Source organism: Mytilus galloprovincialis, chromosome 7, assembly GCF_965363235.1.
Source record: "Mytilus galloprovincialis chromosome 7, xbMytGall1.hap1.1, whole genome shotgun sequence".
Classification (NCBI taxonomy): domain Eukaryota; kingdom Metazoa; phylum Mollusca; class Bivalvia; order Mytilida; family Mytilidae; genus Mytilus; species Mytilus galloprovincialis.
The window spans coordinates 70,615,985-70,735,771 of NC_134844.1; the positions used below are offsets into that span (position 1 = coordinate 70,615,985).

General features: G+C 32.8%; 4 protein-coding genes and 2 long non-coding RNA genes across 11 annotated transcripts; all 6 read right to left on the reverse strand.

The window, feature by feature from the left end:
* Positions 1–1,268: 1,268 nt before the first annotated feature.
* LOC143081924 (uncharacterized) lies at positions 1,269–4,078 on the reverse strand. Its single transcript, XR_012980161.1, has 3 exons — positions 3,998–4,078; positions 3,653–3,791; positions 1,269–1,462 (listed from the first exon to the last, which is right to left on the reverse strand). It is a non-coding gene; the product is annotated as an uncharacterized LOC143081924 (long non-coding RNA).
* Positions 4,079–22,401: 18,323 nt separating this feature from the next.
* On the reverse strand, positions 22,402–28,377 carry LOC143083581 (uncharacterized). Its single transcript, XM_076259844.1, has 7 exons — positions 28,264–28,377; positions 26,193–26,297; positions 25,536–25,568; positions 25,215–25,250; positions 24,111–24,268; positions 23,328–23,441; positions 22,402–22,513 (listed from the first exon to the last, which is right to left on the reverse strand). The coding sequence occupies exons 5-7, from the start codon at positions 24,237–24,239 to the stop codon at positions 22,424–22,426; spliced, it is 333 nt and encodes a 110-aa protein (XP_076115959.1). The 5' UTR covers positions 24,240–24,268; positions 25,215–25,250; positions 25,536–25,568; positions 26,193–26,297; positions 28,264–28,377; the 3' UTR covers positions 22,402–22,423.
* A 15,200-nt stretch (positions 28,378–43,577) lies between these two features.
* Positions 43,578–51,079, reverse strand: LOC143084261 (uncharacterized). The gene is made up of 8 exons (XM_076260670.1): positions 50,951–51,079; positions 49,936–50,183; positions 49,321–49,378; positions 48,805–48,840; positions 47,585–47,683; positions 45,935–46,033; positions 44,195–44,291; positions 43,578–43,584 (listed from the first exon to the last, which is right to left on the reverse strand). Exons 1-8 carry the CDS (start codon positions 50,988–50,990, stop codon positions 43,578–43,580), a joined length of 684 nt encoding a protein of 227 aa, XP_076116785.1. The 5' UTR covers positions 50,991–51,079.
* An 8,428-nt stretch (positions 51,080–59,507) lies between these two features.
* LOC143083588 (uncharacterized) lies at positions 59,508–65,803 on the reverse strand. The gene is made up of 5 exons (XM_076259851.1): positions 65,541–65,803; positions 62,705–62,893; positions 61,615–61,719; positions 61,055–61,172; positions 59,508–59,671 (listed from the first exon to the last, which is right to left on the reverse strand). Exons 1-5 carry the CDS (start codon positions 65,542–65,544, stop codon positions 59,617–59,619), a joined length of 471 nt encoding a protein of 156 aa, XP_076115966.1. The 5' UTR covers positions 65,545–65,803; the 3' UTR covers positions 59,508–59,616.
* Positions 65,804–74,673: 8,870 nt separating this feature from the next.
* On the reverse strand, positions 74,674–104,011 carry LOC143083586 (uncharacterized). 5 transcript variants are annotated; one of them, XR_012980795.1, is made up of 5 exons: positions 102,672–102,693; positions 97,797–97,982; positions 76,364–76,468; positions 75,538–75,655; positions 74,674–74,816 (listed from the first exon to the last, which is right to left on the reverse strand). XR_012980795.1 is itself a non-coding variant. In XM_076259848.1 (5 exons), exons 1-5 carry the CDS (start codon positions 103,935–103,937, stop codon positions 74,765–74,767), a joined length of 492 nt encoding a protein of 163 aa, XP_076115963.1. In that variant the 5' UTR covers positions 103,938–104,011; the 3' UTR covers positions 74,674–74,764. The 5 variants fall into 5 exon arrangements, 3 of the variants coding, with proteins under 3 accessions (XP_076115963.1, XP_076115964.1, XP_076115965.1); XR_012980794.1 differs by lacking the exon at positions 102,672–102,693 and adding an exon at positions 98,508–98,590; XM_076259848.1 differs by lacking the exon at positions 102,672–102,693 and adding an exon at positions 103,907–104,011.
* Positions 104,012–110,343: 6,332 nt separating this feature from the next.
* On the reverse strand, positions 110,344–116,733 carry LOC143083583 (uncharacterized). Of its 2 annotated transcripts, none has more exons than XR_012980791.1 (3): positions 115,373–116,733; positions 111,821–111,908; positions 110,344–111,059 (listed from the first exon to the last, which is right to left on the reverse strand). It is a non-coding gene; the product is annotated as an uncharacterized LOC143083583 (long non-coding RNA). The 2 variants fall into 2 exon arrangements; XR_012980790.1 differs by having other exon boundaries at positions 115,466–115,843.
* Positions 116,734–119,787: the final 3,054 nt, after the last annotated feature.

A 119,787-nucleotide genomic window follows, 5' to 3' on the forward strand; every position in this document is an offset into this window, starting at 1 on the left:
CAGTTTTCCTGAAACTTTAGTAAATTGTGCATATATATAAGCCCCTTTTAAATTTTTATCAATTTAAAATTGTACGTTTCTGAGTTTTATTCATAAAAAGCAAGCCTTCAGCTGCTATCTGCTATTTGGTCGGGTTGTTGTCTCTTTTACATATTCCCAATTTCCATTCTCAATGTTATACTTTATTTTTACAGAGTTTGTATTTACTGCCATGTGGAGACAGTAGAGTGCCTCTCCGTGCTTCAATATTATGCTCATATAATATACGAGTCAATGGAGAGTGTGTCCGAGCGAGAGACTTCGGCTGCTGTTTGCTCTTTGGACGGTTTGTTGTCTCTTTGACATATTTAATTTTCTATCTAATATGTCTAAATTGATACCGTCTTTTTGGCATTAGTACACTTGGTACATAAGGGTGTTTTTTTTCATCAAATATTATGAATATAAAAAATAAGTAACACAATATTTGTAGCATTGTTTAAAAGAGGGACGAAAGATTCCAGAGGGACAGTCAAACTCATAAATCAAAAATAAACTGACAACGCCATGGCTAAAAATGAAAAGGACAAACAGACAAACAATAGTACACATGACACAACATAGAACACTAAAGAATAAGCAACACGAACCCCACTAAAAACTAGGGGTGATCTCAGGGTAAGCAGATCCTGCTTCACATGTGGCACCCGTCGTGTTGTTCATGTTATAACAAATCCGGTAAATAGTCTAATTCGGTAGGTCACATTCATGAAAGGGAAGGGGATTGTTTTTACGACGCAAGGAACATATCCGATATCATTGGCCCATCTATTATATTTTGAATCGAAGTCATGTGTCCTCTACACATCTTGGATTCCAACGCCTCAACATGATTTACATGTATGTCTCGTCGAAAGGTAGATTAAAAATACTAAACAGGTGTTTGTGTTGATTATGAGTGCAACAGTTTCGTCATATTAATAACACTCTTGAAACGACTTTTTTTACAAAAGGAGTGGTTAATTTTTATAAGATGAATAGGGTGAAGATAAAAATGAACATATTTGCTTGTTTCAAACTTTTAACATTATCGAAACCTAGAAATGAATTATTGGCTTAAGTAGATAGTTTGAAAAGATAATGAACTTAAAATGATACAAAGGAATGTGGTTGTATTCCGTCTTTTTTTTAAACTAAACATTTGCTACTCTTCCGTATATCCATACCTATTGATATCACAATGAATTAATCTCATTTTTTTTCTGCAGTTAAATGGATTCATTGAACCATTTCCTCATCCTATTATCTTTTTATTTGAAATTTAAAATAAAAACACTCTAATGTTGATCACCGGGTTCTTTGGGTCCGACATAATACATCTTCTGATTGCATTCTTCATCATATTCTCTGCGATATTCGTGAGGCCACAAAAATTGAAAAGCTTCTTCTTTTTTAATAGCTAGTTGGGTAATGTTCTCAGACCCTGAAATGTACAATAATATATTCATGTACATGCTCAATATGCCTTTTCGTAGAACTTTTCACTGTTGTATCGTTATTATTCATAATTCATATCAAGGATATTTTCTATTCTTTCTTTTTTCTTCTTGGGGGAGGGGGGGGGTTGGCTGTAGTTGTTGTTTTCTCTTCTCCGTATATGTAAACATCAGATTTATTTTTATAATATTTGCAAAGGCATTGGCGGTTGATTTATGTATGATTGTAAATTAAGGACAAAGTAGTTTATGATGCTCAAATCTCATAAATTGAGAAGAAAGAGACAAGTCAATGCAATATAACCAATTGTCAACAAAAACTGATGGAATCACATGAATTTCAAAGAACGAGAATGGTTTGGTCGCCATGATAAGTGTTTCCTGTCATGTGAACGTCTCACGTTCGAATTGTTAATGGAAAGAACATCAACAATATACCTGTATGTGAAATGAATAAGCTTCTTTGATCATCTTGTCTTTACAAATATCTGACGGAACTCCAACTCATATTGAAAAAAGACAAGATCGGCCAGGAAAGGTGCACAATTTGTTCCCATAGGAATGTCGACAACCTGCTAGAACATTCTACATCCAAATGTGTCGCATGTTATATTTTTGGGCCAATTTTTAACAAAATATGTAGAATTATATCCCAAACAATGGACTTGTAGCGTGTGTTACAGTTTTCATGGATGAGCTAATTGTGGATGGACGGATCTTTAATATTTTGTGTGGTATAGTGTGGTTAAGGGTTGGAAAATAAGAGTAGAACAGTTTATAGTCAGGTAAATAAGAGTAAATCTTTGATGTTGATTTAGCGGCAAGCTGGATATTCCATGTACGTCGCAATTTATGCTAATTGGATTTTTAAAAATAAGAAAAATAATAAAAACAGTTTTGGTTTCATATTTTCTTTTTTGTTATTTCTTTATGCTTGAAATAAATTGTCAATCGAATTCATTTCAATGTTATAAAGCTTAGGCAGTGATTTAATATACTGTCAAAATACTGATAATATGTTTCCTTCAGAAAGACAAGTTCCAGGGTTAAGTTATTGTGCTTAATATATTCAAGTAAATAAAGCAAAGTATCACATTGTCCATATCTTCTGGGTGAGTGTTTTTACACAGGGTCATTAATACCTTTCAATATGTTGTGGTGATACATATGTGGTTTGGTAGTTCTATATAAAGTGTGGCACACTCATTCATCAACATTGATATATAAAAAAAAAAATAGAAAACAATTTATTAATGAAAAATACTGAATAGACACTTTAAATAGTACCAACGATATCCGACAATGTTTTATTTGAAATAATTAAGATACGATCAACAAAAAAATAACCATAATAATTAATAAAACAAGAAAGGAAATAAATGTATTAAATAAATTGAATAAGAAAAAAAATGGATTTATTTACTACAGGATTAATGAAATGAATAAGGCAAATAACATAAATTAGTTAAATGAACAAACTTATTAATGTATTGAGCAGGATCTGTTTAATAGCAACTCTAGATCTACAGTAGAACAGGGTAGAATACATATACTATAAATATACGTGAAATTAAAGGAAATATGTTTGCTATGCTAACGAAATTACCACAAATTTTATACATCTTCTAAAAGTATGTCACTTGACTTTTTTTTTAGAAGATACCAGCTTTTACAAACATGTTAAATAGTATCGATTTGAATTTTGATTTCTAGTTATTAGCAAATAAACTCATCATAGATACCAGGATTGAATTTTTTTATTGCGCAACACGCCCGTTTCGTCTAAAAAGAACTCATCAGTGACGCTCGAATCCAAAAAGAGTTAAAAGGCCAAAACAAGTACGAAGTTTAGGGCATTGAGGACCAAAAATTCCGAAAAATGTTACCAACTACAGCTAAAAAAATCTATATCTGAGGTAGAAAAGCCTTAGTATTTCATAGTTTTGTAAGAAAATCATTTATAATTATGACCATATCAATGATAACTCGTGTTAACTCAATTTGCTGACTACTGCACTAATGTTTCAAAATGTTGGCCCTATAAACATGATAAACTAGTTGATATGCATTGTACAATCTATTAACCTCATAGACTAACCATTAATTCATTTAGCTTTGATTTGTTATAAAGTGTTTACTCATCTAAAGTATATATGAATTAAATATGTAGGACCTACCTTTCATTTCGCTAAAACACATACTCCGAAAAAATACAATGCAAAATACTGAAAATATGAATAAATGCTTTATTCTGGACATATTCTCGAGATATATACTGCTTCGTCTTTGCCTTTGTATTTGGCCTTGTCAAATTGCCTGAAACACAATAATTGTTGTGAAACATTTATATTTAGGTTGATGTAAAATACATCGACTTTAACACTGTGCTTCCTTTTTGTACTTAAAATACGTGTTTTAATTAATGAAACAGAAAGAAAACCAGATATTATGAATAACTCTGATACAAAAAATATTATTTTTTTTTAAACTAATAATAAGCATTTACTTAAGGAAATACAAACCGTCCTGTTCTATCTGCCCCCAAATGATTATCTGGCGATGAGCTACTTATATAACTCATCGATTTGTTATCTACGAATTGCATGATGCCTCTATATTGATTAGTTTAATTAACTGAAAAAAATAATATTCGTCCTTGGTTAATAATTGACAACTACTAAGGATATGTTTATCAAATTGCATTTGTAAGGTGTCTAGTTACATTTACTTAGAAAAATAAATTTGAGTAGTGTTTTCTGATCGAGAATCGTTAAATAAAATTCAGTGAATTTACAGAAGTCAGCTTTTAAATTCGTCTAAATATACTTATAGAACTGGACCACAGAATCATGTTCGATTTACCCTTGTTATGTTTTCTCAATAGGATAAATAAAGGCAACATTAGTATACCGCTGTTTGAAATTCATAAATCGATTGAGAAACTAAAATTGTGCATTGTAGAAGCAAAGTATCGTATTGGACTTGGATACAAAAACATAACAAATCAATGGTATTCTAAGTAAAGTTAACGCGACACCATGCAGACTATATCACAATCATGCTATCAGTAGTCTAATAATTAATATAATAGATGCAGAACTAAGCTATTGATTTGGAAATTTTGAACCATATGGATTTTAATAACAGCTGTAAACGCTGTGTGAAATAATGACTACGTATTGTTAAATGCAGGAAAGGCATATATGAAGGATATAGTACTCGTAATATATTTGGAATCATGGTATTTTTTTTATTTTTTTTAATATTTGATAAAAGGCTGACGATACTTTGATTGACTCATTGCAATATGTACGATTTAAAACAAGAACTCAAATTTGATAAATAAAATAAGTAGGTTTTGAAAGCATGCAAAAAATAAGTCAAAACTATATATTTCCATAAAAGAACTTTCTTATATTTTGCCAAAATGGAGATTTTACTATGCGTTTTTGAAAATAAAATCAAAAGTATGGGCCATAGTACCATTTTTCAAGCTATGCGTGATCCAAAATTGCTTAATTTTTCATTCATTATAATTCAAAAAAAAGAAAAACTGTTTTGTAGAATAAAAAAAGATATATGAGATATAATTGTGGAATAAAATATGATTAGATAAGTTTAACAATATGTTTTACGAAAATAACTAGAACAAATGTTGTCACCGAAAATCATTGTATCTGCTACAAGTAAGAAAGGATTTTTTTTGGCACAAAACTTTTAATATTATGGCTTCATCGAACAAAACAAATATTGATTAATAGCATTGGATTAATCCTTGTGCTCCGAGTATTTAAATTGATACCTATCAACACTGATCCTAATTTAGAAAAAAATGGAATCTAAAACATTGATGTTGGGTTTTTTAATTCTGTTTTTCTACATTGTCAGCAACCTGATATACACTAATTCAAATTCATTTCTGATGTATAAAACAAAATTAAGGAATGAAATAAGTGATAAGTGGCTTGAATAATGACTGCAATAAAGAAACTGAACAAATATTGTTTAATCTATTTATATCTTGTTTTGTTTATAGCTATTTGTTTGTTATTTTAACTGTTTAATTTAAGTGAATTATCCAATATTATAGTTTGGATATGATTCCCAACGTAATTGTTTACTTCTGTTTATAAATGAATTAATTGTCTGGTTTTTTTTATGTTTTATGCAACTTTCAGCTGCCGTGGTTATATGATATTGAGGACATTTGTCCAAACTTTTCTGATTTGGTTCCATTAATGTATCCCCAGAACTAGAAATTAAAGAAACAACAGACACGGCCCCTTCTGCCTCATTTTTAGACTTATACCACGAATTTGACATACACAGTAATATCAGTACAATAATCTATGATAAACGAGATGATTTTAATTTTGAAATTATCAATTTATCATACCTTAGTAGCAATACACCAACTTCACCTGCATATGGAATGTACATTTCCCAACTTATTCGATATTCAAGAGCATGCAGCTCTTCTCAGACATTGTTAAACGTCACCTGTGTCTTAGCAGAAAGTTGATGAACCAGGGGTATGTCAAAGAACGTCTCGTCCTTTTTCAAAAAAAGTTCATCCGAAGATACCAAGATCTTGTTGATAAATATTCCGCATCAATTTAACAAATAATACATGATAGTCTTGATGTATAGATTCTGCGTAGTGACGTTGTTTATCATCTTAACAACTTTTTTTATTGTTCTTTCATTTGTCTTTCTTCTATTATTTATAATACTTTTACTGTTTGGTTTGTTTTCTGTGATATCCAGTTGATGTGGCTCGGTACTTATACATCCCGTCAATTTGTTTGTATTATCTTTCATTTTTCCTGGTGTGTTATGTATATGCGACTTTTTTTGTTTCTGTGGTTCATATGATGTGATAATGTACTATTAAAGATCCCGCCAATGTGTTATTGTTCTATTATATGTTATTGTTCTATTTAAAAGATAAAAATACTTTGAACGACAGAATTATTTTACTTGCGAAAGGGTATTCACCATATGTGAATTCTTAAAAAATTCTAAAGTACTTCTGGATAATTTTAAATCTCGGTCTGTTTCTGAAATTAGTTCTAACATACTTATTTTCTATTTCTTTTATTGACGTTTACATTTTATGACGTCAAACACGCGAAGCAATGCATGAGGGTTTTTAAATTTGTGCTTTTTTGTTTAATATTTGTTTGTTTTGAGATTGTGGCACAGTGATGAAAGCTGTACCCATATTTTGACTATTTTACTATTATCATGATTATGTCTGTTTTGTTCAAGGATCGTTGTAAATCTGATGGAATTTGATGCGACTGTCATACAAATGAGAGCTTTAGCGCTATAAAACTAGGTTCAATTCACCATTCTCTAAATAATAAAAAGCCTGTACCAAGTCAGGAATATAACAGTTGTTATCCATTCGTTTGATGTGTTTGAGCTTTTGATTTTGCCATTTGATTAGGACTTATATCAAGAACTTGACTATGAGGGTCGTTGCAAACAATACTTTACGACAAAATTGATGAATCCAGTTTCCCATTGACTCGTTAAACTATTTGAGATAGGTTATGTATAGCATCTATTTGATACATATCAGTATTATATGCCATGCATAATTCCATACATCATCAACTTATTTACATGATTCTTTTCACCAAATATGCATAGTTATACATGTTAAAGTTAAGAAATAATTCATGGCAGCCATAGATTTGTTTTTATTTAACAATGGGTTGGGTATTTATATTCGATTATTAAACCCTGAACGCTCAGGGTAAAATATAAATGCCCAACCATGGTTAAATGAAAACAGATCTATGGCTTCCATAAATTATTTCAATTCGAATAGGACAAATGGGTGATTTTGTAAACCGTGAGAGTCCTATACATACGATATAGTTTTGGCTGTTCCTTATTACCCAATTTTGATAATATTAGTAATACTATATATTTCAATGATTATTTTTTTTATAATCACATTTTTCACTTATATATTCCTTCCAATGTAATTTTATTAGTTCTGAGGCGTACAAGAAGCTTTAAAACGCCCGGTATTTACATTTATGTTTTTGTTTACGGAAACATACTTGTGACGTCACCTTGTTTCGTTGCCATGCCAAGACAATAACATCAATTCGCGGAATTTTCGTTTTATGAAATTAGCCATGAAAAATGAATTGAAATTGACTGAATTGTTCATTTTGCTGTAGAATAGCGATAAATATACTGTATCTCAATCTTGGCCTACGTAAACTGGGGGTTTTGATGTCGAAAATTGAGAATATCTCGCAATATAAATAAGTTAGTCGTAACGCGGAACAGCCATTTTTGTGTATTACTGCGTTTGTTCTAAAGGTAGATATATTGTGATTATTCTGGTTGACGAAAGTAGGTTGTCATATTATAGAAGGGCTAATACTTAACATTTAAACTTTAAAAAGGTTGAAATTAAGCCAAGAAAATTATGCAAATGGACAGTGTAACACATTCAAAACAAACAAACTCCATCAATCGGCAAATAAAAATGATAAAATAAAACGGAGTATAATCTTCCCAAATAAAATCCAGGTGGACATTTCTCAACCTATTGCAAGGAAACAGCAGGATCCTCTGACCTACCCGCCTGTCGTATTTCTCCAAGTTAATTACTTGAAGCATCCAGTGACCAATAAAACTCAGCATGCAGATTATGGACATTGAAAAAGAATTCTATATTTAATAATCAAAAGGGGAACGACTATTTCATCTTGATTTTGTTACACTCACTATGACAAATCCGATATTTGCTGAAACCCGGTAAGATTGCAATGTAGGTTCTGTTTATTCATGCAATATAATTCATTTGGTGTTAGACAAAAACAATCAATCGATCATTTAATGCAAAATGATTTTTTGAATAATTTGCTTGCGATATATTTTTATAATTCAAAGGTTACATAAACATTAAATATTGAAGCCACAGTTACACGATAAGTTTTCATCGCTAATTGTTTTCTTGCATGTATGTTGAGAATGATATTTACTACCACACGGTACCATAACTTTTCTACATTTGCACGTCGTGGTTGTACATGCTTCTTTGCAATTACACTTTTTGCTAGCAAGTGAAAAGCTAGCCTTCTTGCCAGCTGCGTGCAGAGATACCAAGGTCTTGGGCCACTCTAGTGTGTCTACGGTGTTTTTCAGAAGCTGTAGATCTCCATTATCGTAACATGATTGCAATACACCATATTCATAGGACAACTTTAAAAAAGCTTTGGTCTTTGCCGGTGACGTCATCTAATTTACACAATAAAAGTGGTAAATTACCAGACTATCGGTATACGCAAAGTAACAAAAAAGCCTTTTACCATATGTGCATTTGATTTTGACATCTTCTTATTATACTTGCGCATGGTGTTTTGAACAGAATGTTTATCATTTTTCTCCACTATTTGCCTTATTTTATCATGTGTTGAGTCGACATCTGCAATGAGAACGTTTCCAATATTGTGTCAATTTCTTCTGTCAAAAGATCATTTAAGATTATGCAATCAATATTTGTCTCTATATTAATTCGCCTACGTTTTGCTACAGCATGTACTTCTTTTTGGACATGAAAGTCTATGTTATGAACTATGGTTGAAACAACCAATTGAGAATCATGATCCGTCTGTGAGTATGTCGGTCTGTGAGTCAATGTTGGTCTGTAAATCGTTTTCCGTCTGTGAGTATATGTCTGTATGCGAGTCAATGTCGGTCTGTGAATCAATGCCCGTCTGTGAGTCTATATCTGTCTGTGAGTCAATGTCGCCATGTACGCCATTGTCCATCTGTAAGTTTATGCCTGTCTTTGAGTCTATGTCTGTCTGTGAGTCAATGTCAGTCTGGTAGTCTTTCTCCTCATATAGGACACTAACAAGACCCCATCGTTTGCCTTTTGACCAAAGACCACCTCATACGGGGCAACCTTTATACGTGAATGATGTTGCGTGTTCAAAGAGTATTGCACTTCGTACAAATGTTTAAGCCAACCAAAACCTGGAGTTTCCCATCGTTTTGCGGCAAGTAATCTTTGTAATGAATTATTCACTTGCTGTACACGACCTTGTCTTTGCCTACCAGTAATAATCTTGACATTTCTACCGAACCAAATCTTAATTTTTTATCTTATAATATCATTACAGAATTCACGACCATTGTCATGTTGGATAAATGAACGGAAGGCCAATGACCGAAAATACGTGTATCTCTAGATAATGTGCAACTTCAATCATGGCAGATTTACGTTCCTGTGTCCAAAAAAAGTAAAATTTGGAAAAGTCATCAACGTTATGTCCAATCCAGCAAAATGGACCGTCAGGGTTTGCACGCTTATCAACTAAATCCAACTGACCCCTAATAATAAAATGTTTGGATGAAATCGGGTTTTACGGTGCCATGTTATTTTGAGGTTTCTAAAAAACACATTTTACACATCCTTTAATAAATTCCTTACAAAAGTTTGTCGGGACGCCGTAAAAAGTATAACCAACATCTTTGAATAATTTATAATAACCTGTATGGAACCGAGTGCCTTCATGAACTAGCTTTAAAGTCTTGAACATATGTTCGACTGTCACTACACGACCCCAGTGTGCAAGCAGGCCGGGTTTCTTGCCTTCCTGAGGGAAAAAACCGAAATGAAAGGTATAAAAAATAAGATACAATAATACAACATAAAATTGAGAATGGAAATGAGGAATGTGCCAAAGAGACAACAACCCGATCATAGAGAAGACAACAGCAGAAGGTCATCAACAGGTCTTCAATGCAGCGAGAAATTCCTGCACCCGGAGGCGTCCTTCAGCTGGCCCCTAAACAAATATATACTAGTTCAGTGATAATGAACGCCATACTAATTTCTAAATTGTACACAAGAAACAAAAATTAAAATAATACAAGACTAACAAAGGCCAGAGGCTCCTGACTTGGGACAGGCGCAAAAATGCGGCGGGATTAAAAATGTTTATGAGATCTCAACCCTTCCCCTATACCTCTAGCCAATGCAGAAAAAATAAACGCATAACAATAAGCACATTAAAATTCAGTTCAAGAGAAGTCCGAGTCTGATGTCAGAAGATGTAACCAAAGAAAATAAACAAAATGACAATAATACATAAATAACATCAGACTACTAACAGTTAACTGACATGCCAGCTCCAGACTTCAATTAAACTGATTGAAAGATTATTGTCTTCATCATATGAATATCAGGCACAATCCTTCCCGTGAGGGGTTTAGTATCATACCATCATAACATATATGAGAATAACATAAACCGTGTCATGCCAACAACTGGTTTTTAGATAAATGTGTTTAGTTCCGATTCAAAGACCCTATAAGTGAATCAATATTAACGCCAAAATATGCAATCTTTAATGACCTGACAACAGTATCGTAGCTATATCCCTTCTTAATAAGTATATTTAAAGGTTTTGTTAGCGTCTGAGGTGAATACTGACATTTTTGTGCTTGATAAAGAATATTTCCATAAAATATCGGATGGGAAATACCTGAACGTATAAGAAGTCTGCATGTTGAGCTATATTTACCAATGATGTCCTTATACCGATGATAAAATTTATTAAATGTTTTGACTAGTTTGCGATATCGAAAACCCTGGTGTAATAATTTTTCAGTAATACATAAATTTCTCTCGTTAAAATCTAAAACATTGTTACATACACGAGCTAATCGTACAAGTTGAGATATATAAACACCGTAAGATGGTGACAAGGGAACGTCACCATCTAAAAATGAATAATTAACAATAGGAAATGAGAAATCATCTATTTTATCATAAATTTTAGTATTAAGGTTTCCGTTAATGATATAGATATCAAGATCGAGGAAAGGGCAGTGGTCATTGTTAGTATTAGCTTTATTTAAGGTAAGTTCAACTGGATAAATTTCTTTAGTATACATACTGAAGTCGTCATTATTGAGAGCCAAAATATCATCCAAATATCTAAAAGTATTATTAAATTTGTGTATCAGATGTGTATTCTTGTCATAAATTGTAACTCATAGCAATACAAAAACAGGTCCGCAATAAGTGGTGCACAGTAAGTCCCCATTGGAATTCCGATAACCTGGCAATATACGGAATCTCCAAAGTGAACAAAAATGTTATCTAGTAAAAATTCAAGGGCAGACATAGTATCAAAGCATGTCCAATTGACATAGTTTTTTTTGTTGATTGCTACTAAAAAATGACCATAAAGAGTTTGAACATATATTTTCACATTCTGACTTTTTAAATGCTGTATATTGTGTTTAACATTTTAATATATTATGCCTTACATTTAAAAAAAATTGGGTTGTCATTTTGATTTATTGTGCTTAACATATTACAATTTATGTTTTAATTATAATGATGTTTTAATATGATTTAATAGAATAAATTATTTTACTTTTATTCATTTTCTTTATAAATAAAACAATGTCTTCATATCAGTTATTATGTAGAATCCCTGACGTTTTTTCTAGTGATTATACATAATCTCTGAAAATTTTATTCTACGTTTCATAAAGCGTACTTAGGTCCTGGCATGAAAATATGAATTTGTTTTATCCAAATTTGCTATTTTGGACAAAAAATGAATTATTTGAATAAAGGAAGGTGTCTCCTCATCCTAACGATTTGACTAAGACTATCCCTTGTGTTTTATTTTTGGTTTACTAACTCGATCGTCATATCTTTAATAGCCTAAAGATTTGACTTAGACTATCCCTTTTGTATTATTTTTGGTTAATTGACTCGCTATATCTTTAATAACCTACAGATTTGACTTAAGACTATCCCTTTTGTATTATTTTTGGTTAATTGACTCGCTATATCTTTAATAACCTACAGATTTGACTTAAGACTACCCCTTTTGTGTTATTTTTGGTTTACTGACTCGTCATATCTTTAATAACCTAAAGATTTGACTAAGACTATCCATTTTGTGTTATTTTTTGGTTATCTGACAAGTCATATTTTTAATAACCTAAGGATTTTCAAATATTTCTGTTTCGCTGTAGAGACAGATTTATTTGTAAAATTTCGAAAAAGGAATTTTCTCACTCAAAACCAAAAAAAAATCAAACCTTTTTTCTAAATTTTATGGGGTTCGTGTTGCTTATTCTTTAGTTTTCTATGTTTTGTGTTATATTGTTGTCTGTTTGTTTTTTTTTTCGTTTTTGGTCATTGTGTTGTCAGTTTATTTTCGATTTATGAGTTTGACTGTCCCTTTAGTATCTTTCGTCCCTCTTTTTTAACTATGGTATATGGCATAGTAGAAGGATTGCTCAACTAACTGTATTGTCCTGTCCCATCGAAGTATGGTTTATAATGTGTACATTGTAAGCTCTGATTCCTTTCACGGATTTGGCTATACTTTTTGGACCTTTTGAATTATAGCTCTTCATCCTGTATTTAAGCTTTGGATTTCAAATATTTTGGCCACGAGCATCACTGAAGAGACATGTATTGTCGAAATGCGCATCTGGTGCAAGAAAATTTGTACCGTTAATTTTGTTACTACCACTGGGCCGATGCCTCTGCTGGTGAATAATTAGTCCCCGAGGGTATCACCAGCCCAGTAGCCAGTACTTCGGTATTGGCATGAAAATGCGGGTTTTTGTGTTATTAAAATTTGCTATTACAAAATGATAGAAATAATTATAAATTAAGGAATGTATCTTCATCATGCAAAGCTCTAATTAATTTCACGGATTTGCCTATACTTTTTGGACCTTTTGGATTATAGCCCTTCATCTTTTATATTAGCCTTGAATTTCAAATATTTTGGCCACGAGCATCACTGAAGAGACATGTATTGTCGAAATGCGCATCTGGTGCAAGACAATTGGCACCGTTAATTTTATTAATACTACCGGGTCGATGGCTCTGCTGGTGAACTATTAGTCCCCGAGGGTATCACCAGTCCAGTAGCCAGTACTTCGGTATTGGCATGGAAATACGGATTTTTGTCTTATTTAAATTTTCTGTTACAAAATGATAGAAATTATTATAAATTAAAGAATGTATCTCCCTCATGCAAAGCTCTGATTCCTTTCACGGATTTGGTTATACTTTTTGGACCTTTTGGATTATAGCTCTTCATCTTTCATATATGCTTTGGATTTCGAATATTTTGGCCACGAGCATTACTGAAGAGACATGTACTGTCGAAATGTGCATCTGCTGCAAGAAAATTGGTACCGTTAATTTTATTGTAAATGTGTTCAATAAATTACTGTAAATTCCATTGTCAAACTAATTACAAATTTTCTACAATTATTAATGCACACTTTAGCAAAACAACGAAATCAAATATCCAAGAAAATAACAATATATCTTAATTCCACACAAAAGGATATACTCGAAAACTAATAAATCCACATTAGTTGATAAATGAACACTCGGATAGGATTATAGTGCTCGTCAATGTTCTACTACGAAAATAACAAGGAGAATTAATCATGTAAGTTTGAGACATAAAACCTGATTTTAAATAAAGGAAACAGTAGTATACTGCTGTTCAAAGGCATACATCGATTAAGGGAACACGGTTAATTATTCAAACCCGAATAAAGCCACCAACTTAAAGAGGAAAACATCGAACAACAGAAACACTTAAGTGCAACAAAAACATTCCTGACTTAGTATAAGACATTTCATGAATTGTTGGTAGAAGTTGTTTTTATAAAGCCAAACCTCCCGCTTATATAGCAATGTTGAAAAATATCTTAAAAAGACAACACTATCTGACAGGAATACTGTACAAACAAACGCAACAACACTCAGCAGATACAACAAATTCAAACAAACCATTTGAAAAATTCTCGATAGAACTTTTAAGATTTTCTCTTTCAACAAAATGCTTTATGCTAATTGTACTTGTGGGCTTCTGAGAAATAAAAAAAAATCTTTTTGATGATAGATAATTATCGATGGGGTCAAAAACAAGCTGGTGTAGCTGATTAAATTATTGTGACAAAAATATACCTTATTGTACATATTATATTGATTTACATTCTAATCATTTTAAATAAAACAAAAACCATGTAAATGTGGATCAATAAATCATGTTTCATCTGTAAGAAAAACAGTATAGTAAGACAAAGGTTAATCATCAGTTTTGATGTTATCAGAAATAGTTGATACATGTAGCCTAAGGTAAATACTGCTTTCAAATATCTTTTTTTTTCTATTTTCAAGCATGCTTTGCATAATCTTTTTATTTGATTTAATTCTTAAATTATTCTTGTCTAGAAAAAGCAGATTTAAAGAGGGGAAACATTCATAGCATTGCTTACATTAATTGTAAATATAAAAAAAGGTCATCACGTTTATACTTGAATCTGTTTACTTATTTGAATTTATTCAACGTTAAATCGTGTTGTTTTGTTGGTGATACGAGATGCAATCTTTGGATTTACATGTAGCACCAACAGTGGAATTGTAGCTGTTGCTTATGGTAGGTTTTTGCTCTTCCTAAAATTCTGTCATTATAATAATTCAGCTCTGTAACATATTGATCGTTGTAAAACTCCGTCATGTCATATGATATGATTTTTTTTAATTGCCCTCCCAGGTTTTGTGTTGAAAAATCAGCTTAAAATTTTAATGTTAAATAGTTTTATCACAATATATATATTCAACTATTTCTCATAAAATTCTACAAACATATTTGTTTATCTTTCAAACAAAGCAATAAGACAAAAAGCACATAAACGTATGCTTCTGTGTCACAGGCTACATTCGTGAAAGGATTCTCTGGCATAATCAATCTTTTTTTTTATATGATATTGTTTTGATAAATTTTCCTCATGATGAGGCCAAAAATATCTATTTTTTACAAAAGTTGTTTTTTTTTTGCTGCTCTCGACAGAATATCATATATGAGTATCTTTTAAAAGTACCAAAAAAAAAAACATATCTGAAGTTAAAAAGTTGTTGATACCTACATGTATCCAGGTTTAAACTTCCTGCCCTTTTCCTTCTTTCGATACTATTTTAAGTTGTAATTTATAAAATGCAGTTGAAATGGTTATATCAAGGACACTTATCCCTACATCATTCATAGCATTGTTAAACTAAATACATTGTACTTGTACCAATTATAAAAAAGGGAGAAAAAAATGTTGTTTTTCAACTTAATAACGTGTGATTATATTCTGCCATGCGTCTTTGTAATTTATTACTTGTAATGTTTAGTTTATGTTTGGTAATATACATTTGACGTGGCTCGGTACTTATACATACAACCATTGTGTTTTTTTGCTATGGTACAACATGCTGTTTTGTATTCTTGTATTTTGTTTTTGCTACGGTCCTTTATCTATATGGCTTTTGCTTATCTTTTCTACATATTTGTTTTTGTAGTTGTTAAGTTTATAAAACAATGATGACTGCTGTACCCCTATGTTTGATATTTTACCTGTTATTGCTATTTCATTTGTCCATACATTAAATAATTAAATATAAGAGAGAGGTTTAGCTAGCTAAAGAACCAGGTTTAATCCAACGTTTTATACCTAAGAAAATACTTGTTCCAAATCAGAAATATGACAGTTTTTATCCATTCGTGTGATATGTTAAAGCGAATTTGACATTTTCGTAAGAACTTTCCTCATATAAATTTCCTCGCAGTTCTTTTTTTTTTGCACTTTGCTTTTGACAATGAATAACGAGGCATGATCGACGTATTGACATAGACATTGTAGATTGATAGGTGTTTTGATCATCGTAACAGATTAAATTCATATTCAGGATAATAACATATAAAATGTAACCTTGAAGAGATAACATGCTATATCAAAAGGTAACAGTTTGTAAAAACATATGTATCATAACCATTACACTATACAATAAATAAAATGTCCATGATTTTACCCGTTGGTCTTGTAAAGAACAGAATATAAACATATTGCTTCATATTGTGAAACATTGATTGTTTATTTTCATTTAAATCTATTGAACAATAAAAGAAACATAGTTTTATGTATTCAAGTTTCATGGTGTATCATATCATAAATAATTTACGATGTTTGCGCCATCTGTTACATCGTATGTAAACATGTCATTCTATTTTCATTAACCTCTGGATTTTCATTTGTTACATAGCAATTTTTGTGGATTTATGCGGTAAATGTTTAGTATGGAATTTTAAATGTGCAACAAATGACAAATTTCCTATAGGCGTAAATGCAGAGTTCAGCAAAATTTTAACTAGAGATTAAAAAATAAAGCAAAAGACACCAGACGACATTCAAACCTAAGTCCAAAAGAAAATTGACAACGCCATGGCTTTGAATGAAATAGACAGCAGATAAACAAGTAGTACACTACACCGAATAAATAAAATTTAAGACTGAGCAACATACACCCCCAAAAACTTGGTGCTAGATGAACTGATATGGTACTTGTTTGTTGGAGCTTCTGTTGAGACAAGAAATTGAATTTCGCGTTAGCTTGTATATATTAAAAAAAGAAGACGTGGTATGATTACCAATGAATGCATTTTTTTGGAGTAGTTCTTAGTTTACCGCAGTGTATGCTTCTTAACATGTCTCGATGATGTATTGCAAACTATTTTCGTGTTTTTAAGTCTTAGATTTCCATTGCATTACAAGACAGGGGACTTTCGACCTGGTGATGTAACCGATTACGCTCCATTTGGTGGATCATATGATTCACTCAATTTGTTTGGTTTGTCAACTTATTTCTGCCTATATTTAATGTATATATAGACGACGAAGTCTACAATTGAGATAGTGATGCCTTATTTTTACGAAGACATGCACATACTTGCAGTGTGCATGGTATCTTTTTATTCGAATTGATGACATTCGTATATAAAAGAAAGAAATAAAGACACTAATGAAGTTGATATGAAAAACTTAATTCTGTTTGACAACAACGTTTATGTATCTGATTCCGACAAACGTCTTATATAAATGCATAATATGTCAGTATACACGAGTGTTCCACGTGACCAGCAGGATATGTTAACCTTTTCGGTGCACTTGAGATCACTACAAAACTTTATGTTGTGTCTTTGCCGTTTATATGAAAATGACATGATAAGTTCACTTGAATATGTAGTAGATTATCATTCATTCTTTATGTATTCTTAGTCTATAACGTGATCTTCGAGTGTTAACAGGTGTTATCTATCAATACACCATAGCATATCCCTGTCATCTGTATTACCAATCACATGTACATCAATGAGCAATTTAATAATGATATGCTCTTTTTTTATAATTGTCATTAATCTAATAATTTTGTAATACATTTCTAACATGTTAATATATTAATGCTAACAACGTTTTGATGCATTGATCAAACACTCAAACAACGTCTAAGACAATGAATACTTGTGATTGCAGTAAGCGATTGTTTGCAAGCAATTGTCACGATCTTGCATGACAACATAAATGTGGTTTTTTTTTACAGTTGCTGTTTAAGATTTCCTCATAACAACTTGATGAATACCAAATTTTAGTAAATATATACTGGAATGATAGAAAAGTTGTTGTTCCTGCTTTTAGTCATACAAATAATAATATTTGTAATGGAGAAACCAGATATCTTAGAGTTACACAGCCATAAAGGACACAAACGGAACATACTCTTCTTCGAAAGGGGTAAAACTCTGCCTGCAATGCTAACTGTTCGTAAATATCCAATAAGCTGTGCCAATATTGATCAGATCCAAATTATTGAAACACATACTGGATCTGGAAGGTCTAAAACGTCCAATGTTGGCATTTTCAATGGTTCAAAAGTTGTCATTAAGAGGCTTTCTGATATTCAGAACGTAATAGGGTATGACACAGCACATATGTATTTCATGAAAGATATCTTAATGCGTGACCAAATAGAACATTCCAATTTGATACGCCTACTCGGGTACTGCTTACGACATTTACACCGAGAACACCAGTGGTGGAATCATGGTGATCTCACAGCTGTTTATGAATATGGGGAAAAAGTCACAATGGAAATGCTTACATCGGATATGAAATCTCGTTTGAGACATGCCATGGATATTGCTGATTTTCTTTTATACTTGAAACATTCTCCTTTGGGACCTCTGCGATGGGGAGATTTGAAACTTGAACATGTTCTGATGATTAACAATAAAATAAAAATCATTGATTTCGATTATTTTAATAATATTGAGAAGGGTTGCAGTAACATTGCAACAGAAAAATTTCAGGAATGTGAATTCAATTTAACTTGTCAAAAAGTTAATGAAAGGAATTTTCAAATAAGCGAATGTCATTCTGTTGATGACTGTAACATTGGTATATGCATTGGTTATAATGCTAAGCAGAACATATATTATGCCAATAACATACTTTTCAGGCATTTACTAGAGCCGGATTCATTTCCTAGGGAGGTTAAATTCGACATTCTACAGCTAAGGAAACTGCTAGACAAAAATAGAACTGATGCAGAAAATATAATCGAGAGGTTGAAATATATTCATGATACTATCCATCTGACACACAAAGGTACTTTGAATCATTATGTCCTTTCAGATCCGCATTGATTATCATGTTCTAAATTTGTTTCAGTATATCAAATACGCCTTTTTGTATTTTAATGTATATCTATTATACCTCTCGAAGCATCAATATGACAAGATAGTTTTACATATGTAAACAACACCACAGCAATACACTATTGTCATTATATTTGCTTTTTTGATGGACTAGAAAAATGTTAAATGGACTTTTCATCTTAATCAAGTCCACTTATACTAGTAAGCATTTTAATAACAAATCAAATGTTATGTGTATTTTCTGTAAGAACATTCGTAATAATAAAATATGAAACATAAGTTTCTTTAATTAAATAAAAATCTTTAACAACAATTTATCACAAAGACTACATATAGATTTGTACAACGATGACCAGATTGATTGATCAATTGGTGGATGGTCATCACTCTTCGTATTAAGAGGCTGTCCAAGTAAATATCAGGCAAATCCTATGATATGGTGGCACAACATAATTTTTTTCCCACTGAATTTTTGGTTCCAATGCAATGTTTATATCATACAAAGGATATGTATGTCAAAGATATTTTTGAATCAACAGTGGATGGCTCAGAAAATGATATGAAAGTTCATTAACAACGCAACAAAATTTTGTACAAAATGAAGAGTTATCTCCCCTTTTCAATGAATTTTCAGTGCTTTCTATGTATTTTTTTTCTCTTTATTTGTTGCAGTTAATAAAAAACAACAAAATTCAACTTTGAAAAAGAATGAATTTGTGAAATGAAATAGATGAAAAAAATTTGAAAACAAAATATGTCATGTGCCATCCACTGTCTGGTTTTTCACCCTCTTAAGTGCATATCCAGTATTATTTAAAGAATTCTACAAGAATGTTATTCATGTTATTGTAAACGTTGTTTAACACAAAACTGATTGTCCGCAGAAACACATACTACCATAATCAGAGATATTTTCATAGTTCTGTGGTTCTATTTAATATAAGAAAAATCAATATTATAAAAGGATTGCATTCAACTTTACAAAAATGTAACTAGACAATATACATAGATACTATTAGATAACAACACAACCACCATGTTTCTGACTCTGTACAGGACATTTGAAAAAAAAATGGTGGATTGAACCAGGTTTTGTGGCTAGCCAAACCTCGCGTTTTATGGCAGTGCTAAATAAAACGTGAAAATAAAAACATGACATGTATGACAGGAATACAGTACAAATAAATTCAAGAGCACTAAGGTCAGATACATACATAAACAAATAATATAAAAGTACATTGAGACATGTTAGCCTCAGAATAACAACGAATACCTAAACTTATTTAAGAAAGTTTACTGAACAAAAAAACATAATAGAATCACGAACTGTGCGTCTCTAATGTAACGACAACGCCACAAAAAGTGACGTCACAGGAAAAAATGGATATAAATCGAGATTAGGTTTGTTATTATGTTTCTGTAATTAATTGTATTATCTAACTATATCGGAATTTCTTCTAAATCCAACTGTAAAACAAATAATCATGTGCATGTATAGTTGCTTTAAACTTAAACCATCTGAATGAACTGTTAGATTTACTAACTTTTTTTTGCATACGAATAGAAAATTTCAAAAAAAGAAATAGAACTACGAACGATCAGACATAAATAATATACGATCAAAAATTACAAATAAAACATTCTAACAAAATACATGAATGTTGGATAACGTCTTATAAAAATTAACACTCTGCAAAACAGTCATATTTTGGAATAGGTCACGTTTGGTATTTAAAAGACCAGACGACGTAAATGGTAAACCACAATCTAAGACGTGGTAAAATGTCCTTAGTTAGTATAGACACAAAAAAAAAATATGAATCAAGCTATTCGTGATGGTGTCTATAAAATGTACGGAGTAAAATTGAGAATGGAAATGGGGAATGTGTCAAAGCGACAACAAGTCATTTTCAATCTGTCCTCCTCGTAACTTATTTTGAACAATTTCTGCGTATAGAAAACACTCCTGTATATTAAATCTCTATAGTGTTAGCATGCACGAACATAACATGCCCTAAGTATCAACTGAAATATGAAAACAACATACGAATATCAAGATGGAAATGTGTTTGTCATGGTGTAATTATTTATATTTATATTTTCTAACCATGTTAGTTTTTCTTCTAAATCAAAACTGTGTGTAAACAAAAAACAAACTGCGCATAAAAACTTTGAAACCTTCAGTAAAAGACAGATTATCATGATTATAGAGCTTGTATTTTTGGACCTTTTGAACCAAACGCAACTTTTTCTTGCATCAGGTATATGAATATAACTGTCATAAACCCTTTATGTACACATGAATTGGTGTCCTTATTATGCGTCCACATAACAGATATGCACAACAAAAATGCCTAGAGTTTTAATGTTTGCACTCGTTTTTCTCAAATGTTAAATGATTGAATATATGCAAAAGTTACGAGAATTCAAGATAAAATGTCAGTACCATTCATCTTTTAATTTTGGTATGGGATGGGTTTTTTATTAGGAGTTGGTTGAGAAAACAACTATTTATCTGCCATAGGAATTGATTATAGTTATAAGTGATATCTTAATATTGCAATCGATGGACTATTATGATTTAATTACAATTTTATTTTTATTATCAGAAATAAGAATTTCAGTCGAAATATACAGCAACACAAAGACACAAAAGAAATCGTCAACACATAATATTGTCATTATTATCATTTTTACTGCATTTAACCGTACACTTTCTTAAAAACAACATATTTTCAAAATGCATTGACACCTTAATCTCTCTTTCGAGGGGATTTTTTTGTGAACAGTTTTCAAATAAGTGTATTAAATTAGTTATGGTTGCAGTGTTTTATGGTTTCTGTATTACATAAGTATGATAGAAAAGATGAAATATTGACATCAAAATTAGTACTTGAATTAAGGAGACCAAAATTGTAACTTAGAGAATTAATAAAACAAATGAAGATCAATTTGTTCTTCAAAGTGTTTTGACAATGATCATTTGATTCAAGAAAAACATTATTTATTGAGTTGGAGGACACTTTTTTTTTAATTTAAGCAGTTTAATTTTTACATATCAAAACTTCGTATGTGTAATACAGTCCTTTTCAGTGCCAAAACATATATGAGCAATCAAAGGCGGTTTTAAGCAGTTTATTTATAATTATGGTGATATTAATGATAACTCATGTTAACACAGAATTGCTGATTTTTGGCTGGTCATACCAGTGGGCGAAAACCTCCACGAGAAGAGGCAGATTTTTATGATAATATGTTTGACATTTTAAAAAATGATAGAAAAAGGTGAACTTTGGTTCGTAGTTCAGTACTCTATATAGCCTTTAAGCTTCGGAAAATCAAAGCCATCATTTTAGTTATCATCACATTTAATTACATCCAATCAACAGTGTACATAAGATCAGAAGCCGGTGCTGTTACATTGTGAACCATCATGGAACCAGAACAGGACTGAGACATCATCTACATTAGCAAAAAAATGCATATATGAACAAAAATCAAAGATATTAAATGCATATTATGTAACAACAACAACAAAAAAGAAAGTAAATGCATATATTGAAGGACGTACATTGACCTATAATGGTTTACTTTTATAAATTGTTATTTGGATGGAGAGTTGTCTTATTGGTACCCACACCACATCTTCCTATATCTCTATATAACGAAAAAAGAAACAAATATAGTAAACGCATAAACATATACATGTAATGTAAATGTAATTGAACACATCTTCTTAATTGTTTTTAAATGTACATCGTTGTCAATTTAATGGATTTGTATGCTATTATTTTACAAGTGAGAGGTGTAGCTAGCTATAAAACCAGTTCTAATCCACCATTTTCTACATAAAAAAATACCTGTGCAAAGTCAGATATATCACATTTGTTGACCTTTTGTTTGATGTGTTTGAGCTTTTGATTTTGCTATTTGTTTAGAGAGTCTTCAATTAGGAATTCCCTCGGAGTTTGGTATATTTGTAATTTAAATTTTTCGTCCAGGAAATGACACGAACAGACAATCCGACAGTTAACCATTCGTTTTCTTTTTAATCAAATGATTGATGTTAAAACAAACAAACAAATTTGACACAGAAAACAAAAGACAAATACTTCCTGGTCCAGTATGATGCTGCCTTACTTGCGATCATGCTGCATCACCATATTTTACACAATAAATAATAAACGAAATTGTAAAATATATTTAGTTTTCACGCGATGAAAGTATGAGAAATAAAGTAATACAAATCATATGTTGTATGTAGTAAAACGCATACCTCAATAACACCATTTTGGCAGGATACTAAAATACCAATGGTATCACTGAATCCCTGACCTGTCCATTCAGCTATGGGCATATAATGTTTCAGTTGACTGCAATGACTGTTCACCTTTTAGTTGAAATATAATTGTTTATGTGCTAACAATATGATTTGTTTAAATGAAAGTTCACAATTGTCATCTCTTTAGTCGGAAAGTTTTTAATTTAACCGATTTTCATTGTCCATTTCTAGATAGTCAAGATATGCGACAGACTGAACTATATCTGTTGTCTTCTTTATCGCTAGTTCGATGGGATAGATGCGTTCATCATAGTCACCGATTTTTTGAATTATTTAGTGAGAGAACATCATTTATATAGCGGAAATTAAAGTTATAGTATATTTTAACTTCTTTTGTTTCTTTCTAAGAAGTTTCTGTATTGAGTCAGCCTCATAAGAATAAAATGTAAGTGTTTCTATCTGTAATATTGCATTGTCCATTTTATTTATTATTTCAGGGTACAAAATGTATCAAAAGATATTTACAATACTTAGAAAAATTAAAACACTGTTATTAAGCACCCGTTAGATTTGTTTGTAAAATCGCCATGTTAATATAGCTTGTGTCAGGTAATAAAGTAATATTGCTAAATCAAGGCGACAGTACTATGTTTTCCGTATTAAAATATGCAGAAAAACTCAAAATGTCCAAAAAAAAAAAAGAAGACCTACAAAGTGTATCTCCCATGTGAAATTCCATGATGATAATGTGTTATGTTTAAGCGGATACATTCATACCTGTATTCCCTTCTTCCATTTTGAAAATATTGGAGCTTGGCAGTGTTTGAGAATTAATGCATCAGGCGATTTACCACCACAAGCGTTGGCGTTTTGCATTGTCACACTTTTCCCTGTTGCAAGATCCATAAGTAGTCCCACCTTATCACATATATGGGCTGCAAATATATTTTTACTTTTTACAAAAGAAGAAAATATGTGCATGACTGACATAAATTTACATTATAATACATAAGTTTACATATTCGATCGACACTTGACATTTAACAGTTCAGTTTGAGATCAATTAATTTTTTTCACAAGCAAGAGGTACTTATATGTACCATGTCGAAAGTGTAAAATTTGTTTTTCGTTTGTTCTGTGGGCGTGCGCTTGATTTTGTCAGTGTTTTGTGGACTTATTGATATTTTTTGTATCGTAAACTTTTTTTCGTTTGAAATTGAGCCTTTACTTTAAAATTGTAAATTGGAGAAAAAAACAGATGCGCTCTATCCTTTTTAGAAAATTGATTAATCGTGATTTATATTTTTCATTTAACACCTAACTTATCACACACAATTTGTACCATACGTTGCAAAGATAGGAACAAATAGTATTGCAGTCAAACTAATGTATCACTAGAATGTCAACACTGAGATTGTGGGTTCGATTCCGGTTCATGGCAGGTACGTTTGACCCTCATCTTAATAAGCCAGTCAATTCCGTTTTTCTTACAAAGATTCGAAACATAAGATGAATCGAATGAAGATTTGTACATTTGTTAAGAATTGTTTTTTTTTAATTTCATAGTGGTAGACAACACCGAGATACTATGCCTCTGATGATTTTAACATTCAGAATTAAATCAGGAATTATATAGAAAAAAACAATACACACATTTGTAATGTATTTGTTTTTCGTTCATTGTTTTGTACATAAATTAGGCTGTTAGTTTCCTCGTTTGATTTGTTTTACATATATCATTTCGGCTTGGCTCATTTTTGAAGGCCGTATGATAACCTGTAGTTGTTAATTTCTTCTTCATTTCGACTGTTGTAGAGAGTTTTCACATTGGCAATAATACCACATCTTCATTAATATATACACAAAAGTGATAAATTTTACCTTTGGGTGTTGGTTGAGGTCCAAAAGGTAAAATTGCTGTAATGGAAAATATATATAAATAAAGGTCGTATCTACATTTGTAGACAGGAAAACCTGTAAATTTCTGTGCGTGGTATTTTTAAAAAACGAAATGGTTATACATGTGTTACTTTGATTTTTTTTTTTTGGTTTACATGTTTTATGGTTGCCAATGAATAAATGTGAAATGTAAAATATGGGATTTACCATGTTCATTATAGGGATTTAAACATATCCTCAAGCAGATAAATGACATTAGCAGTATTTATGAACAAAACAATCAAGGACATTGAGTATACTTACGGCCTGACCCAACGATCGGCTGTTTTGTTGTAGCTGTTAAATGGAAAATATGATATACGATTGTTTAACAATGTTTAATGCCAACATCACGTGTTCGCTGTAGCGTTGAACTTAAAACTTCAATTACACAAATGTATGTACTTATAGAATAATTAGAGAATCAAACAATGTATAATTGAACATAGTTCCGCTCTTTCACAATGTCGAAATATAACAATAACTATTAATTGTAATAACTTTACCGAATTAGACTATTTACCGGATTTGTAATAACATAAGCACATTTGCATATGTGGAGCAGGATCTGCTTACCCTTCTGGAGCACCTGATATCACCCCTAGTTTTTGGTGGGGTTTGTTGGGTTTAGTCGTTAGTTTTCTGTGTTATGTCTTCTGTACTATTTTTTGTCTTTTTGTCTTTTTATTCGATCTATGGGTTTTGACTGTCCCTCTGGTATCTTTCGTCCCTCTTTTGTATGGTAATTGTTACAAAGTATCTTTTAATAAAAGCTTCTTGCAAAAAGACATCTTTGAAATATTACCAGTTCCAACTCATTAGCTACCTATTGAACTGAAAATCCTCTCTTGCAAGCTTTTAAACAAAAACACTATAAATATGAACTGAATAACAAATACAACAGTAAAAGTTTAGTGTAACCTGTTTGACAATTGGTACCAGAATACCCTGAGTGACATTGACAAAGGTATCCTCCTACTCCATTATAACAATCACCACGCCCATGACAAGGATTAGAACTACAATCTAAATCAAATTTGAGAAATTAGATAATATGTGTCTGTAAATTTTATAGGAATAAAAAGACGTTCTTTGATATCTAGTTTTATAGGTCTTCTGTCTGCATTTGTTCTTTCTGTATTATTATGCCATACTCAATCACGTTGGGTCTTTATATTATTTTTAAATATATAAAACAAGCCTGTTATATGTTGCATAGTAAAATTTTAAGATAGCAGTTTAATCTAGTCAGAACCGTTTCAGACCGTTTATCATGTAAAGATGCAAGTATCAGGATTACAAAAATTGCAATGTGTTTTCAATGCTCCACCGTAATATGATATGTTAACTTTGTCTTCCTCTTTGTGTTTCTTATACAAATTGCACGATCGAAGTCAACGGCATTAATCAATCGATAAAATATTTTATGGTAAAATTGAGATTTCCATTAGTTTTTGAAAGCCATTACGACATAATACACTGTCAGAGAATATTGGCCAACATATCATAACACATTTTACAACTTATTTTAGAGAATGATTCAACCTGATTCTTTGCTGCTATTAATACTTATTTTCCTGTCATTCATTTTGTTTGTATGGTTTGTGTACTTTATTACTGACATAATAAAATCCAGCAATGTAAATCAATAAAGATTATAGATACTACCAGCAAATTCACTCCATATGTATTTTAACAGATATCAAGGGAATAAATAACTCTTCACATAGAAAAATAAACACCCTTCAAATCAAGAAAATAATTCAATAATAAAAAAATCATGATCAGAAACTAACGATTCAGCCAAATGACCACCCGCCTAAACATCAAGTTGGTGTTCAGTTCTGGCCTCACGGTCATAAAACTTCCGAGCATGATTTTTGTACTCAGACTCGAAAATCAATCAATCAAATTGCTGGATTTCATGTTTCGAGCATGATTTTTGTGCTCCGAGCACTGAGCAAAGTTTAATGCCTTCAAGGCCTGGGGAACACTTAACAGTTTCGGTTTTTTTATGTGTTGCTCATGACAGAAATTCTAGCACCTCATTCTGTATGTGCCCAAGCTATTCACTTATCAATCAGTATTGTCGTTAGTTTCTTTATATCATATCTTTTTTCGTGCATTGTATTTTAAACCAATCAGGCTGATAGTTTTTTCGTATGAATTATTTTACATTTGTCATTTCGGTATCTTTAATTGCTGACTGTGTGGTAGTAATTTTGCTTTTGACAGATGCATGTGACGACCTATAGTTGATAATTTATGCCATTTTGTCTGTGACGGAAATTTGTCTTATTGGCAAATGAGGGGGAATATACCAGAGGAACAAACAAACTCATATATCGAAAACCAACTAACAAATGCATATGACACGGCTAAAAAAGAAAACGACAAACGACAGTAAACAAGATCGAAAATTTAATTCAACACGAACCCCACTAAAAACTGGGACTAATCGCAGGTGCTTCGGAAAGGTAATTATATCATGCTCCACATGTAGCACCCGTCGTGTTACTCATGTTAAAACATCCCGTTAAATCCCGGTAAATAGTCTTATTTGGTTGGTCACATTCGTGAAAAGAGAACGGTATTGAAGTTGCGACATAAGAAATATATATCCGATGATTGAATCTTTGTTCTTTATAGATGGTTTGCATACTTACGATCAATAACTGAAATAAAGAATTGATTACTTATATAAGAAGTCTACAAAAGAAAAAAATCACAATATAAGATAACATCAGTAAACACGATAAAAATTACCGCCTGCTTAAAATTATCTTGATCAAATTTTTTCTTGATAATCCGTTAAATGAAGATTTTACTACAGGTATCACATTAACGATATATTATTATCGATGGGAAATAGACCGATATACACCAAATACATGTGCACCTTAAGGTTATTATTTGTGTTCATGATGAATATCTGCACTGAAAAACAGACCTAATTACATAAACTGTTTTACTTTAAAAAGTTTAGTGTTACCTGTTTGACAATTGGTACCAGAATACCCTGAATGACATTGACAAAGGTGTCCTCCTACTCCATTATAACAGTCACCATGTCCGTGACAAGGATTAGAACTACAATCTAAATTAAATTTGAGCAATTAGATAATGTGTGTATGTACATTTTATAGGAATAAAAAGATGTTCATTGATATCTAGTTGTATAGGTTTTCTGTCTGCATTTGTTCTTTCTGTATTATTATGCCATACTCAATTACGTTGGGTCTTTATATTATTTGTAAATATATAACACAAGCCTGTTATATGTTGCATAGTAAAATTTTAGATAGCAGTTTAATCTAGTCAGAACCCTTTCAGACCGTTTATCATGTAAAGTTGCAAGTATCAGGATTACAAAAATTGCAATGTGTTTTCATTGCTCCTCCGTAATATGATATGTTAACTTTATCTTCCTCTTTGTGTTGCTTATACAAATTGCACGATCGAAGTCAACGGATTAAATCAATCCATAAGATATTTTATGGTAAAATTGAGATTTCCATTAGTTTTTGAAAGCCTTTACGACATAATACACTGTCAGAGAATATTGGCCAACATATCATAACAAATTTTACAACTTATTTTAGAGAATGGATCAACCTTATTCTTTGCTGCTAATAATACTTATTTTCCTGTCATTCATTTTGTTTGTATGGTTTGTGTACTTTATTACCGACAAAATAAAATCCAGCAATGTAAATCAATAAAGATTATAGATACTACCAGCAAATTCACTCCATATGTATTTTAACAGATATCAAGGGAGTAAATTACAATTCACATAGAAAAATAAACACCTTTTAAATCAAGAAAATAATTCAATAATAACAAAATCATGATCAGAAACTAACGATTCAGCCGAATGACCACCCCACTAAACATCAAGTTGGTGTTCAGTTCTGGGGAACACTTAACAGTTTCGGTTTTCCGATGTGTTACTCATGACATAAATACTAGCACCTCATTCTGTATGTGCCCAAGTTGGTCACTTATCAATCAGTATTGTCGTTTGTTTCTTTATATCATATTATATTTCGTGCATTGTATTTTAAATCAATCAGGCTGATAATTTTTTCGTATGAATTGTTTTACATTTGTCATTTGGGGATCTTTAATTGCTGACTGTGTGGTAGTAATTTTGCTTTGGGCATATTGCATGTGACGACCTATAGTTGATAATTTATGCCATTATGTCTGTGATGGAAATTTGTCTCATTGGAAAATGAGGGGGAATATACCAGAGGAACAAACAAACTCATATATCGAAAACCAACTAACAATGCATATGACACGGCTATAAAGAAGAAAAAGACAAAGACAAACAACAGTACACAATATCGTAAATTTAAGACTTATCAACACAAACCCCACTAAAAACTGGGAGTAATCTCAGGTGCTTTGGAAAGGTAATTATATCATGCTCCACATGTAGCACCCGTCGAGTTACTGTTGTTAATACATACCGGTAAATCCCGGTAAATAGTCTAATTTGGTTGGTCACATTCGTGAAAAGAGAACGGGGTGGAAGTTGCGACATAAGAAATATATATTCGATGATTAATTATTTGTTCTTTATATATGGTTAGCATACTTACGATCAATAACTGAAATAAAGAATTGATTACTTATATAAGAAGTCTAAAAAAAGAAAAAAAATCATAATATAAGATAACATCAGTAAACACGCTAAAAAATTCCGCCTGCTTAAAATTATCTTGATCAAACTTTTCTTGATAATCCGTTACATGAAGATTTTACTACAGGTATCACATTAACGTTAAATTATTATCGATTATTTGAAATGTGTCCATTGTAATGTCAGGGAAATAGACCGATATACACCAAATACCTGTGCACCTTAAGGTTATTATTTGTATTCATGATGAATATCTGCACTGAGAAACAGACCTAATTACATAAACTGAAAACTGACTGATGAACCATTAAAAAAACCAAGGTCAAATAACCCATTTTGGACAGCAGATTCACCATGCATCATTCCATAAACCAACTGTAGGAGATATATTACTTGTGTCTGTGATACAATAATGATAAACCCTAACCAATGAACCACAAAAATGAGGCAAAGGTTAACAATTCCTGCCAGACAAACCTGAAAACCATGCAATCACGACCACTTCACATTGTCAATTTAGATATAATATAAGTTCAAGGAAAGATGAAACATGCCAGTTTGACGGTACACTTTTTAATCATTCAACCTATCAAATTTACAGACCCATTGTATATAGTATATGAGAAATAAACTACTCCATAAACACAAAACTGCTTACAATTATATAAAAAACCAAATACAGATGATCTAGTGTTTATTAGATCTAAACATCAAACCGAATTTTCAAAAAAATACATTGACCGATCAACGTGGAAAGTAAAGTCGAAGGTAGATGAAATTAAAGTCGGACAACATTCCCTATTCCGAATGAAATTCATGCAAACGTTACCGTGAGCATTGGTCAATGTCAAAATCAAAGCAACATTTTAAAAATTAAATATGTCTTAAAAATGATCTGATGTAACAAATGTGTTTACTCTTTTACTCGTAATTATTAAATGTTTGGCACAAAAAAATTAAGCTTTTTTTAGCAGTCGCTGAACTATGAAAATAAACCCGTCATAGATACCAGGACTAAATTTTATATATACCCCAGACGCGGGTTTCGTCTACAAAAGACTCATCAGTGACGCTTAAATCCAAAAAATTTAATGATGTCAAGTATATAAAACATCTAAAATTGAGAAAGGAAATGGGGAATGTGTCATAGCGAAAACAACCCGACAATAGAGCAGACAAAAGCTGAAGGCTACAAATTGGTCCTCAATGTAGCGAGAAACTCCCGCACCCGGAAGCGTTCTTCAGCTGGCCCCTTAAAAATATGTATAGTATTTCAGTGATAATGGAATTCAAACTAAACTCCGAATTATACACAAAAGCTAAAACTAAAAATCGTACAAGACTAACAAAGGCAAGAGGCTCCCTACTTGTGACAGGCGCAAACTTGCGGCAAAATTGCGGCAAAAACTGCATATAAAGTACTTCGCATTCATAAAATTAATATACGACACCGTTGCCGCCAGTTAGTTATTACAAGCGTATGTCTCCATTTTTGCTACTTTTTAAAAGGCGAGAAACAAATTTAAATGTTGTTAATATTGTATTTAATGATTTAGTTGGTTTCCATGCTTACCTGAAGCACATGTGTGACCTGTGTATCCGTTGTTGCATGTGCATATAAATCCTATCTGTGTATATTGACAAGTACCATGACCATTGCAGGGATCGGGTGAACAATCTAAATATAAGGTCATCCGTTAGTTTGATAAACATTTAACTGAAATACCGTTTTCGGCGTTGCGGAGTTATATGCATTTGTTTATCGATTGAAGATTAGACTGTTAAGTCATGTAAATTTTTTAAATGATATTGGATTTATTTAGTACTAAGATCCGTGTTTGTAGATATAAAGACTTCAAGTTACAAATGTAATTAACCCAATCACGTAGTAGGAACTAATCATCACTTTTGAAATTGACTTATCAGATTTTCACTGCGGGTATAAAATATTTGTACTTTCATTATTTGCTTTGAACTTTTTTAGTACGAAACAAAACAAAATTTATTTTAATGAATACATCGATATTCACAATTATGAACACTCTGTAACTATGCATCTAATCATTTAAGTATACGTTACGTATTTCGCTACAACCTAGAAATCTTCTTCAATCAAACTTACGCTGTGCACCTAAAAGAGTACAACCTGGATGTATTGTTTAAATAAAGGAGCTTTGGACGTTTTAATCATTATTGGTCTAATAACCATTACAACAAATGTTGATAGAAATATTCAAATGTTAATGACTTGCAATATTAGATAGAAACTACACTGATTACGTTAGTATGTATAATAATTTTAATCATCAATAGGATGTATGATCAATATAAAATCTATATCTTTTGATAAATACTTTATAACGCAGAATTGACAAAACTTGATTATTTGGTCATTTTTTTTATATTTAGCTATAATTTTAAGTATAGAGTAATATTTTCTTACTATTATTACAACTTGTTCCTGTATAACCAGCATTGCAACTACATAAGTAATTATTGGTCTAATAACCATTACAACAAATGTTGATAGAAATATTCAAATGTTTATGACTTGCAATATTAGATAGAAACTACACTGATTACGTTAGTATGTATAATAATTTTAATCATCAATAGGATGTATGATCAATATAAAATCTATATCTTTTGATAAATACTTTATAACGCAGAATTGACAAAACTTGATTATTTGGTCATTTTTTTTATATTTAGCTATAATTTTAAGTATAGAGTAATATTTTCTTACTATTATTACAACTTATTCCTGTATAACCAGCATTGCAACTACATAAGTAACCAGTTATACTGTTAAAACAACTCCCATGTCCGTTGCAAGGGTCTGGTAAGCAATCTACACACATTTAAATAGTAAGATAGGTAAGCCCATGAATATGATAAATAAAACTTAATACAATTTCGTGCGTTCGCAGTCCTTAAAACAAGGTATTTGATAAAACCAAGTTTAGAAAACCTGTATTACTCCCTATCGTAATATTTCATGATGTTAGTTGATTATTGTTTTCATTTTATGTAACTATCATTTTTTCATCTGAAATGATTTTCGTATATGTCACACTTAAAAACATGTTTCTATAGACAAACATTGGTTACTTGGGATCGTGTTTGTTCAATCTATATTTTCCTATGTTAAGTTTTCTATACTTTTGTTTGTCTCTTGTTCAATTCATTTTGAATTTCAGTATTCCGTTGGTATCGTCAGTCTCTCTATAAGTAAAGAGTCAGTAGGAAATCATTATTACTTTGTAGTCCTATTACCAACCATAATACTGACTATTTATATAAATTGTTTAATTCTAACTCGTCTAAACATCAACCCAACAATGTTAGATCTGTAAATTTGCTTTCGCAAATTTTTGGTTCTTCCCTCGCCGGGATTCGAACTCATGCTACTGAGATATCGTGACACCTAATCGCCTGCACTGTAGCAGTCCCGCTAGACCACACGACCACCTGGGCTCTCAAAAAAGAGCTTTCGCTGGCCATGTGTTACCTTTCCACGTCAGTTTTAATCTAGCGGCGTACTGCAGTACATGATATATAAGGCATGGAGATGTTATGGTTACAGATCAGCTAAATTATCTATAGTAAAGGATCTTACAAATTAACGTAATATACAGTCACAGAAAATAATTATATTTATAAGTACGTCTGAGTCAGTGACAACTCTACAACAGATGTATCCATCGGATCTATATATAGATATAAAAGTCTATAAAAAAGACCAACCAGCATATTTACTATGTACCGGATCGTCTAGAATAGGCGATACTATGCAGATAAGGAAAAAATTATATAAGTCTAAAGATTTGCACAAGGGTACTGATATAAGATGTTATAATACGAAAATGTTGTTATTAAATCGTGTTGATAAATATTTCGGCTCAACAAATGGCCTTCTTCAAGTGTCACAAGTTTTAACATCTTATATCAGTACCGGTGTGCAAATCTTTAGACTGATATATATATAGATATATATATATATATTAAAAATTAAATACACAAAAAGAGTTTTAAAAGCAGCATTGTCTAGCGCTTTCATCCATCTTGGGACTTTTCAAGACTATGAACGTCGTTATGGGGAACACGACGTTATTGTTCATGTAACTACTAAGCATTAAGCTTGGCGTCAAACACTTTTATGAATTTTCTCTCTAGTTCTTTACGGTATTCTTCTGTTGGTTCCGTACATTTGAAGAACGGGAAAAACTTGAATTTTCCTCCCGCACAAATGTCTAAATGTTCGCTCAACGGAATTTGTCTGTACTCGGGTTGCCGTATTTGCTGTTTACGGATCCTGACTCGTTCACACACACTATTGCCTGTTTGACCTATGTAATTTTCTTTACAGAGACAATTATAATTACTTAGAAATCGTTAGTACGAAATATTTCAATAAACAGCTGCGCCATGAGCGCATGATACGCCCGACGTCATGTGTGGAAGTTTTATGCAATACTCATAAATAGTTTCTGAGAAAGTTTTAAGCAATAACCATATATTGTTTTTGAGACACGGCGAGACATGTGTAACCCCCAACCCTGATTTTTTTTTACAAAAAACTAAATATCACTAAAATTCAATTTTGAATCAAAACCAAAAAGTATACAGATCTTTAGATTAATAAAACAAAAAAGTGTGTAAAATTTTAAGCAATAATCATAAATTATTTTTGAGATACGGTGCAACATGTAAAAAAACCCTCCCCTGTTTAACAAAATACTCAATAACTCCAAAATAAAGTTTTGAATCATCACCAAAAAGTATACAGATCTTAAGATTAATATAACAAAGACGTGTGTAAAGTTTTAAGCAATAATCATCAAATGTTTTTGAGATACGGCACAACATGTAAAAAAAAACTCCCCATTTTTTTACAAAATACTCAATAACTCAAAAATGAAATTTTGAATCATCTCCAAAAAATATAAAGATCTTTAGATTAATATAACAAAGACATGTGTAAAGTTTTAAGTAATAATCATAAATCGTTTTTGAGATACGGTGCGACATGTGTAAAATACACACCCCTGTTTTAGTTACAAAGTGCCGTTACTCAAAAAGTTTTAATCTTATTTTTACCAAAAAGTATACAGATCATTTGAAATTTGGATAAGTCGTTCTCAAGTTACGGTGCGACATGTTTACGTCGGACAGACGGACGGACGAACGAACGGACGGACGGGCGGACGGACACCGGACATTTGTATACCATAATACGTCCCGTCAAAATTTTGACGGGCGTATAAAAACGGTAGGAAATTTACAGTAAACGCAAACATGACTTGCAAATCAGAAAATTTACTCCATTGTATAACATGTGTCAACTGTAAAGAAAATTATATAGGTCAAACAGGAAATAGTGTGTGTGAACAAGATGGATGAAAGCGCTAGACAATGCTGCTATTAAAAATAATTCTGTACACCGCTTGAAAAGAAACCTTTATTGTATATATTTCGTGTACATGCATCGAAATGAGTGGAAGCAGATCAAAAAGTGGGGAAAATTCAGAAAAAGTCCTTACGGAAATATCAGGTAAAATGACAATGTTAATTTCTAAATTGATGTGATGGCAGGAGCATTCCAGGAAATCGGAACTTTATTACGAACACAAGGTTAGACCTTTGAAAGCATATTTGATATTACAAGGAAAACAAGCGTGAAATGAATGAAATTCAAGCAGATATAGAAGCCAGTCGTCAAAAGGAACTTATTGCTACCTTGTGGAATAGATCTCTCAACGGAAGAAAACAATCTTTTTGGAACATGATGAGATGCAAACATATTTCTGTGATCTACCAGGAATGGAGATCGAAGGAAAATCCAATACTACCGGAGAAATTTCTTATTCGCGAAATCGAAGGTGAATGCCAAGAAGAGACTGAAATCCGTGCAAACCTAGCATTATCGCGATTGGATGCAGAAATTTCACTACTACAGACCAGAATGCAGAGATACGAGGAAAAAAACTAAGCTTCGTAAAAACAATTATAAAAGTACAATCAGAAAAATTAAAAAATTGGTGGAAGAATACTCAGAATCATTTACGGATTATGAAATTGCTTATTTGTGTGACTTTACTCCGAAAGAAGCTAACTTCTATGGATTACCAAAAATACACAAAAGCAATACAATTCAAACAGCTGTAAAACATCACAATAGAAAGTACATTGAATCTCCCAAAACTAACTATCTTAAACGGAGACCAATAGTTGCTGGCCCTGAATCAACAACTCAGAGAATGAGTCACTTTGTGGATCTAATATTAAAAAAGTTATGTCCGCTAATACCAAGTTATGTCAGAGATGATATAGACTTTTTGAAGTATATACCTGAAAAAGTTCCGAAAAATACACTCCTTACTACATTTATTGTTACCAGCTTGTATACAAAAATACCGCACGATCTAGGAACAACGGCAATAAAATATTGGGTTGCAATAAACCGAGAAATTGTCAACGGCAGATTCGATACGGAATTCATTGTAAAAGCTTTGAAAATCATCCTTGAGGGAAACATTTTTTTATTTCGATGGTGAATACTACAAACAAATTAAAGGAACTGCAATGGGAACAAATGTTGCGCCTACCTATGCCAATTTTGTTATAGCTTACTTAGAAAAAATATTATGCGAAAAAGTTGGCCAGATATTTGGCCAGGAATTCAAAACTTATGTTTATGAACAGTGGAAAAGATTTTTTGGCGATCGTTTTATATTATGGAATAAATCAACAGACGACTTAGAAAAATCCATGAAATTCTTAACTCATTGCATCCGTCAATAAAATTCACTATTGAAAGTAGTAACTTGGAACCCCCATTTCTAGACATTTTGATTAAACTCTCCAATAATAAAATCATTACGGATATTTATTACAAGAAGACAGATACACACCAGTATTTATATTTTGAATCATGCCACCCATCACATACAAAAAGAAACATTCCATATTGTATGGCAAGACGAGTATGTTCAATTGTATTTGATAAAACTCTTCGCAAAAAAAGGTTAGAAGAACTGAAGATGTATCTCTTACAACAGAAATATCCATTAAAACTTATAGATGAAAGTATTGAGAGGACAAATAAAATGTCTACAAATCAACTTAGAATACCGAAGGAACAGACAACCGATGAAGATGTCCTCCCGTTTGTGACTACTCATGATCCGTCATTACCAAATGCCTTCAAGTTTATAAAATCGAATTTTTCGATTTTACATCAAAGTGAAATAATGAAAAATTTGGTAAAAGAAGAATCGATCATTTATAGTAGAAGACAACCGAAAAATTTGAAACGCCATCTGACAAAAGTATAGTTGAAAACTTATCATCCGTACAAATTTGTGGCGATTCACGCTGTGGAATATGTTCCAGAGACAATTATAATTACTTAGAAATCGGTAGTACGATATATTTCAAAAACGGTAGGAAATTTACAGTAAACGCAAACATGACAGAAATCAGAAAATTTACTCTATTGTATAACATGTGTCAACTGTAACGAAAATTACATACTAGGTCAAACAGGAAATAGTGTGTGTGAACGGGTGAGGATCCGTAAACAGCAAAGTGTTTGACGCCAAGCTTAATGCTTTGTAGTTACATGAACAATAACGTCACGTCATACTACTTATATGTTACGAAAACAATGACGTTACGTCATAATACTAATGTGTTCCCCATAACGACGTTCATAGTCTTGAAAGTCCCAAGATGGATGAAAGCGCTAGGCAATGCTGCTTTTAAAACTCTTTTTGTGTATTTAATTTTTAATATATACTTCTGTACACTGCTTGAAAATAAACCTTTTTTGTATACATATATATGTGTGTGTTACTGAATGTTTATAAGGTTCACAACATTACTTTTTTACTTTCTTTTTTTTTGTATTATGAATATTGTATCTTTATTATTGTACACAAACCACTGTAATAGTCTTTGAGCAAAACGAAAATGTTGAGATATGAAAACTTGCATTTGCAAGTAAATCAACGTTAGAAGATTTTTTTTTTTAAATAAATAAGAATAAATAACTCCCATTCAAAACAAGTTTAAACGAATCAGACTATTTGTTACCCTTTTTGTTTGAAAACTGTCTCTTACTTTTTAAATACTTACGATCAGTCACTGAATAGAATTAAACATATAAGAATTAACTTATGTTTCATTAAATTCTTAATTTAGGCTAAATAAAATGCAGGTACTACTTCTATTACTATATAATTAAACAAAAACAATAAATGACAAAATTATTTCGAAATTCAAATGGAATTGTCGATATATATGCCTGAATAGCAATGTGTAAATATTTCTAGTGAGAAAAAATATGTTAAAGAAATCTAAACAGAAAAGTTCACATTTGTTTTTTGACTTTTTATTATTTCCTGCGAATACTGCCAGATTGGTAACTTTTTTGTTCTGCATGGGTTTATTCTTCTTAATATGTCGTTTTCGTTTTGTCTTTGTAAGTTTAATTGTTTTCAGCATAAACGAAGATACGGGTTTTTGTCTATTGAATGATATTTATGGGCTTTTTAGAACTAACGACTATGGATTATGTATTACTCATGAAATTCTTTGATAATGTCTGCTCGAATAACAATGAAAAGAATCAAATATCTATAAAGATAAAATATTTACAAAATAGACGGAAAAGATTGAGAGGACTGCAAATATGTCCTGTTAAATTAATAATATTTTGGAAATCATAACTATAATCTATTCCGAAAAAAGAAAATATTGAAGAAAGAATTATAGTAGCTTATAACTTAAAATATGTTATACCATAACTTGGTCGTCGCAGAAAAAAAAAGTTTTTGTTTCTAGTTGATAAAAAGGAAAAAGGCTTATTGGAAATTATATATCTGCTATTTCTTCAAAAATAAAAAATTAAATACTCTACATACCTTTTTCGCAATTCGTTCCTTCATAACCAGTATTGCAAATACAGCTATATCCGCTTCTACTATTGTAACACTTTCCGTGTCCATTGCATTGATTTGATAAACAATCTGCATATTGAAATGTGCACATCAGTTTCGTTCATTTATCAATATTATAGTGAATATCACATGTATCATGTAACATAAAAATACAGTAATTCCTTAAAAGTAGTGTTGTCAAATTGTACAGTTTTGACTAACCGGTTACTCGTATAATTGTTCGACCGATTAACCGGTTAACCGGTACTTTATTTAAGCTTATGTTTGAAGGCCTTATCTATAGTACCCTACAAAAGTACGTTTTTACAATACGAGGAATTGAAGTTTGTCCTTTGGCATTATAAAGCTTGTTTGTGATGATTCCGGGCAACGTTTGACTTTTGATAATCCAAAACACTCTATCAACTATGGCGTTTGTACTAACTTCAGATTACAAAAAACAAAACACAACTTCTTGATCTTGTCGAATTAAAAATGTGTGAAACCGATAATTCTTTCATTTTCTCTTGATGTCTCAGAAAATAATGTGGAGTGGTTAAATTTAAGATGATAAAGTCTGTTACTCGTACCATCTAGAATACAATAATTGAATTTCCGTAGATTTGCATTTCACATTTTTATTTAAGTTTATAGTATAACAAAGCCTTGCACGATAGAGGTTGGACATTCAGATATATGTCTACGTAGTGCCGATATTAGATCAAAAATAATACGATGAAGTAAAATGTAAGATTTAATCAGATTACTGATTTGAATTACTGTTAAAAAAACATGCATACTAATTATTTAATGATTTCAATACACATTTATATCAAATCTATTAAAATTGAAAAAAAGTCCGGTTAACCGGTTAGCGTGTTTTGGTATTTGGTATTCGGTCCTTCCGATGATTAACCGGTCAACCGGTTAACCGTTGACAACACTACTTAAAAGATATTAACAACACGTTCACAGATGATAGCGGATAAGTTTCTAATGTAACTAAAATCTCGTACCCTTTTCCAAAATGTGACATACTGAACTAGTCTTATTACGGGATTTGTAATAACATGAGCAACACAATTAACGCCACATGTGGAGCAGGATCTGCGTACCTTTCAGGTGCAACTGAGATCACTCCTAGTTTTTTGGTTGAATTCGTATTGCTTAGTTTTCAGTTAATGATGTTGTGTTTTTTGTATTATTGATAGGGTTTTTTTTCTTTTTTAATTCATGGCGTTGTTATTTTCGACATATGAGTTTATATGTCCTATGTTGTCATTCGCCCTTCTTTTAAACGGTTTCATATCCAAGGACTGAACTTTTTATGCATATGGCAAAGCCTGAAAGAATTTTAAGTCCTCCATGTACTCTATTAGGCTCTATAAACCCTCAAATTGAAGCGTAATTGGTGAGTCTATTGTAGACGGAGAACATACATAACCTTCGATAATCTAGTATTATATTTCTGCAATTTTAGAGGTATATAGCAACAATTGGAAAAATAGGAGACAATGTACTTATAATAAACATTTTCATCATCAACCATTTGAAAACCATCGAAAAATTTAAGGACTATTTTCTATCATAGATAGAGCTAAAGTGGACATATACATCTAACTGAAAAGAATTAAGAATAAAATTAACGTAAAATTGTTTCATGGTAATCATACTAGATCTTTTTAGCTTTTATGTTGCTATGCTTAACCAGACGAAAAAACATATTTGTAAACCCTAACAACTCTAACTTCTTCAATGCAAATTATATTTTTTTATTCTGTATCCATGAACTTGTTATTTGTTTGAAAAATGAATTTTCTGATTTCTCAAGTTGAAAAATGTTTTATTGGTACCTTAAACAAAAAAAAAAGAAGTTTTTGTTTGAACAAAAATATTAGCAAAACTATATTGGCACTTACGATTTATGACTGAAAAAAAGACAAGAAGTTTAACAATATTCGTTTCAGAAAACAAAATATATTCAAAATACCATCATATGCATTTGTTTTACATTGAATTACTGTTAACCTGTTAATGGTAACACAGTTAAGTTTGAATACGTGTATGACCTTAAAAATCAAAACCAGTGATCGTCGGTGGTCCTTAAAAACGAATGTAATAGGAAGATAGAATGCTTGTTTGAAAAGGTTAACAATCATGATCATTGTATTTTCAAAAATAATTATAACTTGGTTACACGAAACACATCTTTTCCATTATCATGATAATCGTCAGACAAATTATCACAGAAATATGAATACAATCAAATCAAACTATTGTGTTACTGAAAAAAGTTTAAATATGAGATTTTACCAAGAAGATATTAACATCAAGCAAGAGGTTGCCAAGTTCTAATATATTTTACAACAGAAATTCAAACATGTCCATTTTACGAAATAGCCACGGAATTTTTGGTAATTCACTGTAAATTTTGCATATCAAATATGTTGACATTATTTTGTTGTACTATTTTTCGTTAGTATACACGAGAAATAACGCTTTTTACGTACATAATAATGCAATAAAAATAGTAGCAACTCCGTTGTGTAATTGGCCAACAATATCACCGTATTGATAACAATGATATTATATTTTATAACAGGGCTATTAATCAATCAAATTAAGGTCATCACTCAAGAAATTTTACGGTCGCCATCATGAGCTGATTGGCCATTATGATCATATCTGATATTCTTCCTCAGTCATACTGACCTTCCATGATTACCGACTTGACCAAAGAAATAACACGATGGGAGCCTTTAACGGTGCAGGAAATGTTTACCCTTCCGGAGCACCTGATTACATTCCCGGTTTTTAGTGGAGTTCGTGTTGTTTCTTAATTATTAATTATAACTGTTGATGTACATGTCCTTTGGTTTTGTGAGTCTTTGTTTACTCCTTGGTTTGGATTGATATTGTCTTATTATAATAATAATGAATTATGAATCAAATGAATTTCATCCAATGTACTCAAACGGATAGTAGCTAAGATTGTCATTATTTTCTATTTTTTTCTAATCTATATGGTGGATGTTTTGCAAGAGTTAATTTAGTATCAATATAACCATTATAACTTTAAACTCATTTTGTCTAGAGGTTATTGATCTGTAAACTGGGGCGATTAACCCACAAACTAAATAAAAGTCCAAATTTGCTGAAAATCCCGCAATGCATGTACATCGCGCATGAAAAGACCATTGAAGGCTACGAAAGTAGTTTTGGAAAATGGATTATCGCAGTGTAAACCAAGAGAAAAAATCTAATTGACCAATCCAATGGAAGTACTTATAGATATGCAAATCATATAGAATTAACACGGTTTAATTTCCTTAAAGAGTTCAGAGGTTTTTTGACCTTTTTTTACCTGAATTGGATTTTGATAAAATTGTAGCTACTAGCCCTTTAAATATAAATTTCGTTTTAGTCTAAAGTGAAAAAGTTCATAATGTTTGAACATGTCATCGACATTACAGTACAAAACTACCACTTATTTAACTAGTGTGTCTTACATTTTTCCCTTATCACCATGCTAGATTAAGCCTTTAACTTACACTAATACTTTTTTGAATGTGATTGGATTTACCTTGATCACAAGTATTTCCACTATAACCAGCATAACATGTACACGTATACCCTGATGGACTATTACTACATGTTCCATGGCTATTACAGGGGTCAATAATGCAGTCTAGGTAGAGAAAAGAAAATGATTAAAAGTGGTCCTGTATTTTCAATTTAATAAATGTCTCTATTTTTTCATTTAAATTATGCTTATATTGAATATCAAAATAATACTTTAAAGATATACATGTTCAATAAATTCTTGTCATGCAAACTTTCAAACTTGGCCCAATTGGCCGTGTGCTTTAAGCTGGCAAGATAATATGACGAATTCAAACCCTTTTCAACATACACAACGAAGGCAAGCAAATATGGTTATGATATAAGTCAATGTTGACTTTTAATTCATTTTTTGGTACATGTAAAATATGTAGTTACAAATGGGGTGATATCTGATATATTAATAAATACACAACATGTATGTTTCAGAAGAAACCGTTATTTTGATTGGATGACATCGATTGTGCGTTATACTAAAAGTCAACTTTCTAGCCCAGTGAAATTTAATATTCATGATGACACGTGATATCACAACAAAGTGCAAAGATTTTTTAAAGAAATAAATGATCTATATCGATTTTTTCATGATCATAGCAAAACAATGTAATTATATGTTTTGAATGCTTCTTTTAGTAATTCCATAGGGTTGTTAAAGCGTTGACCGTGCGCACGTTTCTAGAATGAACCGCTTCCGGGCTTCATACAAATGTACTTGGGTTAATACTTTTGCGAATTCACCCTAATAAATTTACAAAAAGAAGCATTCTATTCTTAATGAGGAACATGTCGTTTATGACAACGAATACTTTACAACCATTAATATTAGTGTTCTGAATAATGACAATAATATCGTATTGTATAAAATATCAAATGTATATGTGTGTATTTATTACAAAAGTAAGGAATACATATAGATATTTTTTGTCGTTTGTGTAACATTCAATTTTAATAACCGTTTAAATAAAAATCTGGTGAACCAAAATGGTAAACTGTAAAATGTCGATGTTTTTCAACATAGTTATACTTTGTCAAAAATTTCAAAACTGGGACATGACTATTCCTATTAATTTAGATTGTATATGTTACTTACAATCATTCACTGAAAATAAAAAAAGAGAAATGAGTTACATTATATTAGTTAAGTGTCTTAATTGAACTAGAACAAAATATATGTATGTTATGATTCAGATTAAAATCAGTAGGATTGTTCACGGATAATACTTTTTTGTTTTTGTATAAAGCTTTTGAAAAAAAACAAATGGAACCTTGACTTTGCCTTTAACTTTCAAATTGTGTTCTTTCATCTGAAAGCATACAATGGTTTTACATATTTTAAGACAAAGAAATTCAATGTCAAACAGCTAATGTTGATCTAAGAAGAACATCTGGTGTGACAATTTGTTTTGTTTTCGATCATGCATAGTTATCAAAGGTACCAGGATTATAGTTTTGTACGCCAGACGCGCGTTTCGTCTAAATTAGACATATCAGTGACGCTCATATCAATATATTGATAAAGCCAAACAAGTACAAAGTTGAAGAGCATAGAGGATCCAAAATTACAAAAAGTTGTGCTAAATAAGGCTATGGTAATTTATGCCTGGGATAAGAAAATCCTTAGTATTACGGAAAAGTTTTGTAAACAGGAAATTAATAAAATGACCACATTATTGATATTCAAAAACTTTTTAAATGATTTTATTAATAACTTACTTTCACAATGCTGACCTGTATAACCAGATTCACAAGTACATGAACCATTCGTGCAATTTCCATGTTGACAGGTTACTCCATGACAAGGATATTCTATACATTCAAGATAAATTACGTTTCAAATATCTATTTTTATCTGATGAAAGGATAAGACATATGGTAATAGATCTGACAATGGCAATTAATTTGTATTGTGTAATGTATTATCGATTTGCAAATGTAAATTTACTTTTTTTAATCTAAAAATGCCATTACGGACCTCACTGTGCATATGGTACATTGAAAAAGAAATATTCCTTTCTTTCACTTGAATTTCTGTTTTACTGTGTACGCTCCTTATATATCGCTTTATTCGTATATAATTTAAGCAATTGAGTCTTATTCCTGAGTGTGTTATCTTGACTGATTATAGGTTCTTATGACAGGTGATATGTATTGCCAAAACTATCGAAGCATCTGCCAATTTATGTTTTTGAGTTTAATATGACGTCCGGGTTTTTTTTTCTGAACATATTTTGTTTTGAGACTAGCCGGTGCCAATCTTCGGGTGCGAGTTTTTTTATTCTCGCTGTGTTGAAGACCACTTGATGGCCTTTGTCTGTTTTCTTATCTTTGGTGGGGTAATTGTTTCTTTGACACATCACTTATTTTCATTTTTTCAATATAACAAAAATAATAGTAGTCGACGAACTGTTGAACAGCATAAATTTAGCTTTTTGATCAGTAAAAAATATTGTCAAACAAATAGCAAAAAATTTACATAAAAATAGCATAACGATATCACCTTTCAGTTTTTACATTAATTAATTAATTTCTCTTTATTGACCATCTCGCACAATAATATTATTTTAGAAGATAGAATTCATAGACCTAAAATATTATTAGAGGTATGTTATAAATGAAGTTTCGTTTACTGGAAAGGTGATATTCCTATTATATCAAAGTTTAGTTAGCTATAAAAACAAGGTTTGATCATTAGTTTTCTTCATAAGAAAATTCCTATACCAAATCAGGTGTATAACCGTTGTTATCCATTCGTTTGATATGTTTGAGCTTTTGATTTTGCCATTTGCTGAGTCATTTTCGTTTAGAATTTTATAACCAGATTCACAAGTACATGAACCTTGAGTGCAATTTCCAAGTTGACAGGTTACTCCATGACAAGAATATTCTCTACATTTTTTATAGCATCTCCTATGATTTGAAGGCACGTTGTATCAATGGCCATGCATTTTGGTCCTCAATGCTCTTCGACTTCTTACTTCATTTTTATTTGGGCTTTTTATCTGGTTTTTTTTTATTCGAGCCTCGGACGTCTTTTTCAGACGAAACGTGCGAGTGGTGCAGATACACAATTGTATTCGTGGTATCTATGATGAGTTTCTATACATTGCATATTTGATTAATTAAAAATTTCAGTTTGTAACCCGGATTTGTTTTCTCTCAATCGATTTATGACTTTCGAACATCGATATACTACTGTTGTCTTTATTTACATTTATTATTTCACAAAGTATGTGACGAGAACATAGATATTAATAAATGCCTTTTCAAAATCTAAAGAACTATCGGTAAAACTCATTGTTCGTACACCAAAATTAAAAAGATGTTACGTCGTTAGTTGAATTTCGATTGTTTAGAACGTTTCAAACCAATCACAACTTTTTGGTGTACCCTTTTTAAAATATCACCATGAATGCATATATTCTGAAACGGTGAATTGGTATGTATCTTACCATGTTCACAATGGTGTCCATAATAGCCATCTGGACATATGCAGTTACCTTCACTACATTGTCTACCATTATAGCATGTCACATGATGACAAGGATCATCTGTTAAGAAAATTACAGTTTTTTTATCCAAAACGGAACCATTTTATTCTCTAAACTTATAGATTATCGTTTGTATTCTTAACGACATTGATGTTATTGTATGAGCCGGACAATCACGAGATTTTAATCAGTACAATTTTGAGGGAAAGTAAACAGTTTAAAGTTTTTTTATACATGACTGAAAAAAATCGGAAAACAGAAACCCTTCGTCCATCAAAAAAATTTAACTATTTTTATATTTGATTTCTTTTCTTTCTTGTCGTTGCTCATAATTGAACCAGTAACAAAATGTGTTATTTCCAACTTATTTTTTTTACAGTTTGCTCATATTTTGTGCTGTTACATAATTGTCCCAAGTTGATTGATTACACACATGTTTAACCTTTCTCCAGTCTATATTCACCTGTCCTTGAAATAGTCAGGAACCTGTTATTCTGTGGCTGTTCTCTTTCATATCGATTCTTTTAGTTTATAATTATGCAGAAAATAGATACTCTGTACGTTTGGTTTGCGTCACATTTTGTAGCCTTCGTAACTGGGGATAAGTTTTCGAGATTTCTTATTGTTGAAGGCTGTATTGTGACCAATGATTTCTTAAAATCTAGACGACACTCCCTCTACATTATTTATTTCAGAAAAGATAAACAGTATGAAAAAACCCAGAATTCATTTGTACACATTTTTTTTTTTTATTTATTCTATAAAACAACAATGCAAACTAGTTTCATATTTAACAGAGAGAAAGCAAACTGTCTATGAAGAATGTATGGATAGATGGCTATAACAATAAAAACCTAAAAACCAAACACTTCTTAACTTCTTAAAATGGTGTAACTAGTCTACCCTTTAATGAATGGAAGCAGTTAGTTAATTGTTACTTGTTACTAGTAAATGTATATTATAAGCGAGAACAAAATAATAATCAACACACTACGGTGCGTTTTTTATTTCGTAGTTGTATCAGAATGTAGGGCGGGAAATGTCGAGTGTCACTGAAAATTGAAAAATATGGGTATGATGGGACATACATTTGTATTTCTTATAAAGCACCTGGCCATATCCCGTTCATTTTCGTGTCTCTGTGACTTTTTAATGAGTAGAGATCGTGGTACTTATTCTACAACATTGATCAAAACTAATATCCTTTTGCTACTGGGCGTGTTTGGTAAGCATCAATGTAAATATAACGGAATTTGATGAGACTATCATCTAAGTGAGAAGGTTAGCGCTATAAAACCAGGTTTAATCCACCATTTTCTACATTTCAAAATCCCTGTACCAAGTCAGGAATATGACCGTTCTTGTCCATTCGTTTTTGATGCGTTTTGTTATTTGATTTTGCCATGTAATTATGGACTTTCCGAATTGATTTTCCTCTAAGTTCAGTATTTTTGCGATCTTACTTTTTGGTAAATAACCTATATAGTCAACGTTTTATGGTTATACACAAATCGATGGTTTCTAAGTTAGAATGTTTAAAGGATTGCGCATTTACAGTAACGTGAACTGCGTATTTTTCAAATTGTCGTATTTTTTGTTATTATAACATACGTTTTCCACAGTAATGTCCGTAATAACCATGTACGCAAACGCAATAATTATTGTGACAATATCCACCATTATTACAAAACCAATTTCCATTGCATTTAGCTATCAATTAAAGTCAAGAATTTGTTATAAATTATTTGTATGGTACTGACAAATTATTTGTATAAATAACAAGGACAAACACGTTTAAAACATGCACTAACGTTGTTATAATTATTCTTAAACCTGATTTTTACTATACAGGAAAAGACTGAAATATTTTTTTGGACACACCAATATAGGTGTTGCAATCTCATATTAATATAGCGCATTTTGGCGAAACAAAAAGTCTTGTAGTTCAATAAAATATCGGTGAACATTACGTCGTTAAGTTAAACATTGTTGACACAATTGGCTTTAGATCTTGACATGTGTAAGCCATGCTCGATTCCAATGTGGTTATCAAAAATCCAATTTATATCTTGAATTAAGAATCGTGTACACGTGGTTTTGTAGTTCATCCATGTATTCTGATTTATTCCCCTTACGAGTTAAAAAAAAAAGTCCATGCATGGACATTATGCTTACTTAAACTCGGCGAAAGCGAGAAAAGCAATCGAGTTGAGATGATCAATGATAATCTGTTTATCGCTATTTATCTATGATGACGTTATCAATTTCATGTCAATTTCGTTAGCCATGCTTTGTGTCTGCTTAGTTTCTAGCGATAATTTTCCATATCAAGCGAGTAGATGATATGAAAAATTATTACAAAAAAAAATCAAAGGAAAAATGCACAAAATAGCGATAATTACACTTATTGTTTGTATTAGTATGTGCATGTGTGTTGTCATACTAATATTCTAGACTCAAAACCAAAGGATTAAACCCCAGATTCAAAAAATTAACATAATCTTGTTAAAATCTTGAAGATTGTAATTAACACACATTTCGTTCAATGCGTTCACGTTGAAAATGTTTTGATAACATTCCTGTGAAGTCTTACCGCTAAAAAACAGAATCACTTAGCATAAACATTTGTCTATGTGTTGTAAGATTTTGACATCTGTTATAAAAAAAAATACGGCAATTAATAAACTGGTAATATGTATGTAATTTTCTTTTTAAAAAATCATAAAGTATATACTTGGACAATAACAGGAGTGATCTGAATATAATTTCATTGATTATGTTGGTACATTACCGTAATTTGGTAGTTTGACAATGAAAGTGTATGTTCTTACCATCCACAAGAAACCTTTTAAATTTTACTGGATCATCTGTAAATAATACATATAGCATTATATGGAAGTCTGAATCAAATCAAACATTGCTGTTCAAAATAAATGTTATATTTTTTTTGTCGTTTACAAACATAATGTGTATGCTAAACTTTTTTGTAAAAAAAAACAAATCAATGTTTTATTAAATACAGTTTAGTTAAGATATGTCTCCGAATTTTTTATTTGCATTGACATCTATTTTCATTGAGGTCTACGGAGCAGTCCTTTTTACTTTCTTTTTTTGTCATGACAAGAGGTATTTGGAGGCAAAAATATCTTTTGCTGTATAATAATCACCGGTATAGATAAAAACAGGGAATTTTGTCAGATCGTTAAAAGAAAACCTGACTTAGGATCTACATTTATTCAAATCGATATCCATCTTTCGAAGATAAAAATAAAGCTTTCCTGATGTTTACGACAATTTTTCAATTCTGTTATTGAGATTTTCTGAAAGGCGATTTAATAAGCACTTACAGCAACAGTTGTGTAAACAAGTACCATCTTTTCTTTGGACCCATATTTCAAAAGTCTCCTAAAACATAAAAGCATACAGATTATATATATCTTCTCATGACTATACTTTCTTCAATTTTAAAACTTATGAGACACCTTGTAAAAGAGTAATTGGGTTTACCATATCATTCAATATCAGGTCGAATCAGCTACCGATACCTATAGTATATGTCACATATTGTTTCCGATTGTAAATATTCATCTTATATCTTCCCTCCCTCGTCATGAGTACCACTACTTTATAGTGTGGTGTAAAAGCCAGGTTGGGTCCCAATGAGACAACTCTCAAAGTCACGATTTGTAAAAACATAAACCATTACAGGTCAAAGTACGGTCTTCAACACGGAGCCGTGGCTCACACCGAACAGCAAGCTATAAAGGGTCAACACAATTACTAGTGAAAAACCATTAAAACTGGAAAACCAACGGTCTAACCTTAAAAAAAGAGAGAGGGAGAAATTAGAAACACTTTTGAACCACATTAACAAACTACAACTAATGAAGATCAGATTCCTGACATGTGCAAAAATTGTATATATTCAAAGGCTTTAGACCCCGTTATATTTCTTTACTTACCAAAGTTGTATTCTCAGTGAAGTTGACTGTTATTAGATATTCATTTTTAAAAATCTTGGTCCTTCCAGTGAACTCTAAGTCTTTGGGTGAGAAAATACAGCCATTGGTCATATCACTTGTTGTCCAGTATTCCAAACAGGCATTATTCTGTCTTTGGGAATCGTTTGGAATAAACATGCATGATTGGATAACCGCTTCAGACAAACAAAGCATTGCTATGTAGAAAAATACCACTGTACTCCATTTCACTAGATGCAAGTATGTTTAACGAGAATGACATGACAATTAATTGAATAGAATATTGCAATTGTGATAACTATTAATGTATAACATAATTGATTACATGATAATGCGAACCTCTCTGTATTTATGCTAAAATGTTAATAACAAAGGACAAACATTTCATTCATTTGTTTGACGTATGATAATCTTTTCATTTAAGAAATGTACTAACTCATCAACTAAATGAGTCAAATGCATCGTGGACTCTTTTTCAACGCTGCTGAAACCGGGGGATTGTTTGAATGACCTTTACAACCTATTTTCCGGTAGTTGCATAGTTCTATGTATTTTATAATTTGTACTCATCTTTTCGTTTGCATTTACATTGTATTACCTGTATGTATAATTGGTGCTCATGTAGCTCAGTTACTTTGTCTGAGTTTGTTGAGGAAAGTTCCTTAACTGTGTTTCTATATATAAACATATAAAGTTCACATTGGAATTATTCGTGTAAAAAGTAAAATAAAAACTGACCATGCTTATATCTTACTATTATGGTTATGTGTATGTGTGTCATACAAATATTTGATGTACAAATTGAGTGTAAAATCAATAACCACAAAATTCTAGTTGTTCCTCTACGAATTTTTTTCAAGATAACAATAGTTTCTCCACAAAATTGACAGTTTATATTTTCAATGTGAATTATGACTTTCAAAAAAAGAATTTAATTCGATACTAATAACAATCATGATCAAAACCATTATCATATATATTCTCTGGCATAACTTACGCATACGGTTGTTGAATAGATTTGCTAGAATTAATTCCATTCTTTATTATGCAAGCATTTGTTATAACATTTACACAAGAAAGGTCAAAATTACTAAATCGTTATCTTCACATTGTACTATAAATTTCTAAATTCATTATCTCAAGTACAGTTTATCTTGTAGAATAAGTGTCATAAACAAGTGTTACTATTTAAAACTCATCAATCCAAATGAACAGACATAATGTCGGTATTATAAATAAAACCTCAAAAAGTGTGATTATTCGTCACTCTTTTTGGCATCAGTTATATCTGAGTACGAAATACGAGTCTATTAGACTCCTTTGATGGTTCTAGTTATTTTACATTCAAGAGCATATTTTAATGGCACCATTTTATAGACTGTTATATATACAGAAAATATATATGTATCCATACAAGTGTACAAAATAACACCAATATTAAAAAAGAATCATTAAATATAAATAAAAAATACATTCGTTAATATTTGGATAACAGATATCCTTCATCAACGTGCTGATTCTGATTCACGGTGGGTAAGGTTGTCCTGCGAGAAAACGTTCTGTGCTGGTGATTCGATCCTGACGGGTGGTGGTGATCGATGTAAAAATGTAAGCAAAGACAAAAATGATGATTTTTGACGTTTTCTCTCATACAAAAAAGTAAAATCACAAAAATACTCAACTTTTGGCTGACAAAATGGAAGGAAACAGTTGAGATTTTTCAATTTTGTTTCTTGTGGGTACGTAGGCAAACTATTAAACAGTCGACCCTCTTAACTGTTTCAGTAAGCGTAACACAAAAGTGCTCATTTTCAGAAAATCTAGAAATGAACAAAATAAAACAAAAATGCTCATTGAGTCCGCTTTCTATACCCAAATGCAAACGACAAAATTATATTGTGAAAAACCAGTGCAATTTAGTAAAATTTTGCATTTTCTCAGTTTATTCATGTCCTGATACTGTGCTGGTGGGTCCTGCCATTGTGCTGGTGGGTCCTGATACGGTGCTTGTGATTTTGGGTAAAAAGTTTGTCATATTTGAAACAAACGTTACAAAATCAATAAAATTTGGCTGATAATTGTATTCAATCGGAGCTGTGACTCCTGTTTTTACTTTTGTGCATCCATTTGGCTGTTTTATAAGCGTTTTCAAATAATCGTAACTTATATTACATAAATAGGCAACATCTTCCGTCCAATATCAGATGAAAATAAATATAATTAAAATAGTTTTATTTAAGATATTAAATGCCCTTGAATTGATGATTCTCTACATAATATGATAACTTAAACAGTTTTTAAAGGTTCATAGAATAAAGCGACATTTATAAGAGGGGTCTTATATTGACATTAAGGTTTGACTGGTTTATTTTAGTTAAATATGTGTTCCACCCACCCCTCGCAACTCCATCCAACCAACTCCTCCTCCTTCCCTCCTTCATTGGTACAGTGGTGTAACAACACCACAATTTATCACATTAAATATCTCAATAACTTTGTTGGAACGAACACAACAAAGGTGACATATAGTTGTTGATTTCTGTGTCATTTTGGTCTTTTGCGGAGAGTTGTCTCATTGGCAATCACAAGCACATCTTCTTTTTTTATATTTTAATCAATTTTACATGGAGTCTGATGTGCCTTTTAGCTTAAACCCTGGTGAGTCATGTTAATCGTCGGTATGCTGTTGCACCCATCGCATGTAAATTGTCATATTTCCATCTTTTTTTCTGATTTATTTTACCCAATTCATACGTGTGGGGATTATTATCCTAGTAACCGGTGTTACCAAGTGTATATATTGAACATAAGTTATAAAAAATCAACAATACTATATTTATTGTGTGTGTCAGTTTGTTTAGGCAAAATAAAACTACAAAAATTTCGAAAACAAGAGAGATTTTTTTTTTAATGTCATTATTATCTGTCTAATTCAAGAGATATGCTTAGTATTAACTTCAGATGATAGGGACTTCACACCCTGGTGACCCTGCTGTCTTTCAAAATTATATTACTATATATAACACAGAGATTGGTCACTATTGATTTATCGTATAATGTGAGTCTCCTTATAGTCAGCTACGTTATTTTAACGTAGTTTCGTATTTAACCGTAGCAGACGACACATATCACCGCCTTATCACTCAGACAACTATCTGAGTTATAGTAGTGTCATATATGATTAAACAAACTTGATATATTTGCATTTTAAATTATTTGTTGTAACAAGAATAGTTGTGCTGAATGGAAATTAACTGTGTGTGTCAAAATCTTATATTGGTTATAAATGTTGTTGTACCAAAAGAGGGACGAAAGATACCAAAGGGACAGTCAAACTCATAAATCTAAAACAAACTGACAAAGCCATGGCTAAAAATGAACAAGACAAACAGAAAAACAAGAGTACACATGACACAACATAGAAAACTAAAGAATAAACAACACGAACCCCACCAAAAACTAGGGGTGATCTCAGGTGCTCCTGAAGGGTAAGCAGATCCTGCTCCACATGTGGCACCCGTCGTGTTGCTTATGTGATTACAAATCCGGTAAATAGTCTTATTCGGTAGGTCACATTCATGAAAGGGAAGGGGATTGTAGTTACGACGTAAGGAACATATCCGATATCATTTGTGAAACGGTTATTCCATAACGGTCAACCAACTCGTGATGGCGTCCGTAAAATTTACGAAGGGATGATTTCAACTTCACCATTTGGAACTCTTGGTTTAATAGCTTCATTGTAAGCAGCAACCCTCTATCAAGAAAATCATGATAGGAAATGCAAGCACGGGAATATCGTATCAATTGGGAGATATATACCCCGTATGCAGCTGCTGCTGGAATGTTGCTACTTAGAAATGGAAAGTTCACAATTGGAAAGCTGAAATCATCTCTTTTGTCGTAAAGTTTTGTTTTCAATCGACCCTCATTGTCAATTTCTAGATGTAAGTCAAGATATGAAGCCGACTTAACTGTATCTGTAGTATCCTTTATCTCTAGTTCGATGGGATAGATGCGTTCCACATAGTCACCAAATTTTGAATTGTGTAGTGAAAGAACATCATCTATATAGCGGAAAGTAGAGTTAAAGGATATTGCTAACTTCTTATCTTTCTTCCTAAGAAGTTCCTGCATGAAGTCAGCCTCATAATAATAAATGAAACAAGTCGGCAAGTAGAGGAGCACAGTTTGTTCCCATTGGAATGCCGACAGTCTGTTGAAAAACACGTCCTCCGAAAGTAACAAATATGTTGTCAATCAAGAAATCAAGCATCTTGATAATATCAGTTTCAGAGAATTTTTTGTTTGAATCAGAGTGATTCTTTACAAAGTAGGATTTATTCCTCCCTAAGACAAGATACTTGTATCTACGTTGGCCATTCTTTTTTATGAAGCAAAGTAATATCAACTCTTTCAATTTGTCTTTTAGTTTGGAATGTGGAATACTTGTGTAAAGAGTAGAAAAGTCAAATGTTTTAATACTGTTACAAGATGAAAGAGAGTTAGATTGTATGTACTCTAATAGATCTTTGGAATTTTTAAGTATCCACATCTGATTCACGCCACCTCTAGAATAGGCAGTTTCACAATAACTTTGAAGCCTGTCTTTGATTGCTGATAAAATAGATGTTAATAATTTAGAAAGAGGTTTCTTGGAGCACTTGGAAGACCCAGCAATATACCGTTGTTTGTAAGGACACTTATGTAGTTTAGGTATCCAATACAGTGATGGAAGATCCAGTTCTTCATCTTTGGTTGAAATTCCAAAGGAACATAGAACAGACCTATGAGTATCCAGGATTTCCTCTTTGGTAAGTGTCGTGAGGGTATATGTTGAGTTTCCAAGTGAATTGTCAATACCTAATTCGTTCATCAAGCAGTTAATGTAATGACTTTTACACACAAAAACGATGTTATTTGGGGTTTTATCAGCGGGGACAACAACATATTTGTCATGGAGGTCGGATAGGTCTTTTGCAACATTTGGGTCTTTAAAGATTGACGTAGCATGGGCATTGATGGACCAATTCAGTTTCTTAATTCTGATTTGTATCAACGACCTCACTGCCTTAATCCATTCGGAAAGAGTGTCTACGTCTTCCTTCTCGCGCTTAGCCCATTGCTTTGCATAATCCTCGACTGAATCTATCAAAATTTTAAAGTTGTATTTCCAATTGATGGATTTAGGCTCACGATATTTCGGACCTTTCGATAACACATTTCGTAGAGAAGTGTTATTAACAATGTTAAGGTCACCGGTAATAACGTGGCCAGCAGGATTATATGTGAATTGGGAACTAGCACAAGTGCAATCAGGAGGTTTAGACTTGAAGTCGTCAATATTGAGATCCTGCAAAACACGTTTGTAATTGAAAATTTTAGTTGCAATAGGTTTGGTATAGGTACTGTGTATAAGAAATTATTGGTACAGACTGGTCTTTGAAATAAGGAGGTATTTTCGATTGAATTAATTTATGATGAAGGATATTGCCTAGGTTGACGCCATCGAGACCTTTGTTGGCAAAGGAAATATTTAGAAAAAAATCTTTTCTCTTTTTCATCTTTTCCAATGCGAACTGGCTTGAAAAGTCTGTGACTTGCAATATCCGAAATTATAGCTTGAAGTTTGTATTGGTTAGAATGAGGGTTTGTAACAGTGGATTCCAAACATAAATTGAACAGAGAATGAAGTTTTGAAAGAGGTAATGAATAAAGTTTCGTGCGAATGTGATGAATACCTAACTGCTTTTGTATGAATGGTAGCAAGTCATTAATAGAGACATCATGTAGAGAAGGTGATGTATAATGACGATGACCATGACTGCGTCTTCGTCGAGGAGTCGAGTTGAAAATATTCATCACATTCACCGAGTTACACGAAGGACTAGATAGAATACCTATACCATCAATTTTGTCATTGCAGCCATAAGGTGTTGCAGTTCCCAATTGTCTAATCCAGTAGTCGTCTTTTTGTCTACGGAGAGTAGTTGAAAGATTAGGATTGTTAGACCTATGGTATATCTTTTCGATAATGCGAACTGTCATAGAAACGATGGAATGATCGGGCTGATTGAAATGCTGGTATAGAATGTCGTTAGCATTGAGGTTAATGTCTGATCTATGACCGCACATACGTTTGTTTAGCCTTCCTTTCGTTTCACCGACGTATACCAATCCGCAAAGGTTGCACTCTAATGCCTATTCAATTTCAGAGTAATTACCAAGTTTCGTTGTCTGATCAGAATTTTTTGAAAAGTGCAAGGTAGATAGGTATGGCCTTTTGAATGTTTTACTCGGTTATTTTGCTCTAACTGCATGACCTCTTGCGATACTAACTAAAAACTCGAATACATCTTAACAGACAGTGGTCATGTTTGTTGATGAATGTTGCTTTTCCTAGATTAATTCTTGAAAAATCATTTGGTAACATTTAATCAAGTAATTTCAGAGAGCATCTTTTTGTTGTTACGGACGCCAAGTCAATACATGTAGCTCAAAACCGCCCCTCGACACAGGTGAGCTTATGGCTAAACGAATTGATAACCAATTATTTTAAACCAGGTTTGTAAAGTGTGTAGATTTGTATTGTTACAGCGGATGACAGTGAGGGCATTCCGGTGTATCACCTATCTTTAGTTTTGGGTTTTTTTTAACCGATCTATAAACATGATGAATACATGAATATCATTAACATTCCTTATCACTTGTTATACATCCATTTCTTTAATAAATATACCCATCGAATACGTTTGAAAGAAGATAAATATTAATAATATTTAGATGGTTTTTTATATGTTTACATACATATTCACATGCATGCGGAAGAATATCTCAAGAACGTTTGCAATCTCAAGGAACGATAACTTTGCATGGATGATTTTTTCGGGAAAATACGAATGCCTACTTAAATCCATTATATTAGAAAAATCGAATTATTCCAGTAAATTTCTGCCAACGGTTGATGCAAACAAGTATAAATTCAACTAAAAACGTACACAAAAATTGATTTTAATTTGCATATCTGACCCTCCCTCTCCCTATCCGGCAACAGTTATTTTGTTTCCGGGGGTGGGGTGGTGCAAAAATGGGTTATCATTTTATCGCATTTTACTTCCAAGGCGTTTTTGAGTTGATTGTTTTGTCCTGAAAACACATATTAAATGAAAGAAAAAGTTTTATATATATGGCTTTAGATTCGATGTTTTACAAATATATATACAAAGTATACATGTTAATGTTATAATACAAATACTTCCCTGTATCAAAATATGAAATAAATGCGTGAAAAGAAATACCTCAGTAACGAGTCATTACTACATAGAAGGTGTGTTTGGCACACACAACTTAAAAGCCTCGTGATATTACCAATATTTAAATTGTATTTCTTAGTCTGGTATTTTTTCCGTTCACTCATTTTGCACTCATTTTCAATTAAAGTTATGTCATATTTTTATTTTTATTCATGAAATATATTTAAATATAGAAATGTAGGATACATCATTCATCCTTCAATCGCCCCTTTATTCTTTATCAAAAGTCTTTTACAACAGACTTTCTTTTGGAATTATAAAATGCAAAACTTAAAAAATCTTATTTCTGTAAGTGTTATCTAGTTTATCTCATCTTCATTATCTGACAAATTCTAGTCTGGCCTTCCATAGAATAGTGAAATATCTTTTAAGTGTTCTGTCGAACTTTCGAAAATAACTTACATCTCTGGTTTAGACAAAACATTTCAGAATTTCAAAACTACTCCAAGCCACTGTGACCTCCCTCTTCCTAAACTCTCCCCCCCCCCCTTTTCCAAAGGTAAAGAACGCAATACTATAGTCATCCTTTTAGTCAGCACTAAATTGTTTACAAAGAAATCTGATTTTAGCTGCTGAAGACATATGATTCAAACACGCAGAAACAAGGCTAAGTTTCATTTGATTGAATGAAAAGAAAATTATCTACAGTTTCGTACAAATTTGTCAGAGAAACAATATTCAGGAAGCTTAGATTACACTTAATTTATTACCTAAACTCATCTAAGAGGTGTTCAGGCTCACCTGAATCTGACTGTTTGCCTTGATCAACTTTGTTTGTGTCTGATTCGTACAAAACATTCTAAATCCCGAAGCAGTTTAGCGCCCGGCCCAAGTCAGGAGACTCTTGGCTTTGTAAGTCTTGTATAGGTTTTTTTTTAAATTTCAGTTCATTAAAATATTAATAACCGATAACAACTTTTTAAATGAGAAAAAACAGAAAACAGTAAATTAAAAAAAATGTCAATTTTAAGAAAACAGATAACAGCTAGTTATAGTCAATTACTGTTAACCATCAATGATCTTGAAAATTTGCCACTTATGACTTGATTTTGACACAGAACCAGGACATAGGAGCACAGAACCAGGACCGTTTTTTTAAACACCAGCACAGCGTCAGGACAATTTAGTTTAGCGAACTTACACGACTTTTGCAATAAAATATTGTTGTAATATGCCATGCACAGTACTAATGACGTATGAGAGAAAAAAATAAACAACGAAACGTTTTTTTTATTGCCATTGTGATACATTGTAATCAAACCCACAAGCACAGAATCAGGACCCACCAGCACCCGCCAGGACTGAATCACCAGCACAGAACGTTCTCTCGCAGGACAACCTTACCCGCCGTGTAATTTATCTAAAAATAATTATTAACCTAAATCAAATAAAAACAATAATCACACTTTGTTCTTAAAGTTCACATGAATGAAGTAATACAACGGAGGCTGCGTATTTATCCAACTTCTATTATTATCAGTCCCCAATTTGATCTACTCCCTTTTAGTTGATCTCATTTGGTGCTAACTATCTTCTATGTTGATCAATGCTGCGAAAGTGAGACAGAAGGACCTCAAATTTTAATCGGGAGGAAGGTCTGGTTTACATTCAAAGTCATTACGATGGCCGTTCTCTTTGAATGACTGTTCTGACTCATTTGCATACTGTTTACCACATTAACACTGTAGAAGATGTGATTTATTTGTAGTCTTGTAGCAGGTGTAGGTAATATTGATCGCTAAAAGTCATGTCATTAATAAACATAGACAATAAGAACGATATAGTATGACATTAATAAACATAGACAATAAGAACGATATAGTATGATTTCTGATAAGGCAACCATCAAATCATTGCCCGATTGATATAGATGTAAGCTGCCTCATGTCATTGAATTTTTTTTTAAATTAGCAACACCTGAATATAGTATACTAGTTAACTTATATGTACCAATATGAAAATCGTGAAATAATTCAAACAAAAAAATAGATTAATGTATAAATCAGCAGCAAAACACAAATATTATTGAAACCAAGACAATCAGATAGTAACAGGTTTTCTGTCGTTAACAATGTACATACACAATTTGTGGAGTTAATTACGTTTTTTAACCATCCAAAAACCTGATACAGTAGTAGAAACAGCATAGTGCAATAAAACAAACTAAAATCAATTGCCAAGGATAATAAAGCTCCCAATCAATGGATGTAAAATCTAGATAATAATAATATAGAACAGTGTGTCAAACAATTTTAATTTTAATTTTTGCATTTGTGTAACTTACAACATGAACTTAAATATTTGAAATGTTGAATAAGGTCCTTTATGCAAATGTTCCTTTCTTTATCTTTTAATAATAGTTTCGTTTCGAACGAAATGAACATTCTGTGTTGTACCAGGTTTTCCTGAAATATACAAATTATATAAATATAAAAAAAATAAAAGCTTGGAAACACTCTTTTGGTAAAGAGTACCAGTTGTGATAAAACCCCTTTTTGTAACATGGTTTGAAAAAGAATTATATGGTAGATATGCTATTGGGTAGTATTCAAATACTTTAAAGTATCTTGGTCTCATGCCAAAGTCTATGTCAGAGTATCGCTACGGATAATATATGTTTAATATCAATACGACAACCACTTATCCGACCAAATGCCATCGTAGTGTCACCATAAGTCTACAATTATTAGCAAGCGTCCATACAATATCTTCAGCTACTTGTATCCAGGATTCCATTATCCAAAACTTGAATAAAATATTTCCGTGTGCGATGGATCATCAATTTTGCTTTAGCATACAATTCAAATTTCAAATTGACGTCTCCCAAAAATGGGTTGAATGGGGTCATTGAGTGCAAAAATAAATTTTCTTTTACGATAGGGTTGTTGTATATCAAATGAAAGGTCATGATGTGTACATTTGAAATATCAAATTCCCAACCTCCAAAAATTGGTTGGATGGTGAATTTAAGTGCAAAAATCAAACTTTTTAGAACATGGCGTTGTCGCATATCAAATGAAAGCTCATCTACCCTTTGTTACATATATCATACTTCCGATCTAAAAAAAAAGAAGGAGGATGAGGTCATTAAGTGTAAAAAGCGAAAAGTTTCAGAAGGTATGCTTGTCGTATATCAAACGAAAGGTCGTACAAAGTACATTAGGAAAACATCACTTTTACAGGAAAGACCTTTCAATTGTTTTGCAAACAATTGAGATACTAGTTTATACGTGTTTCTCGTTTCTCGTTTTTTTTTTATATAATTAAGACCGTTGTTTTTCCCGTTTGAATGGTTTTACACTAGTAATTTTGGGGCCCTTAATAGCTTGTTGTTCGATGTGAGCCAATGCTCCGTGTTGAAGATCGTACATTGGCCTATAATAGTTTACTTTTAGAAATTGTTATTTGGATGGAGAGTTGTCTCATTGGCACTCATACCACATCTTCCTATATCTATTTAGATTTACATCAATATGTTCGTGCATGCGTTGTGTTTCCCTTTTAACTGCTACTTTCTATACAGCTGAACAAACCAATATATAATCCTCTTTCTTTTTCGAAAAAGTAAAAATATAAATCTCTTTCAATTAATAAATAAGATGATGCATGGCTTTTATATTCAAGTCAGAGCTACAGCTCTGTATCCTCTTGCAAGTAAATCAATGTGTATGTTGTATAGTTGTCCTATCTCTATTTTAAACATGTTAGTTATCTGATTATTATACCATTAAAATCCGACGTACAATACACTATATATAAAAAGATATAATGCATTAAATTATACACACCCTCCATCAAAGGTTTCCGAACCAACCATCACTTTTCCTTTACATATTCTGTATGATCGCCCATTTATCAAATCATTGTTAAGTTGTACTGTGCAGTCTTCCGTTGAGTATGTGATATCTGCAATATTTGTTATACAATCTAAATGTTTGTAATATGATAACCTTCTTCAAATAGTTATGAAATTGTTTTAAATTGCCAGTTATTTAATTTGTTCTTGACCTGTTATACGTGCATCAAAGAATGTTTTGTGTAAAGTTGATTAACAATCAATATTGCATTTTGGTTTTGTTTTGAGTGTATGTGTTTGCTCCAACTAGCAGTACAACCTTAAAAAGTTTGTTCTATAAAAATGGTATCCATTTGAATATTTCACCTTCGATAAGGAATGTTTGGTGATGTTACTTGTACTGGGTCAACAATGTTTATACGTATATCTCGATAATTATATTCACTGTTCACAACGACCCATTTACGACTAATATATTTATGCTGTGCCGCTAAAAGACCAACCAAACTGTTTAAGTGTTATTTTTACTATTAATATACAATGTCTACATACCTTTGTCCTGACAGCAACGAATGTTCTCGCCATATCCAATAGTATACTCAAAGCCACTCATAAAGCCGTTTCCTGGACATTCAAAATATCCTTTCAAATTATAAACTTCAACAAATAGTAAACAAATTAATGTAATTAAAGGGGCGGCTTTGGCTGTCAAATGTATGTTCACCAATTTGGCTCAAATTCTTAAATTGTATTTATAACATACACAAGGTCATGTTTTTCTCTGACTGTTTATGACGTCTTCACACTAAATCCATTGGATGTTGTATGTGTACGGATTGATAGTTTAGTCTTAGATGGATGATTTTTTTATTAATTGTTAGTGGCTTTGAACTAGCTTTCAGATAACTGCGATTACTCTCAGATCTGTTCCTAGTGTATTTTTGTTGTCGGGATGTACAAGTACCCGGCCACGTCTACTTGTAATTTTGTCCATCACCCTGTAATTCAGTGTTTGTCGTTTATCTATGTGTTACATATTTGTTTTTCGTTCATTTTTGTATACAAATAAGGCCGTTAGTTTTCTCGTTTGAATTGTTTTACATTGTCATATCGGGGCCTTTTATAGCTGACTATGCGGTATGGGCTTTGCTCATTGTTGAAGGCCGTACGGTGACCTATAGTTGTTCATGTCTGTGTCATTTTGGTCTCTTGTGGACATTTGTCTCATTGGCAATCATACCACATCTTCTTTTTTATATTAAACGTTCAAAATAATCAATTCACGATGGGTCGATTATATGTATCAAGATTTTGTGTTTATTTTTCTCTAGACGCCATCTAATTAAGTATCGATGTGACCTCCGGGGATCTATTCATACCTTTTACGGCAAAATTGAACCAAACTACATTTCATTATTTCACTAGCATTTATGTTTGAGGAATTCACTGTTCTTCCAAAAAGTATAAGTACTGGTTTTCAAAAGTTTTGTTCAAATCCCATTCTCCCTAAGAGCCTGTTATAACATTCTTCTTGTCTTCAGTTGTCGTCTGTCTGGGTAATATATTTTTTCATTTTTTTTTTAAATTGTGTATCCAGTTCATAGATTTTTTACTATTGTAACTTACTTTTATCTATACTTACATATAGTTTGGCATTTAACATTTCTTCCTGGTCCTGGTTTACAGGTGTATCTGATGGGATTAATAGATAATAACTTGTCATGAACTTCTTCGTCCGGACAGAACATCACATATTTGAATGGATTTCTTGAATAACTTCCACCTTCTGTGACGCAGAGTAAGCCCAGCATCAAAAATGCTAATATTAAACCTACAAGTAGGAATAAAATACTGGAGTATTTTAAAATTAAATAGAAGAGCTGTCAACGATCCATATGGAAACCTAATGATATTAAACCTGATTTTATGCAATGTTTCAACAGGCGTATTTGGTGTTGAGAATTAAGTTTGATTGCATTACCTCGTTTTTGAGAACAACATGCTTGAGAACAAAAATAGAAGGTCTTAATTGTTAATTTGTTTCAGAGAAACTATATCCGTTGCATAGCTATGGTTAACGATGTATAGTATTTTCATATCAAATACCTTACTGTGTTGTATCTATGTGGAGTTTCACAATCGAATTGCTCCTGAACAATACTGCCTTAAAACGACTTTTGTTAATGTGTAATGAAACTTGACAAAGCTGCTTTCTGTTGAACTTTCTATGCAAGTGCATATGTTTGGTGTACGTCTGGCGAGATTCAAATTTATGTGATATGATGACAAGAGCCGCCGATTAGGTTTTTTTTTTTTTGTTTCTTTACATTCTGGGAATTTATATTTATATACAGTCAGGGGTTGCCAAATTTCTTCTTTTGGTTGTTTTAAGATCACGGACGTTTCCATGATATTTGAAAGCGTAAAAATCGGGGCGTAGAATACAATCTTTTTTCGGACCTTTTTTTGGCTAAAAAACGTAAAATAATTGTGAAATGCACTAATGTAACGGTTCCTGACTTGGAGCATGTATATTTTATAGTTAAAGTGTCAGGGTTTGATATTTTTTATGCCGAATTCTCTCCATTAAATGTCTATGGTACATGTATATTAAAATGATTAGATGGATCTTAAAAGCAGTAGACCAATAACGAGAAATTCTAAATTCTAGGGTATAAGGCGTTAATTTACATTTCAATATCCCTAGACCAGAATTTTATGAACAGGAGGCGTAATTCCAGTTGCCCTGATATAGGGTCCATTGGGAAGGTCAGAAGCTCCTTGATTTCAGCAATTTAACATCAAATTATCAAGTTTTTTTAACAGACTCCATGATAGACAAATTGGTGAAAATAGTCACTAAATTATGTATTGATTAACATGAGGAAATCATATATTTGGAAGAAGTTGTAAATTCAGTTAAAAGGTTAAATGAAATTGGCGTGACAAATGAAAAATAAATCTTTAACGACAGCTTTTTCAGAACTTTTGATATATATAATATATATATATCTACTTGTTTTTTTTAAACTCACTGTTTTGGTCTTCTGAAAAATGATGTTTGTGCTGTATTTAGACCCCTTTTCCAATAAATTTGTTTTACATGCACACGTATAAAAATTGCGGTTTTTATCCAACTCAATCATATGTTTGAACGTTGTTTTTAGTTTTAATTAGTAGATATAAAAAGATGTGGTATAAGTGCCAATCTGACATCTCGCTATCCAAGTCACAATTTATAAAAGTAAACCATTATAGGTCAAAGTACGGTCTTCATGCAGCACGGAGCCTTAGCGTATACCGAACAGCCAGCTATATAAAGTGCCCCAAAATATTACTAGACTAAGTGTAAAACCATTCAAACGGGAAAACCAACGGTCTTATGTACATACGAAACGAGAACCGATAAACACTTATGAACCACATCAACAAACGACAACTACTAAACATCAGGGGTAGATTTCACAAAAAAAACTTACGACTAAGATTGATCGTAAGCATACTGATTTGTTCTTGATTTAAGACCAAAAATTACAAGCCGATTTTCATGGTGAGTTAAGGAGGTAGACCTAGGTGAAGGGAAATAACTCTTAAAATCATCAGTACGTTTGTGTCAACCATTTTTAAAAATATATTCTAAGCTTCTATGTTACATAGATTATTTTCAATCTGTTTCAGGTAAATGCTTAAAATACATTGATGAACTTGACTTTTACAAACGTACTGATGATTTAAAGAGTTATCTCCCTGAACTAAAGAGGATGTCCACATAAAAACACAAGCTCAAAAGTTATCAATCAACGAAAAAAGTTAATGACAACTGACATTTTACAGTACAGGCATTTCCTGAAGAAAAGATAGTGTAAAACCTAGTTTGTAACTAGCCTAACATCCTTCTATAAAAGACATTGGTTTGTTTCAAAGATTTAATGTTAGGAAAAATTGGATACCAGGTGTTTTATTAAATAAATGCATCTTCTTTTGTTCATGTTGTCTGGATATTAAATCGAGGTGATTACCATTACGAAATCTTGAAAACAAGAATGATTTAATTTAAAATGTTAAGTTAAGAAATAATGCGTAACATGGGTTTCCCTTCTCTTCAGGCTAAGTTGACGAGTTTGACTTAAAGAGCATTGTATCTTTGGACTGAGCAATCAACAAACAAAATATGAACTATTGTAGAATATTTTAAACCTTGGTTTGAAAGTTTTTAAAGGGGAGGCAAGCTTAAGCGTATGCGAGTCCTTTTTTATGTACTTTTTGACATTTTCGGCTGGTTGCGATACATGTCTCATAAACTTCTGCAAATTAATATCTTAACTTTAAGTCATATAGGCTGAATAGTTTTTTAATTTCTCAGCAGAAAATTTCTGAACAAAAACTTCAGCATTACCCAGTGTAACCAACACAAAAATTGTAAACTTTGTAGAATGTTTATAAAGTAATAAATAAATGATATTAATCGACGAACTTACCCATTGCTAGTATTACTGAAACAAGTATAGCTGTTAGAAGTGTCCGAATTGCCTTCTTTTTTTACCAAGTGGAAACAAAGTGCAATCACTATTTAAGCAAAACAACCAGACAGAGAGAAAATAACTGGTTGTTTACAAATCATAAGCAAGATTAAATGTTAAGCACTTTGCACATTCATGCACATCATGTAATTACAAATAAATCTTTTCACCAGCGTTTTGGTAGCAATTATATTTTCCAACACATTAACATTGAAGGATATTATCGTTAATCGTTGTAATATTTTCCACGTTTTAGTCATGATCATTCGATAGTGCAACATATGTGTGCTTAATGGTACATTTGTACTGAATAACAAGGTAGAAAGTTACTTCATATAAATTTGGTTTCTACTGCATTCAACTAGTTCACAATTACGCTAACATGGCGTAATTATTCAACTAGTTCACAATTACGCTATCATGTAAACTTCAATAAAACTGGAAGTTACACAAGGGGAACAGGAAAATAAGAATATATTGCATCACTTACGACAACCTTTGAATTGACCAGTGACTTTTTTTATTTATTACTGACCAGCCACAACGAGATAATCCAACGAGTTTTTAAGGGTTCATATGAAGTGTGGACCTAAATGTTCTTTATCTTTAAATATAACGCTTATTCTGTAAAATCCTCAATAAACAATTTTGTAAAATTCTTCTATCATTAAATGATTTCTTAATTCTGTACATGCATGGTTCTTGTCTGTGTCTACACTGTTGTATTAAATTATTATTTTATTTTCTGTTGTTATTCTTTATAATTTTGCAAACTTTTTTGTTCAATTTTTACATTCACCAGTATCCGTTATTCTGCAACTCCCTTTGAGATCTTATTATATGTGACAACAAATTAATGTCCTTCTCTCTCTGATTTTCGCTTTCTCTCAAGACATTGCACGGTCTTTGAAGCACGGTGTATTTTCCAGAAGATACATCGTGTAAAACATTTACAAGGAAACCAAACATACGGAGATTGAGATATAACTTAAAAACAGATGTACAAATTAATGTTTAATATGCCTACTAAAATAATCCCCCCCCCCCCCAAATAACAAAAAACAAAACACAACAAAAAACAAAAAACAAAAAAAAAAATACAATTGCACACAGGCTGAGACATGACTCGTAAATGTTTGTTTTGTTATTTAGTTCATCCAGAATGAGGGAAGGGGGGGGGGCGGGATCGGAACTCCGGGATCGGGTATTTTTAAATACGGGATTTCGGAATTAATCTTTTCGGGATCCGGGAATTCTTTTTTCGAATTTCGGGATGGCGGGATTTATTTTAAATTACTTTAAATTCGGGACCTCTGGATTTCATTTTTCAAAGTCCGGGATTTCGGAATCAGGACCCCTCCTATTTTTTTAGTAGGTATATAGTAGTAGTATGATATAGAGATGATCGATATAATCTCGTTCTCGACCTTCAAGTTTTATGGGTGAAATAGAATTGAGAACACTCAGTTCTATTCTATATTTGAGATGCTACTTTCAGGGTACATTTTAATTTTTTATTCGGTTAATTTTTACCCATATATATATATATATATATATATATATAAAAAACAATTTCCTTTGAGGAAACAACCATACGAATCAATACTAGTAAGAAAATTCTTTTAAGGATCCACTGAATGTTCTTTTATTAGGATAATATTCCATGTATAACTCTTTAAACCATTAACTATTTATACATGTATCTATTAAAAAGATTTGTGTTCTATTTTTAACATCGAAACTTTCAACAAAATTGCGGACGCGAAAGAAAACACCATTAGAAAAAAACAAACACGTCAGAATACAAAATGTAGCGATGGATTAATGATCGTGAAACATCATTTTTGTTTATTTTTCATTTGTTATAGTCTAAAAACTGTTGTATGAATATTAAATTATTGTTCCGACCGTAAAGAAGGTTAAAATTTTAAATGTATTATTATAGTTTAGTTTCATCTATATGACTGACTGACAGCAGCGGTGAATTTATGACCAGTATTAATTTATGTGGTTCATTTCCTTTTCGCTACTTTGAAAATATTTTTAATTGTTCCGAATGGTGTGATAATTTTCAAAATAGGGGATATCTAGTCTTACCGTATAAGACTAAGTTTAGTATTAATGTCCCAAACTTGCACCCCATTCTGATTATTTCCTGCTACACGATGTCTTTTCCCAGTGAATATAGCATGTATAGGGTTTTTGTATGGACAGTTTTGTGACCTTTTTTTGGCTAAAAATCATAAAATAAGTATAAAATGCACTTTTTAAACGGTTCTTGACGTGGGGCATGTATATTTAATAGTTGCTGTTAAGTGTAAGAGTTGGACATTTTTGATGTTGTATTCTCCCCATAAATTGTCTATCATAAAATTATAGTATGGGTCAAAAGCTATGAACTGATATATTTGATGTGGGACTTGTCAGTAAAAACTAGACATTGAAAATTCTCGCTTGTTGTATGTTAAGTTAGCATAAACTCACAGATTTCTTGTTGTAAACAAGATACACGCCGCGCTATTCGATGAATTTTACAATACGAGCGACACGAGTTAAAAAAGACAAACAAGCATTTTTTATACAAATGTTTGGTTGATATGTTTTACCCAACACAATTGAAAATTAACCAAAGGCTACGAATGAGTCTGAAATGACAACGAATTTATGAATGACGGTCGACAAATGGAGACATAAAGGCCACACCAGCAGGCAGGTTGCAGTCTGATCTTGATAAAAGTATTCGATATATCAGTTCATGCAAATCTCCGTCCCGAAAAAAATACGCCCGTTTTTTATTCATTATGTTCATTTAATGCTATATTATTCTGTTGAAAATTTTCGTTTCTATTAGCCAAAAAGTGGACAAGATTATTGTTTTCAATCTAAATACGGCCAGACTCTCAGATCTCAGACTGCCTCCTCAAACAATGGCGCGAACCTTGCACTTTAAATCTATCCAGAGCTTATACTGACTGGGGATAATTATTCAGCTATGTTATTTTAAGATAGGCGCGGGCGTTTGGGGTTAAACATACATGTAATTTCGTAGGTAAATAATATTAATGTGGAACTTTTTTTCATGAGATTATAATGGAGTATAACTTTTTTTGGTTGAATTGTGAAATAAAAGTCAATACGTTCTTGCTCACTCCTTTGTCGCTTTGAAGGTGTCATGAGTTTTCATGCTCAGAATTGCAAATGTGTTCCTGTAATTTGAATTTCAAAATGACTGAATGACGTTTTTTCGACGAACTGGTCAACTCAACCATACCGAATCACTCTACTGTGATGCGACTGCCATATAAGTGAGAGGTTTAGCGCTATAAAACCAGGTTCAATCCATCATTTTCTACATTTGAAAATGCCTGTACCAAGTCAGGAATATGACAGTTGTTGTCCATTCGTTTGATGTGTTTTATCATTTGAATTTGCCATTTGATTAGGGACTTTCCGTTTTGAACTTTCCTCGGAGTTCAGTATTTTGTAGTTTTACTTTTGAAATAATCAGTAAATACTGGCGAAAAAAAATCTGTATATGAAAAGAATTGTCTCATAAAAATTAAATACACGGGAAATGGCAAAGTTTACGAAGTCTAGTCTAAGTCCAAGCAAAAAGGGGGGCGTACGCCTTCATGCCCCCCTCTGTATCCGCCACTACACCCAGTTACTGACAGCTTGTTCAAAGTCAATAACAACTAATAAAAAAATCAAGCATCTAAGACTAAATTCTTACCAAGATTTTTGTAAATCAGTGTTGATTGAGACCCACTGGAAAGAAATGCACCACTATTATTCTGTGTAACAGATTGTCATTGTTGCGTCAACCAGATTGATTTCTTGTTTTACTTCATTTGAATTTTAAGAGTGTAAGAAAAATTGATTTCTTGTCCAAAAATACCGTGTGTTGCACTTATAAACATTTCTTCCTGTTTATAAAACATGCTAAATGTTTATAATAACATGATTGTGTAAATTTACATTCAAACATTAGATGAATTGCATTTATTTCAAACGTGCCAGAAAACATGCTCATATTCGAATAAGCTGACAATAATTCAAGTGAAACAGGGATGGGGATATACAAAGTACTGTCAAAGAAAAGTTAGAGTATCTATACTAATAAACGAGAAGACCTAATTTTGTGTGTCGCTTCTCTTCCTTCTACAATGAATTAATCATCATGCCTCTGTGTTCTATATAGGTATAGTCGCATTTGTCATCTTTTCTTATGATTATTCAGTTTGTGTTATTTTGGGAGGAAAACGAAAATAAAGGTGTCAGACCACCAATTAAAAATCTCTATCTGTTCAACCGAATCTTGCAATTTTCACAGCTATCTAAATATTTTACCTTAAGTTTAACTTCAAGGAAACCAGGTATATCCTGAATTGTACATGTATCACCTTTCTACATGCCAATTTTCAACCAATGTTTAAAGTCTTATATGAAATTTCTGATCTTGAAAACACAGGTACTACCAAAATAACTCCCTGTTTTCTTGAAATCTTAAATTAGTGTACTATTTAGCGCATTAATCCTGAATTTTTAACGCAAACTCATAGACAAGTGAATTTCGACTCAAAATGGTCTAAATATATTTCCCTTTCACCAGAAGTTTCATTTCTGCATATTTGTTGGTTAGTTTAAGTACACAATGACATCAAAAGTACTATTTTGTGTCAGAGTTCAATATACTGTCGAGACCGCACTGTTTTTCCTCATCACAATTATGTAGAAATAGTGGTGAGCAACAGTGATCAACAGTTTTCACACTTGTTTTAACTGGTCGGCAGATATCCAAACTCAAACACCTGATTTTCGTTTTGAAGGTCGTCTTCATGACTTTTCATATTCATTTTCAAAATCCTGTAGCATTTCTTCAATTTTAGCAAACAAGTTCATTCTCCTAGAAGATACATACTTTCCGTCAGATTTACCGTTGTCCCATTGAAAAATCGCCGGTTGAAATTTTAACATTGCAAAATCTGGTCAAAGGGAAGTAATTCGTACAAAACGTCGCAATATTTCGCGGAATCCGCTAGACGGCGTTCATTTACTGTTACTTGACCTTAAAGGTACATTTTTCTGCGTTACAAGGATGAAAATAACTTCATATAAATTTGGTTTTTACTGCATTAAACTCGTTTACAATTACGCAATCATAGCAAAAAAATTGCAAACAACATACTATACAACATGTACAATGTATATTTATCACATATTTTGTACTAATATGTACGTTTTTGCATGGCCAATGATAACCGGAAGTGAGGGTTGGTTATTTGCCCTCGGGACGAATATCGATAGAAGAAATATTTGAAAATTGATGAATTTATTTATATTTGGATATTTTCGACCGTTACTGTTTAGTCCCTTTGGCGTGGATCGGAATTGATGCATCCCGTCATAGTTTTTTTTTTGGCTAATGGTCGTTCTTTTTTTGTTGTTTTGTTTTTGCTAATGTGCTTTATCAACTGAGTGTATATAGCTACTTGTCATTTGTATTTCTTTGTTGACTCAGCAGTTTGTTTGTGTAGTGATTAATTTGTATAACACAATGTTGACTACTTTACCCCACTTTTTGAAATTTTTACCTAAAATGTCTATAAAAATAAGAAAATGTGGTGTGAATATAAATAAGACAAATCTCCAATTAGACCAAATAATAAAAAAATTAACAACTATAGGTCACCGTACGATATACAGTAATAAAAAAGCACATTACACATAGTCGACAACAAAAGGTCCCAAAATCAAAAATGGTGAACATTTCAAACCAGAAAACTAGCGGCAAGATATATATATATATATAGAAAATAATGAATGTGAAACGAACATGATATACAGCAACAAACCGACAACAACTGAATTGCATGCTTCTGACTAGAAACAGACACAAACACAAAATGGCGGGGTTAAACTAGTTTAAAAGTGTCAACATTCCCCTAACATGGGACAATAGAACAACAAGAGAGTTAATTGGTGCCTGCACCAATTTTTTTTTGCCGGAAATATGGAGTTTTTGGTGTAAAAAAAATTGCAAAGTATTATATAAACAATCTGTATATTGAGATGACTTTAATCTTCAATTGCCAGAACTGGTCCGATCCAATTAGTTATGATAATCCTATAGAACATAACTTAATTGTGCAGTTGATGAAATAAAGAATATCATTTTAATTCATTTTCAAGACTTGATTTTGAAACTCGTGACTATTAAAGTTGCATCTACTGACAAAATATGTGTATTCTCATCTCAGATATAGATTTAAACGCATCAGTTCACCTCATGTGTTTATCCATGAATGTTATGTCAAGATGACATATATTTTAGGACCCTCGATTCTGACTATTGCAGACGCTTCTACAGTACTGACATAAAAAAATCTCCACGAGTTGTATCTCAGATATAAACTCTAACGTAAACTTTAATCAGTCACACATTTGTGAAATGTAGGCCAAGATTACCTTGTTTTTATAAGAATCTCTTGGTTTTCCGAGACGCATCTATGAACAAAATCTCAAGAACTATGACTTATACTTCCACAAATAGGTGGACTTAAGTTTTGTGAAGGACAAATGAAACACTATATCCCTTCCCCAATTTCGTTTGAACAAAAAATATATAAATCTTAAGGCAAATTATTCCTCTCAGTTACCATGGTAAACATGGTAAAGGTTGAGAAATCCTAGACATAATGTTTTCTTTTCTATTCGGATTTGGTGAAAATTTAAAAGTATCAGCAAACAGTCTTAAAAAATAGGAATGTAGCTTTGTATAACTGGCAGTATTAACAAACATGAATACTGAAACATGTTACTTATAAAAACTTCCGAGATCGTTTACGTTGAGAGTAAAGATATCTTTATTATGATTATTTTTCTAGATGATGAAAAATATACATATAATAATCAAAATAGAATATAAAATAAACATCATTTCCCTTGTTCCGACGACGAGATGTTGTAAGTAGTTGGTACCTTGTTTTTACATGCTTAAAACTAACCTGTTTGGGAAATCCTTAAATAAGGGTCGTGCATTCTGCATGTTCTGTGAATAATAAAACAATGAACATTCATTTTATAGATATTTGACATTTTCTTTTTATATTAAAATTAATATCAAATGTATTTATTTCAATTACCTAAAATCTTTAATTTTCATATACCGCAGAAAATAAATATATAGATCCGCAGAAACTCATGTAAAAATCTCAAACCCATATCATATGATGGACCGGCTTATTGCCGGCCCATAATTAAACAAAATCAGTTTGATATTTTCTAAAGACATTTGACATATGAAATTTTTAACCCAATATCATGTTGATAAAAGACACAATTGGACATATTTTCTTTTTAGATGTTAGGTGTTACCCTTTCTTTGTTCTTTTTGACTGACACTGTGTTATCAACTGTTTAAAATATTTAAAAATAAACAAATTAAATAAGTAAAAGTCAAGAGCATTAATTTTGTCAGGTTACATGTAACAGTTGCTAACATTTTGAATAGGGATTAGTATAGAACATACTCTATAGGACTTTATGTAGTCAAAGTTTTCTGTTAGTCAAATTTTATTGATGGTATCAATGTCTTCTTTTTTGCACTTATGTTTCGCAACTGAATAATTACATTACACAGTGCTATATGTGTGTTTCACGAGAATCCGGTTGTTCAATTAATTAATTTTAATCGCCCGTCAATCGAAAATTAAGCGTCAGATTGAAATGAAATTGTATATTTTTTTATTACACGCGATTCCACAAAATGTGCACCAATCGCTCATTTGTCATTTCATATATACTTAATATCTCTCAGTTCTGAGTTATCATTTCTTCCTCCTTCGTGAGCAATGCCCAGTTGTTATTTACATTTGTCAAGTTGAAACTAAGAAAGAAAATCTAGAATGGAGTTTCAAAATTTAGAAAAACTAAAAGTCTTTCAAAGGAAGTAAAAACAAAATTACTGAACTCCGTGAAAAATTCAAGACGGAAAGTCTGTAATCAAATGGCACTTCTCACTTTTTGTGTTTATCTTCATAAAGAACCATGAAATCTATATATTTGAAAATGCGGAAATTATAGATAGATAAAAGTATAAGAAGCTTTGTGAACAAAATAGGTCATACAAAGACTCAGGAAATTAATCATGAAACTCCTAAATAATTTGAATTTTAACATAATCAAAATATTAAAACGAATTGTTTCAGCAGGAAGAATTTTTGGTATCCATCCATGACACAAAATCAGTACACACACAGTAAATAAAAACACAAAAAATTTAAGAACATCAATTTCTATTTCTAAGTCAGTGAGGCGTTCAAAACTGGTCAAGCTTAAGACAACACATTTTATAGACTATACATATCATGTAATACCTATCAAGGTATGATTCACAAAGGTATCATAAAAGTATGATCTCTCATTGAAAAGTGGATGTCTGATGTCTTATGTCATTTTCATCCGATTTTCTATACAGATGAATTGATCGGCAATTGTTCCAATGACAGCTTAATAATGTGTCTTGTGTACTCATATTTGTCTGTTTGTGTTTTTATTTTTTAGCCATGGCGTTGTCAGGTTATTTTCGATCTATGAGTTTTACTATCCTCTGGTATCTTTCGCCACTCTTTATTCATCTTCACAGATTCCAATACAACTTTTGAAAGATAAACTGATGTCATTTCATAAGAATTAAGGGATAGATCTTGATTCAGGTAGAAAATTTTTTAAATAGGCTATGCGTTTGAAACAATCGAGTTCATCAATGTATTTTTAGCATTTACCTAAAACAGATTGAAAATAATCAATGTACCCTAGAATCTTAAAATATATTTTTGAAAATGGTTGACACAAACGTACTGATGATTGTAAGAGTTATTTCTCTTAACCGAGGTCTACCTCCTTGAAAGGCAACTTTCATCTGAATTATAAAAAAAAAAACACTATTAGATCCAAGAATTCAAGTAAATTGTAAGATTACAAATTCAAAATGTCTACGATGAGTTATATACATTGTACAACAGTCTATCTGTATGAATTCCAAGAAAAAGATGAAAAATTATATGCTACCAATATAATATAAATAAAGATAATTGTTGTATTTCATTTGCATAGATGAATAAAAAACCTACAGTTTGTACGATCAAACTAATTTGGTCTGGCAGAATATTTTTTTTCTTTTAATACTTTCTTTTTGGACGAAATGAGCACTCCGTATTGTACCAGGTTCTCCTGAAATATATATGTATCAAAAATTATATCCATGTTTACCATGTTTAATTTTTTTCAATGGAAATTACTAAAACCTGAGGCCTTCCACATGTGGAATTGGAACTAACACCCTCAAGTGTTGACAGGCTATCTACACAGTAGTTCGACTACTTTTTCATTTCTTATGAGGTATTTAAATATGTACATTTAATATTCACCAGAAAATACCGACTACTAAGACCTTGTAACACATATGACAAGCAAATGCAAGTGTTGTACTTGAGATTCATATAAATATTTTCGTGCATGTTTTGTGTTTATCTGTTACAGTCCAATCAGCTGAAATTCTAATATGTAATAATCTGTTCTTATACAAAAAAAATCTCTTCCAATATTGCAATCAGATGATGCGTTTTATATCCCAGTAAATGATGAAGTTTGTATACTAGTATCATCTTGTATGTTTATGTTGTATATTTGTCATACCTTTATTTCTAAAGATGTTAATTATCTTTAAAATGATAACACTAAAATTGTTCGTGCTGTTGTTTTTTTTTTTTTTTGTTTTTTTTTTATTTGTATTTTATAAATTATCTCATAAATGTATGATATTTAGTTTATTGTGTAAATAACTACTTGTTTTCTTTTTGTACGCAAAGTCTTCATATACATGGAGGAAATAAAGATTTATTCATTCATTCATTCATACATAAAACGATATAATGCATTAAATCATACACACCCGCCATCTAAGGTTTTCGAACCAACCATAACTTTCCCTTTAGATATTCTGTATGATCGCCCATTTATCAAATCATTGTTAAGTTGTACTGTGCAGTCTTCCGTTGAGTATGTGATATCTGCAATGTATGTTGTTATTAAAATCAAAATGTTTTTAACATGATAACCTCCTACAAATAGTTATGAAATTGTTTGAGAATACGACAGTTCTTTTCTTGACCTTTTATACGTGCATTTAGCCGACCGAGCGAGGGCTTTATAGCCAGTGAAGATCGTTAAAAAAAACATAATCGTACGTGCATTTAAGAGGTCTCATTGTGGGGGTTTCCAATCCCAGATCCCGCTTACTGTTTTGTCAGATTCCCGTTTCCCGCTTACACTATGTAGGTAAGCAATTCTCATTTTTTTTGTCATTTCCCGGGTCCCGCTAGACCTCATTTCCCGTTTTCACAACACAATCATTTGACTTTCACGTGTCACGCTTACAAAAAATCGGCAATCCCGCATCACGCATAGACCCCGATGAGACCCACATTTAAGTGTGTAAAGCTGATTAATCATCCACATTGCCATTTTTTTTAGTTTTCTATTCCTGTGTTTCTTCTACTTCAAGAATTACCTTTGCTCGATAACAAAAGGCTTTCATTTGAATATTTCACATTCGGTTAGGAATGTTTGGTGATGTCACTTGTACTCGGTCAACAATGTTCACATGTATATCTCGAATATCATATTCAATTTTCACAACGACCCATTTACGACCATTGTATTTATGTTGTGCCGCTAAAATGTGTTATTTTCACTATTAATATAGAATGTTTATATACCTTTGTCCTGACAGCAACGAATGTTCTCACCATATCCAATAGTATACTCAAAGCCACTCATAAAGCCTTTTGCTGGACATTCAAAATATCCTTTCAAATTATAAACTACAACAAATAGTAAACAAATTAATGTAATTAAAGGGGCATTAGCTGTCAAAATTATGTTCACCAATTGACTCAAATTCGTATATTTGATTTATAACATACTAAATCGTATAAAAAAGTTTACAATGCATGTCTATAATATGTACCAGGATTTTGTGTTTATTTTAGTATAATTTAATTTTGGATGTAACGCGTCTTCTGATTGGCTGACGTTATTTTGTTAACAGCCCATAGACATAATTTAGTCATGTTACCGTGACGTCATCAACGTTTTTTCGTGGTTTTCTACGGTTTAAAATGGAATTTAGAATTAAATTATAAGAAATGACTGTAATATTTTTTCTGTCTGTTCGAAATAGCAAAAAAAATATGGTGCACACTGTTAAATAACCCGCTACGCGCGTTAATCAGTGTGCACCAAATTTTTTATGTTATTTCTTCATAGACAGAAAAAATATTACAGTCATTCCTTAACTAGACGCCATCTTATTAACTATCGAGGTGACCTCTGACGATCATATAACCCTATATAAACACAAATATAGATAAATGTAGCTGGAGAACGAATTCGTGCAATTGGACATTTCTAGGCCTATTTGATTTTATAATATAGATTAAAAATCCTGTACATCGAATCAATCAATTGTGCCTTATCGTTTTACTTTCAATATTGACATCCTTTTCCTTTTTAGTAATTCTACACGCATAATTCATGCTTAACATATCTCTAACTAAAAGTTAAAGTAAATGTCACATGAATACGGATTCAATAAGGTTAAATTAACCGCGCTGAAGTACGTCCATTATTCATAGTTCATTATTCATTATTCAATAATGAATAATGAAATAGTTCACTATTCACTATTCAATATTGAAAAATGAATAATGAATAATGAAATGGTTTATGTTTCATTATTCAAATTGAAGCGGTGAATAGTGAAAAAAATATAAAAAAAATTGACTGTGACACTATAGCTATATTTTGATTCGAAATGACCATAAGACGGTTTACGGAGGACCTAAATGCCACATTATGCATAAAAATGAGGAAATATAGAAAAGAAGATGTGGTATTATTGCCAATGAGACAAATATCCAGAAAGACCACAATGACACAGACATTAACAACTATAGCTCACCGTACAGCCTTCAACAATAAGCAAAGCCCATACTGCATAGTCAGATATTAAAGGTTCCACAAACGAATATTAGAAGACCTAAATGCCAAAATACGCGTGAAAAAAAACCAAATAGCCAATTTTGAATAATGAAATGGATATTTTGAATAATGGAATGAACTGCAGCGAACCTTTAGCCCCTAATTATAGATAAATCTTATACATCATTCGAAAGCTGATTACAAGAGGAACAAAATGTATATAGTCAATATGTTCCGCAACGAATATTAGAAGACCTAAATGCCAAAATACGCGTGAAAAAAAACAAATAGCCAATTTTGAATAATGAAATGGATATTTTGAATAATGGAATGGATTGCAGCGACTCTTTAGCCCCTAATTGTAGATAAACTTTATACTTCATTCGAAAGCTGATTACAAGAGGAACAAAATTTATATAGTCAATATGTTCCGCAACGAATATTAGAAGACCTAAATGCCAAAATACGCGTGAACATTAAGAAAAAGCCAATTTTGAATAATGAAATGGATATTTTGAATAATGGAATGGACTGCTGCGACCCTTTTGCCCCTAATTATAGATAAACCTTATACCTCATTCGAAAGCTGATTACAAGAGGAACAACATGTATATAGTCAATATGTTCCGCAACGAATATTAGAAGACCTAAATGCCGAAATACGCGTGAACATTAAGAAAAAGCCAATTTTGAATAATGAAATGGATATTTTGAATAATGGAATGGACTGCTGCGACCCTTTAGCCCCTAATTATAGATAAACCTTATACCTCATTCGAAAGCTGATTACAAGAGGAACAACATGTATATAGTCAATATGTTCCGCAACGAATATTAGAAAACCTAAATGCCGAAATACGCGTGAAAATTGAGAAATAGCCAATTTTGAATAATGAAATGGATATTTTGAATAATGGAATGGACTGCGACGACCCTTTGGCCCCTAATTATAGATAAATCTTATACCTCATTCGAAAGCTAATTACAAGAGGAACAAATTGTATATAGTCAATATGTTCCGCAACGAATATTAGAAGACGTAATTGCCAAAATACGCGTGAAAATTAAGAAAAAGTCAATTTTGAATAATGAAATGGATATTTTGAATAATGGAATGGACTGCAGCGACCCTTTAGCCTCTATTATAGATAAACCTTATACCTCATTCGAAAGCTGAATACAAGACGAACAAAATGTATATAGTCCATATGTTCCGCAACGAATATTAGAAGACCTAAATGCCGAAATACGCGTGAAAATTAAGAACTAGCCAATTTTGAATAATGAAATTGATATTTTGAATAATGGAATGGACCGCGGCGACCCTTTAGCCCCTAATTATAAATAAATCTTATACCTCATTCGAAAGCTGATTACAAGAGGAACAAAATGTATATAGTCAATATGTTCCGTAACGTATATTAGAAGACCTAGTTGCCAAAATACGCGTGAAAATTAAGAAAAAGCCAATAATGGATATTTTGAATAATGGAATGGACTGCTGCGACCCTTTTGCCCCTATTTATAGATAAACCTTATACCTCATTCGAAAGCTAATTACAAGAGGAACAAAATGTATATTGTCAATATGTTCCGCAACGAATATTAGAAGACCTAATTGCCAAAATACGCGTGAAAATTAAGAAAAAGTCAATTTTGAATAATGAAATGGATATTTTGAATAATGGAATGGACTGCAGTGACCCTTTAGCCTCTATTATAGATAAACCTTATACCTCATTCGAAAGCTGAATACAAGACGAACAAAATGTATATAGTCAATATGTTCCGCAACGAATATTAGAAGACTTAAATGCCAAAATACTCGTGAATATTAAGAAAAAGCCAATTTTGAATAATGAAATGGATATTTTGAATAATGGAATGGACTGCTGCGACCCTTTTGCCCCTAATTATAGATAAACCTTATACCTCATTCGAAAGCTGATTACAAGAGGAACAACATGTATATAGTCAATATGTTCCGCAACGAATATTAGAAGACCTAAATGCCGAAATACGCGTGAACATTAAGAAAAAGCCAATTTTGAATAATGAAATGGATATTTTGAATAATGGAATGGACTGCAGCGACCCTTTAGCCTCTATTATAGATAAACCTTATACCTCATTCGAAAGCTGAATACAAGACGAACAAAATGTATATAGTCCATATGTTCCGCAACGAATATTAGAAGACCTAAATGCCGAAATACGCGTGAAAATTAAGAACTAGCCAATTTTGAATAATGAAATGGATATTTTGAATAATGGAATGGACTGCGGCGACCCTTTAGCCCCTAATTATAAATAAATCTTATACCTCATTCGAAAGCTGATTACAAGAGGAACAAAATGTATATAGTCAATATGTTCCGCAACGTATATTAGAAGACCTAATTGCCAAATACGCGTGAAAATTAAGAAAAAGTGAATTTTGAATAATGAAATGGATATTTTGAATAATGGAATGGACTGCAGTGACCCTTTAGCCTCTATTATAGATAAACCTTATACCTCATTCGAAAGCTGAATACAAGACGAACAAAATGTATATAGTCAATATGTTCCGCAACGAATATTAGAAGACTTAAATGCCAAAATACTCGTGAATATTAAGAAAAAGCCAATTTTGAATAATGAAATGGATATTTTGAATAATGGAATGGACTGCTGCGACCCTTTTGCCCCTAATTATAGATAAACCTTATACCTCATTCGAAAGCTGATTACAAGAGGAACAACATGTATATAGTCAATATGTTCCGCAACGAATATTAGAAGACCTAAATGCCGAAATACGCGTGAACATTAAGAAAAAGCCAATTTTGAATAATGAAATGGATATTTTGAATAAAGGAATGGACTGCAGCGACCCTTTAGCCTCTATTATAGATAAACCTTATACCTCATTCGAAAGCTGAATACAAGACGAACAAAATGTATATAGTCCATATGTTCCGCAACGAATATTAGAAGACCTAAATGCCGAAATACGCGTGAAAATTAAGAACTAGCCAATTTTGAATAATGAAATGGATATTTTGAATAATGGAATGGACTGCGGCGACCCTTTAGCCCCTAATTATAAATAAATCTTATACCTCATTCGAAAGCTGATTACAAGAGGAACAAAATGTATATAGTCAATATGTTCCGCAACGTATATTAGAAGACCTAATTGCCAAAATACGCGTGAAAATTAAGAAAAAGTGAATTTTGAATAATGAAATGGATATTTTGAATAATGGAATAGACTGTGGCGACCCTTTAGCCCCTAATTCTAGATAAACCTTCTACCTCATTTAAAAGCTGATTACAAGAGGAACAAAATGTATATAGTCAATATGTTCCGCAACGAATATTAGAAGACCTAAATGCCAAAATACGCGTGAAAATTAAGAAATAGCCAATTTTGAATAATGAAATGGATATTTTGAATAATGGAATGGACTGCTGCGACCATTTAGCCCCTAATTACAGATATATATTATACCTCAATCGAAAGCTTATTAAAAGAGGAACAAAAGGTATATAGTCAATATGTTCAGCAACGCATATTAGAGGAGTAACGAAGGACTTAAAGATCGAGTTACGCGTGAACATTGAGAAATAGCCAATTTTGAATAATGAAATGGATATTTTGAATAATGGAATGGACTGCGGCGACCCTTCAACCCCTAATTACAGATATATATTATACCTCAATCGAAAGCTTGTTAAAAGAGGAACAAAAGGTATATAGCCAATTTGCTGCGCAACGCATATTAGAAGAGTAACGAATGACTTAAAGATCGAGTTACGCGTGAACATTGAGAAATAGCCAATTTTGAATAATGAAATGGATATTTTGAATAATGGAATGGACTGCGGCACCCTTAAGCCTCTATTATAGATAAACCTTATACCTCATTCGAAAGCTGATTACAAGAGGAACAAAATGTATATAGTCAATATGTTCCACAACGAATATTAGAAGACCTAAATGCCAAAATACGCGTGAAAATTAAGAAATAGCCAATTTTGAATAATGAAATGGATATTTTGAATAATGGAATGGACTGGCAGGACCCTTCAGCCCCTAGTTACAGATATATATTATACCTCAATCGAAAGCTTATTAAAAGAGGAACAAAAGGTATATAGTCAATATGTTCAGCAACGCATATTAGAGGAGTAACGACGGACTTAAATATCGAAATACACCTGAACATTGAGAAATAGTCAATTTTGAATAATGAAATGGGTATTTTGAATAATGGAATGGACTGGCAGGACCCTTCAACCCCTAATTACAGATATATATTATACCTCAATCGAAAGCTTATTTAAAGAGGAACAAAAGGTATATAGTCAATTTGTTCCGCAACGCATATTAGAAGAGTAACGAAGGACTTAAAGATCGAGTTACGCGTGGACATTGAGAAATAGCCAATTTTTAATAATGAAATGGATATTGTGAATATTGGAATGGACTGCTGAAACCCGTCACCTCTTATTCAGGAATTTTTTTTACACCAAATTAAGGCTTATTAATAGAAGAATAAACTGAGTATAAACGATATGTGCCGCAATGACCATTACAGGGATTACAGATGACCTTAATGCCAAATTACGCTTGAAAATTAAGAAATAGCAAATTTTGAATAATGATTAGGTATTTTGAATAATGGAATGGAATGCTGCGACCATTAATCCCCTAATTATAGATATATTTTATACCTCATTCGAAAACTTCATGTATTACGAGAGGATCAAAAGGTACATGTATATAGTCATTATGTTTGGCAACGCATATTAGAAGAGTAACGACGGACTTAAATGTCGAAATAATAGATGAATAAATTGAGAAAAAAACCAATATGTACCGCAATGACCATTTGAGGGGTTACGGGGGACTTAAATGCCAAAATTCGTGTGAAAAATAAGAAACAGTCAATTTTGAATAATGAAATGGATATTAGTATTTTGAATAATGGAATGGAATACTGTGACCCTTTAGCCCTTTATTACAGATCTACCTTATACCTCATTCGGAAGATTATAAAGAGAGGAACAAATGGTATATAGTCAATTTATTCCGCGGAGTAACGAAGGACTTAAATATCGAAATATGCGTGAACATTTTGAGGGGAATTTCTGCTTGGACCGGACCGAAAAATTCGAAAATCTTGCACGCTCGTTGACGAGGTTAAGAGGGAAAAAAAGTGGGGTTGGGTTCGTGGGAAAATGTATCTTTGTGGAAGAAAGAAAACACAAGAAAAATCCACAGATAATAAACACAATGGATTGTAAGATTACAAATATGTCTGATCAGAGAGAGAATATGGCGCAAGAGGTAGAAATTTTTGAAAATACTGCTGAGGAAACTCTCAAATGGCGAGAAGTTAGTCAGTACTCACCCTGGATTGTCAAAGAAATTAAAGATGTTGACACGAAGTTGTCACAAAATGTGTGGTTCGCAAAAATCATAACCTTGTGCTGGAAAGGGAAAAATATCCGCACTTAGGGATGTGAAAGACTAAACAAACAGCTGACAACCGTCGGGGCAAAAAGAGAGACCGACGGAGCAGTGCAAATCGTGAGCTATGGGATGAAAAAAAAAAAAAAAACAGGCGCACCGACTATGATTACCACGGCTTTTATATTTTTGATAAGGACGGTATGATTGGAAGTGTTAGGATATGTTGTTTAAGCCTGAAAACCGGGTCTAAAACCATTGAATTGAGTTTTTGAGGCAGGTGACGACTTTCCTAAACTCGGCATCATAGATCTGTTCATCGTTAGCTAAAGCAGAGCTGATACATTGCTCAACCAAGGACTTTTTGGACTGGGGCAATCGCAAGGTATCGTGGTGTTTCTTTTTCTTTTTTTTTGGTTACATGCCTAGAAATTAGTGTGAGATCCATTACGGTGGTAGCATTCAAGCAAGTTAGAAACCCCCAGAGGAAGCATGGCTATAAGACCTGTACCGGTCAAAGCTGAACCCAGGGTACTGCTGGTTAACACCAAACAGAACAAGCACGCCAGTGATACAGATACAGCTTTGTCCAGACGTTTATAGGCATTCAAGGTAGTTTGATACCTTCAAATTTCTACATCGAGTTGAATCGACACACATTGTCGGTACCAATAATCTAAATCGTTCATTTATTTTATAGGAGCATACCGAGGAGGGGAATGTTTTTGAAGGGACTGTAAGCATCTAAATATAAGATCAGACCGGCTGCGTCGTGGAATTGCTGACAACGCTCCAAGTAGAGTCCATACCCATAGGTAATCGGGGCGTTTGGGGATTTGAGGTAGAGACCGTTGCCACTGGGATTCACTGTGTAAACGCACAAAGATGAAAACGGATAGTGAGATGTTCACCTCTGAGATCGATGAACCTACCGTCTTGATCGTTGAGATATGTTTGCATGCGATTGCTGGTTCGCAAGATCACTAGCAAGTATACTACCAAAAGGTGTTGGGGGTTTGAATGATTTTCATACCAGGACCGTCTGCGGGAAAAAAAACAGCTGTAGATTGAAGATTGTTGTGTACCATTTACATAACTTCATGGTTGAAATCATCATTCACCAGAATGCTGTTGATTCTGATGATATTTACAATGTGCTCCCCTTCTGTATAACCGTTTGTGATCATACCGAACGTGTAAATCTGCCACTTGGATCCCAAGACGGTGTTGATGTTCTTGACAACTTTGAAGTCTACTTGATAGAGTTTGGCGAGGGTCAGCGTTGCTTTAGGGTCGCCCGGTTGGCATCAATGATGATCTTCGTTTTGTGTTTGTTGAGCCGAAGCTGTCGCTGGATTTCATTGTTGATGTCTTCGATGTCATAGGAACCTGTGCTCAGTGCGATGGAAAACCAGTTGGCACTATCATCGGGAGAGTAGCGGAAGGAATGGTTACCTGTATACATATCAATGTTAGGGTTGGAATTATTGGTTTTTAGATTTACCAATGCCATCTCGTCTTTGACTCCTTGAGTTGCAGTGGAGGTTGAACCGGGTAAAAATTTGGCTATCGTTCCCAGACACGATGAAGGAAACCCATGCTTGGGTTGGTGGTTTTAGCAATTGCTGAAACCATGTGTTAACCATTTATTTATGGTACACCATTGTCACATATTTTTGCTTCCACTCTTCGATACCGTCATACTTCTCAGTTGTTGATCACAACGATCGCATAGACTTCGGCAGGGCGGCTGGCAAAGAGGAGTTACTTGTAGGTGAATTTTATCCATTTTTTTACTTTTTTGTACACGACGTTCATCTTCTGACTATCGGATTCAAATGGACTGGTGACTCACACCAATGACAAACAGTAGATACAGATCGTTGAAATCGGAGGGGTTAATGTTGCAGTTGCTAATAAAACGGTCCATGTTGAAGTAGTTAGAACTCTGCGACATTCTTGTACTCTCTGGCGATCTTGGTTTGTGTGAAACTGGCATTGAAGTCTACCGCCAGGTAGCGTTCTGCGTTGAGGGTGACTTAGATAGTTCGCAACCGGCAGTGGTCGAACACGGCTTCATTTTAAGTCAGATCGTACTTTTACCGGTCTGAAAGGCTACGATGATGTATCTCGGTTTCTCCCGACCGCTCTTGGCAGACAAACGCCAGTGGAACTGTAAGGTTTCGGTAGCACTTGTAGAATCACACTGTCGTATTCGGAAACCACAATCGATCTTAGTCTTGCTTTGGATGGTCTTTTACAACCGCAGTTTTTTTTTTATCGGAAGGAAGAACGTGAGGAACAAAACAAGAGATCTTACTCAGGTTGATTTTCGCCACGTCGTTGACGGCAGCAGCAGGTTGGCATTGTCGTCCGAGTCGCGCACGAGTGACAATTCGTGCTTGAATCCATACACAATCTTGTTTTAATCGTCTGCAAAGCCGAAAATATGTTTCAGGGGTATGGTGAATGAAAACGATCCTTTTATTGGCGGGCCTGGTGATAATATACCCATGACGTGCTGCAAAGCCTGTGTTTTCGGCCTCGGCTTCGGTAGATAAATCTTTGTACCACAGCTAGTTAAGACCTTGGGATTTGGAGAAATTGTTGGGATAAATCAACATTCCCAGCATAGTGATGTCAACGACTGGGTCGTTGATATGTTCGATCAGCTGGCATGAGAGCTTGCATTAATTGTAACTGGTACTAGTAGTCTTGAAGAGTTACATGATTCCATCGTGAATGAGAGACACTAGATCTGCATTAGCATATGCACTACCGTGGTTCTTTTACAGTCGCCCCTCTACCAAGAGATAACTTTCAGCGGGATGGAGGAACAAGTCTTGGGTTTAGTTAAGACCTTGGGATTTGGAGAAATTGTTGGGATAAATCAACATTCCCAGCATAGTGATGTCAACGACTGGGTCGTTGATATGTTCGATCAGCTGGCATGAGAGCTTGCATTAATTGTAACTGGTACTAGTAGTCTTGAAGAGTTACATGATTCCATCGTGAATGAGAGACACTAGATCTGCATTAGCATATGCACTACCGTGGTTCTTTTACAGTCGCCCCTCTACCAAGAGATAACTTTCAGCGGGATGGAGGAACAAGTCTTGGGTTTCGATGTTGATTCGGATCTCACCTGAATTATTCAGGTTGGCACCAGCTTGAGGTTCGTATTCGTGAACCTTATATTTTTGGAGACTTTCGTCGTAGATCAACCCTTCGGTGATTAAAAGGATGTTGGACATTATGTATTTATTTATAGCGTTGCACACAAAGTCGTGGCTGGTAGCAATGCCAGCACCGGAGATCAGTTTGTTCAACTGGGTTTGCTGCGGTTTGCTGATTGACCATTGGACTGTACATGTTGAGTGGACATTCTGCGTTTTCGGGGGCGGGTCACTTTATCAACCTCATGGTCGACGGCTTTGGGGCCCCTTTTTCAACACCTCTCAAGGCTGCATTGGTGTTTGCACTCACGGCCTTACTTCCTATGATTTTGGTGGCAGAGGAAGTAAACATGCGTCCAGCCAAACTGGCAATTGTGCCAAACAGTCCTCTACCACTGTATGCCTACTTTCAGGCGTAACCTTTCTTGATTTGCAACATTTATTATAGGATACTATGATGAAGCGCCATATATTCTTCGATGCTGATATATCTACCCTTTTTCATAGCATGGATAATCGACACAATTTCGTTGCGTACACCATTATTTCCTGCTCGGTATGCTGCTCGGTATGCTGCAGCACACAGTTCCAAGCGATCGAGAAGCTGCTTGAAGTTGGAAAAAATTCGGTTTGCAGCTCACTGCCAAACTTATACTTCTGGTAGATGTTGGACACGATTCCCTTCCACTTGTAATTCTTATTCGCCTTCGGGGTTCTTGAAAAGATGGAATTGCCTTTATACATATCACCGGAACTTTTCAGGATCTCTGCATAGTCGTCAAGGTCGTCGTGCTCGAACGATTCCGGTTTCTTTTTCACAATAACTTCCCACAGACCAAGGGTTCCTTTGTACTTTACACTATCCGTGAACAAATTATCGCCGTCAAAAGTAACTGGTCAGCTTCTGATGAAGATACCATCGTTTTCAGATCGCAATCAAAAGGTGTGGTCGGCGGAAGTAGTCATACTGAGCTGCAAATGCTGCTGTGCTCGAGCTCGAAGGACGGTTTCTGTAGGTGGTGCAATTAATAGTGGGTCGGCAAACTTGGGCGGTGGAGGAGGGAGTACTGGCACTGTTGCAGGAAGGTCTGCGATCTTTTTGGTGATCTGTGAAGCTGCCTCTCGCTAAGCCTCAACCACAGGATTGAACACGTTGTAAAGATCCCGGCTAAGTTCAATCTTGTAGAGGCGATGCTGCATATTAATGGCTTGAATCTTCCGTTTGGTGTCTTGCAACTCCCTGACAAGTGCCTCACGCTGCTTAGGGTCGATAATCTTGATAAATGTCATTTATCTAATAGGATCAAATGCTGTTGAACGCCCCTAAGCGTTTGGTGTGAACGCCCCTAATCAATGAGTTGCGCATGAAGGTATTACACAGCTGATACGGATCCCTTTTCTTCGAAAGATTCAAGTGTCATGGGTATGTGCACTGGTGGCCTCAAAGCGTCTTGGCAGGGCATTGGGGTTGAGAAAATCGCTACACCTTACCATAATGATGGAGTTCCATGCATTGAAATCACCTCCACCGCTTTAGATCGGTCGAAGGATCACGCAACTACATTTTCAACATGGAACCCACTCAAAATTGCATTTGCAGGGCCATTCGAACTTGCAGGGCTGGGGTTCCTCTGTGTCCAGATATTATCTATTTATATTATCTTATATCTCAAAGAACTCATTTAATTTGCATATTTTCCATTTGCCTTGGTGCTTGTAAAATCGATGGTTACAAATCCATAGGGCTTGGACCAGCAATGCTTACACAGAGCGTCAAACTGTACTGTTCCTTGGTGAGATCGTTGCAGTGATCGCGTCGGATGTGGTCGATATTCTTAGAATTCTGCCGAAAGAGGCAGGGGAAGTTGGCATTCTCCCGGATCGACTGGCGGGGCAGTGTGAAGTAGTTCTGGCACAGTTAGAAACAATCGACGTTGTCTTCACATGTGTTCTGTTTTCTCAGCATCAAGTCGTCGAACACCATGAGGTTCTTACGGCTGGGATCAAGTTCTCGGGGGTTTGGTACATCGCTCCCTTGACCGAAAAAAAGTCTCGATACCACTCGGGTGTCGTGGTGGTGATAAGGTGTTGACCACATCGATCAACGAGTAGGGTGACTTGCCCTTGCACTGTAGGAGGTCTCGATATCTTCTTTAGGGAAGCTTTTTTCCAGCGCTTGCTCCAACAGCTGGTAGAAAGGTTGGTGAAGCGATTATCCGTAGACGTACAATCGATTGTAGTCGGAGCCATCCATCGCGCTGGAATAGGTTGTTCAGCATCGTCGTCTTACCACAGTCCGATTTCCCAATGATCAACCGTTTTATCGATCGCTGAAGTAGGAGGTAGTGATTACTCCTCGTGGGGCGTTGGCACTGTAGGAAATGTCTTCAACGTTCATTTATTAAAATAACATAGAGATGATTTTCTGCGTGAAAGTCATAGAAAGACGGACACAGTTAACACAAGCGAGGTGACCAGCAACGGGCGACGGAGAAAGGTTGGCAACTACAAGGTGTGCGATGCCAAGAAGTCTCAGTTCGTTGCTACAACCGGTACAGGGTTCATGAACAAACTAATCAACCGATTACCCATAGAAATGCATGTACCCGGACACAACTTCACCGGGCGAGGGACTAGACTTAGAAAGCGACTACTTCCCGATGGCACCCGAAGGCTTGGTCAAAACCCATTATTCAAGTTGACCAAATATCACCACGATCTTTGTTATGCCCAGCACAAGGATACAACCGCACGCAACACCATCTGTGACGAAGCTATGCTAGCCTCGCTTAACACCATTCCCAACTGTACCACACACGAACGCTTGGACTGCAGTATCGTCGGACCAATCATCGGTACCAAGGTTCGATTCGGTCTGGGTGTTAAAAAACTGTTCGTTGGACCGATGAGCTAGCTGAGGAAATGCACAAACCAGTTCGACGTTAGTTTCATAAACGCTGTGTAGCGGTGGGTGGTGTGGATGAGACCTGGGCGGCCGACCTCGTTGATATGAGTGACTTCTCTAGGGACATCAAGGGAAATAAATTTATCCTGAGCATTATCGATGTCTTCTCGAAATATGACTGGCTGATACCACTCAAGAACAGGAAGGGGGTGATGGTATAAGGAGCATGAAAACAAGTTGTATTGGAACCTTTACGGCAGCATACCTCCCATTAAACCACCGCGATTTTCCGAATCACCAAGAAGAAAGGTACATTCGAGAAGGGATACACCCCCCACACTGGACCGAGGACGTATTCACCATTTCCTTACTTTTGTCAGAGGTCCACCGGGCAATCTTTTTTACAATCTTTTCATCTATCTCCTCAAGGGTTTCAACCAAGTCCGTGGCCGCAGTGAAAATCTAGTTTCCAGAGTGAAAGTATCTCTCGTTCTCATCATCCGCCTTACCTGTTGGATTAATCTTTTCAAAAATACAGTGCATGATCACATTGGTTTGCCCCTTACAATGCCCATAGTCTATAAGTTCCCCTAGTGACACCCGAGAGACCTCAAGGGAGGTCTGCACATCCATGCCTTGATGGGTCATATTTCAGGTAGTAAATACATCTTTAAAGGCTTTCTTCGGCGAATGTACCTCAATGTTATCCCCAATGGCTTTCCTATCTTCCCAAATCTTTTCCTGCACCTTCTTTAGCAGTCGATCTATCGACAGCCTGCTAACCCCTTTCAACCCAAGTTGTTTTGTCTGGGTGATAATCTCCTTCCTCGTGTGGGGTTTGGGACGACGATGAAATTTAAGATTTGTCTTCGTTTCTATCACCTCTCAACCAACTGATCTTTCCTCAACCGGGAATACCCTCGAAGGTGGTTCATTTTGGCTATACCTCTCAGGGCTTTGACGTTTTCAACTACTAACTCCATGTTCACTATTGGATTCATGTCTTTATCCTAACAATAAAAAAATCCATTTAGATCACCCCAAAATCACCATCCCCAGTTCACTGGTTTTCAGACCCAGTTTTGGGGCCTACAAAACATATCCTAACTCTCGATCCTACATCCTTATGAAAAATAAGAAAGTCGTGAAACGTACCCGGTGTGTCTGGATTTTTTAATCCCATAGCTCAAAAATTACACAGCTCCATCGGTCTCTCTCTTTGCCAAGACGGTAGAAAGCTGTTTGTTTAATCTCTCACATTCCCATGTACGAATAGTTTCCCCTTTCGAGCACAAGGTTATAATTTTGCAGACTTTTACTTCGTGTCAACATCTTTAATGTCTTTGACAATCCATGTTGAGTCCGGCCCTACTCCTTGCCATTTGAGAATTTCCTCATCATTGCAGCGCTGTTCTCGATAGGCCTTAACAGCGTCCACTTTTTTCAGAATTTATACCTCTTGCGCCGTATTCTATCTCTGATCAGACATATTTGTAATCGTAAAATCCATTGTGTTTATTCTATTTGTGAATTTTTATTGTCGAGCCTGCAACTTTTGTTGCAGAAAGCTCGACATAGGGATAGTGATCCGGCGGCGGCGATGGCGGCGGTGTTAGATTACTTTTTAAAAGCTTTATATTTTAGAAGGTAGAAGACCTAAATGCTTCAAATGTTATATATAAATGCCTCATGTTACGAACTTTCCGTCAGCCACATGTCTAATGTCATTGACCTCATTTTCATGGTTCAGTGACTACTGTAAATTCAGAAATATTTGCGAGGTTTTTATTATTGCGAAAAATGCGACAGAGTTATAAACGCAATAATTTAAACTCGCATTTTCAAATATTTTAAATGAATTAAACAGGATTTTTCTCAAAATTGAAAATTAAAATCGCATTAAAGTTTAAAATGAAAAAAATCGCAATAATAAATGCACGCAATAATTTCTGAATTTACAGTACTTGAAAAAAGTTAAGATTTTTTGTAATGTTAAATTCTCTCTTATTATTAGTAATAAGATAACTATATTTGGTATGTGCATACCTTGCAAGGTCCTCATGTCTGTCAGACAGTTTTTACTTGACCTCGACCTTACTTCATGGATCAGTGAACAAGTTTAAGTTTTGGTGTTCAAGTCTTTATCTCAGATACTATAAGCAATAGGTCTAGTATATTTCGTGTATGGAAGGACTGTAAGTTGTACATGTCCAACTGGCAGGTGTCATCTGACCTTGACCTCATTTTCATGGTTCAGTGGTTATAGTTAAGTTTTTTGTGTTTTGGTCTGTTTTTCTTATACTATATGCAATAGGTCTACTATATTTGGTGTATTGAATGATTGTAAGGTGTACATATCTAGCTGACAGGTGTCATCTGACCTTGACCTTATTTTCATGGTTCAGTGGTCAAAGTTAAGTTTTTGAATTTTGGTCTACTTTTCTCATACTATATGCAATATGTTTACTATATTTGGTGTATGGAATGATTATTAGGTGTATATGTCTAGCTGACAGGTGTCATCTGACCTTGACCTAATTTTCATGGTTCAGTGGTCAAAGTTAGTTTTTGAGTTTTGGTCTATTTTTCTAATAGTATATGCAATAGGCCTAGGTCTACTATATTTAGTGTATGGAATGGTTGTAAGGTGTACATGTCTAACTGACAGGTGTCATCTGACCCTGACCTCATTTTCATGGTTCAGTGGTCAAAGTTTTTGAGTTTTGGTCTATTTTCTAATACTATATGCATTAGGTCAACTATATTTGGTGTATGGAAATTATTTACATACTTATCTATAATAAAATTATGTCAGTCGCGCAGGTTTTATTTGACCTTGACCTCATATTCACGGTTCATTGCTAAGTGCTATGTGTTTGTGTTTTGGTCGGTTTTCTTAATTTATAAGCAATAAGTCAACTATATTTGTTGTATTGAAGAATTGTAAGATGTACATGTCTGTCTGGCATGGTTCATCTGACCTTGACCTTATTTTCATGGTTAATTGATCAATGTTTCATTTTCTTGGTTTATGTTGAATTTGTGTGACAGTTGTAATAAAGTTTTATATTTAAGACTATCAAAATAATATCAATGATTAGTAAAGAAGGCGAGACATTTCAGCGTCTGCACTCTTGTTTTTTTTTTGTGTCTCTTTCTTCCACAAAGAATGTCTTGATTAGGGTCTGAATGGTTGCAGCAGTCCACTCCATTATTCAAAATAAACTATTTCTTAATGTTCAAGCGTATTTTAATATTTAGGTCCTTCGTTACTTCTCTAATATGTGTTGCGGAACATGTTGACTATATACATTTTGTTCCTCTCGTAATAAGCTTTCTAATGAGGTGTAATGTTTATCTATAATTAAGGGCTAAAAGGTCACAGCATTCCATTCCATTATTCAAAATATCTATTTCATTATTCAAAATTGGCTATTTCTTAATTTTCACGCGTATTTTGGCATTTGATCCTCCGTAAACCCTCTAATGGTCATTGCGGCACATATCGTTTATACTCAGTTTATTCCTCTATCAATAAACTTTAATTTAGTGTATAAATTTTGCCTTGATTAGAGTCCATTCCATTATTCAAAGTAAGTTATTTCTCAATGTTCACGCGTATTTCGAGATCTAAGTCCTTTGTTACTCCTGTAAAATCCGTTGCGGAACATATTGACTATATACCGTTTGTTCCTCTCTTGATAAGCTTTCGATATATATCTGTAATTAGGGGCTGAAGAGTCATAGCAGTCCATTCCATTATTCAAAATATCCATTTCATTATTCAAAATTGGTTATTTCTCGATGTTCACGCGTAGTTTGATATTTAAGTCCTTCGTTACTCCTCTAATATGCGTTGCGGAACATATTGACTATACACGTTTTGTTCCTCTATAAATAAGCTTTCGATCGAGGTATAATATATATTTGTAATTAGTGGCTGAAAGGTCCTGCCAGTCCATTCCATTATTCAAAATGTCCATTTCATTATTCATAATTGGCTATTTCTCAATGTTCACACGTATTTCGATATTTAAGTCCTTTGTTTCTCCTGTAATATCCCTTGCGGAACATATTGACTTGATACATTTTGTTCCTCTTTTGATAAGCTTTCGATTGAGGTATAATATATATCTGTAATTAGGGGCTAAAGGGTCCTGCCAGTCCCTTCCATTATTCAAAATTAGCTTTTTCTCAATGTTCACGCGTATTTCGATATTTGAGTCCTTCGTTACTCCTGTAATATGCGTGGCGGAACATATTGACTATATACATTTTGTTCCACTATTAATAAGCTTTCGTTCGAGGTATAATATATATCTGTAATTTAGATATGAAGGGTCCTGCCTGTCCATTCCATTATCAAAATTTCCATTTCATTATTCAAAATTGGCTGTTTCTCAATGTTGACGCGTATTTCGATATTTAAGTCCTTCGTTACTCCTCTAATATGCGTTGCAGAACATATTGACTATATACATTTTGTTCCTCTTGTAATCGGCTTTCGAATGAGGTATAAGGTTTATCTATAATTAGGGGCTAAAGGGTCGCACCAGTCCATTCCATTATTCAAAATATCCATTTCATTATTCAAAATTGGCTATTTCTTAATTTTCACGCGTATTTTGGCATTAAGGTCTTCTAATATTCGTTGCGGAACATATTGACTATATACATTTTGTTCCTCTTGTAATCAGCTTTCGAATGAGGTATAAGGTTTATCTATAATTAGGGGTTAAACGGTCGCCGCAGTCCATTCCATTATTCAAAATATCCATTTCATTATTCAAAATTGGCTATTTCTTCATTTTCACGCGTATTTTGGCATTTAGGTCTTCTAATATTCGTTGCGGAACATATTGACAATATAAATTTTGTCCCTCTTGTAATCAGCTTTCGAATGAGGTATAAGGTTTATCTATAATTAGGGGTTAAACGGTCGTCGCAGTCCATTCCATTATTCAAAATATCCATTTCATTATTCAAAATTGGCTATTTCTTAATTTTCACGCGTATTTTGGCATTTAGGTCTTCTAATATTCGTTGAGGAACATATTGACTATATACATTTTGATCCTCTTGTAATCAGCTTTCGAATGAGGTATAATGTTTATCTATAATTAGGGGCTAAAGGGTCGCAGCAGTCCATTCCATTATTCAAAATATCCATTTCATTATTCAAAATTGGCTATTTCTTTATTTTCACGCGTATTTCGGCATTTAAGTCTTCTAATATTCGTTGCGGAACATATTGACTATATACATTTTGTTCCTCTTGTAATCAGCTTTTGAATGAGATAGAAGGTTTATCTATAATTAGGGGCTAAAGGGTCGCCGCAGTCCATTCCATTATTCAAAATATCCATTTCATTATTCAAAATTGGCTATTTCTTCATTTTCACGCGTATTTTGGCATTTAGGTCTTCTAATATTCGTTGCGGAACATATTGACAATATAAATTTTGTTCCTCTTGTAATCAGCTTTCGAATGAGGTATAATTTTTATCTATAATTAAAGGCTAAAGGGTCGCAGCAGACCATTCCATTATTCAAAATATCAATTTCATTATTCAAAATTGGCTATTTCTTAATTTTCACGCGTATTTTGGCATTTAAGTCTTCTAATATTCGTTGCGGAACATATTGACTACATACATTTTGTTCCTCTTGTAATCAGCTTTCGAATGAGGTATAAGGTTTATTTATAATTAGGGGCTAAAGGGTCGCCGCAGTCCATTCCATTATTCAAAATATCCATTTCATTATTCAAAATTGGCTATTTCTTAATTTTCACGTGATTTTGCCATTTAGGTCTTCTAATATTCGTTGCGGAACATATGGACTATATACATTTTGTTCCTCTTGTAATCAGCTTTTAAATGAGGTAGAAGGTTTATCTTTAATTAGGGGCTAAAGGGTCACCGCAGTCCATTCCATTATTCAAAATATCCATTTCATTATTCAAAATTGGCTATTTCTTAATTTTCACGCGTATTTTGGCATTTAGGTCTTCTAATATTCGTTGCGGAACATATTGACTATAAACATTTTGTTCCTCTTGTAATCAGCTTTTAAATGAGGTAGAAGGTTTATCATTAATTAGGGGCTAAAGGGTCGCCGCAGTCCATTCCATTATTCAAAATATCCATTTCATTATTCAAAATTGGCTATTTCTTCATTTCCACGCGTATTTTGGCATTTAAGTCTCCTAATATTCGTTGCGGAACATATTGACTACATACATTTTGTTCCTCTTGTAATCAGCTTTCGAGTGAGGTATAAGGTTTATCTATAATTAGGGGCTAAAGGGTCGCTGCAGTCCATTCTATTATTCAAAATATCCATTTCAGTATTCAAAATTGGCTATTTCTTAATTTTCACGCGTATTTTAGCATATAGGTCTTCTAATATTTGTTGCAGAACATATTGACTACATACATTTTGTTCCTCTTGAAATCAGCTTTCGAATGAGGTATAAGGTTTATCTATAATTAGGGTCTAAAGGGTCGCTGCAGTCCATTCCATTATTCAAAATATCCATTTCATTATTCAAAATTGGCTATTTCTTAATTTTCACGCGTATTTTGGCATTAAGGTCTTCTAATATTCGTTGCGGAACATATTGACTGCATACATTTTGTTCCTCTTGTAATCAGCTTTCGAATGAGGTTGAAGGTTTATCTATAATTAGGGGCTAAAGGGTCGCCGCAGTCCATTCCATTATTCAAAATATCCATTTCATTATTCAAAATTGGCTATTTCTTAATTTTCACGCGTATTTTGGCATTAAGGTCTTCTAATATTCGTTGCGGAACATATTGACTATATACATTTTGTTCCTCTTGTAATCAGCTTTCGAATGAGGTATAAGGTTTATATATAATTAGGGGCTAAAGGGTCGCAGCAGTCCATTTCATTATTCAAAATTGGCTATTTCTCAATGTTCAGGCGTATTTCGATATGTCAGTCCTTCGTTACTCCTGTAATATGAGTAGCGGAACATACTGACTATATACCTTTTGTCCCTCTCTCAATAAGCTTTCGGTTGATGTATAATATATATCTGTAGTTAGGGGCTGAAGGGTCCTGCCAGTCCATTCCATTATTCAAAATATCCATTACATTATTCAAAATTGGCTATTTCTAAATGTTCACGCGTAATTCGATATTTAAGTCCTTCGTTACTGCTGTAATATCCGTTGCGGAACATATTGACTGTATACCTTTTGTTCCTCTCTTAATAAGCTTTCGATCGAGTTAAAATATATATCTGAAATTAGGGATTGAAGGGTCCTGTCAGTCTATTCCATTATTCAAAATATCCATTTCATTATTCAAAATTGGCTATTTCTCAATGTTCAGGCGTATTTCGATATTTAAGTCATTCGTTACTCCTCTTATATGCGTTGGGGAACATATTGACTATATAACTTTTGTTCTTCTCTTAATAAGCTTTCGATCGATGTATAATATATATCTGAAATAAGAGGCTGAAGGGTCCTGTCAGTCCATTCCATTATTCAAAATATCCATTTCATTATTCAAAATTTGCTAACATGTTTAACCCCGCCATATTATTTACGTATGTGTCTGTCCCAAGTCAGGAGCCTTTAATTTAGTGGTTGTAGTTTGTTTATGTTGTTTATGTGCTACATATTTGTTTTTCGTTCATTTTTTACATAAATAAGGCCGTTAGGTTTCTTGTTTGAATTGTTTTACATTGTCTTATTGGGGCCTTTTATAGCTGACTATGCGGTATGGGCTTTGCTCATTGTTGAAGGCCGTACGGTGACCTATAGTTGTTAATGTCTGTGTCATTTTGGTCTTTTGTGGATAGTTGTTTCATTGGCAATCATACCACATCTTCTTTTTTTATATTTCTTCATTTTTACGCATGTTGTGGCATTTAGGTCCTCCGTAAACCCTCTTATGGTCATTGCGAATCAAAATATAGCTTTAGTGTCAACAGTCAATTTTTTTATATATATTTCATTATTCACCGCTTCAATTTGAATAATGAAACATAAACTATTTCATTATTCATTATTCATTTTTTAATATTGAATAATGAATAGTGAACTATTTCATTATTCATTATTGAATAATGAATAATGAACTATGAATAATGGACGTACTTCAGCGCGGTGTTAAATTAATCACTGCAACGTGATTAAATCATAAGCAATGTTTCTTGACCTTTTTTGACAAAATTTAACCAAACTGGCTGCTAAAAGCGAATTATTATTTCCTTGTTTCACTTGCATTAATCATTTTCGGTGATTGATTAATGAAAAATCATATATTATTGTTAATATATCTCGCAGTTAATGCCCTTTAAAATGCAATAGAAACAACGCAATTGTTGATTAATGTTTCGAAAGCATTGTTTCCCTTCGAAAAAGACTTTATATCTGATTTTGCGAACCATTGTTCTTCCAAAAAGTATTAGTTCTGTTGTTATGCTTTCCAAAGTTTTATACAAATTCCATACTCCATAAAAGCTTATAACATTCTTCTTGATCTTGAGTTGTCGTCTGTCTGTCTGTCTGTCTGTCTGTCTGTCTGTCTGTCTGTCTGTTTATCCAGTTTTCTCATTGTAACATACTTTTATCAATATATATACTTACATATAGTTTGACATTTTACATTCCTTCCTGGTCCTGGTTTACAGGTGTATCTGATGGGATTAGATAATAACTTGTCATGAACTTCTCCGTCCGGACAGAACATCACATATTTGAAGGGATTTTTCGAATACTTTCCACCTTCTGTGACGCAGAGTAGGAAAACCATCAACAATGCTAATATTAAACCTGCAAATAGGAATACAATACTGGAGTATTTTTGAAAGATGAATATGGAAACCTAATGGAATTATACCCTGTTTTATGTAATGTTTCAACAGGCTAATTTATTGTGTTGAGATTTAAGTTTGATTGCATTAATTTGTTCCTGAGAACAACATGTTTGCGAACAAAATAATGAACCGTGCTCGTAAAGTTTGTTTTAGAGGAATTATTAATACGTTGCAAAGCTATGGTTAGTGATAAGGGGGCAATACCTTTTTATGTTAACCTGTTTTGGCCCATTTCAAGGTGTTGTTATCCGTTATCTCAGATACATTTTAGCTGTTAACTGTTTTCAACCCACTTTGTTAACAGTTATCAGCATTTTTGCTAAATTCGAGGTGTGGTTAACATGTTAACGGACACCCTATCCCCCCCACCACCCGAAAGTGCCCAAGTGATGCATCTAATTTCCAGATTCAATATTTTACTTTGTTATGCCAATGTGGAATTTTTCAATCAAAAAGCATGCATCTTATAAAATATACTCACTTCCAAGTCATTCTATTGTTTAAATTAAAATTGATCATCAAGACGGGCATTCTGACAATCTTTGGAATTCTGTCCGAACAATTCTGCTGTAAAAAGACTTTTGTTAATGTGGTAAGGGTGTTTGCTAAAATTTGTTTCAAAATAACAAGCTTTATAAATGACTGTAATATATTGGTGGTATGTAAATAAAGGAACTAAATAAGGAGAACGAATTCTGCTTGTTTATAAGATATAAACCATTTAAAAATTTTAGGCAAATTATTCTCTGTAGAAATTTCATACATTGGACATTGTGACATTTTCCGTCTTAATCATGGAAAAATTAAGAAGGATTTTTTAATATTTTCAAATATGACTTTATCCTATATGTGATAAAATTATGAAAAGTAGTGTTAGCGGGCAAAGTTTCTAAATGGCACTATATGGATAAAACCAGAGGATACAAGTACCGAATATCTGGCAAAATTCAAATACAAGAGGAGCCAACATCATTATCATGACACATGTGTTGCTTTATTGGATTTTTAATTTCAATGACAACGTATCATGTTTTTCTAAAAAAAAAAAATGGTATGATGAAAAGAGCTGCCAATTAGTTTGTTGTTTCTTTGCGTTCTAGTTACTTCTTAATAATATACAGAAACCAATACTATTTCAACGTTCTTTTTTCATTGAACAAGCAATATATTTATACGTTCAGTGTTGCCGTCCGAATATCTTCGTTGATTGTATTATGTTTATATAATATTATAAAATTGAGAAAGGAAATGGGGAATGTGTCAAAGAGACAACAACCCGACCATAGAGCAGATAACAGCCGAATGCTACCAATGGGTCTTCAATGTAGCGAGAAACTCCTGCCCCTGAGGCGTCTTTCAGCTGGTCCCTAAACAAATATGTATACTAGTTCAGTGATAATAGACGTCATACTAAACTCCGAAATATACACAAGAAACTAAAATTAAAAATCATACAAGACTAACACAGGCCAGAGGCTCCTGACTTTGGACAGGCGCAAAATTGCGGCAGGGTAAAAAATTGTTTTTTAGATCTCAACCCTCCCCCTATACATTGCTATACCTCTAGCCAATGTAGAAAAAACAAACGCACTTATAAGCACAGTAAAACTCAGTTTAAGAGAAGTCCGAGTCCGATGTCAGAATATGAAACAAAAGAAAATAAACAAAATGACAATAATACACAAATAACAACAGACTACTAGCAGATACTGACATGTCAGCTCCAGACCTCAATTAAACTGATTGAGAGATTATTTATTCATCATATGAATATCAGGCACAATCCCTCCTGTTATAGGGGTTTAGTATTATACCATCATGAAATATATGAGAAGAACATAACTCGTGTCATATATATGTAGGACTCTAAAGTGCGATGGTACTCTAAAGTGCGATGGTCACGCTAAAGTGCGACGGTCTACGCTAAAGTACGATGGTGTCTCACGCTAAAGTGCGATGGTTGTTTGTTCGCTAAAGTACGATGGTATATCACGCTAAAGTGCGATGGACCAATAGGTCTATAAGGGTAAGGTGCGGGAGCTTTAAAAAACGTTTAAAAATATTCAATGTAAAAATAGTCCTTTTGCAAAATCTAGTATTTTAACGTATACCATATATGATAGTCATTATAATTTAACAGTAGTCTTAAGTGAATGATCATAAAAGACCAACCACGTAATAATTGATATAAAGGTAATTTAGGTGTCACAAAATACTTTATTTTTGTAAATGAACTTTTAAAAATTCGGGCGTATTAAATATTGTGATAATATGTGTAGCTTGTCGTTCACACGTTTTAGTCTATAATTTTTTAGACCCCTCCCCCGTTTTTATACGACCGCAAAAATTTTAATTTTTTGGTCGTATATTGCTATCACGTTGGCGTCGTCGTCGTCGTCGTCCGAATACTTTTAGTTTTCGCACTCTAACTTTAGTAAAAGTGAATAGAAATCAATGAAATTTTAACACAAGGTTTATGACCACATAAGGAAGGTTGGGATTGATTTTGGGAGTTTTGGTCCCAACATTTTAGGAATTAGGGGCCAAAAAGGGCCCAAATAAGCATTTTCTTGGTTTTCGCACTATAACTTTATAATAAATTAGTATAAGTAAATAGAAATCAATGAAATTTTAACACAAGGTTTATGACCACAAAAGGAAGGTTGGGATTGATTTTTGGAGTTGAGGTCACAACAGTTTATGAATAAGGGGCCAAAAAGGGGCCCAAATAAGCATTATTTTTGGTTTTTGCACCATAACTTTAGTATAAGTAAATAGAAATCTATGAAATTTAAACACAAGGTTTATGACCATAAAAGGAAGGTTGGGTTTGATTTTGGAAGTTTTGGTCCTAACAGTTTAGGAATAAGGGGCACAAAGGGTCCAAAATTGAACTTTGTGTGATTTCATCAATAATTGAATAATTGGGGTTCTTTGATATTCCGAATCTAACTACATGTATGTATGTACATTCTTAATGTTTGGTCCCGTTTTCAAATTGGTCTACATTAAGGTCCAAAGGGTCCAAAATTAAACTTAGTTTGATTTTAACAAAAATTGAATCCTTGGGGTTCTTTGATATGCTGAATTTAAAAATGTACTTAGATTTTTAATTATTGGCCTAGTTTTTAAGTTGGTCCAAATGGGGGTCCAAAATTAAACTTTGTTTGATTTCATCAAAAATTGAATAAATGGGTTCTTTGATATGCCAAATCTAACTGTGCATGTAGATTCTTAATTTTTGGTCCAGTTTTCAAATTGGTCTACATTAAGGTCCAAATGGTCCAATATTAAACTAAGTTTGATTTTAACAAAAATTAAATTCTTGGGCTTATTTGATATGCTTTATCTAAATATGTACTTTGATTTTTGATTATGGGCCCTGTTTTCAAGTTGGTCCAAATCAGGATTCCATATCAAGTATTGTGCAATAGCAAGAAACTTTCAATTGCACAGTATTGCACAATAGCAAGAAATATCTAATTGCACAATATTGTGCAATAGCAATTAATTTTCAATTGGAGTTATCTTTCTTTGTATAGAATAGTAGTTGATAATATATGTTGGAAATTTGCCAGACATGACTATGATGTCATTTTCTATTTTTTATTTGCCAATAACTTTATGTAAATAACTTCATTGGAAATTTGCCAATATAAAATGTTGCTGATGAAGCTTTTTTTCCTTATCTTATCTAAAATGTTTTTAGATAATGTATGTTGGACATTTGCCAGACATGACTATGATGTCATTTTCTATTTTTATTTGCCAATAACTTTATGTAAATAACTTCATTGGAAATTTGCCAATATAAAATGTTGCTGATGAAGTTTTTTTTTATTGTTTTATACAATAAACAATGTATATTCACTTTTACTACCAACCAATCTTTACCATTCAGTGATAACAAGCACTTTATTTTACATTTTAATATTTTATGATGTATTTAAAAGAGTAGTTGTTGTTGCAAACTCCATTAGAAATTTGAATTGATATCAGTTTTGGAAAAAGGGAAACAGGGATGTGAAAATAAAGGGTGGGGTGGGGGGGGGGTTAAATTTTTCTCATTTCAGATTTCATAAATAAAAAGAAAATTTCTTCAAACATTTTTTTGAGAGGATTAATATTCAACAGCATAGTGAATTGCTCAAAGGCAAAAAAAACACTTTTAAGTTCATTAGACCACATTCATTCTGTGTCAGAAACCTATGCTGTGTCAACTATTTAATTTTAGATTTAAAAAGTTTGAAGAAGAAATCTTTAATTGATTTGTAAAATCTTGACATTTGTTTTGTGTAAAAAAAAACCATGTAATGTCAAAAATTTGATCACAATCCAAATTCAGAGCTGTATCACGCTTGAATGTTTTGTCCATACTTGCCCCAACTGTTCAGGGTTCGACCTCTGCGGTCGTATAAAGCTGCGCCCTGCGGAGCACCTGGTTTACAATCGTCCTTGTAAATTACAAATACAAACTTCAATTTTTGTCGGAATATATAGCATTGATTTGTTTACGCTCTGATTTAAATGAGAGAGAAAGACGATGTTCGCCGAGCTTAATTTTCTCCATTTTTGTAGTGACTACACATCCATGTTATATTTTCCTGCAATGTACAATTTATAATTTACGCATTAAAACATGTACCTTAACTTTGCCGACGTTACTTTTCAATCAAAGCAACAACATTTTAACGTGGACTGCGACATAAACAATGAATCAAATGTATTCGTTCGCTTCCAATAAAAGCAGGATACAGGATATATGCGATTATACTACTAGTATCTATTAGGCTTATCGCAAAACGGTCGACTACAGCAGGATACAAGATCTTCTTCCAGCTACTGAAATAAAACACATTTTCTCTAGCCGACAAAGCACAGCTAGGTTTAAATTAATTAGGTTATTGACATTTGGTTAAAAAGTTCTAAATCAAAGTTACAATTTTTGTCTTCTGGCATGATCATTTTTGATTTGTATAAATGACTGTTAACGTCATAATCCAACTACGTTTCTTACGTCTATACTTTTGCGGACCATCGGACTTTAGCGTATGGAGGCATCGCGCTTAAGAGTCCTACATATATATATGTTGTATCATACAATACAGTGTTAAAATTATTTCGATAGACTAAGTATGCAGTTTTGTTTTTGTCTCATTAGTTTTAGTTTCAAAACGTATCAATGTTCTCTCTTTGTATCGTGAAAAAAAATAATATTCGAGTATGAAGAAAATTCATTGGAATGTATAGACTTTAGTATTCGTTTAATTTTGGCGATAGCATTTAACCGCGAAATTTATTCGTATCCTTGAAAAGTGTTACTATATCCACTTATATCTTAATATATAAATTAAGCGTTATGTTCAAAATATAAGGTTTTCTCTGTCTAAATAATCGTTCCAGTTATTGACCTTAATATCACAATGATTAGATTTACCTCGGAATATAATTAAACTGAAGAAAAAAAAACTTAGTACCTATGTGGTTATTGTACTTACCAGACATTTTTATAAAGTAAGAAAAGAGAACAGCTTCTTTAGCTCGGATTTCCAAGAAGTAAATGAATAGCCAGTATGAAAACAAAAGAGATAAATGTATAGTTTTTAAATGTTGGTTATCAGTTTGATGAATTATTTATGTGACGACTTTAAAATTAATCATCGGCTCGACTTTTATGTTATAATTAACATTGTAAGACTTGAATATCAAAATTGGAAAGATTAAAGATTAAAGAAATGTAAATTAACTATCTGACAGGAATGAAGTTTCTAACATTACTCCTGAATTACATACTATATATAAAAAAGAAGATGTGGTAAGATTACCAATGAGACAACTCTACACAAGATTCTAACTAAAATATTACTGAACATAACTTACCGTTCTTGACATAGCACAAATATTTTGACATTTGCGCACACCATATACATTCATAATTTAGGTTTATAGACAGGAATATGACAGTTGGTTTCCATTCGTTTGATGTGTTTGACCCTTTGATAACTTTTAACCGAATTTGTGTCAAGACATTTCACAGCTTTACGTGTATTATATGTATAGTACTCTTTTACATGAATTGCATACTAAATTTAGAGATAACTTTTCGTATTGCAGGACGATCGTGAAAGCTCTGGTAACGGATCGTGAAAGAAATTTAATCGAGAAGACATACGGAAGGCCAATCAATTATTTAATTTAATTAATTACACAGACAAATTTACAACAAAATAAAACTGTCTGTCAAAATGGTTCAACATTATGATCAGTATGTGAGAAAATCCAGTTTTAAAAGTACATAGTTTTTACAAAACAACAAAAGGCAGACTGCTTCTCGACATTTCAATGACATTAAAAATGTAAACAAACATATGGCAAGCCGTTCTCGTCAAAACTATGTTTAAACCATTTTTCGAGAAATTTACACACTGAGAATTACAAAAAAAACACACTGAGATTTAAAAACTTCAAAACACACACTGAGAATTAAAAATTACACACTGAGAATTAAAAATTACACACTGAGAATTAAAAATTACACACTGAGATTTCATAAAGACGCACTGAGATTACAAAAATGAAAAACACACACTGAGAATTGAAAATTACACACTGAGAATTGAAAATTACACACTGAGAATTGAAAATAACACACTGAGATTTCAAAAAGACACACTGAGAATAAATAAACTGAAAAACACACACTGAGAATTATTAATTACACATTGAGATTTCAAAAATACACACTGAGATTAATATGCAAATTACTAATGAATATTCATGAGATGAATAATTCAACAGATTAATATCTTGATCTCAAAAACTCTTGTCATTATAGTGAAATGGGATTCCTTCAACCAATTAACATTCGTAATAAATTTCATGACTTAACATCGCTCATATTCACAAGTTTGTTGCCTATAATTCATATCATTACTACCAGTGTATCGGGACTTTAAACCGTTTTAGCATGGGTCCCTTTTAAAAAGTCTTCCAACTGTTACCCTGATTTCGCAAGTTAATCTTTTATATTTTTGTTACGTTTATATGCTATTATAGACACTTGAGTAAAAACTTCACTGCATTATTTGTTTTTCAGTGCAAATTGTTCCAAGTTTCTTATAATTTTAATATAAAGTTTTCACCATTTGGTATAAATATTTTGTAATAAGAATAAGCGGGTATTTTTCTTGTCCTTGTATTTCTAAAGTTTTTTTATGAATAATTTGGAACCAAATCGAAGGACTAACGAGTTCTGTCCCCTAGTTGCTTTAAGCTTGTAATAGATTCAGATTAAGTATGCTAATTAGATATGTGCGCATAAAAAGTGCGCACAAATCTCAGTGTGTCATTTTAAATTCTCAGTGTGTAATTTCAAATTCTCAGTGTGTGTTTTCAATTTATTTATTCTCAGTGTGTCTTTTTGAAATCTCAGTGTGTTATTTTCAATTCTCAGTGTGTAATTTTCAATTCTCAGTGTGTAATTTTCAATTCTCAGTGTGTAATTTTCAATTCTTCTCAGTGTGTAATTTTCAATTCTCAGTGTGTAATTTTCAATTCTCAGTGTGTAATTTTCAATTCTCAGTGCGTGTTTTTCATTTTTGTAATCTCAGTGCGTAGTTATGAAATCTCAGTGTGTAATTTTTAATTCTCAGTGTGTAATTTTCAATTCTCAGTGTGTGTTTTGAAGTTTTTAAATCTCAGTGTGTTTTTTATAATTCTCAGTGTGTAAATTTCTCGAAAAATGGTTTAAACATAGTTTTGACGAGAACGGCTTGCCATACAAACATGATTTTTTCACAAATACGAATGAAATAAACTACTTTTATCCGAATCGGGGCATTCTATTTGAATGAATCAAATGGTTCTATAGTTATTTTGTATAAGCATAATCTGAAACTTGGTAAAAAAAGAAAAAAATACACAATATTGATTTTTCAGATCGTGAAAGATCACGTAGAGCTTTTTGAAGATCGTGAAAAGGATCGTGAAAGATTTGATGCTACGAAGACGCTCAAATTATTCTTCAGTTTTTTTATAAATAATATTTGTTATTGGTATTGAGAAAAACTAGATTAGGCAAGACCCTCAATAAATTTAAGCATTTCAAAGTATTTATATTTTCAAAAAAGTAATTTTTACATTATCCACCAATGTATGTATATTGTTATCATCCTGAAAGTTACCCACAGGCACTTGTGTCTATCCATATGAAGGTCGACTATCCATATAAATTATATGGATAGTCGACCTTCATATGCATAGAAACAAGTGACTGTGAAGTTACACCTGGCACTTGAAACTTTTGTTTAAACATGGACCTCGAAGAGGAACCAAAACTGAACTGCTACGCAATCCATATTATCGCTTGCTCAAGATATATAAGCGGGGTAACTGAAAATTTTATGTGAACAAGTACAAATAATACAAACAAATTATTATTTGTGTTTTTTTTAACATGTTATTTGTATAATAGTTGGCTGATTGTAGGATGAAGGTTTTTATTGTCATGTGAAGTACTCACTTATCACCAGTAATAGGATAGTTACATTTTGTATATTGGATCATATAATCTACATGTCCGTCAGACAGGATTCACCTTACCTCGACCGTGCCTTATTTCATGGATGAAGACTTAGTTTTGTTGTCAAGTCCGTATCGCGGATTATTTAAGCTTTAAGATAACTGCCTGTTATCATGATTGTAAGGTATTTATTTTCGACTTCTGCAAGGGTTCAAATAACAATTACTTCATTATCATGCATCATTTGACAATGTTCGTTTTATGTTGTTTGGCCTTTTGCTTATATACCTCTATGCTATAGCTCCACGGTATTTGGTGTATGTTGTACATGTCTGTCTGCATGTTCTATTTATGACGTCAACTGTATTTGATATATTGAATGATAGTAAGATGTCTATGTCTGGTTGTCGATCAGGGTTCATATACTTTCGACCTTATGTTCCAAATGAATTGGTCAATCATAACTTTTACATTTGTCAGTTTCTAAGGTACTGTAAAGACCGAAATACCTATATTTTGTATACGGGATGTTTGTAGAGATCTGTATGGCATGGTTCATCTGACCTTGTCCCCTTTTTATGAACCATTGACAATCTTAAGCGTATTTGACACTTCTAGTAAAAACCCTTAATATTACAGACTTCACACAAATATACTTTCATAAGTAAAGCAGACGAGACATTTCAGCATTTACGCTCTGGTATTCTTTAGTCTGTAGTATATAGTTATCTTATTCATGTTATTGGAAATCAATCCACATCAGCTACGTTGTATATAAAGATACATAGAACTTAAGAAAGTACTGTTACACAAAAGGTTGGTTATCGTTCAATCTCAAATTGTTCTTGAAAGATGCTGTTTTTGCTATAAGTTTTGGGTTGATGGTTAACATTTTGGTTTAAACGTTGCATACCCATATTATTGGCTAAATAGTTGATGTTTGTCTGAATTGTACTAGACCGATTCTCTGAGATGAGTTTTTCACCTGGATTTAGACACGTTTTGAGATGTTGTTTTTTAACTTTCGAGGTTAAGTGTTGAAATAAAAAAATATAATAGCTTTAATGTTCATTCTTATCAAAATAGTTACAGGCTTCAACCTGTTGCAGGTATATCAAATGGTAAAAGAAATATTGATTTTCTAATTACTAGTATAAAGTCTGGTCACGCATTATCTTTCACGATCAAAATATATAATGCGTTGCCTGATCTTTCACGATCAAGTTTGATGAAAATTCAACAGAATTCAAGGTTTTCATAAACAAATCAACGCTTTTAAGGGAAGAGCATACTTTTATTTTACTGTTCTATCAGATACACCAAAGATTAAATTTCAAATATATCATGATATATTGAAATATGACCATCATAGGTACAAATAGCGTGGTTTTTTAAAATTAATTCCATAGACATGCACTGCGCCTTTTGCGTTTTTTCTTGTTGCACAGTAATGTCTTGTTGCACAGTAATGTTGAGCAAGTTGAACCATTTTGACAGACATATTTTTTTGTTCGGATTTGTTCTGCGTTTTGAAAATTAAGCGATTTTGTCACAGATTCTGAACTAGAATGTGCATTAAATGTCTTTCACGATCCGGTACCAGAGCTTTCACGATCGTCTCGCAATACTTGACCCCGTTAGATATTCTTTTACGATCATTTCTCTCGTTAAACCGAATGAAACCCGTGATAAAGGTTAGACGTATATCATATTTAATTTATAAATTATGCAGTGGTGTGCACGGTCACCGGACGTACATAACACCTTTAGGTTGAAAAAATGTAGCATACATGTAATACAGAAATCAATAAAAAAAAAATCCATAAATATATATTATATTGTTTTTAATTTACCAGTTATATTTTTTTCTTCAGTTTGAAGAAATGTGTCGTAATTCTTTTTCGAATACAAAAGATTAACCTTGTGGGTATGCAAATACATGGGGTTCTTTTAACAACTATAATTGTTATTCTCAATCAGCGTTGATCCTTTTATGTAGATGTGTGAAATAAAGTGACAATATCCTGTTTAGATATTCAGCGGGAAATTCTTGTTAACGTTCTCTTTGTTATTCAAAATCAAATTTAAATCTATATCACAGTACAATTAAAAGTTCCGAAATCAAAAACTTTTAGTAATTTAGTTGCAGATTATAGCTATACATAAAATGACTCGGAATAATTTGTTTATTAAAGTGTCATATATGGGGCATTTTCAAAAAATGTCGAATTTTGAAATTGAAAAATTTGTTAAAAGTTACTTATTCAAACAACCCTTTTCATAAGCAAATCAAAACAAACATTACTTAAAGAACAACATATTAAAAGATGCAATCTTAATGAAGTCATACAAGAATACCTTGAAACATTTTTTGATCGGTGTTACAATATTTTGTCTATCCTGTTACCATTTTCAAAGGAAATTTGGGGTTATTAAGAAAAGCTTTAGATAAAATGTAAAGCTAGTTTTACGTAGCCAATTAGATGGTTTTCAAGAGAATAAACTTCTATATATATTCATTCTGTAAAATAATAGATTATTTGCCAATTTTCCAAGTTGTACTGAAAAATGCCTCTAAAAATTGTTTTTCAAAGGTTGTAAAAATTACCACCAGTAATTCTTCGTTCACACGGTCATTAAATTCGAATTGAATTCGAATCGAATACGAATCGAATTCGCTTATCGCGTTCACATACTTTTCTTTTTTAATTCGAATTAGAAATACGCTTTTGTGAATACGAATTAAAAGTTAACGTCGTTTGGACAGTAAAGCGAATTTGACGCGCATTGTACTAGTAATTCGAATTAGAATTGACGTTAGGACGTTAAACGTTTGGAATGCGAATTAAACTAATATTCGAATTCGAATTACGTGTGAACTCAGCATAAGATAGCAATTTATATCTTTCGGCATTTTTTCACCCTTTCAAAAAAACCAACATCAAGTAAATCCCTCATAAGTTAGTTTACTTTTCTCTTTATTTCATTGGTAACAGGAACGTACGTTTCTGATATATTACTATATAAAAGTCTATCCTGTTACCTTTTTGTCTATCTTGTTACCGATACAATATTGCACCTGCAAATGCTTAATTGGGAATATTAAGATGTTATAAAACACTGGACACTTTTAATTTGCAAAACACTCATTTGCAAATCCGCCGCCGCCTCAAACAAGAGCTACAATATCATGTATATAACCAAAATGTGCGGAATTACATGGGATTCAATAATTTCATTGGTTTTATACTGTTAATTTCATATTTATTTTGCAATTTGAATTATAAAAACATGGGATTTTCAATATCCCATGGGACAGGGCAAAATCCCATGGGATTTACCATTATCCCATGGGATTTTGGTTAAATCCCATGGGATTTTTTTTGGTCCCATGGGATTATTGTAGTCCCATGGGATATTTGTTGTCCCATGGGACAAAAAAAATCCCATGGGACTATAATTATCCCATGGGATTTTTAATATCCCATGGGACAAAATAAAATCCTATGGGATTAAAATTATAAATATATATATATAAATATAAAGTTATGTGTATGTTACAATGAATGCTGTTTGGTAGTAAAATGTTTTAAATGTATACGAGTTTTTTTTATATTTTTTATATATACATATATATAATTTTTTTAAATTTTGTCACAAACATGTTTTTTATTTGTTTATATGACAATAAAGATTATTCTTATTTTGGAATGTATAATAATAATATTTTACAGTCAAAGAATAAAGTTCTTTCACTGAAACAAAATGATGAAATTTCTAAATAAATGAAAAAATATTGTTTTGAAATCTTTGTCTTGTTTATTCTATTATGAAAAATAGAACTGAAAAAATATTTCATATTCTGACTGAATAGTTCACTCTTTTCATGAGGTAAGATTTTCTTTGTTATAGGTTCATTGCAATACTTGTATAGGCAAACGATTTGAATTATATATAACTTTGTGGTGTACATAATAGTATGCTTATATTTGCAAATTTATAATATAAACACTTTTTGTTAAAGTTTTTGCTTTCTTTATTCACAACTTGCTATGTACAATTATTCAGTCCACTATATAAGAGTGAAGTCAATAAATAATTTCATTCACTAGAATATTCCTGCAATTCTTAGACAAAACATTTTTTCAATCTGTTCTTCAAAGATCTTCCTCTGTACATCTTTATTGAATGGAGAGATTCAAATGAGAAGACAAAGCAAGTTTATTTGGACAACAACATGCTAATATCTTGTTCATTCGTTCCATCTTTCAATTGATAATTACATTGTTGTATTTATATGATCAAGTTCTTGTGCATCAATGATCGTGATGATATGACTCCTTTTTGTTTATAGTCATCATGTTGAAATTTCCTCTTTCAAATAAATGTAGGAAAAAACATGTTCCATTTCAAATTAATAAAAAAGTCGCACTATGGAGAAAAATATCAGCTTTAAGTTTTCCGTTCAGTATTGATCTGTGAATGATGACCATGAAAATCCAGATTTCTGACCTACAAATACACAAACTCAAAAATTATCAGTGAAGAGATCAATAAAATGGCTATTTTATCATGTTTATGATTAATATGATAAACTTTCATTTAAATATTCAAGTACTAAATTACAGAAATCGCTTAAATTTTATAATAGTTTAGTTAAAGTACAGCTTATTTAAAATTATAATAAAAAATATAGGCCACCGTTGAGCTAAATAAGATATTACATTTTTAATGCCAAAAAATGGCATTTTTGCACCAAAGGGAGATAATTTGGAGCTTTTTATTAAAACATTTTTCTGAAATTGTTATACCCTAGAGCCTCCTTAAATGTCATTTGATCTCTATTGGAGAAATGTCTCATTGGAAATCAGACTGCTAAGTGTTTCTTATTTTTATATCAACCCAGCCATATTATACCTGTCTAATATCAGGAGCTTGTACATAGTTCAGTGGTTGATGTTGGTTCATACCCGTCATTTTTATTTTTCATAATTTTTTGTTTTTATAAACTAGTCTGGTATATTTGACGTTTGAATTGATGCTCTGTTTCAAATTTGGTTAGTGTTGACTTTTATAGATTACTATAACATGTATAGGGTATGAGTTTTCTCATTACTTACAGGTCATCAATGGCCTCTAATAAGTAATTACAATGCTTACATCCACTAAATTGAACTCTGATGAATAGTTTTATCTTTAATCATACCACATCTTATTTTAATAAATATTTAATTATTATTCAAGGACAAAATTTTTTATAACAGTGGACTTACCATTTAGGCTTTGTAGACCTCTGTAAATCTTATTTTGTTGATAATTTCTTCTGTTTATAGTTTCCCCTTTATCTTTCATGTTCTTGCCCTACACATAAAAGGGTAAACATCATTTAATGACAAAAATAACTACTACATGTATTACATAATTAGTAGGCAACTGAAAATTTTGTCTTATTTGTATATAACATCAACTTACTCATCATTCTTGCTGTTCAATATCATGAATATTATCATTATTCTATGAATATGAGGTCACAGTAAAATTAACCTTGGCAGGCAGACATCTTTTTTTATTTGATACCTTGTAGTCATTCCATACAACAAGTAGACCTATGCTTAAAAAATCTAAGGCCAAAATTAAAAATATGTTTGTTTCCCCTCCCCCCACACGGGTCAAAAATAAGCGCCCGGGTCAAAAAATTATTTTCCACAAAAAAATCGAAATCATTTTTTTCCTGAAAATAATTTGTTTCCATTTTTGGAAAGTGCTTGAAAGCAGAAGGATTGATAATCTAAATAAATATACTCAAATTGAGCACAAACAACTGATAAGTGGCCTGGACTGGACAAGTCAAACCATTCATGTGACCATGCTATGACAATCACATCCAGTTAAAAAAAACTAGAGGCTCTCAAGAGCCTGTGTCGCTCACCTGTTAATGTGTTTACTGATGTCGGCCATCTTCGTTGGTAGGCGGGGTCATTAGACACTTTTTTTTAAATAGATACCCTAGTATTATGATTGTGGCCAAGTTTGGTTAAATTTGGCCAAGTAGTTTTAGAAATGATTTTTATACAAGTTACAAAAATGACGAAAAGATGTTCAATATTGACTATAAAGGGCAATAACTCCTTAAGGGGTCCTCTAACAATTTTGATCATGCTGACTTATTTGTAGATCTTACTTTGCTGAATATTATTGCTGTCTACAGTTTATCTCTATCTATAATAGTATTCAAGATAATAACCAAAAACTGCAAAATTACCTTAAAATCACCAATTTTAGGGCAGCAACCCAACAACAGGTTGTCCAATTCAACTGAAAATTTGTGAGGGGATATATCTTATTCTGATGGACATTTAAATCTTGAAAGATTTGCCCTAAATGTCTTAGTTTCAAAGATATAAAGCAAAACCTGCATTTTACCACTATGTTCTAATTTTAGCCATGTCGGCCATTTTGTTTGGTAGGCTGGGTCAGCGGACACATTTTTTAAACTACAAACCACAATGATAATTGTGGCCAAGTTTGGTTAAATTTGGCAAAGTAGTTTCAGAGAAAAAGATTTTTAAAAAAGTTACAAAAAATGATCTTACTTTGCTGAACATTATTGCTTTTACAGTTTATCTCTATCTATAATAGTATTCAAGATAATAACCAAAAACTGCAAAATTTCCTTAAAATAACCATTTCACAGGCAGCAACACATCAACAGGTTGTCCGATTCGTCTGAAAATTTCAGGGCAGATAGATCTTGACCTGATCAACAATTTTACCCCATGTCAGATTTGCTCTAAATGCTTTGGTTTTTGAGTTATAAGCCAAAAACTGCATTTTACCCCTATGTTCTATTTTTAGCCATGGCGGCCATCTTGGTTGGTTTGACAGGTCACGCCACACATTTTTTAAACTAGATACCCCAAGGATGATTGTGGCCAAGTTTGGTAGAATTTGGCCAAGTAGTTTCAGAGGAGAAGATTTTTGTAAAAGTTTACGGACGATGGACGCAGGACGACAGACGACGAACGCCAAGTGATGAGAAAAGCTCACTTGACCTTTCAGGTCAGGTGAGCTAAAAAAAACCCTGCCTTCCTGGTCTGTTTACAAAGGGTAGACCCGGGGAGGGGAAACAGACATTCTTTTAAATGTGGCCTGATAAAATGACAAAACCAAGAAAACTTATCATTGACCAAAGAACAATAAAATGCAGTCATGGTTTATATATGAATCTGCCATTCAGACATGCACACCTTACAATTGTTTCATATCTACCAAATATAATCTACCTGTAACTTTAAACATATGATAAACTGACAAAACAATGCAGTGTTTCATTGACCAATGAACCATGCATGAAAATGAGGTCAAGTTCATATAAAATATGACAGACAGCTAAGTGCATCTTACAATTATTTCATTCACTAAATAAAGTGGCCTCATTGCTTACAGTATCCGGAAAATAGACCAAACCACAAAAACTAAATATTTTCAAAGTTCCTTATACCCTGCCAATTTGTTATGGTTGTGCCTGTTCCAAGTCAGGATCCGATAATTCAGTGATTGTCGTTTGTTTATGAGTAACATATCTGTTTTTCAATTTTTTTGTACATAAATTAGGTTGTTAGTTTTCAACTTTCAACTTGGCTAACATGTGTAAAATCATACAAGTGTTGGGAAAACAGGAAATTGTCGAGTGATGAATCTGAAAATGCATCACACGGTATAGCTGACTTATTTAACCCTGAAACCAAATTTCAGAAATCCTTCTATTGTAGTTCCTAAGGAAAATGGGACGAAAAATATTCATCGGACGGACTGACTGACGCAAGGATGGATGGACAGACAGGGGTAAAACAGTATACCCCCCCCTTTTTTTGAAGTGGGGGCATAATTTTAATACGGGGCTATAAAAACCCATGCAAGATGTCAAAACAAAAAGAAGTAACCTAATTCTTACTTGTTAGGGCTATTTATTTATTGTCGGTTATACATATAACAATACAACATATTAAAGGTCTGTAGAGCTTTTATCCGACATACATATATGACAAGCACAATACATTTGTACATGAAACATAAAGCTCATCACTGAGATAGTAGTCTCAGATAGAGGGAGGCGGGGTCAACCAAACTCCCCTATTCAATCTGAATGCAGGACAGAAAGTCACAGTCAAAAAGTCACACACTGTCACAGGACAAAAAGTCACAATTTAGTTTTGAGATTATTTTTCTTTGAACAAGAAAACACTCTTTTTGTATTTTTCTTGAAGTTTTATACATGAACATGATGTAGCAACTTTAAATTAAAATTTATTAAAAACAAATAAATCAGTGCATTAGGTTTGCGCACATTACCATTACATTTGCGCACAAAAATCATTACGTTTGTGTGCAGCTTTTGATTACATTTGCACGCATTTTTTAACATGTAAATATAAAAAAAAAGATATAGTATGATTGCCTTTTACAGCTGACTATGCGGTATGGGCTTTACCTCGGGCTTTGCTCATTGTTGAAGGCTGTTTGGTGACCTATGGTTGTTAATGTCTGTGTCATTTTGGTCTCTTGTGGACAGTTGTCTCATTGGCAATCATACCACATCTTCTTTTTTATATTATGAACAATTTCCTAAAATTAAAAATGAATATATGTAATAAAAAGAAGATATTTCAAAATCTTTTTTCATTTATATTCAATCAATTGTCAACAAATTGTTTGTGACTTTTTGTCCTATCAACTTTGTTACTTTATGCCTGAGTTTGACATGTGTTTGACTTTTTGTCCTGTGACTTTTTGTCGGAATGTCCTGTGACTTTCTGTTCGTTTACCTTCCATCTAAATCAGTGAACTGAATAATTGTTTTTTGAAGAAGTCCGGGGAGTGTTAAAAATCACATGTGCAAGTTGAGAGTCAACACTTACACAGGGACTACACAATACTTTTTCAGAATGTCAGCAAAAAAGAATCACTGGTGACAGGGGAGTGTAACCGATGAATTGATCCTGAATCAGATAAGATTTTCCCGGTACGTCTAAACACCGCTCAGGAGGACCTCCTGGGTGCACACATGCAGGACATACAAAGTGCACTCATGGCAGATCCTATATAGTCGCCGTCGTATCTGCACACATGATGGATGTATATATTCGTTATAGATCGTCATACACTTCTCATTTTAGAGTTAAATTTGCAAGCAACCTCTTAAGATTTTAAAATAATAATGCTACTAAAAATATATTATTTCCCCCAATTTTCGCAATTTTTTCGCCATATAAAATATTTAGGCGACTGTGCTTTTAGTGAATATAAACGATTACGAGGCTTCACGAATAAATATAAATATGAAATATACTGGAACATCGATTAGCATAGATCGAGCAGCAGAGTAAACTTCCACATAAATCTCGAAGTTATTTACGCCGGATAATATAGACTGTGCTCCTGAATAAAGTTGTCAAATACATTAATTTGTGTTTTTTTACTTCTACAAGAAATTTGATTCAAATGCTAATTACGCACCATTTGCTGAGCAGAGAATCATTCTAAGCCAGGAACCGTCTATACTAACTGATAACAGTAAGAATAGAAAGTCTCTGTAAAAAGGCAGTCAATCCTAACAGAACTGTATTAACTTAATGATACATGTACATCAAGTTCCAGCACCTCACCAAGCACCCTTGCCTTGCATACTGAGATGGCAAACTGGTGTGTGTCAGTATTTTAATATAAAACTGCGTAGGTTCATATCGTTTGATTCAACGTTTGTTTGGTTATTTTTTAAGGATCGTTGTAAAATTATATCTAAATCTTTGTTAAAATACGATTTTAAATTGTTCAATTCTTTCTATTTCATAATTTTGTCAAAGTCTACTTTTTAAAGTTTTAAATTTTACAGAAAAAATGAATATTCCATTTTGATTTGAAGAAAATCTTTTTGAACTGTCATGACATGGTGTTGCAAAGCTGATTACAGGTAACTATAACATACAGTAATTTTCCATTTCGACAGTGCGTGTATTCTCGGGTGTGTATAACGTATAGTTTTCTAGAGAACATCCTGTCTACGTGTAATACAGATTGATGACATTATACAACATTTCTTTGGTTAAATGTGATAAGGTATCTGTGTCCATTCCCTATTTCAACACCACTAATTTTTCGAAGAAAAAAAATCAAAAAAAAAAATTATATGAAATTAAGAAGAAAAGTAGCAAATATAAACTTCAGTAATTACGCATGGAGTAAACATAATTCCAATATTGCATGAACAAATCCGTGAGAAAACGTATATAACATGTATGAATAAAGATGTGTTTTAAAAGACCTATTGGCATTATTTCACACTAGGACCTAAGATAACTAGAACTAAGCAATGGTTGATCCAGAAATTTTCATAAGAGGGGACTCATTGACTGCCTTAGAGTGTTCACGTCCAGTCATGCTTCCGTGATTCCCTATATAATCTACCATTTGTTTCCAAAGATTTAGGAGGGGGCTGGTACACACATATATATATAAATATACCTCTGCGGCGGAGCCAGCCATTTGAAAAGGAGGGGGGTCTCAACCCAGGACAAAAGGAGGAGGGGGTGGTTCCAACCATATGTCCCCATTCAAATGCATTGATCGTTCAAAAAAAGGGGAGGTTCCAACCCCCGAAACCCTCCCCCTGGATCCGCCACTGATACCTAGTATGCATATAATTAAGAACAGCTTTGAATATATGCATATAAAATAATGGTACGTTTAAAAACCGTTCAGGATCTCCAGGTTGCACACAGGACATTAAGTAACTTAGGACATATATATATAATAGTAAGAGTTCAGGGTATACATTCGATAACTAACATATTTTATAATTTTGTTATTTTTGTTTTGATAAAATCAGAGACTTCAGGGCCGTAACTACATTGAGGCAAATGAGGCAAATGCCTCATGATGGAAATTTCAAAAAAAAAAAAAAAAAAAAAAAAAAACAGATTGTCTTCATATCAAATTGTTTTCACGGAGTGTCTCTTGCAAGAAGCAAGTTCTCTTCAATAGTTGATGTCGCCCCTGCATGTTTTTTGTGATCCATGTTTATATTTTACTTTTGGTTTTCAGAGTTGATGGTCTATTGTTTGTACTTTTGTGTCCCGAGTTTGTCTTTTGTTCATTTAATGTCCTACTTTATGACTATAGTCTGAATGTTGATTTTCATTTGTAAACGTGTGCAATGTTGCATGTCCACCGATGTCCAGACATTGTGCGAGAAAATATTTTAAGAATATGCGATGCTACTGGACACAGAAATAAATGGTCGTTTCACTGATTTTTCTTAGTATTGATTGTAAAATTAGTTATTTTCTCTGAATCGTTTAAACCACTCGAAACTAGGTGAGACATGCACAGAAGTGATAGATATGTATAAACATAGAAATTGACTCGGGCATATTTTAATCCACAACAAAAATAAAAAAAATATCTGTATCATATACCCAAGCGCCTGTGGATAAAACTAGATAGCTGACATGGTTTAGATTAAAGTAAGACCATCAATTTCCCGGTATCAAATCATTTGAAAAAAAAACAATGTATTGCCATATGACCTTTTACATTGAAGGGTTAAACTTGCATATAGTCGTGTTCATACCCTTTTTTTAACAGAAAGTAAAGGAATATGGAGTAAAACGTGTACTGGACCTAATCGCACACAAAGTCAATGCATAGAAAAAATACAAATAATCAATGGCCAAAGTTTTTATTCCTGTTCTTCATCTTGATAGTTGCTGGAGGGTCTTCAATAATAAAAGAATCATTAATACCGTTAAACATGGTCAAGATGGTCCCTAGTGTCGACTTAAGCAGTACTAGTGCTTAAAGTATTATAATGAACTGTCACTATATTTAATTCTAGTCATAAAAAAAAATCACCAAAGTCAGCACAGTAACAAGACAAACAGACAGAAAGATCCGGTATTAATGATTATGAGAATTACGATTTTTGCTTTATCCTACATATCGGTCTTTTAATGTTGTCCCTTTAACCTAATTTTTTAAATTACAATGAATCTATGGATTTGCTTTGAGACCAGAATATTGTCGAAAAAATAGCTAAAGATTATTTGCTTTTCAATGTAAGGAGAAGTCCGGGAAACGCTCAGAATTCAGGATTTTGCATTATTTTTCTCAGAACTTCTGGGGGCCTTGAGCGACCCCAGACCCCTCGTCAAAAAAATTTGCCACGCTACGCTCGCCGAATATACTTTGCCTCACTATTAAAAGTGGCTAGTTACGGCCTTGGACTTATAATACATGTATTGAGACATATATAATATATGTGTCTCTGAAAAAATCAAACCATCTTTAAAGTTATTTCAGTTTGAATCGACTGTCTTTTGCATTAGAATTCCAAAACCTTAATGTTATTTACAAATGCCAATTTTTTTTCCGAAATAATAACTAAAGACGTTTAGAAATAACAAATTTTCACAGTTGGGAAATTTTCAATTCAAGTTATTTCATTTTGAAAACGTTGAGAAATATAGATCTTATTATATGTTAAATGTGGGCCGCTTGGAGATCAACTTGTGAAACCCTGCATAATTAGGGTTTGTCTACTTTCGTCTTTTTATATTGCCAAACATTCTATAATCAAGGATTTGTACAAGGCCTTGTTATAATGAATATTATCGCCAATATCACCATAATTAAATAAAGAACAGATACAATATTCGCCTAAAGAGTTTGCCATCTAACAATTCAAAATGAAATGTTGAGTCGAAACTGAGGTACCAAATCTATAAAAAGAATCACTATTTTAGTCGAAATTAAACTGTATATATTCTTTTTTTCAAAACTCCTGAAATAATTTAACATTATCTATAGAGAGCTTACATATGCAAATCTGTTTAGAAGTATGTGAGCGTAAATAAAATTTGTTTATTACCCTCCCCCCCCCCCCCTTTTTTCCTTCTATAAAATTTAATTGTAAACGATTTTCGTTCTTAATTTGTGTTTGCTCATTAACTGGGGTTCATGCTGTCAAAAAACAAAAATGTCTCCTTGTGTAAAAGTTATTGATAAAAAAAAAATTGAAGCTTCCAGAAGAATAACGGTACGTCTAAACACCGCTTGAAGGACCTCCTGATTGCACTCATGACATACGAAGTGCACTCAGGACCCTTTATAGTCATCGCACACAGGATGGATGCATATATTCTTTATACGCTTCTTACTTTAGAGTTAAATTTGGTAGAATTTG

Excerpts from the sequence above, each read along its gene's own strand:
- LOC143083581 (XM_076259844.1), bottom strand. The coding sequence starts at position 24,239 with ATGGATCTTGCAACAGGGAAAAGTGTGACAATGCAAAACGCCAACGCT. Across the intron at positions 23,442-24,110 it reads AATGGAAGAAGGGAATACAG|GTGAACAGTCATTGCAGTCA; the intron begins GTATGAATGTAT and ends TTCAACTAAAAG. Across the intron at positions 22,514-23,327 it reads GCCAAAATGGTGTTATTGAG|ATGATGTCTCAGTCCTGTTC; the intron begins GTATGCGTTTTA and ends TTGCTAATGTAG.
- LOC143084261 (XM_076260670.1), bottom strand. The coding sequence starts at position 50,990 with ATGGAATTAATTCTAGCAAATCTATTCAACAACCGTATGC. Across the intron at positions 49,379-49,935 it reads TCACTGAGAATACAACTTTG|GAGACTTTTGAAATATGGGT; the intron begins GTAAGTAAAGAA and ends TTTATGTTTTAG. Across the intron at positions 47,684-48,804 it reads TAAAAGGTTTCTTGTGGATG|CTAAATGCAATGGAAATTGG; the intron begins GTAAGAACATAC and ends TTTAATTGATAG.
- LOC143083588 (XM_076259851.1), bottom strand. Across the intron at positions 61,720-62,704 it reads TGTTAAATGCCAAACTATAT|TTTATAATTTGAAAGGATAT; the intron begins GTAAGTATAGAT and ends TATTTGTTGAAG. Across the intron at positions 61,173-61,614 it reads TCGTTGCTGTCAGGACAAAG|ATATCACATACTCAACGGAA; the intron begins GTATGTAGACAT and ends CAAATATTGCAG.
- LOC143083586 (XM_076259848.1), bottom strand. The coding sequence starts at position 103,937 with ATGTCAAAATATTTGTGCTATGTCAAGAACG. Across the intron at positions 76,469-97,796 it reads TGTAAAATGTCAAACTATAT|TTTATAATTTGAAAGGATAT; the intron begins GTAAGTATATAT and ends TATTTGTTGTAG. Across the intron at positions 74,817-75,537 it reads TCGAAAACCTTAGATGGCGG|GAGAACCTGGTACAATACGG; the intron begins GTGTGTATGATT and ends TATATATTTCAG.